Below are 143022 nucleotides of genomic sequence, written 5' to 3'. Positions count from 1 at the left end.
AAAGCAGGGCATTACAATAATCTAAACGACTAGAGATAAAAGCATGCATTAGCACCTCTGTGCTGGCCAGAGAGAGAAACGGGCGCACTCTGGCTATGTTCTTAAGATGATAAAATCCTATCTTTGTTATACTTCTAATATGTGGAATAAAATCAAGCTCAGAGTCGAAAAGGACGCCCAGATTTTTGACACATTTTGCGGGTTTAAAATCCTTTAATTTTGGTAAAAGTTTCTCTCTCTTGCCTTCAGGGCCAATAACTAAAACCTCTGTTTTGTCCTGGTTGAGCTGTAGGAAGTTCTCTGCCATCCATGACTTTATATCTAAAATACAATTTAAAAGGGTATCAATAGGCCCTGTGTCATCAGGGGACACAGCAATGTAGAGCTGTGTATCGTCAGCGTAGCTGTGAAAATTGATGCCGTGTCTCCTGATGATGTCCCCAAGGGGAAGCATATAGAGATTAAAAAGTATTGGACCTAAAATTGAACCTTGGGGCACCCCACACTTCATTTCATGGGTTCTAGAGGAACATGTATCCAAACTTACGAAAAACCGGCGATCTGTGAGATAGGAATAAAACCAGTTAAAAACAGTACCAGAGAGGCCCACCAGGTTTCTGAGTCTGTTTAATAAAATGTGGTGATCTACTGTATCAAAAGCAGCGCTTAGATCCAGTAGCACCAGGACTGAGAGCTTCTGTGAGTCCATGTTACACCTGAGATCATTAACAATCTTCAGGAGGGCTGTCTCGGTACTGTGGTTCATCCTAAAACCAGATTGATATTGATCTAAAATATTATTTCTGTTTAAAAAATCATTTAATTGGATAAAAACCAGTTTTTCTAAAATTTTACTTAAAAAGGGTAAGTTGGATACAGGTCGGTAGTTATTAAGAATGTTAGGGTCCAAATTGCTCTTCTTCAGAAGGGGCTTCACCACTGCCGTTTTAAAGGCAGCGGGGAAGACACCTGTCTGGAGGGAGCAATTTACCATATTTAAAAGTTCAAACTCAAAGAATCCATAAAACGTCTTTAAGAGTGATGTGGGAATTGGATCTAAAAGGCAGGTTGTTGGGTTAACTAGGGAGAAAACTCGACCAAGCATCTGTGCATCAACCAGGACAAAATGTTCCAGTGTTTCCTCAGGTAAAAGCAATGGCTCAGGACTATTAAAAGCAACACTGTTTTGTGATAAAAAAGTAGATCTAATGACATCAATCTTACTTCTGAAGTGGTCTGCAAAGTCCTCACATAGAGCATCAGTTGGTACCATGGAGGACTTTTTAAAATCGGTGTTTATTAAAAGATCAATTGTGGAGAAGAGGAATTTATGGTCATTCTTTTTAACTGAGATAAGTTTTGAAAAGTGGGAAGTTCTTGCCTGTTTAACTGCGTTATTATAAATTTTGAGTTTTTCACGGAGTATTTCATGGTGTACTGTCAGTTTTGTTTTCCTCCACTTCCTTTCAGCACTCCTGCACTTTCTTTTCAGACTCTTAATTTCAGAATTTATCCAGGGGGATGTAGATTTAGTTTTTATCGTTTTAGTTAAAAGTGGAGCCACTGAGTCGAGGGCTAACCTCAGTTTAGTGTTAAAATTATCGACAATAAAATCACAGGGTGCAGGTAAAATTTCAGCGGGGGTATTATATAAAATCTCAATAAAATTTGCAGCCACTCCAGGAGTAAGATGGCGTTTCCTCACTGTTCTCACCGGGGCCTCCTGTTGAATAAAACTGGCAACTTTAAAAAACACACAATAGTGATCTGACACAGCCAGGTCGACAACAGAGGACACACCAGTGGACAGGCCATAGGTTATGACCAAATCCAGGGTGTGTCCTCTGTTGTGAGTGGGCTGTGTGACATGTTGCGTAAAATCCATACAGTTTAATATATTTAAAAATTCAATAGTAATGGGATCTGAAATGTTATCTATGTGTAAGTTAAAATCACCAGTTATTATCACTCTGTTATATGAGGAGTGTATAATTGATAAAAGTTCAGAGAATTCACTGATAAAAGAGGAGGCATGCTTAGGTGGTCTATAAATTGTCATACATAAAATAGGGGGAAGACTGTTATGTGATTTAACCAAAAATATGGTTTGTATGAATGTAATAAACTTAAAAAATAAAATAAAATAAAAAAAAAATAATGATAATAAATAATTTAAGATCAGTCTGAACTTGGTCTGAACTTGGTATGAACTTGTGCTGAGCTAGTTTGAGCTGGTTTGAACCGGTCAGAACTGGTCTGGGAAGACATGGTGGCATCCAGGGGAAAGTCCCAATGACGCCATTATTTTAAGCCCGGAAAATAGCTCAGAAAGGATAGATAGAAGGTTGTTCTTCAGCTCCGTTGTTAAAACTGGGAGGGCCCATTAAACAATATAAAAAACGCTGGACGAGTGGATTCGAGTCAGTTCTCTCTAGGGAATGCTCCTGGGAGGGCTCCTGTTGAAGATCTTTAACAGAAAATAAAGCCTGCATGCTCCAGACCCTGCCTGACTCTAGTGCATCCTTACTGAAGCTTGATTGAAGACTTTGGCACTTATTTTTCTGAGGTTTTTGGTACCTGTTGCTAGCAAGTTTTTCTAGGCCCCAATTTGACCATGTTGTGGACACATTTGCCACATCAGTATGAAAGGAAGTATAAAAGCAGTACAGAGAAGTGCAGTAAGTGATGGAGTTTGCACAATTAATTACCATGATGACAAAAACGAGGGAAATGAAACCCCGAAAATAACAAGAATTATCCTGAAACTTAGTTGACTTCTGCTGTGATGCTTTTCCTCACCTTCAGTTATATGCATGTTTTGGCCGTTTGCAGGCTCAAACAAAGCAGCCTCATTGTCAGTTTTTGGCCAGGTTGTTAACAGCCAAATTGTTCAGGGGGTAAATCAGAGTTGGTCCCCGCATTTCAAGGAGAAGCCATAATATTTGCTCCCTCCACACATGAAATCTAAATACCGCCATTTCCGAGGTTTGAGGTCAAGGTGGCTGTTAATCCACTTTTTGATTGTTTACTGAGAGCTCCACAGCTGAGGCCAGGTTGTTATCTCTCATGGCACTGCGACGCCGAACCCAGGCATTCAGTAATCAAGCCAAGGCAGGCCTTCATATTCCAGCTCCACTCAGTTTCCTCAGAGGGAAGCATTCTCAGCACTTAGGTACCGATCAGTGTTAGTCATACTGGAGAAAAAATGCTGCAAGCTGTCACTGTGGACTTGTGCACCAGAAATGGAGCCAAGTCACCCTTCACCCAAACCAAAACAAATCTCCTTATTTTCAGCCAGTGCTCTTTGAATGCACTGGTGAAAATCCAGTGTGTTTGACTGAATGTAACTTTGCTCATACAGTATCGGTGCAGACGGTAGAGGGGATGTAGCTACTGGAAAAAACAAGGAGACCCAGCTACTCTATCAAGAATTATGTATGATGCTATCAATTACCTTCTATTTAACCAAAGTTAAGAATATCTAATCTGTATAAATAGCAGGAAGCGGAATAATTATCGATGGAGAAGGGGTGGGGTTCGAAAAGTTCACACTTCCCCCCACTCCTTTTTCAATTTCTTTTGCACTGAGCTGCTCATTGTTGGATGCTATTTCATTTTCTTTCTCTCTGCTTTTAATTTTATTTATCTGTAGCCTGTAATATGAAGGATCTGAGGTTAGGAGGAACTACAAAGTCCACCTTTTGTAATTTCATGTGCAGTCAGCGGGAAAGTGTTTTTTTTTTTTGTTTTTTTTTTCCCTGAACTTCAGAAACTGAACTGCAATACCACCGCACAGTTAATCACTCTTTCCATGATGTGGTCATGTTTCCTGAATTAGAGTCCATCACACAATATAAAGCCCTACTGAGATGTACTGAAGAGGCCTGATAGCAGCTCTGTTGGCAGCAAGGCTGAATTAGTGCAAGTTGAAATGGAAAAAGCTGGTCGCCCCCCAGAGCAACATAATTATAAAGTATGAGACATGCATGTTATAGCGGTTTTAGCAAATAGTGGCCTATGAAAAAGAAAAAGAAATTTTAATTGTCCCATTCAGCTTCACATGATTTGAATACTTATTTTATGAGCTGCATCACTCTATTAGTATCAAAACACTTTAAAACAAGTTGATTTGCTCTGGAAATAAAATTATTTAACTCTATTTCATTTTTGTCTCTTTTAATAAGATTTGAAGACACACTGTGTGGCAACACCATTATGTCAAAAATGAAACAGTTGCATGTAAACTTTTGCACCCTACATTTGTGATTTGGCTTTTATTTCCATGTAGATTTGTTGTGTGCCTTTTTGCTTTTTTTAGGTGTCAGTGGAAAAAAAAACAAAAACAAAATCAGAAGACTTTTTTTTGTCATCCATCAAAAATAACACAATTGACTGAAAATTTAGCATCCTAAAGAAGGATTTTCAGAACCCACGGAGAGGCATTAAAGGCTTTAAGTTTTACTTGAAACTTTAACTTGAAAATTGTCCTCAGTTAACAAGGTTTTCTAGCAACAACGTGCAAGTCATATACAAGTAAAATAGTTCAAAAACTTTATGTATGATGGCACATTAAATAGCACGGTACAGTAGGTCAAAATAATCTTTCTAAATGCAAGAGCAGCTGCATGAGCCTGGGTCTTACAAGGTGATGCTTTTTGGGATTTATTTTTTTAATTCTGCCCTTAAAGATCAGCGATTCTGGGTTTTACCATGCATCCTAGCAGCATAATCAACGAAAATGTATATGTTCAAGGACTGGTTTTGGATGAGAGAATGTTTTCTCTTGATAGGCCAAACAAAACGAGATGGCATCCTTAACGTCTGTAATAATAACCTGCTGTCTTCACCACAACAGTCCTCTTCATCTACTGCATTAAAACTGTTGATTCTGCTTTAGTTTTCTGTTTTGATTTATATGTTTGGATAGGCCAAGTGATGGTTTCCTTTCTCCTCCCATCTTCATTAATTGCACAAAAGAGGACAGAATCCATGAAGTGGAGTCACTAATCCTCTCTGCTTTTTATTTTTTTTATTTTTTATTTTTTTGGGGGTTATTTTCACTCTGACAAACTACTTTTCTTTTTTTCTTTTTTTGTTTTTCTAACACACTTCGCTGCTCCAAAAGCTTGACCGCTTTCTGTTGTTTGCATTAGTTGACCTTTGAGGCGTCTCATTCTGTGACAATAAAATCTATTTTTTTTTCTTTTTTTCTGCTGGCAGCCAGAATCCACAGTATGCACCGAGGGTTGGTGGCACTTCAGATTCATCTCCTGAAACCAGACCTGGAATTCGCACCTTGTGACAGTTTTTATTAATGTAGGAAGGCCGTGATGAATCAGCTCCCCTGAGAGATGGAAAGACATACTTTTCAGAGACTATAAATACCTCGCTGAAAAGTTAAACAATTAGAGATCAGAACAGTTTCTACCCTTAAGAAAGAAAAATAGATAGACGGACAAACAGAAATTCAAGGTCATTGCGAACATTAATAAACAGCAACAGTAGATAGATAAATTAGTTTGTGGTGACGCTTCAGCCATGTTTGCCAGCGTCTGCTCACAGTTTGACATTTTTCTGTGTTTTCTTGTTCTTTTTTTTTCTCTTTTACACGATCAGAAGGCTTGAGGAGTGCAGAGAAATGTTGCCATGGTAACAGATGAAAAATAGCCCAGATGACCGTGAGTGAGAAAGGCCTGACAGCATGTTGTTTTGTGCAAGGAGTTTCATGAAGTCATACTACAGGTGCAGGATACTTTGCTGAGATTTCCTGTAAATAACAACAACAACGACAAAAATGTTGTGGAGGACAGCTGTGCATCTCACAAAGTCAGCAGTTTGCCATTTTGTCCACAGGAGTTAAAGGGATATGGGAGTTTGTTGAAATATTGGCTTGCACATGTTACTTTTCAGGATCTAATGTTTATCCTGATGTGCTTTACTTCCTGATGTCGGATGTGTTTTCTCAGTGAACTTTGCCTCTATGTCAGAGAATGTAACACACTCTTCTTCAAAGTCTGAAGCTTTTGTTTTGGAGCAAGATTTGGACCAACTGGATTGTATCTTACTGGAAGATGACCGCATTGCTTATGTTTTTATATTCAAGTTAGGACTGAAACTGAATAATTGCTCAAGCCAACACACACCTGTGATTTCTTTTTCATTTCTTTTTCATTTTCGTTTCAGCCTCCTCTGTGTTTTATCTGCAAGTTTGTTTTTGAGCCTTGGCTTGCGAAACACATTGGAGTGAAACAGAAATCGTCAACATTTATTGTTAAAATGCGACCTTAGAAGCAACTGGTTGGGGATGGGTGACTTTTTCTGGCTTTATATAGCAAAAAGTAACCCAAGTTCAGCAAAACTTCTACATTCCCTCAAGTTTTCCATACAAAATGGCTTATTTAACTTACACATAGCACTTATTTTGCGTCATTTTTGTATGTGACACCTTTTTGCATCTCCTATTTATTGACTTTAAATGAGGAGACAGAAGAAAATGTGTGGCTTAGTTTTAGTTTAGGCCAAACAAACCAATAGCTAGAATGTTGCTCACAGCAATCCAAGGAATTTCAGAGTTCACACTGATGGATTTGAGGCAAACCTCGGGATTGTGTGTGTGTGTGTGTGTGTGTTAAGCATCTTTTAGTAAAGTCTTTTCAAATCAAAAGCTGAAAGAGGCCCAATTACACAAGCTTTCAAATGAGATGGTTGTGATCAAAATGTCCTTTGTGTTTAGATGCACATTTTGCTCACGAGAAACGGGAATTCGTGAAATTGGACTTGATTAATATGTGTAGGACAGTAGGACAGATCTTGGTGTGGGAGTGAATAAAACACGCTGGTGTAAGTAGATTAGGGTTTAATCTCTCAAGATGTTTTCAGATGTTCAGAGTGGCGCGCGTGTTTATCTCTTAAGCCCTTTCAGACGCTCGTTGCCACACAAACCCGTGCCGACGCTGGAGCGGTCACTCTGAGAGGAGAGGCTGCTGTGGGCAACAAGGGGAGCCGCCTAAACTGAATCCAGAGGACTCAGCCGGAGTCAGCTGACGAGCACACTCACTGGTGCTACTTTTCTTCCACAGTGGGAAAGCTACCGCACTATTTATGTTTTTTTTTATTACCCAGAATGTTGGTGGACTTTATAGTTTGATGTCCCACAGTTATTTCTGCTGATCCTGTTTACATAAATGGATATGAAAGGCTTTATGATCTCTGACTTCTCTGCATGATATAGAAAGACTAGGACCTTAGTGAGTTTAAAGCAGTTAGACGTATCTAAGATAAATCTGTTTGACATTTTTGATATTTTTATTGAGATGGCTATTTTAGGAATGTGCCACTTCTGTCTGTCTCTCTGTCTTTGTCATCCCTCTTCCTGCAACTCACCCATTTTGAAATGTATTTATTGTTGTTCTGTTTGTAATTAAATGTGGTGCTGCTGTTTTCGTGCAGTCATTGATCGCAGCAGGACCAACCAGGTGAAGTAAAGACACAAGAAAGCTAAAAATACCAAATGGGGTCTGTTGACGGAGCAGTTGTCCAAACAATCAGAAAATATTCTCTGAGCATTCATCAGTCATCTTGTCTAAATTCTCTCTGTAAGCTCAGAATTAAATCGGATTATTGCATTAGTTCATCATTTTTGCATTTCAAGCATTCAGCTCACTGTTATTGAGTTATTATAGTTACTGTGGAAACTACAAAATAATACATGAACATGTGCACAAAATGAAAGTCTGGGAAAACAAAGAATAGTGTTAAAACCTCAGAAACCCGTGGATCAAACACCTGAGGCCCGTCGCTCATAAAGGCACCAACCGAAATTTGAATGCAAAAAAAGAAAATATTCATTGTACATAAAAATAAAAACAAGCTCGCTAAATACAAAAAAAAAAAGTTCCTGAGGAGATCCAGGCAGACCAAACAAAAGAAGCACCAGGGTCAAACATGCAATCGGCCTTTGGACTGAAGAGCTTCACCTTAAATTACCAACCATGAGGGAAATACTGACCTTACAAAGGGAAACGCTGTGGTGCACCTCCCACCGGGGCTGAGTTCAGGTGCAGGACAATGATAATTACAAAAAGAAATAATTTCCCTGCACTGAAAATTAAGTTCTTAGTCATTTATTCCGATGGCATTTCGGTCTTAGACTTTCATCAGGCATTGAAATTGCAAACATAGTGTAATCAAACAAAATCATGACGACAGATTACCAATGCCTCCTTCCCCACAACGAAAACGGGAAAACATACCACATGTAATATCTAATATAAGGCCCATGCACCTTGGACTGCATTAGACGTACCTTTATATAAAGGTTTGCTGCAGGAGAAGACAATGAATCACAAACAGAAGCAAACAGGGCAGAAAAGACAGAGCAAATTGTCTTCGTTTAGAAATTAGAACATCCAACAAGCATTGGGCCAATTTAGCAGAAACCCCTAATTGAAAATTCTTTCAACCCTGATGACATTAAGGTCAGAGCGCGCCACGGAGAGCACTGCAGCCGATCATGTGTGGCAGCAGATAGTTAGCACAGCCCATTCAGCCAGCCATCAGAGGCTCCGCTCACTTCCTCAGTCATCTGCAGAGCAACAGGGTGGCTGACAAGCTCCAGGTTGGCCCGCTCCATGCCACAGAGCAAGCAGGTCTCCAGCGGGACCACCAGGCTCATTATGGCAGGATGAGAGTTCACTTCTCTTTTAACTGTGTGAGCTTCACAGGATTTAATGAACCACCTACCCATTGGGAGAAAATGCTTGTCTAGACGCTTCAGTCAGTCTGTGTGTAGCAAGGGAACATCAACTTTTTTTTGCTTTTTTTTTTCTTGTTTGCTTGTTGTTTTCCGTTTTTTGTTTTCTTCCCGGGCTCCTGAAAATCTGCCCAAAGATCAGTTGTCTCCAGCTTTTCTGCACCTGTGTCTGCCATATGTGGAGGATTGTTTTTTTTTTTTTTTTTCCATTTTGTCAGGTCTTTGTAGCGTCATCACACTCCGTGGTGCATGTCAACACTCAGAATTAATAAACCTGCAACGTTGAAGCTACTAAATTATTGTGTTGTTGCCGTTGTCATATTTGCCAGACACAACTGGGGTGGATTTATAACACCACTGAAGCAAGTCATTTGTTTACAACTTAGTTTGTTTCAAAATCCTGGAAACTTACAGAAGAAAACTAGAGCATGTTGTAAGAAATGGAAATTTAAAATTCAGTTTTAGCAGTCTGTTTTTTTTGTTTGTTTGTTTGTTTGTTTATTTGCCCTGCCACTTATTTGACAATTCAGTACAAATTAACATCACTACAGTTCCATCAACTATGATTTATTTTATGGTATACAGACTTTCTTCTATGCACGGATGATGTTGTGGGCTCCTTTTCAAATGTAAAAGATGTTTCTCCTCGCCTTTCCAAAACCTGCTGGTGCAGTTGCATAGCATTATGAGCGAGCGACCAAGAGATGAAGGGCTGGAGGGGACATAATGCTGTTGGTGCTGGGAATATTAGCTGCTTGGAGGGGGAGAACTGTGGACCTGCCACAGTACAGATATCCAAAACTGGGCTGCCAGCCTTGGCACATGTCCCAGCCAATTGTGACTTACTGTGGCAGCAATGTTTGAACGTCCGTCCAGCACGCTCCCAGGTGAGGCAGCCTAGTAAATGCCCATTACTATGTTTACAGTGCTTGTGGGGCTTTGGATTATTTATAGTGGCTTTTAAACCACGAGCATTAAAAGCAAAGTCGTACTTGAATTATTGTTTTTTTTTTATAACAAGACAAAGCAACGTCTGTTCCAAAACAACAGGCATCTTGTTGTTCAAGGGTCCAGCGACCAAGAGAGTGTGTGTACTCTGATTTACACTTTAGAGAAGAATGAAAACAATTCTGTAAATATCTAGAATTATAAACATGGCCAGAGAAATTATTAGAAAGTAGCAAAGGCAACTAGATCGTATATATATATATATATAATATGCTGGTGAAACAAAAAGCCGGACAAATTGTGTCTGGTCCTGCTCATCCCCTCTTTAAAGATTTTGTGCCCTCGGGAAAACACCAGAGAACTGCTGCAGCCACCAACAACATTTACAAAAAGTCTTTCAGACAAAATGCAATAACTCTTCTAAACTGGTAAACACCATTCACACTGGAAACATATCTGTTATTGTTATGTATGTATGATTTACCGTGATGTGTTTTCAGCAACTTGTGAAGCTTACCTTATCTTAAACACAATAAACTATAGGCCTTTTCAAAAGTGAAGCCTTAAATTGATTGATAGTGCAAGAAGTAAACCGAATATTAGGCAAAAACTGAAAATAATATAGATAGATAGATAGATTGGCTTGTGCCCGGTAGATTTACTTGACCCGCTCCATCAAGCAGCAGTCTGTGGTGATGCTGTGACCTTGACTGGTGTCCCATCATGCCTGATATTCAGGAGGAGAGGAGACCTCGGGCTACAAAGCTAAAGAGGACATCAGCCAGAGCTTCAGCTGCGCGGCCAGGCTTGGGTCTCCTGTGCAATGTAATATGAAACACTATTCTTCGATCAGGCCTATTTTCAGCCCACACATTTTACTGGAGCAAAACTGATCTCTCTAACATGCACTCTGGGAGAATTTGGCAGAAGTGCACCGCTCGCGCGCGCGCGCACGCACACACACACACACACACACACACAGCAGACTCTTGGCTGGTTTACACAAATCAAACTGAGGCTAAATTTGACCTTGCTCTTTCTCTGAGGGAAAATCTCAGGTCTGCCATCAGTCTATCATCCACAAGCAATTTGCGAGGCCGTCCATGTCTGAAATAAAACAATCAAATTAACACTGGTTTCCACTGTCATCGCCACTTTTCCCATGTTCAACTGAAGTTCAAATTTGATCAGGATCATCAAATAAAAGTTGTAAATCCTCCCTCCATAAATCATGGGCATACACGTCATCGTGTGGAGTTATGTTCAGATGTTTTAATGGGCATGCGACGTTGCCTCTACATTTCAGAGCGTGATTCTCTAACTCTGTTTTGACAACATGATCAAGCTGCCCAAATTGTCTCAAGGCTCCAGGGCTTTTCCATTTATGTTTCCAACAAATTGTGCTTTTGTTTCCCTGAGCCTCTGTCATAGCGATATTTCACCACAGCAAGGATGGCCATTTATTTTGCTCCTGTTTTGTCTCTCTCTCTCTGCACATTTACTTTCCTATAGTCATAAATCTTCCCTGCTCTCTTCCTTCCCAGTGCCCAATGTTTTTCCAGTTTTGTTGTTCAAGTCATTTGGTGGAGTTGGATTAAAATTGACACCTGTAGGTATGAATCTCTCTCAAAAGTGGCATTTTATAACTTTATCCTGACAATCAACTGACTATTAAACACACAATTAATAAAGAAACTAATCAAATCTTTCAAAGTCTTTCTGCAAGCTTGATGGCATTTTTATACCTTATTTCTCATACCACTGACTCCCCATTTATTGTAAATTGAACACATTAAATATAAAATTCCATTCAGATTATATGTCTTTAATATGTAGTGCATATGTATAAATGCTCACAATTTGGACACTTGGATTTATTGGGTTCCCTCTCTGTTCAGAGTAATTAATCTGCATTAAAATCACAGCAGAGATTATTACTTCACTTCCTTTTGAAAACCTGTGTGTTTTCTCACCATAGGCAGAGAGAAAAATTAATCTCTGCCATCATAAATCCAAACCATGATCGCAGAAATGTATCCTAAACACTGTTAGAGTGCAATGGCTTTGTTACCATCCTGTCAAAAACTGAGATGATTTCTTGGATTGAATACGTGTTTTCATTACGAAATTTACAGTATGACATTTTTATATAAAGGTGAGTTCTTTTCATTTGTGAAATTGTTTGCCTTTATGTTAGACTGTGGAGCACATTACAACTGTACATTCAATCAAGAAAGTTCAAATTAACTTTTTAACCCAGTCAAACTTTTAAAATAACGTGCCAAAACATACCTAAAGCTTACATGGTCAAATAAATTGTTTATTTTACCCAGGATAGCCCGAGAAACTCCCAAACAGCTTATTTTCCATCACAGAGCTAAGATATAATGATTTTTTGAAAATCCCAAACTATAGTGATATTGATTTTTCACAACTTTTTAAAAGTTAGTATGGGTCTTGACTGTAAACCAGACATAATCCCAGTCCTGTTATCAACCCAAGTGACTACTTACACTATATTACCAAAAGTATTCGCTCACCTGCCTTTACTCATACTATGAACTGAAGTGCCATCCCATTCCTAACCCATAGAGTTCAATATGATGTCGGTCCACCTTTTGCAGCTATTACAGCTTCAACTCTTCTGGGAAGACTGTCCACAAGGTTGAGGAGAGTGTTTATAGGAATTTTTGACCATTCTTCCAAAAGCGCATTGGTGAGGTCACACACTGATGTTGGTCGAGAAGGCCTGGCTCTCAGTCTCCGCTCTAATTCATCCCAAAGGTGTTCTATCGGGTTCAGGTCAGGACTCTGTGCAGGCCAGTCAAGTTCATCCACACCAGACTCTGTCATCCATGTCTTTATGGACCTTGCTTTGTGCACTGGTGCACAGTCATGTTGGAAGAGGAAGGGGCCCGCTCCAAACTGTTCCCACAAGGTTGGGAGCATGGAATTGTCCAAAATGTTTTGGTATCCTGAAGCATTCAAAGTTCCTTTCACTGGAACTAAGGGGCCAAGCCCAGCTCCTGAAAAACAACCCCACACCATAATTCCTCCTCCAACAAATTTCACAGTCGGCACAATGCAGTCTGAAATGTACCGTTCTCCTGGCGACCTCCAAACCCAGACTCGTCCATCAGATTGCCAGATGGAAAAGCATGATTCATCACTCCAGAGAACACGTCTCCACTGCTCTAGAGGCCAGTGGCGGCGTGCTTTACACCATTGCATCCGACGCTTTGCATTGCACTTGGTGATGTGTGGCTTGGCTGCAGCTGCTCGGCCATGGAAACCCATTCCATGAAGCTCTCTGCGTACTGTACTTGGGCTAATCTGAAGGTCACATGAAGTTTGTAGCTCTGTAGCAATTGACTGTGCAGAAAGTCGGCGACCTCTTTGCACTATGCGCTTCAGCATCCGCTGACCCCTCTCCGTCACTTTACGTGGCCTACCACTTCGTGGCTGAGTTGCTGTTGTTCCCAAACGCTTCCATTTTGTTATAATAGAGCTGACAGTTGACTGTGGAATATTTAGGAGCGAGGAAATTTCACGACTGGATTTGTTGCACAGGTGGCATCCTATGACAGTTCCACGCTGGAATTCACTGAGCTCCTGAGAGCGGCCCATTCTTTCACAAATGTCTTGTTTCACAGTCTGCATGCCTGAGTGCTTGATTTTATACACCTGTGGCCAGGCCAAGTGATTAGGACACCTGATTCTGATCATTTGAATGGGTGAGCGAATACTTTTGGTAATATAGTGTATCAGATGCCACCAAGATACCACCGTGCAAAAATAAAAATAAACCTACAAATACAGCGGGGAAACCCTCTGCAACCAGCTGGAAACCAGTTGTTTTTGTCTTTTCAGTGTGAGTGTTTTCTTTTGTCTGAGAATTAGGTTAATGTCTAAATAAAGAAATAAATAATAACAACTATAAACTGCATCACAAACTTGGAAAAAAGAGGGGGGGGGGGGGGGGGGGGGGGGGGGGGACAAGCTAATAAGCTTTTTTAGTTACTTTACCTGAGGGCATTTCATATCATTTCAACCCTTATCTTTATAAAACAAATGTCACACTTCTCCAGATGATACTGTTCACAATCCTCAGTGGTTTCACTAAAGTCTTTGCCAAATGACAATATCCTTCCTCACAAGTTGACTTGACATTTAATTTCAGTGTAAGTCAAGCTTTTTTGTGTGCCTTTAATTACTGCTCTAGCGTTAGAAGGCCCCACAACATCCACAATACACAAGATATGAAGACAAAATGAGTCTGATCAAGACACTCATCTGAGTAAGAATTCAACTTGGGTTGTTCTGAGCAAACCACAGAGGCAGAAACTTCCTATTGGTAGATGACTTTTAACAGTATAATATGCTGGCCCTTCTGTAGTGGTGGCTATCAAACTGATATTGAATGAGACTAATGGAAGTGCTATGGAACATGAAAAACAGAGCAAGTGGACTACTTTACCATTAAATTTCCCCTTAATTTGTGTCTGCTACATTTTATTTATACCACAATGGCTTCTTATTGAAATTCTCCCCTGACAAAGGGTGGGGAGAAAAAAGCAAGTAGAAGCACACGTCAAACAGGACTAAAGTGCAACAAATTGGGTTGTATAAAGCATGCAAGATTAGGAGAAAAGGGCATGGGCTTCACACAAAGATGCACGAGAAATACCACCGCAATCAGCTGAAAGTTGCACTGGTGATGGGAGGATGGATTCAGTTATTGTTTTCATAATCAGACAATCAGAGGTGGCTGACTGATGATAAGCATTTTGTTGCCAGACATATAGTCGGCCTTTTGCAGCAAGCAGACGTGTTTCCTCCAAGAACTCCTGACTTTGTACTGGAGCGGTGCGTGATGCAGGGTAGGCAATGATAAATCAGCGTGATGAGCCAGTTTGTACACACAAATAAGACTGGCACATTGATGCTATAGTCATGACACACACATCAGGAGCTGGGGGTGAACGTGGAAACAAAAGCATCTTTATGTAGGTACAAATTCATGAGCTGTGGCTTAGCCTTTGATGTGGCGGAGCTGCAGAGTGCGCCGAGAGGAACTGACAACCCCCACTTTGTAAAATCTCTCCCTCAGTAGTAAGAGCTGTGCTGACTCAATATGTACTTTAGTTTGTGAGAAACTTTTTTTTTTTTATCCTGTAATACTTCCCCATCACACTACATAAAGATGATGGATTAAAATGAAACATGATAACATCAGAGTACCATTTTTTTTTTTTTACTTTCTAATATCAGTTTGTGAATAGAAATTTAAATGGAGTTGTCCTGAGCATGGGTACCTCAGCACGCATTATATTAATACAGTTGGACATTTCATAACAGATAATGTCCTACAGAGTCGTTCTGGATACACTCCAATGAGTCTCCTCCAGGGGAAAAAATCACTGACTAATATTATCACACTCCTCTAGCCTCATACTTAGCTCTATAATTGGGACGGAGCTCATGAAGGGCATATGGACTGAAAAGATGTGATTTTAAAGTTATCACTCTGTTAATGAAACAACTCCTCAGATTTAATTTTACCCCCCCCCCCCCCAGATTCAGACACACTCCAACTCATAAAGACATCACTGCCCCCTTGTGTCTGATATAATATCTACCGTATCTGGACCACAACACTGTCCAGTCTAGCAGCTGCCCAATAAATGTCTGCATGTTATACTTGCATCCCAGGCCCAGATATCATAAATGATCATAAATGAGTTATGGAATACCATACCTAAGCCTATCAGAGATGCAAGCTGAGTGAATATTTTTAAATGGACAACTGAAAACCTATTTACCTTCTGGGTTTATTATTATATATTACATTAATTTGAAACTGTATATGTGGGTAAAGATGTTTTAGCTGTTTTGTGGGTTCTTATTTGAAACATCGGGACACTACAGCTATACCTAAATAACTCCTTGTCCAGGTTTTTAAACGAATGATAAGATGTACTCTTATCAATCAGAAACAGTCACCGCTCGCTGTCAGTCCTCCAGGCGTAGACTTCCTAATTTGGTCTGACTGTCCTTCAAAGAAACAGTGCATGTTTTCCTCCCAAGAGTGATCTGTAAGCTAAGCTGATGCATGCTATACTGTACGCACCCTTCAGACTGATAATTTGACTGCAAATTTTCCCTCTTTGCAGACGTTTGTGTGTCTGATATCCACTACTAGCATCCTGATCAGTGCATCCTGAATAAAAGGTTCAGATCCACCACTGGTTCAGTGTTTGTAATGCACATTATGACATACATCTTGTATCAACTCAGACTTAGTACTGCAAGTATGTCTACGACATTGTACGTATCTTCATTACACTAGAACACTAGAAACACATAATTTCTGCCTTCCTCTGGTGGGATTGTGCCCAAAGTCCTGAGTTTATCTAATACTGCCTAATACACTTGATTGTCCATGGTAGTTTAAAAAGCAATAACAGTGAAAAACCATTTGGTCGCTCGCTGGTTCTTTCTTGTGTGACGTCTCTGGTTGGTAGAGGAGCATCTGATAGCTTCCAGGTCTTCGCCTCCGTCCTCTCCAAGGTCAGCTGTGTGCTGTTTGTCACCTGGGAAATGAAGAAAGAAACAGCAGGGATGTTGTCTTCCTCCTGTCTCCATCATATGTCACTGTTTGGAGCAGAAGTATAGACACCCATAGAGTGTTATGGAGGCAGCAGGCACACTAAGTTATTGCACTAGATGGCAGTGTTATCCAAATGACCAAATGTGTCTATTAGCCTCTCATCTGACACCAGTGTTCAGAGCTGTGCAGAAACAAGAGTAGAGCTTTTGTGGTGATACTGTCATGCCACAGCAATGCCACAGTTACTATCTTTGTTTTATAAATACTCTGTTCTCAGTTTTCCCTTTTGACCCTGTGAGCTGTGCTGGCATGGCCATAGCCTCACCTACAGGAAGGGTTAACTAAATTACATCATTGCTTCCAGCCAAGTCACTGAGCAGCTTTTTTTTCCCCCTGCATGAACAAAAACTTCAGCTCCAGAGAAGAAGTTACTCCACTGGAGGCTGGAAGCGAAATGACAAACTTTATCTTGTGGTCATCATCAGTACACGAGTGGCCTTAAGGTAAGGACTGCCCACTGATTGTTTAATTAAGGTTGTTATAAAAAGTCAAACCGACTGGTAGAGCAAACAGTGTAATGATTAACACTCACTTAAGGTAATTAAAAGGAGCGCCATCCTCAAACATTTGCACTCCTAACGAAATTATCAATCAATCAGTCTTATCAATTTGCGTACAAATAACGCGAATCCTCACGTTCGCGTACGCCAAAATCCAATCTTGCGTGCACGCAGCGTTTGTCGGTCCGTTTTTATTACGTCATGTTACATATTTCCACGAGGCTTTGGCAAGCTGCTGGATTGGCGTATCAGCTGCACGCAAAATTGAACTTCAGCGCACGCTCTCTGCACGCACGCAATTTGAAAGTTGTGAAGACGTGTTATTTGTACGCAGATTGAAGAAAACTGTGGAGATTAGAAACAGTAATCCACAATAATCCTGTTAAAGACGTAAAAAGGGACATGAATGTAGGCAACAATATGTTTATTTTACTTCCTGTGGCATTAATATTGCTATGATTTTCTTCTCAGTTAACTATGCAATTTAGGACAGGGGCTCACATCCCACAAATGAATATATCAATTAATTACTAAACATGACAGCCACTCTGAACTCAAAAAGTGACATCAGTGTCCAACATTAAATTAAATCTGTAGTCTGTGGTCCCTTCCATTCATGTAGTGGGGTACAAGGTAGGATATTTAAAAGTGGATTAGCAGACCAGTGGTTTTACAAAGTCACGGTCGGGGGCTTAAAGTGATCCTTGAGAGGGCTCCAGGAGGTCCTCAAGTAAAATAAGCAAGAGTGAAGTTTTGTTATTATTTCTTTCACTAGAATTTGTCCCAGTGAGATAACAACAACCATGAGTGACCTTTCTGATCAAAGGTTTCACTGTTCCCACTGTTATCTGCTCCCCTACAGTATCATTTGCGCACTGCATCATAATTTCATAATCAAAATCTCCTTAGATGCAGGTCAGTGAGATAAAATCGAACTTCATGTGTGGGAACCTCTGGAGGGGAGAATAAAAACCATAGGCTGTACTTACTCTTCTCTTACACCAGACATGTGGCTGATATTGTTGGGGATGTGGCTGCAGTTTTGTTTCAGATCAATTTCTGTGTCAGTGGCTTAACTGGATGTTCTTTTAAAAATGTAATATATAAATATAATGAGTAATTATTACATTTATTTCCATTTTATATGTGAAACCAGCATGTTCGTGTCCAAATCCACTACCACTGGAGTATCTAAGGTGTTCTAAACAGCTTATAATCATAAAATAAGCTTAATAATGCACTACTTGACAAAGAGGGGATGCGTGCTACACCTGCTGGCTATCACTCATTGTTCAAACTGTGTATCTGGCCAAAACAGTAGAAAAAACATCAACAGAAACATCACAGCTGATATTTTATGCCTCCCTCTGGTGGGAGTGTGTAAAAGTCCTCTTAATCTCCAAGTGTCCAACACCCAGCCAGCAACAATGAATTTCCTTGACTTAAAAAGCGAAAATCATGAAAATATGTGTTTTGCATATGTGTTTTTTTGGGGGGATATAACTAGGGAATCTTGAACACTGTTGACATATAGACAGATGAGTACAAAAAGACCCAATTTTCAGTAAAAGTCTGTGCATTTTACTGAGTGTCATCAGGGTTTTCTCACTGAATCAGCACATGGCTTGTCTGTTTATAACCTTTTCTTAAACTTTTTTTTTTTTTTTTTTTCCACCAGACACCCAAATATCTTTTGCTGCAGGACTCAGGCAGCCTAATGAAAACATATTTGTGCTCTCATGTTGGAAACCACAAGAAATAGGCATGAAAAACATTTGGTGCTCCAACAGGGGTGTTGCTCGTCAGGGGTGAAAGAGCAAAGGTGCATTCAGGGGGCCTCAAGCCTGAGGGGGGGGCCACGAGAGAGTCAAGGTGCTGCTGCATACGTTCACATACAATGCAGTGATGTCAAAACATTTCAGAGGACCCAGAATTCTTAGCAGCAAATGTGGTTACAGCCCGCAGAAACAGCTGGTTTTGTTATGTTTGTGTTATATACTCTGTCGCAAAGTGAAACAGAACCTCTGTTTACAGATCACGTCCGTCCAGATCAGAGTAATTATTTGCATCTTGTCTCTCCCCGACAAATATCATGTAGTCTGTCTGGATTGAGAAGGATTTCTCTCCCAGGAACCTTTGACCTGAGTAGTACACGCAATGTGGGTGTGGGATCTAGAGTTTACTGCTCCAGGCCTGAGTAAATACTGCAGCCATTCCAGGCATTGCTGTGAATGATGGAGGAAGGAAATGTCTGTAATCAGGGTAACTTCACTGTTTCCCATAGTGGAGGCAGGAAGTAAATCAATTGCTGGGAGATGACAGTCACTGAATAGAGGGAACATATCGGACAGACAGACAAAGGGAGAGGTATTAGGTAGGCTTTTAGGCCATCACACCCTAATGCACCATATCTGATCATTATAGCATTACTTTCTTGCCAGAGAGACAAACGTGATGCTTAGACCCAAGTGTAGGTGAAAACAGCCTAGATCTATACCAGTTAGGTATGAACTAAACATATCTGCATCTGGGGTTGCAATTCAGTGTAAATTGATATGCATTTAATTAAAATACATTTATTTTTTTCCCCTTGGCTTTGCTGTGAAATACCAGAGAATGAAGTGTCTTTGAGTGGAAATGATTTTTATCTTGATACTTGGTGTTGTGTGATGCTTTCAGTGAATGAGCTGCATTATACAATTGTTCAGTTTGTCCTGAACACAACATTTCAGCCTCATAGCTTGAGCGTTTGCAGAGAGCAGAAGTTTAATGCTCCCTTGTGGTCTGGACTGTGTTCCCTCAACCCACTTTTCTGTCCGTCCATCTCTCTGGAGGCTGGAGGCCATGGTTACAGTGTTATTGTTACCTGTTATTCCAATGAACAAATGTTATTCCTAATCCTTTCTGGGGACATGAAAATGTCCCCCGAAATACACTGCTAAGCCTTGTTGATGGAGACTATAGGAGAGGTCAGGAAGAAAGATAGTCCACGCTCAAAGCCAAGATTTGGGCTCAGATATTTCAGACTTTCTAGTTACTTTTAGCTGCGCACCAAAAAAAGTTTTACATCCTTTTAAAATGAGAGAGAGTTCTGCTTTTCACTCAGATTACTTGAGCAGAAAAAGGTAATGTTGTCATAAACATTTGCTCATTACCTGTCTGTAAGACTAATTCGGGGTAACAACTTTCTTCACACCTCACGAGCTCCAACCTTCCGCTGAAGTTTTTTTTTTTTTTTTTTTTTTTAAACGGATGACATCATTACAACACCCTGCAAAGCCAGATTTCTGTTAGTGTCAATTAGATGAAAAGCACGTAAGTTTAATGTGGTGTGAGGGTTATGATGAACATAAAGGGAGAAGCTTTTCCTCTGAGTCAGCAAGGCAGCAGACCTGTGATTGTATTACGTAAAGGACAAGTTGGCTCAGCAGTCCACTAACCACTGCAGATGTAGCCTCTAAAGCTAAACTCTTTGGGTATCTTAAATTACACACAGGAATGGGTTTATTAGTCCTTGCCATCCCTTTTTTCTTTATGCTTAGAAGACACAATGTACTCTACCCAAACTCAAAGGCATGTATACGACATTTGGAGAGGCTGTGAGGTTTTTTTTTTTTTTTTGGCTCAAATCTGGTAATATTATTTCAGCTTGGAATGAGTCATTTGATGTCGTTCAGGCTGCTTAACAGTTCCTCGATTAACACTTGATCAAAAGAGGATTTCCATTTGAGTGTTGCAACGCGATCATTTTTGTCCAAGATTACTCGAACAGCTTAACATTCCTGCTTTCCTCCTTCTCTTGTTTTGTTGGCCCCTGCCCATCTACAGGGCAGAGCGCTATCACCGCACTCCAGGATCCACTGTGATATTTTACTCCCTCCTTATTGGCTTCCAGACCCACGCCATGAGTCTCAGCATGCCAGTGAGCAAGCAAGAGGTTATTTCTGGCTGTGGTTGCCCCCCCTCGCTCCTCCTCCTCATACCGACCCCAAACCGACCCCCTGCCAAGTGCAGTGCCGGCTGGGAGCAGGAGAGAGGGGAGGGTCATGTGTGAAGCTCTTAGTAATAGCCACTGGAGAGGTAATTAGACTTATGGGAATGTTATGGTTGTTGAAATCAGGGAATGTTAGAGGGGAAGTGTGAAGGGCTTACCCTTCCTTAACTGTAACTGCAACAGTCTGTTTTCCTCCATGCCGTCCATATTGTGGTGACACCGTTATGCCCCGAGACCCACACAGAAACGGAAAAGTTTTTTCCCCCCATTTGCAGCTGCTTATTTTGGCTTATACTAGCAGCTATTTTCGGCTGCATGCATAGTCCGCCCCCCCTCTGCTTTATGGTGCTGAGCTGATCATTGTTTAATGTGGTTCTGATTTTTTTTTTTTTTTTTTTGTGTTTGTTTTGTTTTGTTAAATCGGAATTTTTCTTGTTCTACCTTGTTCTCACATTTCCCTGCTCTATTCTTTTCAGAGTTGCTTGTTCTGTTTTTGCTCTGTTCACTTCTCTGTCTCAACACTTCCCTTATGAAAGGTGTTGGTGCGTTCCTTTCAAACCAAATCTTCCCTCCGTTCATAATGTGCCACAGGAGAGGGAGAAATGATCTGTTTTCACTTGTCTGCTACTACGAATGAGACAATCTGCATCTCTGCCATTTAATTTGCTTTAGTTTTTCTCATCCCTGTCGCCGATTATGTTTGTGATTATGATATGAAATATGTAGACAGTCTGGATTGAAAAAGCCACCCACGTTTTGGTTGAAATCTGCACCTAAACTGATGTTAGAGGCTGAGGGCCCAGACACAGCTGGCAACTAGTTAACAAATAGGATTTTTTTTTTTTTTTTTTGGCTCATATCTCCATTGAGGTTGCTCATCCCTGAAGTAGAGTGAGAAAGACATATTTTCAAATAAAGAAAGACAGATTACAGAAATAAATAATTTAGAATATAATTAAAATTAGGATTAGCTTTTAGGATCAGTGTTCTGGTTCATCAAAAATGGTGTGTGGCTTCTTCTTTACTCATTTCTATGTTGGTTTAAAGTGAAAACCAACTCCAGTTTAGCAGTAATGACATCCTCGCAGTGCACAAACTGTTAACAGAGCCAGTAACCACTCGTCTTGTTATTTACATGACCTATTTATTAATTACAGAGCTAATTCTTTATTTAACATGAATTGGATTTTTATTGAATTGTAAGCATTGGCCAAGTCAGATGTATTTACTTTCACTATCTTATTTGTATTCCCAGCAGGCATGTTTTTGTCTCCTCTCGGTGTTTATTGATTTTTGAAAGGTTTTGAGAAGCACCAGGACTGAGACAGACTCAAAACTGCAGCGAGTAAATGGCTCTCTCTAAACACAGATAAAAAATGACATACACACATGTCATATCCGCATTGTCATGAGCTGGATGAAGATGTCATTATCATGGAGTGTGCACATGATATCATATTATATCAAGTCTGACGATGAATCCAGCTTTGTACCTTAGCCCAAAAATCAGCTTGTTAATATAATATTTGTCCTGTAGATGCAACATCAAAGTGGTGCAAGTGACGTTTTGCTGAACTCAGTTCAGGACATGGTTTGCATTAAAAGAAGGCTGAAGGATAAAATCCATGACGTTTTTTTTAACCACTGAGGTTCATAGTGGCATAATTAAAGAATTTGAAAATACAGATGAGAAATCAACCGCAAGTGAATTCTATGGGATGTTTCTCAACAAAATGCCACAAATAATTCAATAAACGCACCCATCTGGCACTCTGACGCAATTCAGCCTGTCCTGGGCTTATTGCACCAATGTGTAGTTTAGTCATAGCTATGGAAAAACTTTACAGTCAAACTCAGGCCCCATGGTTGTTGACTGCCATTTTAGAAATGTCCTCGCGCTAACTGCTATGATCTCCTCCTCTTGGCGTGTGCAACATTTGATACTTTCATCACAAACTGAACAATTTTATGTGCCTCAGCTGCCCCATTAATTGTTTACATGTAAACACTAGTCTGGCAGGACGTAATGTTTGCACAACTAGTGTCTGGACAGTGTTGTTGACAATATTGTAAGTTGCCTTTTACAGTGAAGCTAACAGTAGTAATCCTAGTGAGACTGTTTGTTGAACTTTCATTATCCTTTATGCCTCTGTGGAGAGGTGGGAAGGAATGAGAGCCCTCTGATTGGCCAGCTCATGTTACAGTTCATCTAAGAGAGCAAATGCAGTCGAATTATGTGTGTGTGTGTGTGTGTGTGTGTGTGTGTGTGTGATATATATATATACACATGTATATGTGTGAGTAAGCAGTATGCTTTTATAGGGCTATGTATATGTTTACATTTTGTGTGTGTGTGTGTGTGTGTGTGTGAGTGAGTGTGCATTTTGTTGTTAGTGTACTGATGATGTTAATATGAACAATGCTGCCAAGAGCCAGCCTTTTTTAGCTGCTCCTGGCAGCTGCATGTAGCGTAGCTTCAAAGCAAACTTGGAGGCCTTCAGGGATTTCCCTCTGGCTTTCCCACCATCTGCAGAGAGCTGCAGAGTGGCTAGCAGAGGGGTTCATGGGATGTGATGGCAGCGAGTGTTTTGGAGACTCCCCTGTGAAAATGCAGAGCCAGATTTACTACAAGCTCTTCCGATACTCACTATGTATTTGACATCAGCCTTAAATATGCTTGTATCTATATAGTTTTTATATATTAATCATGTTTATAAGGGTTGGTGCTGAGGCATCAGCCAGCATACATAAAGACCTCCTGACTTAAATACCCCCAGCACAATGATAAGCAGATCCCTGCTCTAGTGTTTCAGATACTTAGATCCAGATGTTATATGATACACCTAATGCCTGTTCTAACTATAAAACCATGGCAACTCCCCAGACCTCTCAATAACAAAATAAATAACCTTAGACAAAGGCTTGTAATCTCAGTGTTGTATAACCCTGCAATCATTTATCCAGAACCTTCCACCTGATGCTCTTAGGAATGCCCTATCACTGTTTTTCGCACTGGGCCGTCATAGGTCGATCCAACTTGAACATCTATCTCGGGTGTAGCAGCAGCTTGATAGCCAAGCCCAAATCATTCTTGTTCAGTCTGACATCTTAGCATGGGACTGGCCAGGAATGGGCTTAGTTCAGTGGATGGAGATATCTGCTGCACATACCTGCAGCTAGATTACCGCGAATGTGTGTCTTATCCTGACCCGCCCCGGGCTTCATCCTGTAACAGCCCCAGCGAAAATCCTCAAGGGATTTGACACCGTCTGGGTTTCACAGTAAATACCAAGGTGAGATGTGAGTCTCTGTAGATGACTCCCCCACAGTGCATCTGAACTTCATTACATTGTACCCATCAACTGGCACCATTAGGACAGGACAGACTCATTCTCAGAGCCTGTAAGTGGTGGTTTGAAATCAGCTTATGGTCTTTCAATGATGCTGCCGCTGGCTACCATTACTGTTAGTCCTCATAAGATGGAGGCTAAACTCACCTTGTTTGCTGCGAAATGTGGTTTGATCTCGAGGCTGTATGTCAAGCTAAAACCAATGATTTCAGCAAATCTGCGTATGACTACTTTATTGTGAAACCCACACTTGGGACATGATGTTAATGAGGGCTTTGATGTTCAAAGAAACTCTTTCTCTGGGGGAAAAAGAAGTATGGATTTTTGGCTCTGAAAAATAATTTGGCACCAGGGGTCAAGAGTCTAATGAGATTGTCAGGATCACAGTGACGGGGTGACTTTATACTTTCTCACCAGAACAACATTATGACAGCTCAGCAGCCGGTTTAACTTGAGCACAAAATAACTTTTTTTTGGAACAGGGCACATTCAGGTCGGGAAAATAATAAAGGAACAACATGCTCTAATTTTAGCCTTATCTACACAGAGCAAACATACATTAGCCAAGATGACTGCTGTTTCAGTAATTGTAGACTGTCGTGTATGACATAATTACCAGATGTTGCTGGATGATGAAGAAGGGATATGATGATAAAGGAGCACATGACCTCACTGTTAATATTGCAAGAAAGAAAGCATGGAATAAAAAGCAGACTCAAAGACAAATTGAAGACTTGACGGAAACGCACATGACGTAGACTGATTTTTCATCATATCCAAGAGGAAGCAGGAGCCAGCCGCTTCACTGGCAGCCCCCGTCCTCCTGCTCCTCCTTTGCATCTATCACCAAAGCCAGCCCAGGTAGCCTCCTTGGCTGCGGTCAGCCTAAATGCACAAGGCAAGCAGCACTTTCACCACAAACAACTGCACAATCTGTACAGAGCGGTTTCAAAGCATATGACAGTACACATGGCCTTGCACAATCCTGTTGTTTTTTTGAGCTGTAGATGTTTCACATTATTGCTATGCACTATGTCAGGAAATGATGTTTGAGTTTAAAGAGAAAAGCCCTGACTAACTCTTGTTTAGGTTGTGATAAATGGTTGTGACAAATGCTCTAAAAATGCATACGCTAACATTGCGGATATCCACAGTGACTTCAGTACTGAGGAAATACTTGAGCACAGTGTTGCCTCACCTTTAATGTGGAAAAACACCAACATTGTAGTCAGCGGTCCTTCTTCTTCTGAAACGCTCATGTTTTTTTCCACATAAAATGTAAAGAAGCAAGACTACCAGTGTGCTCCAGTAATTCTTCTATATTTAGGTTTATGTGGCCCACTTTCAGGAGCTGGAATAACACTAAGGTGTACAAACTTGCATTTAGTCATGAACATACGATACATCCAATGAAGTTAACAGACAACCACCAGCCAGTCATATTAAATATTCTTCTAGGCCGCAGCATGAACAACCTTAATGACATTTACAGGAATCGACTTAACCAGTGTAAACTAAGAAGCATTTGAAATGAGAGTATGCATTGGTTTTGGCTGAGATTCTAGGGTTCTGTATGAATTGCCTTTCAAATTTTAACATATATTAAGTACATTACCAGTATTGCAGCCTTTCTCTTCATCCTCATTTCATAGGTTACTGTTTGATGACATTGGATCATAGGATCTCTCACACCATTTAATTACAAGCAAACTTTGAGGGTTTTTGCACAAGTTGAGATGCCAGTAATTCCCATAATTTGAAATCATCTTCAACCAGCCATGTAACGCAGCTGGTTCTCCTTTGGAAGAGCATAACACCCTGGAAACTAGACAGACCAGGCTGGTATCGTCCCACCCTTGGGGAAGCCGGAGCTCCTAATTACAGAGACCCTAATCTGGGGTGGGTGGCCCAAAGTGAAATTGTGAAATGTTTGGCTCTGTGACACAGAAAATAATCATTATACTGTCACTAGAGCTGAAGTTTTTCACAAGCAGACAAACTAGTCTGAATAAGAGTACATTTATTATCATATCTAGATGACGGGGTGCAATGCCGTGGAGGAAGGACTTCAAGAGGTTAAAAGAAACATGAATCTACACTCTGCCCCTGGAGAGTGCAGCTCATTTTTCAAACAAATAGCTATTTTGTTGTTAACTTCACCAAAGATGTCATCGAAAAAATAAATAATCTCACACACAACCACTTTAAATATAATCAGAAACCAATGAGAGGGCAGTTGGTGGGTCTTATTTGCTCCGTCCCTGTTTTTTTTTTTTTTTTTTTTTTCTCAGGGATGTTCCTAAAAGCCTGGGAACGAAGTTATTTGCAACAAGATAGACACACAGTTTGACAAACACAACATAGTCCAGCATAAAATGACTCATACTGATCTCTGTCCTCCCGGCAGAACCACAGCCAGACGGCATTAAAACTTCACTGCTGTCCAAGAAGACCTTTCTCCTGAGGAATCATGGAGTCCAAGGCCAGTCTGACCCTGGCGGGGGATCTCGGTGGGACTGGAGTGACGTTCCTGAGGCCCTGCAGCAAGGCCGTCACTCAGGAGCTGGAGGAACTTTCCCTGCAGCCCATCGAGGAGCGCAAGCATGGTGAGCGGGCATAAACAGAGCCTGATCAGTGACCAAAACACAGAGTCTGGTGTACACATACAGTATATTGGCCATTTAAGAGCAAGGCCACTCTGACACTGGGAAAACAAACTCTTTCCAGAAATTTGTTTGTGGAGAGAAGTGAGGAATTGGATTGGAATTGCCTTTGGAAGCCAGCACATAATCACAGCTTAAGTGCTTCCCAAAATCAAACCTTGTCCTTGGGAAATGAGCATTTGTTATGTATTTGCAGAGAAACTGTTTTCTAATGTGTTTAGCCAGCCATTAAATTTTGCATTTGCTTTAACATGATAACTCCATAAAATAGATAAAGGGGGTTTTTATCTCCATCATTAAGTATCCTGGTTCTCATAAAGCCAGCCAGGATCCCAGTGTGCTCCCTCAGGCATGTCAGTCCTGTTGATGTTTTACGCTACAGCATGTCTGGTTGGCACACTGGCATGTAGCAATACTGACTGGCACAATAACAGGCGCCATATGGTGCCCATTCACATCATCCATACATCACATGGCAATAGAAATTGGCAGATTAGCCATCATCATCATCATCGTCATCATCATCATCATCATCATCATCATCATGATCACCTTCTTCTTCTTCTTCTTCTTCTTCTTCTTCTTCAAAAGGTCAAGTCTGTTTACACCAGCCTTATCACAAACATTTCTCAAAGAATTTCACAGCGAGCCCTCCCAGATCTATTTGATAAACAGTCAGTCGCAAAACCAAATGATGTAATATACAGTATGCAACAAAATAGGCCACCGGGAAACAAAACAGAGCAGAAGACAAAAGAAAAACACATGTTGGAGAGATGTAGATATATCTAAGAATAGTATTCTCAGCATCGCCAACCTTAGATCCTCAGTGAAGATAAGGGAAAATTTCCAATAATAAAAAAAAAAAAAAAAAAAAAAACCTTATTAGGACAAAAATTGGAGGAAACCTTAGGCGGGACAAAGGGAGATCCCCCACCATGATGGCCGAGCACGCAAAACAATAAAGTGGACGGTAACATGGACAATGCCAGTAAGATAAGAAAACAAAATAAGACAGAGAGAAACATGGTGGAAAGGTGGAGAGAGGGGACTTTTCCTGTGCCAGTGTCCACAGAGGCTAGAGCCAGGTAAAATAATCACTGTGTGTAACAGGTGTCTGAACACAGACACACATGCACAGCTTTGTTAAACACAGTCTCAGGAACAGCACATTCATCGTACAGCCAGCAGTCATGGAGTGGATATGATGATGTTGGCAGCCCTGGATTAGGTTCCTAATGGCCAGTTCCTGTATTAATGCTAAACGAAGGAAGGAGGAGATACTGCGCCTCTCTTGAACTAGATAGGTGAAGAGTTGGACAATCAAAATAAGTACATTTTGAGTTTTGGATTTGAAGATTTCCAAAGGAATACCACAGCATTTTGGGCAAAATACTCATTTCCTGACTTTCTTAATGACTCCCATAGACTTCAGGTCTTTATGCTGTGCTAACACGAAATGCTACCCATAGGAACTGGACTGCTGGGCGCACAGAGGTGAAAATGGTGTCGAACATCTCAACTTAGTCTGGGTGAGCCCGAAAAAGGGTATTTTGCCCAAAACATTGCAGGATTCCTTTAATTGTAAGAGGAAGTTAATTTCAAAGATTGGAAACTTGGGAGGAGAACGCTGTGCTGCTTTATTTCTTGATTGGACTGCAAGGTAATCATCAGTGTCCAACGTAGAGAGTATAATGGGCTCAGATAAATGTTCAGATAAAAGTTCATGTAATGAGTTGTTTCTACGTTAGTGGAAACAGATAAAATCTAACTTGAGCTGGAAGCCAGTAATAGGTCAAGACGGGTGAAATGTCATCAGATTTTTGAGATGTAATCTATTCTCAAGCAGGAGTTGGAGGTTTAAAATCCAGACTGTGTTATGACATGAGTCTTCTGTACTTTTGGACCAACAACTAACATCTCTGTTTGCTGGCATTAGCAGCAAATTTCAAGGCGTCAGTTTTTTGACAGTGGATAAGCGCGCCTCCAGTTGTGCAAGTTGGGAGTAATCTTTCTAAATTCTGTGATCTTCTGCGCATATTTTCAAACTTAGGCTCTGTGGCACAATAGGCTGTAGACTGCTAGATCTGTTTTATGGTGCAATAACATCATTTTATGCTCAGTGTTGTTATTTCCTGTCAGATGAGAAAGAAATTTAGAAAGAAATTTAGCAAGAAAAATCTATTGCTTTTATAGGTCATTTGCTGCATTTGAGCCATAATGGATTCACAATTTTCCAGCTTTCGCAAATTTTTCAGGACAAAATTTGGTCTGACAATTGTGCACATTTAAACTGCAACTGTGACAATATTGTTTTTAATAACACAGTATATGAACAATAAAGTTAGATTATTGTTGTGTAGACGGGCATGCAGCTGCAACCTCGCATGTTTTCAGTCTCTTCTTATTCCATCATTGTGAAACTTTAAGATGGCAACAGGTGAAAAACAGCAGGCCAGAAGGAAGCAGAGGGACGTAATGATATAATGAGCGTGATTATAATCAAAGTAAAGTGGTTGATGATTATTAACGCCAGTCACCGCAAGGAAATTGTTGCAATACTAAAATAATCCTGAGGTGAAAACTAAATTCAGAGGGTCAGCATTCTAGGTTTCTACACAGTTAATATCGGTGTGTGTTCAGCTCTGTTTCTGTGTGAATGGGAAGCATCCTTAGTTAACAGCTGCTACAGATGTCTGAGGACTGGGGCTCCAACTTAAGACAGCATTGCTCTAGGCTGAATTATGAATCTGTGTGCACAAAGCAGACTTTTATGGAGTTAAGAAAGATGTTTTGAGTTTTGGAGGGGAAAAGGAGGTGTAGAGCACTCATAAAATATGTTATTTTGTCCCCGCAGCCGAATGAAACCAATTTACATACATGTGAAATGTGAACTCTAAAGACTTCCTCGTGTTTATGGATGGGGTCACATGATGCAAGATGTTATCCCCACACCAAATGCCTCCGCTGTTATTTCATATTTCACAGTGACAGTGTTGTCAATATTGCCACAACAACACAGTCCCAATGGTGAGCCGTCATAAAATATTGTGCCAGTCCCGGTTTCATGTTTTCCCTGTCCTCGTGCTGTTTGCCATGCATATTTTCTTATCCCACATCAGAATTGTACTAATTCAGACCACAGGGGCCCCGTCCTCTGCAGCAGGATAGGAACTCCTGGAAGAGTAAAAGCATCCTGTGTCTCCGCTGAGAGGAATAACCTGCAGCCGATACAGGGTCACACACCTGCTCTTTAAAGGAGCTTACTTTAACACGTTGTCCAAGTGCGGGCATTCCCGATCCACTGAGACACAAGGCACGCACTCCCATTAGTGTAATTTCCTTTCCTCATTTCCTGTTCCTGCTCTGTAGTCATGAATACCAGCCAGTCAATATTGCAAGCACTGACTTGGATGTTTTCATACGAGCTGCTGCCTCATCTGTGTAAATGTTTTGACCACCTTTCCTTTTAGTTTTATGTTTACTTGCCACCCCCTCCAATAAACATTAGTCGCATACATGTTGGATTTTGCTTGGAACAAAGACAGCAGATAAGATGAAAATTGCCATTGGCTGCGATGGTTCAATATAGCATTACTGTAGAAAATAGAAATGAAAATAATAATCTCAACAAATGTCAAAATGCCATAGTTAATCATCAAAAAGTGATTAAAGGTAAACAATCCGTATCCCCAAAGGACCGCGTGCATTTGTTCTTGTCACTGTAATTTACTGCTACAACAATTTATCGCCAAAAAAACTCACGTCTCTGTTTCTCATGGAGAGCTGCCCGCTCAAAATTACCAACAGCTTGTTTCAGTCAGCTCTGCTTTGTTGATTAGAGAGGGGAAAAAAAGGGATTTTGGCCCCTTGCAGAGAGGACTGATTCAAATAACAAATATTGATTAATATTATCCAGAAGTCGAGGGCTAGAATGACAAATGATCAGGCCTGTTGTGTTGTGGTTCTGATCACAGAGTAAAAACCAAGTGAGCTAGTGAGGGTTAACATGCTCAGCACTCTGTTCCCTCCTCCTGACGTTGACTGAGAGCACACACTTTCTCCACTGAGGCCAGCAGAGAGCCAGAGAGGAGGGACTGCGTGCAGCTCTGAGAGCCAGCTGTCGTTCGCTCAGAGCCTGAGCTTTTTTCTCTCACAACTAACTCCCCGCTCTCCACTGACCGTATCGATCTATGGGACTCCAGACCCGCACACCAAGCGAACCACCACTGTCTGCTATGGCCTGCCTGGATGTGGAGACCCCCGCTATCTGCAGGGGTAAATTCAAATCAGGTGCTTTTGTTCTTCCTTTTTTTTCCTCTCTCTCTGACTCACACACCTTTCATTGTTCTCTCTCTTTTTGCTTCCTCTCATTTTAGTTAAAGTTTAGCTCCAGAGTATACGTACTTGTTGACCCCAGTTTACTAATCTTATAAATCTTGACTGATGCTGCTTGTACTGACAGAGGGGGGGCTACAGTGACGCATGCACAGCTGCACCTGGAAATGACTGGGCACTAACTTGTCCCAGGCATCATTCTCAAATTAGTGTCTGCTGTTTTCTGAGGAATCCTAAACCAAAGTTTTCTGAGGACATGAGTCAAAATCAAAGAGAGAGCGATCACTCTTCAGTTTTCATTGTACAAGCTTGTGTTTGTGTTGCTGTTCTGCTGATACTTACTACCATGATACTACCATGTTGAGCTGTTACATCATGTGAGCATGAATTCACCGCTGCGATGTATAGGTACAAACGATCAGCCTCACTGAGCCGAAAAGAAATGCTGCTATTCAACATTCTCATCATGATTTGCATATTTTTAATAATCCCTTACGGCGTTTTTCAGCTACAAATTCCTTTCTTTTGACAGGATCTTCACAGACCTGTCTGGATAGTCATGTGAACTCTTACTTTTAAAGGATTGCTTGTCTTCTCAGGCTGATATCAGTGTTGTAGTCCAACATTTCATCACTGTAAACTCGCTAAAATAACATGCGATGAAAATGCTGTGTATGAGGTGCATGTTTAGATGCAGTTGCAGGTTATAACAGTGAAAGGGCACTTTTTTAATGTAGAACAACAACCTTTTTATTCTAGCCATTGTGGCTAGAATATATAATATAGACAGCACTCTCATGCATAAAATTGTCCCTTAACAGAGGGAGCCAGTTATTATAAATTCCCTCAGGTCAGAGGTCACATCATGTTATATTTTGCATGATTGGATATTCATTGAATTCAGTGTCAATTAATTGTTATTCATGACCTGAACTTAAATCATGAATGTAAATTTTCACAAACTTGACCCGGGGCAGTTTGTTAACAAAGAGTTAGTGCATGCTGGGAGGACACGCCCACTCACGGAGGAAAACAATACTATGGAAAAAAAAAAAAAACGGATTCATTTTGAAACCAGGTGGTTTTTCACCAAGCAAGATCAGAAAGCCTGATAACTGTGGAAAAGATTATGCGACATCCTGGTGATACAGATTTAAATCTGCAAAACAAAACTGGTAGGTTTAGGAATATGATTCAGTCATGATGGCGATGATGTCAAATGAACAAAATTTAGAAGATGTGGAACCTTTTAACGTTATCTGAATAATTTACTAGTTCTGCTTTGTGAGAGTTGGTGTAGTCCATTTTTCTTCAGCCACATCATTTGGGTGCTCTACTAATAAGCTTGCAGACAGACTGTTATATTTGACCCGAATCAGCGTTTTTACTCAGATAGTCATCCTGAAATTAGTAAGCATAAAATCAATATCCAGTATTCACTTCACATGGAAACGCTAATTTAGCAATCGAATAACTTAATTTGTTAATGCAATACTTCAGCACTTATAATAAATGTATATATTCATCAAGTTGACTTTGTGGTAATGATAATTGGAATGATGTTTGTTTAGCTGTAAAACTTGGGATAACTTGTTTGATTCTCGCTGGTTAACTGTGTGAAAGTGTGTCAGTGTTTTGCCAACCAGCTCCATGAATGTTAATACGATTACTGATTTGGTTTATAGTTTAACTGACCATTAATAAAGTTTGAGGTGAGACAATCGTTTCCCCCTTTCATCAGTGTTAAATGGTGAAGGCACCAGAGAAAAGGCAGGTAAATACTCCCTCAGGTTAGACGTTTTGATATCTCTACATGTAGTTGGTTTAATGTCCTTGCTACAGCAGGACAGCATCTAGAGTCTTTGGTATTTATGACAGCAAAGTCAACATAACCCAGTGTCAAGCTGTTTATGAACCAACTTCATTTTTGTCTGGGCATCTGCAGCCACTGCACTGAGTGTTTCCAAAAAGAAAAAAATAGAACATGTGTGTGTGTGTGTTTGGGAGGGGGCAGTCTGGCAGGGACCTCCAGAGATGATTTGTTGCGGAGAACACAGGTCTAGGATTAGAGATTACATCAGGAGGCAGGGATTTCAGTAAAGCCGGCGCTCTGTGTCTCTAGGTCCTCTGTTTATGCTCTGCGGGCGAACAGGAGAGCGGAGCCTGCTTGCATCACAGCGAGGTTAGCCAGGGTTCACGCTGAACACCAGCGCTGACATCAGGCCGGCACAAGTGAGGAGCACCCCGGGCGTGAGGTGTACTGCCGTATTGATGCTCAGATTAAAGCCTGCATTCTCTCGCGCTGCTGGCAGGCACGATTTGATGCACGAGTATTGATATGCAGTATTGCTCTCATAAATTTTCTTGCCCGTAGCATTCTTTCCAAGTCACAGTGGGTATGAATATTGAAACAAACCAATGGCAATTTTTTTTTTTTACAATCTCCAACTATGATCTGGCTTAGGCTGTGCTTAACCCCCCTCCTGGTTCGGGACATATAATAGGAAAAAAAAAAAAAAGCAGGCAAGGCAGGCACACTGTGTTCTCTGCCTGGGACTTGAGAGTCTGCGAATATGTTGGAGGAGTAGGAGGCTGTTGGAGGAGTGGCCTCTCACTGTCCTGCCTCAGTTCTTGTCACTCCACGTCCCCTTGCCCACCAGTGGAAGTCCGTGAAAGTCCCCTCATACGACTGTAGATCCCCCCACCCCACTCCCACCCCCTCTAACTACCCCCAAATTTCATGGTTCCCAGGCCTTGTTCTCACAGCTGCCCAGTTTATTTTTGCTGGAGTGAGTCACAGAGGCCTGTTCAGACACAGTGCCTTTCCCAGGAGAGTTGAGCAGGTCTGTGTGTGTGTGTATGTGTGTGTGTGTGTGTGTGTGTGTGTGTGTGTGTGTGTGAGTGTGTTTGCATGTCTAGCTGTTCCCTGGAGCCGATGTGTAGATCTCACTAAGAACGCAGCGCAGTGGTGACGATAAGGGACTCACGTTCCTCACACCACCGGCTCATTTGTCACAAATCACTTTTTTTTTTCCTCTGCGGAGCTGTGTTATTCTGTTGAAATAACATGTCCACGCTCACTTGTTTATAAATGTTTAAACTGGGAGCTTACTACAGTTTATAACCATGGAAAAATAACACTGAGTATCCGTCCAAGCGCACTGTATACGGGGACTGTACGCAAGACTCAACAATTTTCACTCTTGCGTCAAGGCATTTGTGTCTTTTGATGTTTTGTGTATGTAACAGATCACTGCTTATCCAGCGAAAGCAACATGAAGTATTTTACTTTTAATAAACCTGCACTTATAAAAGACGCACAACTTTTATATGGTGTAATGTTTTGTCCATTATTGCAACTCCAGCCTTCACATCAGTGCCTCTGTTAGACACAACTTTATCTGCCTGTATTCTGTACCTCTGTTTGACTTAATTGTGCATTTGCATCCCACATGGAGATACTGGACTGGATCTCGGACATTTACATTGCACTATCTCAATCTAAGTGTTGTAAAATGTGTAGTACTTTTAACAACCATAGTTAAAACTATAGAAGAGGTGAATAGGATGTCTGTGGTGGTGGACAGAGCTTCCTGTCAGGCCTGTAGGATGGAGACATAATAAGCACGTTGTATCATATGAACTCTGATAGGTTTCACGATTAAAGCCAGAGGGTGACTCAGCGGACTTGGCTCTGAGCGGTAATATTTCAACTCTGAACCCTGTGCCTCTGCTCTCCCACAGTCCTGCAGCTCCGCTTGCAGCAGAGGCGAACCCGGGAGCAGCTTGTGGAGCAAGGCATCATGCCACGTGAGTTTGTGCACGACACTGAGCCACCGCTCTCAGCACCAGCACTCAGAAAGCAAGGTCACTTGACTGGCATCGATCGAGATTCGCACTGCCAAGAATTAACAAGCCAAGTAATTAGTATGTCTTGATTCCAGAGTGTGGTCTTTTAATGATACCCTTAATAATAACTGCCTTGTACCTTTATGGTAACTCGCAGTGCTTTCTGCTTTGGCTTGTGACACTCATCAGAACAAAGTCAGAATTGTATTCTTGCTCTGCTAAGGTCTTAATCAAGCCGCTCCTTTATGGCCAAATGCAATATCCAAATTGCAGGAGCTGCAATTTTTGTTTTGGTTAAAGGTAAAACGTGTGACTAAACATTGTTGTGAATTAAGTACTGTGGTGCTACAGAGATGCTCGGTCTACAAATAGCTTTTTTCAAAATGTAACAGAAAATGTTTGTTTGGGAAATACCCCAGCAAAAATCACATCTTCATCATTTTGACCTTTTTTCCATTAAGATTAAAAATTATCACTCCTGATAAAATCGTGAGTCATATCCCAATTGCAAAATCTTTAAAATGAATCATAAAATGATTTTTTGCCATATCGCTACTCATGACCATAGTCTGTAAAGAGGAAAAATACAACTATTATGCAATTGAGACAATAATGGAAGTAAGTCAGGTCATGTGTAAACACCATATCCCATGTATATTAGTGTGAATGCAGTAACATATCTGAGTTGTCCTATTATTAATTACATATAGAGATACTTTTGATCAATTTGCATCTGTAACTGGTGATATTTGTTCCATCAAAGACACCTAGCTCAGAAAGATAGCTGCATAATAATCACATATCATGCAGTATGTAAACTAGATTATTAGTAGAACTGTCATTTTATAGAAACATTTAAGTGTTTTAACTGCACTGTGGTCATGCTCACTGCTGTTTATAGATGTATTATAATGTACAGGTAAACGCTGCTAGTATTAAAAATGGCTCAAGAGTTTAGCACACAGTTAAAAGCAAGTCAGCTGCACATCAAGGCCACACCAGCAGGAATAGCTCTTAAATTGTCTACATTCATTGTTTAATGTCACGAAACTGGGACAGATTCAGTCCCCATGCAGCCTGTCCTGGGTCAGCGTCAGGATTGTATGAGGAGCACATCTGATAAAAATGAAAGATTCATGTTGATAGCTGTAAAAGCAGAGAGAGAAAAACCCTTCACTGCCCTGTTGTCTCTTGAGAGGTTTCCTCCTCCAGCCAGGCTTTAAGCTCCTCTGTGGCTCCACACGGCCACATGAGTCAGCGACTGGGCCTGCACGGCAGGTCAGTCACCCTCTCTGTGAGCTGGCCAAGCGTAACCTGCACACAAACCTCCCTGGCTGTTTTCCACCAAAGCACTCCACTTCTCCCACACTTGCTGGCTTATTGTAGGTATGCAGAAGGGTTTGGATGATTAGCAGGGATGTTTTGCTTTGCTCCTCTGACACACTCCGCAGAACTACCCCCAGGCCGGTGTGCACTTTAAGCAAACAGTGCTTCGTCATATAGAGGTGACTACTCTGTGAACCGGATCCTGCCCCAAAGCTGGATGAGTTGATTCTGCGTGATCAAAGAGTGATTCTCTGCATGGGTCTCACTGTTTGAATCAGTGAAGCTGACACTTCCTGTTTGACTCCCATGAGCTGCTGCATTTTAATGTCACGCGCTTAAAAAAACACAACACAATGTGTAACACCGAGAGAGTCCGTTATAAATTAGGCCGCTTCAGTACACAAATGTCACATCCTGTGAGACCACCCTATCCTTGGCAGAAGTGCTGTGATAAACATAATCATTTATAAGCTGTTTATATTAATTTGTGTATACCTTCTCATCCAAAATACACACTTGAATCCGCCGAATCTAATCTAATCTGAATTGGAATTGCCTGGATGTAAGTGATGCCAAGAAGAAACAACACATAGAACTGCAGATTCACTGAAGTACCATTTTCTTTACAGTCTAAACCTCATATAATGTTGAGTGCTGGTGAAGGAAGTTGACAATATTTTGTTTTTTTGCACATCTTTATCATTTTGTTACCCTCTCAGACTCATATAGGTTGTTTTTTGGTATATACAGTGTGTTGTGAGTGTTCATAGAAGTGTTCCCTTGTGCTACTGGGTGTTCTTCACTCTGCAACTCTTTGGAAAGGCCTCCCAGTCAAATGGACACTATGATAAGTCATTGCGGTTTTACATTTCACTGTTATCAGTAAGAGACTTTTTTTTTTTATTAGAGGGACTTTGATACAAACAGTAACAGTAAAGCCAACCAAAGGGAAATGGCCTTTGGATGATAAAATGCAGGGGAGTAATTGGGGAAATATCACAAGAAGTGAAAACACCACAAATGTTTTTGACTCACAAGACTTATGGACATTGTTGATTCACCTTTCCACAGCTCTGAAAACCCCTGCTGCCTTTCACGAGCAGATACGCAGCCTGGAGAGAGCCAGGGTAAGACGTCAGTGCCTACATCACCGACACAGCAGTCGGCCAGGCTTTTTAGAGCCACATCCACATTATGCCCTTGTAATATTTGTAACGGCTTCTCATTTTGTCAACAGACGGGGAACTTCTTGAAGCACAAAATCTGCAGCCGACCTGAACGCTCTGAGTTGGTCCGTATGCACATCCTACAAGGTAATCACCCTACTGCATCCTCTCACATGGTAACTGCCATCTAGATAAGGGAAATGAATAAGGAGCATATTCATCTAGAAGTACTTAGCGCTTGATTTATTTGTATGAGAAAGAGATGATGGGAATGTTGTGTTTGAGGTTTGAGGCCTTTGTAGAGTCTAAGCCTCCAGTGAGTCACGCTGACAAAGCTATTTTGAGGTTGACTCTTGCTGGCTGGATCTCAGCTGATCATTCCCCGTGTGTTCATCAGAGACGCAGGCTGAGCCCTCCCTGCAGGCCACGCAGATGAAGCTGAAGAGGGCCAGGCTGGCTGATGATCTCAATGAGAAGATCGCCCAGAGGCCCGGTCCCATGGAGCTGGTGGTGAAGAACATCCTGCCTGTGGACACCGGTGTCAAGCAGGCCATCGTCGGTAGATAGTCATTACTAATAATATATCCTTTCTCGCATCACACCTGGGTCCGTGTTTGGAAATACTTGTAATGGCTTGTTTTAGCCTGCTTTGGTGTGACACGGAGTTTCCCACAGCAGCAGTGACAGCAGTGCAATGATACCCGGCAAGATTAGACAAGAGAATATTATTAAATCATTTTTATATTCTTCCTCTGTGACTGGAAACAGACTTGACTCAACCTATGAACCATGTGAGGTAAACACTGCCCATCTGGTGCATTAAGTGAGTTAAAGGGATAGTTCACCCATTTTGAAAAATTTTGTATTTCACTTCCCCCACCAGTTGTTAGTGGTGCTGTCCTCCTCTCATTGTTAGAAAGTGCTGGATACTGGCTGGATGATTAATAATGTTAACCAGAGCGAAGTCTATCTCAATGGTTAGCATTTGTAGCATCCAGCCAGTATCCAGCCACTCGATGTTGATGATGGTGACGATGAAAGGAAGACAGCACCACTACTGTCCTGCATAACAGCTGGCAGGCCAAGTGAAATAATAGAATTTTTTTTCAAAAGGGGTGAACTATCTCTTTAAAGCAAAACCAGAGCAGTTGGAAATGCAGTGTAAAGCAGGTTTGGCCCTCTCTGACAACAAAACTTTGCCCTTTGTAAGAATGAAACCTGCATTTCCACATACCGCACTGCACTCTGTTCCTCAGTGAATATTTCAACCGTTCAAATTTTTCATAGAAGTGAGATCTCCTTCCTCTTTATTCGCACTGATGTTACTGACATCTCCAATCTGCTGTCACAATTATATACAGGTTAAGGGTTATTGACTCTGTTGTCTTTGACAAAAACAAATTTTCCTTTTGTAATAACGAAATATAAATGGTCAATATGTATTCTTTTGCTGATTTGTCAGCCGTGATCAAAATCCAGTTTGAAATGCAAAAATGCTGCTATCATAGTTTCCAGTTTTTCTGCCCTTTAAATGAATAATTACTTGCTCATTTCTGATGCTGGACCCGTAGACGGCACGGTGAATTACCCTAAGACACTGGATGTTTACAACTTTGATGAGGACAGCAGTGACGCCATGTCACCCGAGCAGCCTGCCAGCCAGGAGTCCCACAGCTCCAGCTCTGCCTCCCCACGAGAGTGTGGCAGCAGCGAGGCCATGTCCACTTCCCCTCAGATCAGCTCCAACACGCAGGTGAGATGCACGGCTGCATCTAAACACTGGGGCTTTCAACACTTTAAAATGTCAGCTGTCAGTTTCAAGAAATATTATGCATAGGCTGCAGCTTTCCACTGTAACAAAATATTCGTCTTTACATGGGTTAATGTAGCAGAATCTTAAAACGTATTTTTCAGAACCAGTAAAAAAATGACCAGTGAAGTAAGACAGAATTACATTTTTAAGTGATGAAGGGGCATTTTCTTGATACCGGAGATATTTGCTTCATTCCTCCTTCTTTCAAGATGATGACTCTTGTGTCTAGAAATTTTTCAACCGCACTAGAAACAATAGAATTTACCTCAGAACATTTGTGGGATTTTTCTGTTTTAGGAAAAAAATTTTAAAGTCTGAATCTAATACTAAAATGTTTCTCGGACTGACAGTTTTTACGGTGATAGCTTCCCCTTTCTCTCTTCATGTGCATACAGCATGGGGTGTACGTATCAAGATTTATAGAAACATTTTAATGCTTCTTCTGTTTTCTTTGTTTTTCCGCATGAATCTGTCTCTGGTTATCTGACTCTAGCTCTCTTCCTGCCCAGCATGGATGATGATTAACAGGCCGAGCTGCTCTCCTGTTCTTCTTTCTGCATAAGTCATGTGGTTTCTATCTGTCTCTGCTTATCTTAGAGCTCCCCACCTAACTCCCAGTGCACATCAGATTTAGTCAACCTCGTCTCCGCCCACGAGCAACAGAGCGACCGGCTGGCAGCCGCATCTCAGCCAGTCACCGCTGTGGCGCCCACCACACCAGCGCCTATTCTTGTGAAGGTGAGCTTCAAAAAATGGTGTTTGCATGGAGCACAAACTTTGAAAAAGGGATACGTTGTTTGCATAATGCTTACATAAACCTTGACATTTCAAAGGCTTTCTAAACTTCAGGAGTAGTGATTGTTATTAAAAGGATGAGTTCATTCATAAGCAGTTTATTTTGCTCCAGTTCAATCAAACTTCTCTGAACAAGCTCTTTTTGTCTGCACAAAGCTAACATGAAAGTCACCTCTGGTACTTGATTCTTTCTCTGATGTATTGGTTGTGGGTTTTATGCTGCCTCCTTTGGAAATGAAATGAGAGACACAGTGTCAGCAGAGGACAAGGGATCTGTGTTTTGTCATACTGAAAGACCCATCAAGTTTCAGGGTGAATTGAAAGTCGGCATTCAGCCAAGTCAAATGCAGTTCAAAGAACAACAAAGTCCAAAGCAGTTTCACAAATCCAAGGGCTTAAAACTGTCAGCCGCAGTTAGTCTTCAATTAGGGTCAAATGACAGGCTCACCCTCCACATTCAGGCTGCGTAAAATGTGAGCCAAAAATCAAAAGACGGGAGTGAAGCAATAACTTGTGCATTTGTCATAATCCTGTTACCCTCAGAGCATAAGATGAACTCTCTCTCTTCCTCAGAAGAGGATAGGGCAAAGAGTGTAACAAATGTGAGGGTATGTGCTCGCTTAAACCAGCTTGAATTGATGTTTTCATAGCTAGAACTCACTTCACATATGCCAAGTCATTTTCATGCATATCCTGTAATTCCAGGTGGTAAAACAATAAGCGCCACATCACTTCCATTTCCACTCCCCATTTCCTCATCCTGTGGTTCTCATCGGGTGTCAGAACAATGTTCCACCTATGCACCTCAAGTTATGTAATAGTAAAATGTGAGTTGCAAGTCTCACAGGGCTGATACTGGCAATGTTAACTGCATTGCCTGGCTTGAGATCAGTCAGGGTGATCACATATCTTCCAGATGGTCCTCTGAGGGTTTACCTGCCATTTGCTGATGTTGCGCTCCACAGCACAGCCAGCTCAGGACACCCAGTGATAAAAGCCGCAGCAAAAAGAGCAAGGAGGCCAAGCCACGGGTGAAAAAATTGAAGTACCATCAGTATATCCCCCCCGACCAGAAGCAGGAGCCCAACGAGGTGCCCATGGATTCTGCCTATGCCCACCTGCTGCAGCAGCAGCAGCAGTTCCTGCAGCTTCAGATCCTGAGCCAGCAACAGCAGCATTACAACTACCAGGCCATCCTGCCAGCCCCACTGAAGTACGGCCACACTCACAAACACAAATTATGCCTTAGTACCACTGCTTACAGTACCACTGCTTACAGTCTGTGTTAAGTTCTCCTTCAGATATTTTATTTGCAACAACCCCAATGAAAAGCTTGCATCTGCCTTGAAGTGAGATTATCAGTCACAGCTGTTTCACCACAGCTGCAGTTTGTCTCAGATACATTATGTTTCCTGCCTACATCATCCCACACAGATGCTGTTTATTGTGAAAAATCGGTACTAAGCTATACAAGATTCCCTGTCTCATCTGTACTCCCTCTTTCTTCTTGAACAGACCAGGAACAGAGGGAAAGACCAGCTGTTCCAGTGTCTCTTTGGGTGCAAATTCAGTCTCACTAACCAGTGCTGCCCCTGTGTGGCCCAGCCAAACTCTGACCAGCTGCAAACCAGGTCATTTACCTGCCAATCTGGATGAGATGAAGGTAACACTTTGTCCCGCTGTTTGCAAACCGTTTGACCATACACATATCATGCTTGCTGCACAACAGAGCAGGACAAGCAGCATATTTTGAGAAAACTATGGGATTGGATTCATAATCTTACATTATCCCTACCCCTACAGGTTGCTGAGCTCAAAACAGAGCTGAAACTAAGAGGACTGCCTGTGTCTGGCACCAAGACTGATCTGATAGAGAGGCTGAGGTGTTATCAGGAAAGCTCAAATAGTCAACCTGCTACTACTAAGGAGACAACCAACACAGTGGTCCCACAGTCTGAAAACACAAAAATAAGCCCCCCTGTGTCCCCTATAGCCTCCAAGGTGTCTAGTCTGGGCATCGAGGACAGCTCCCCTAAACTGTCAGGTGCTCCATCTCCAGCTCACAGTGCACCCTGCGGGAGCTCCCCTAGAGGAGACAGTCCCATGGAGAGCAGGTCCTCTGAGAAGGACAAGCGTCTGCATGAGAAAGAGCGTCAGATCGAAGAGCTGATGAGGAAGCTGGAGCAAGAGCAGAGGTTGGTGGAGGAACTTAAGATGCAGCTGGAGGTGGAGAAGAGGAGTCAGCAGGGAGACTCTCCCCCGCGACTCAGCCCTCCCACTCCCATCCAGGTCAAAGAGGAAATAAGGAGCCCCTCAAACTGCTTGGCCTCCTGCAGCCCCCCTGGTCTGGCAGCAGTGGTCAAACAGGAGGAGGCTGCAGATCAGAGCCGCTCAGCTCCTTCACATCAGTTCATCATCAGCCAGCAACAGCTGCCTCAGACTCTCAAGCAGTCGGTCCAGCCAGGAGCACAGATCATCCTGCCTGTATCGCTCCCGGCCTCAGCAGTCACCATCCACCTCCCCAACAATGGAATCAAATTACATACTACTGTTAGCAGTGCAGCTCCGGGCCTCATCCAGACCGCTGGACTGGTGCCACAGAAAATAGAGGCCTCAGCAGTGTTGCAGCAGCAATGCACCAGTCAGACTCAGCCTATGACACAGGTAAGAGAGAGCACATAGTACACACATAGGGAATACAATGCACACACTCACTACCATTCTGCCTTTTAATGTGTGTTTTTTTATTAATCATTAGTATGTGCTTTGACTTGCTGGTTGGTTTTGGATTCTTCCCCTCTACAAACTTGAATTATTAGCTCCATGTGTATCAACTGTGTCTGAACCTGAAACCATGCATTCTATTTTTGCTCTTTCAATCAGTTCAGTTCGGTTTCCACTGCACCTCATATATCTAGTGCAGTGTATTGTGATAGCAGTTAATGGGTGTTTTTTCAGCAAACAAATGTCAGTGCAGGTTTTTAGTCATCCTGGTCATGGTATATCTACAAGTAGTAACTCAAAGGCAGCTGGACTTTCTGCGCTATCTTGAAGACGCTACTCATCCTTGAAGCTTCCTGGAAGATCTTGCGTGAGTCTTCCAAGAAGTCTTGTGAATTCCAAGTAGTGAATTGTCTTCAAGATTATGCAGGAAGCAGGTTTCCTACACTGTCTGGAAAAGTATGAAAAAGTCTGGAATATGATTTTGATCATTTCCAAGTCAAGTGAGTATGGAACAAACGAGAGAATACAGAAAAGTATTTGCATTTCCAGACAACAGCTTGCATTTGCAGTTATATAAAAAGCATCATTCAGAAGTTGTAATAAAAAACAATAATCATACAAGCAGCATATTTAGATTTTGTTCACATTTGGAGCAGCCGGCTGAATGTTTTCCACTGAGTGGGCAGTGCAGAGCAATTCAAGCAGCTGTCCATATTACAGTGTGCAAATCAACAGTCGCACTTGCTTCGCCGTCTCATCCAAGGCCACAAAATGTAAAAATGCAAGTTTTCAGAGAAATGTCTTAGCCGTCCAAAATATTAAAACTGCTTGGTGAAGCTCTCAAAAACAGAGGAAAGAGCATGGTGCAACTGTCTAAGAAAGAAAACACCTACATCTCTAACTTGGGTGAGGCAGCCATAACTGGTGACATGGAAGGGAAAAAGCACAGAGCTTGTCAGCACCTGGAGTCTCATCATTTTTTGCTCATCCCAAAAATGTGAGAGTAACAAGTGATGAAGCTGCCAGGACATGTAACAGTGGGAGTATTTACATACATGATAAACATGTGGCTATCAGTAGTCTGAGATGTTAAACAGTTTGAAAAAAATCCACCGAGATGTCTGGAAATGCAGGTCTGGAAAAGCTTGGAATTTTGAAATGGAAAATGTGTTGCCTTTTCAGTGAAGATGCTCCCTCTGACATCTTTGACACACTACTTTGGGTGATTCTCTTGTCAGGATAATAACAGACCTCAGCTGGGTGATGAATTCCTCCCCTAATCACATCAAAAGAGGGCCTGCGGAGGCTTTGGTTACTAGAGCAGGTGCTGAGTGAGGTTCCAGGCGGACAGCAGCGCCCTGCCTGCCTCCTGTCTGCGCTCTGCTCTAAGCCCAACAACCAGCCAGCCCGAATTAGTAACAGCAACCACAGCTCAGCACTAACCAAGGAGTGCACTCATCAGCTGCGCCACATCTCTGCTTAAGCACAAACTTTTTTTTTTTTTTTTTTTTTGTCCCCCAGGAATGAGCATGTTTACTACAATTCAAATGCTTATTGCTCCCAAAGAGAGTGGGTTTTGCAGTGCACCACTTTTTTCCATGTTTTGAAGAGAGAGCGTTCAACAGCGCTGGTCAGCCTTGCTTATCATTTGCTGACTGTTTGCAAATTTCTCCACAGACCGGCCAACTGAGCACCTCACCACGTTCAGGTTTCCAGTACAGAGCAGATCAGAGTCAAGTGATGGAAGACACGCCGCAGCACCTGCTTAACACCCTCACAGGGGGTGGATGCCCTGTGACGGCCTCCTCTAGCCAAGCTGCACCTAAAGGGCCTACAAACAAGGTAGCAGATGATTTTTATGTTCAGTGTCTATGTAACTGAGGTTTTGTATCATGGGAAATAAATGAGAATATCCATAGACATGGGAAAGTGTTTGTATTTTTTTAGAGAATGTTGTCATTTTCTGTCCACCAGTCCTGTCCAAACCAGCCTGCCTTGATCTTGCAACAGCCAAAATTCACAAACCACATATCCAAGTGTAAGGACCCACCCCGATATGAGGACGCAGTCAAACAGACCCGCAGCATGCAAACTGCCGTTCAGGTAAAAGATACATTATAATTAAGCCACAATGTGACATTTATCCTCTAATAGTTTCTGCATTCACTGAAATGTTGTTGTTTTTTTTCTTGCAGGTTCCCACTGCAACCAGCCAGCATATGGATGACCTGTTTGACGTGTTGATTGAGAGCGGTGGTGAGAAATACACTCAACCCTTTGTTAGCACTGTTAACCTGGGACACCATAAGGAAATAATGATCTGGAGCTGCTCACGCCTCATTTTCTGCTCTTGTTTTGTAGAGATCTCCCCCTTCGTCAAACAGGATCCACCCAACCTTGACAGGCTTCTCCCTGTGACGGCCAACATCACCACCCTGCCCATCAGCACCGTGTTGTCCCGCCCGCCACCCCAGATCCAAGTGGCCCAGCTGCCGGCTCCTCCCCTGAACCCTCCGTCCAGCTTGGTGACCCTGGGCACCGACAACCAGCTGGAAACGCTCCTGGTTGGCACACTGGTGGCCGACACAGAGCCACGGACACTCAGGCTGATGGAGGAGCTGCACAGCCAGCTGAATCCCCACTCGCCTATGGACACAATGGAGCTAGACTTCAATGACAACACGCCCACCTCTGCTTTCCACCTTCAAAACACCAACTTGGATAATATGGACTGGCTGGATCTTACCATGTCTGTGCCCGCAGAAGGAGTCAACTCCCTGGGCTCGTCCTCGCCAGTGGGGGTCTTCCCCTCTGAGTTCCTGGACTCCCATGAACTGCAGCTGAACTGGGACTGAGCAGCTTCAATGTGATCCCATATCCCTACCAGGCCATTTCATATAAACATGTTTTTTAATGCAACAGAGCTTAGGCCTCTTACTTTCCATGTAGAGTGGCTTTGGTTTACTGTGCTGCTCTGTGCTGCTTTTAGGCCAGAGCTTGTGTCGACTTGGTATGGTTCTCATCGAGCGGTGTCATTATAAAAGTAGCTGCGCTCCTCCCTCTGAGGTATTTCAGCCATTACACCAGCTCATGCTGTGGGGAGGATGACATAAAGTGGTTCTGATACTGGTGGATTGAGCTGTCCATAAGCTGTGAGTACTCAGCAAGGGCCAAATTATAGCAGTTTTACTTGGCATCAGTCGGTCCTCATCTCTCTGTTTCCTCAGATTTTCAGGACGATGGTAACCAAGAAAGATGGGAGAGTGTGCTGATTTGAGTTAAAGAGTTTATGGATAAATATGTAGCTAAGGGCTGTAAGGTAATTCATTCCAGTTGTCCTATCAAGGTCATCGCTAACTTGTTCATTGTAAGACAAGAAGGGACACTGATGTATGACTTTACGTCTAAGAGAGGCAGGAGAGCTGGTCGTGTCTCCTGTAAAGTTGTGAATCGACTGACATGAATACTACCTGCCAGTTTGTGGATTTTTGAAGTTTAAGTTAATTTGAAGTGCAATCAAGGTGACATTAGATTGTTGGACTTGAGACCTCTTTATGACAAAAGGCTTTTCCTCTCCGAACCCTCTTGTCTGCTTTAACAGGATTCCTCCTGCTCTACAGATCCACTGAATGTTGCGTTGGTTTTGAAATCCCATGAATGATATTCAGCTTCTGTATGTATTTCAACTCCATCTCTACACTCGACATTTTTTTTTTTTTTTTTTTTTTGATAAACTGCCAGAAAAGAATCCAGTGAATGATTCTGCAAGATGCTTATACACCTTTCCATACACTAGTATCTTGATGGTGCAAGTGTGATGGTTAAGTGACCAGAGTCTGTTGTGTACATTCTTTATTTTATTTTTTTTTTTAATCATGGTGCTCCTTTTCAGTCATAGCAGTGTTGGTTATAATGTCTTTGTTTCTCAAATAAGGTGAGCACACAGCTTGATTTTAGTTGACTGGTCCATTCATAAAGTGCAGCCATGGCAGACCATGCCAGACCTTACCAGATCATGTGTAACATGTGTTTCAGTGTAACAATAGACACACCACTTGCCAAAACATAAGCGTCCAATCAGAAAGGCCAACCTCTCCTTGGTTGTTTGAAAAGTCCAGCTTGCGTTCACAAGTTCAGTAGTGACATCTGCTGGCCAAAAACTAAGAGCTGACTTGAGCAAACACCAGAACATAAATAAAGTATACACACAGTATGGTTATAAATGGGCTAACTTATAGTTCCAATTTCCATGCTGATTTTTGCAAAAGAAGACTCTGACCGGAAAAAGGGATAACTGGCAAAAACAACACAAGTGTTAGAAACAAAAAAGTGTCACACAAAATATGCCAAGAACAATGGCGCACCAAGACAGCAGAATAATTCCTAGAAAGCAACTATTGCAGGGTGACTGCACTGTGGAGATAAAAGTCTAAAAAAGTGTATGGAAATATATGAAAATATTGATTGACAGTCTGTAATTATTGACACCCTCACTGACATCCTCCTTTTAGGAAACAAAAGAGGAACTGTCAAGAGCACTTATATGGAAATGCAGTTGCTACTGTAATTGGATTATATGCAAACTGTACATAAATATTACTTCTAGTCAATTACGGGGATGCTGAGAAAAAAAAAAAAAAAAACAATTTTTATATATAAATCCACTCACTCCCCATTACTACATGTGGTGGTAGTGATGTATTTCTGTCAGAGCATTAGCGTCTCATTTGGCAATCCAAAATATGCCACCCTTTGAAAGGGATTGTGTGCTGGAATCAGAAATATTTTGTTTTACTATACTAGTATTACCTTCAAGCCTTTGGAAAAGTTTTGAATGCATAGTTAGTATGCTATATGTTTTGCACATTGTGTATATATTTTACCTTTTTATACAAATGTAGCATATCTGAGTTATTTTGTAAATGCCAAGACTATTTGGGGCTTGCGACCCATCATGTCATTTAGCCTTTAGTGCTGGTGAATAAAAACAAATACTACATGGTAACACTTTACTTTGGATATTTTGTACACAGAAAAAAAAATCTACTCCATGCATTTCATGTAGTGAACATCAGATTAATAGTTTACATTGTTTCTATTAACCAACAGATTGCAAGTGCTATATTGCACTGCATATTTGCAGCAATGTTGATGAGGAAAAAGCTTTTCTCACATACTGTAGCTACATGTGCAAGTCCACACAACATTATCCATGCTCCAAAGAGTTAAAGAGTAACTGAACCCCAAACCCAAATCTCAGGCAGGTGATGTCACCACCCTTACAATATGTGCTGCCATCACCTGCCAACAAAGACAAGGCACCCTACTTTTCACCAGAAGAGGTCAGGCTTCCAAGAGATTTTGGTTTAAAGTTTAGTTATTCTTTTACATCAAAGTGCTACCAGAGAAATAGTTTGGTTGCTAACATTAAATATTGCTCCTTAATCACCTTATCGACCATCACAGCATACTGCATAAGGCCAGAGTGAGAGCATAAGAACATCTTACAGTTTATATACAATATGGCTCCACAAAGGAGTGATATGCTCCAATACGACTCAGCCATTAGGACAATGAATGAAACATCTCAGTCTCTATCACTCTGATCTCCTTTGGCAGTCAAAGTGCTCACCACCCGCTTTACTCCTAGAGCTTTTTAATGGTGTGGATTGTACTTCGACACTTTGGACATCTGTGTGTGATATTTTTGCAATTGTCCATGCAGAAAGGAATGAGGCAACAACCGGCCGCACAGCTGTGAAAAAGAAACAAGACACGCTCAAAGTCATAAAAACAAAACTGAGAGCTGAATATTTTCTAACCAAATACAAACAGGTCCAACAAGCTATGATAATATTCCCATGCAAATTTTAGTTCTTGTTAAGTCTATGCCATGGTGGGAGGGGTTTCATACCCAATTATAGCTGTCATGAAGCATACAAGCCAAGTCAAGCTGCTGACGGTGGAAAAAACCTCTGTGGTGACGAACTGCTGACAGTCAGGGCACTGCGTTTTGGACGGATAAACTGGAAGATTTTCTATGTTCAGAATCACTGTGGGAGCTGTAAAAGAAGGACAAGCAGAATCAAGTACTGGTCCCCGTTATTGCCATCCCATTCATCTATAATGAATTATTATTATTTCTTAAAGCATAAAAGAAAATTTAAAAGATCTTAATTGCTTCATCATTCTAGTTATCAACTGTACAGAGGGAAAATACAGAATTTTAAATTTTATATTAGTTAAAATAATCAAATTGAAAAAAGGCTTTGACAACCTTATGGACACCATAGAAACAGCAAGTGTTATAGTGAAAAAAAAACAAACAAACAAAAAAACAAAAACAAAAATACAGTAGGCCCAATGCAAGTCCTGCAATTTATTTAAGTGTTTAAGTGATATTTATGACAGATATATTACAGAAACTACATCTCTAAAAAACAAAACAAAAACAAACAAACAAAAAAAAATCTATCATCTACCATCAATACTGAATGAAAGTGCAAGGTGTGCCCGTAATACCGTAAGGCACAGTAATGTGTTCAAGACATGGCAACCAAATTAAATTCAACAGTCAAAGTGAGCAGATTTGTAGATCAGTGAATTCATAACTAGGCTCACCTGGTATTTTGGGTGGACCGTCAACAAATTCAATAACAGAGTCAGGAGTTACAACCTTCACACTGGGTGAATGGGTAATGGGCTGGATGATAATATCTTCCCCTGGACAAAAAACAAGGAAAGAAGAAATAAACTGGTCAAAATGCAGCTGGAGCCCGAGAGGCTTTTAATTTGTTGCAGTGAATATGGCTGCACCTTTCCCGTCGTCCTGGCAGCACTGGGGTTCCACCTTCTTGTCCGACAGTTTGTTCAGTTCTTCATCGATGCGATCAATCTCTTGCTGGCCTGAGACCCGCTCTGCACGCAGACGAAGAGAGAACAGGGACAGACACCTTTGTTTTTACACCGCAGCCATTTTGACAGGAAATAGCAGGGTAAACACAGGTGTCACTAATGGAATTAATGAAGTTTCTGTTCCATTTAGAGAAGGACAATGTGGACAAAACGAAATATCATAACATTTTTCATCAATTACCTCAGTATCGTCATTGTTATGATGTTGCTGGTGTTTTCATTGAATATTTACACAATGAGATTTTTGATAAACACCGACTGGTAATGTGGATTTGATGACCAAAAGCAGGTAGATGTTCAGAAAATTGCTTCCCTTTTAATGCAGCCTGTAAAGCCAGGGAAAGGCAACATGTATGCTCTATCACAATGTTATAATATCCAAAACCCTGAGTCGTATCTAGTTTTATATTGATAAAAAAAAAAAAAAATTCAATATATTGCCTACCCCTAGTTTCATTAAGGTGTAACAGAGCCACGGCCCTTATATGGTGTACAGTGGCTCACTGGAGAGACTCTGGTACATGTAAATGGAAAAAAGGAGCTTAATTAATGTGATTAATACCCCCCTGTGTTTACCCTGCTATTTCATGTCAAAATGGCTGCTGTGCAAAAGGTCGATTGGGCTCCAAATGAATGGAGGTACAATCTGAGAGGTTTTCTGTCACGTCTACATGGGTAAACACACACTTGAAGCCTCTTTGTGTTTTAAATAGATCACTCTATATTTATTGCTTCACATCATGAAGTTGCTAAAAGCATGATTGAATTGTCTAAGCTCGTTGTTGTATAGTAACCAATATCTTCATGCAAGCAATACTAAAACCACAGCGGCTTTTTCCACCTAAATACCTTTCAAATATGTAATTTTTAAACTGAAACTTTTTCAAACTACCTTGGTTTGAAGTTTTAATGCGACTCTTGAACTCCTGAATTAAGATCAGCATTTTCCTCCGTTGCTGAAGCTGCTCCCTCGTGGATGAAACATCATTAATGTCCACGGAGGCCTCAGAGAAGCTCGTCATGGTGGGTCCTGAAAAGAGGAAGGACATGGAAAATTACACCGCCTCGTTACTTTCTTTCCTAATGACTTGAATAATGAATTTACCAGACACTGTGTGATGGTTATGCTTCTTTGGTCATAAAATGAAAGACTGTGAGAAGAATGTTTATCATGCAAACATGCAGTCATTTATCTTGTTGGGAACAGATGCAATATATTCAACATACTGGATGAGAGCTATAGAATGACTTGCACATCAACTAAACTAGATTCAGTGGATCTTGCTGAAATAGAAAATGTTGCAAATAAAGCTGTTTGAGCAGCACTTCTTACATAGTGCTAGTTACCACAAGATGTTGCTGTCATAATAATTGGTAACACTTTACAATAAGTGCAACAATTAATGTTAGTTAACGTTAGTTAATGCCGTAATAGTTAATTAACTGTTAGTTAATGATTATTATGGCATTTAGTAATATTAATAATATCTACAATAAGCCTTAAATAACATATAAATTAATACCTTAGCATGAACAGCATTAGTACATGATTCTTAGACACATTAGTTAACAGTTAGTTAACTGTTACTTAATGTTTATTACCTGTTACTTAATGTTTATTATGGCATTAACTAACTCTTGTTGTAAAGTGTTACCTAATAATTTGCATGACCACACCTATTTATGTGGTAATTTCCTCTCAAAATAATGACCATTTAAAAAAAAAAAAAAAAAGAAAAGAAAAGAAAAGAAAACTAGGATAACTTAATATAATCTATGCAGTTTAAGTACCGTAATTTATTTTTTATCACCATTCTTTCTCTGTTTCTATCCCCAAAGTTTCAGAGGATTACATTGTGTCACAGTGGTGTTTTCACAGTATCGGGTATTACGAGCAACGTGATTGCCTACATTTTCCTCATTTATTTAGATTTTGGTATCAAACTTGCTGGCATGTTGAAATCAAGTCCCAGACTTCAACAATGAGCTGAAAATGAGCACAAAATTTACATGGGAGCTGCAGGATGTACGCAGCTCTCAGCTTTCTCTTGACTGGTCCCATTAAGATCTTTTTTTCCAAATAGTGTAAAGACAAACACTTGTAATTATATACAGTATTTAGTGTAAATTTGGGTGAAACTATTGTTTTTGGTAAATTTTGTCTAATTCCCAAATCTTCAAGTACTGAGTCCTCACACTCATTTGTACCGTATACGTATTTGTTTTCAGTAATAACAGGAATCAGCAAGGATGCCAGACTAAAATGATGTAATAAGACTATTTAATATTGTGTACGCCATAATCTCATGCTGTTGTCCTCTGCTTTAGCTCTAATATCACAAGTTGCTCTGTAAATTGCAATTTACAGATGAATACAACAAAATAAGAATTCTGGCAAACAGGTGGTGGTTAATTTTGTTGCTGTAGATCTCCAAAATATTAAACATTAAGAAACCATTTGCATCCGTGCATTGAACACTGTGCTACATTCGATTAGAAACTTCTGTATGGTGCTTCACTTTGTCAGGTTTGAAATACGCCTTGTGTGCTTCCAAGTTGAGACAGGCACTGCTATTTCTCTTAACATATACAGGATCATATTGTAAACACTCAATCCATCGTTTTCAATTTTGCACCACAAAGCCGAGACACAAAGTTTTCCCCATATGCAGTATTCATACCAGAGAACGGGCTGGGATCAGTTCTAGACGCAACACCTATCTAATAATCTGTGTAATACTCATAAACATGAACCCAAGTCAAAGTGAGAAGTTACAAACTGTCAAATTTCATGAACCACTTTTCAACCTGTTTGTTTTTAACTGTTAGGAAAAAAAATGTGCACTTTACCTCGTCTCTTCAGCCGCCCTCAGCTTCACTCGGTATCATGCAGAGGTTATAATAACTCTAACAAACAATGCCAATCTGTTTACCCTGCCACCAGGAGCAAAAAAATATTCAAATCCTCACTTCCCCTGTTGCTCCGTTTCACTGTCTGGTGTTGTATGTGTTCCTGCCCTGAGGGGAGTGTGTAACATGACTTTATGTTAACGGTGCAGGTCTGTTTGTGTTGTGTGTACTGTGAACATCTGCAATACAAAGACTTTGCTTAAAAGAAATCTTCACTTCATTCACAACTGTCTTACATGGACGATGTTTTCCACACAAGTTCTTGAAACACAGCCATGGAAAAATGCAACACTTTTTATTATTTATTAACATTTACATACAACTATACAAACCACAGCAAGTAAAAAAGAGGGTTTGAACCCGGTATTCCACTTTATTTTATTTACACATGGCCTCTTTGAGGAATAAAGGTGTACTAAAAATGTCAGCTATTTTTTTGGTCACTGTTGAGACATTTATTATTTACACCTTGCACCTACTATGTAAACCTGTATTTGTAATTTATGGCATTAATGATGTATGTATAGATATTTATGACAAGCTGTGAAGGTGCATATGAAAAGCTGATGACAGCACTTACAACAAGTACTGTTATCATGAATGATTTGCCTCTTGCAACATGAATCTGAGATAAAGGGAGCAGCTGCGTAAGTTTCTGTGATTCTTCTGACATTAGAGACGATTTCCGTGCCATTTCACTTTTTCCTGAGTCTCTTCATGAACGTTACTTCATCTCTGTTCCTGATCCCGTAGCTGGAAATACAAAAGAGTAATAATCAGGCGTGGCTTTCTCAGTCACACAACACTGGGGAGAAATTTTTACAGACTTACTCTTTCAGGCGCATTTTGTCGTCTTCAAGCTTTTCCCCTTGGAATACCAAATGATAGGTTCTCCAAACGTACCTCCTGGAAGTGAGAAGTGACTGCAGCAAATGAGTGGCAATGCAAATAATGCTTTTCTGGGTCATTTAAATCCTTATATCTGACATTTTTTGGTGTGTGTGTATGTGTGTGTGTTTACCAGCTAATGTGTTTCACCCCGCCCTCACGCTGCTGTTTCAGCTCCATGAACCTGCAAATGGCCTTCTTCAGATCCAGTGTGGTGGCATTTTGCACCACCACGATGGCTTAGGGAGGAACATTGCACAGAAAATATATATATAGTGACTGTAACAGCAATGTCAGTATGTAGTGTTTTTGTTGTATTTGACGTTCAGCTGCTGTGTTGTATTGCTCGGCACTAAACGAGACAGAAAACAACCTGAACACTCACGCATCACCTCGCCGTCCGCCTTTAAAACCCGGACGGTCATGGCCTGGCCGTACTCCAGCGCAATCTGAGAGTTCACCTCCTCCAGGGTCACCTTGAAAAGAAAAATTTTGTGTTGAGTTATGATTCATTTGACCCGTATTGTTCCAGGCGGGTAAATTTTGAGGTCCTCAGTGAGGTGAAGTAACATCTGGAGGCTGAGTAAAGACAGTTAGTTCACAATTTTTTTTTTTTTTTTGGTCAGAGTACACTGATCACCATCTTCAACTAACCCTAACCCTAAATTTGATATCATCCATATTGTTGCTTCTTGAGATATTAATATCAGGCATGTTCACACCTACGTAACGATATGACAATATATTGTGCTGAATATCGACATCAGAGGTTTTACTGATGGCTGATGTCCGACACGAGCTGCCCTGAGGAACATGTCAGAAATAAAACCAAACTGTCAGAATCCCAAAATGGAGCAAAATCCTGCATTTTCAAATGGGAATAAAGGAGAATATAATATGTTTTTTTTTTTTTTCTGTGCATTAACTCCAAATTTATGGTGCAAGCCTACACGGCTGAGTGAAAATAATGGATTGTATTGGTGCTTGGGAAAGTTTCACACTTGGTGTCGGTGCTGAAAAAGGAGTTTAAGTGGCTGTACATCTCAATATAAAGTCACACTCAGTAGATAGAGGTTAATGAAGAGGTGACTTTTAATTAAGAGCTCATCAAGGTGGAAATAGCTCATATTAAGAAAAGGTGGTATCTGCGTCCTATATCAGTCAAAACTTGTGCACAAGAGACCGACCTGAATGGGCAGGTCGCAGAGCAGAGGGTCCTGCACCAGCCGAGCGAGTCCCTCCTCGAAAATGTCCAAGATCTCCGAGTGAGGCAGAGCATCTTCATCTTCATCATCCTCTGCCTGTGCCTCCTCGTCCTCCGCTGGGGTCTTCCTCCTCTTCTCCAGCTCCTCACTCAGGTCCTCCTCCTCCTCCTCCTCCTCCTTCACAGCCTGCAGCCCTGCCTGCTCCTCCATCCTCCAGCTGCTCCACAAGAAATATTTCCTCTTTTTTTACGCTTTAGCTGCTCGACAGGAGGGGTGACAGGGTGAATTTAAACCCACTAACCAAACCACACACCTGCACTGAAGAGTTTATGAATGGGCACTATTTTCCAGCAACTAACATTGTGAGCATAGCAATTACATACCGGAGGAAAACCGTAGCTTATAAATAGTTCCTAGCAGTGATGATAAATTTGATCACAGCTTTTTTGAGTTTGTAAGTAAAGACGATCCTCTTAAATGTATTACTCTTAAATTCTATTAACTTTAAAATTATTATTGTAGTAAAATATGTGCTATTTTGGAGATTCGCGGTTGAATTGCTGCACTCCAGTTTTCCTCTCCATCTGACTTTTTGTTTCACGCCGAGCCGGAAAAGCTAAAGCACCCGTTTCCGCTGCTCCACATGCGACTTAAACTATACACACACACCAGATGAAAACACACAGAGAAAACGTAGTAAAGTTGTGGAAATCGCTTTAGTTATATTGACTGGTCCACTGTGTTGAGTTGGTGTAGACTGGTATTTTTTACCGTATATATATATTTTTTTAACATGCTCCTTTTTTGTCCGACCTGCGGGAATGTTTTGATCGTCGAGGAGGGACAGAAGTGCATGAGGTTCGCCTGCAACACCTGCCCCTACGTGCACAACATCACCAGGAAAGTAAGATAACAGACAGTGACATGATGGTGAAATACAATATGGACACACACTACCGTCCAAGAGGCTGGGATCACTGAGATGTGTGTGTTGTGTGTCTGGAGAGGCGCTTTCTTTGGGCCATTTTCAACCACCATCTGATTTATTTGTATTTCATGTAATCTATAATGGCACTGGTTGCTCTAGCACCAGTTTACCTGACATGATTATCATTTAAGCGTCTTGTTGGTACAGTGGAGTGATGGCTGCTGAGAATGAAGTAAAGATGGAATTTAAAAAAAAAACGTGCTCTCTTTTTGATGATGATAATGCTTGGTGAATAATAGTATCAGTTTCTTTCAAATACTAACAAAAATCCTCAGTGATCCCAAGGTTTTAAACTTTAGTGACTGCTGTTCAAAAGAAATGCCACAAAGAAATTACTCACCGTTGGATTTTTTAAATCCTAATTCAGTCTTTACATGTGATTGCAAAGCCCAATTTCCAACAGTCTTCCCTCCATTGTTCTGATAAATTACCTCATCCTAATGTGTTCATTTAGTACCAGAGAAACGACTCCCATTATATTATTTGCAAATAAAACCAGCTGTTAAAATCTTTCCTCCAGATGCTACAGCGTGGCACCAAAAAAAAGCAACTTTCTCTAGACAAAAAACAAAAATTTCTGTGATTCCTTTTGAACAGTAGCGTAAAAATGTATTTTTGAGTTTACATCAGTTTAGCACACTCTGACCCCAGAGCTTCAGTTTTACAGATTAAAATTTCCCTCATGGATAAAGTAGACAGGATTTGACATTAAACAAAATTAAGTCCCCAAGTCATTTAGTTGGATTTTTGTCTCAAAGTCATTTTGAAATTCAACTTTCTACAAATGTTTGTCACCACAATACCATATCCTCAGTATCTCTATTGACCCTTCATTGATTCTTAATTTTTGCAGTGCCTTACCTGACGATCATGTATCAGTTCTTTGTATTGGAAGTCGGATAGCTAGTGTTACAGCTGGTTTCTGCAGGCCTGACACTCATTTTGTTCCACTGTAGGTAAACAACAGGAAGTATCCCAAGCTAAAGGAGGTGGATGATGTCCTTGGTGGAGCTGCAGCTTGGGAAAATGTGGATTCAACCGCTGGTACGTGCACAGCTCCCAGGCCTCACCGTGTCGCTTAAATGATAGCACACCTCTAATTAACCAAGATGAGTTATGTTTAGTTCCCTGGCCCATTTACAGTCTTCCAGGTCAGTTCTTCCCATGTGAATGTGGGCCAAAGGTGTGTTTGAAGCAGGAGCTTGCCTGTCAGCTCTACAAAAGATCCTCATCACTTTGCACTGCCAAAGCCTTACAGCATTCTCATGTCCAACCCTGTTAAGTGCTGTGTTTAATGGTAGAGTGAATTTTGTCTTGCACTGTGTCGTGTGTATCCGTCTTTCAAACCCCAGCACCAATCAAATTCCTTGAGTTCAAACAAAATGGTTATCTTTTACACCAAAGCGCTCACAAAAGCCTCAAGTGTAAAGCAACAGTTTCACGAGTTTACAAGAGCTTGCATCCACACTTTTCTGATGGATGTGTTGCACAGGATGAATTCATTTGTGAGAAAGCCTTTATCTGGTTGTCTTAGCTGCACCATCTGCTATGAATTTCAACTTCAACAAACTAAAAGTTGCAGCCCCTGTGTAACACGACACATTTGTCTTTGCGTTTGCAGAAACTTGTCCCAAGTGTGAGCATCCTCGGGCGTACTTCATGCAGATTCAGACACGATCAGCAGATGAACCGATGACAACTTTCTACAAATGCTGCAATAGCCAGTGTGGACATCGGTGGAGAGATTGATGCCTTTAAAAAAATTAAGGTGTATTTAATGCTGATATGTCACAGGTTTTTCTATAACTTCCTCTTCACCTTGCCTCATTTTAAGCCTTTATTATTTTGTTATCAATCTGCAGGAATTACTGTTTTTTTTTTTCTAACTGGTTTGCAAACTGTGCACTTTCCTCTTCAGTGTATAGACTTAACTGAAGAAACTTTTGTCTGAGATGCTGAAATCATTCAATTTCCAGACATAGTTGATATTAAAAAATAACATTAAAAATCAATTGCAATGAAAATCTTCATCATGTTCTGACTTTTATTGATAAAATAGTACCTGTATGCAACAAATCTTGATTTACAGTTATACATATCACATTTAAAGAGCAATGCATACCAGCGTTATCCACAATAATGGCTTACAGTACTTTGTAATAAAAGTTCAATGCAATCCTTCAACTCAAAATGGTACTGCTTTTCTTGTACAACTAGCCCCAAGTCACATTTTTTTTAGAAGATTCAAAAGCACACAAAGTCAGGGAACCAGCCAGTGAGAAGTATCGAATGGAAATGTATGGATCTTGCAGAGATGCTCTGCCTTTGACGAGTTACGGGGAATGTCTGATGTGCATGCTGCGGTCCAACATACTGTTTGTCATGTTATTAGTATTAGTTAATATCTTGATGAGTTAATATCTTGATGGAATCACATTGTACGTTTTCCGTGATGTCTCATACAGTGATTTACATGAAGCTTATCCTTAGAAAACAGCTAGTAGTGCTTGTTTTTCTTCAGTTACAGTATCGCAGTCAAGACAGACATGTATCTGTATTTGCTTTACGTGGTATCTAACATGCATCGGAGCAATGCAAGTAATCTTAGAGATGATGTCATATTAGTTGACTGCAGGCCTATTTAAGTGTTATTATGATGGTGTCACCAATGTAGGTGATTTTTTTTTTTTTTTTTTTGCTAACACTTTCCCATTTTAAGCTACCTACCTGTTCACCCTGGTACCAAAGAATCATCAGCCAACATTTTTCATCAGTGAAAGAAAAATCTAGTTTGGACTGGTGCATCAGAGAGTGCAGACTGACGCACAGGACTCTCAGCAGACTGGACATATGGCCAGAGAGAGGACACAAGATTACTGTGATGTCACGCAGAGCGTCTCCATCATTAATAACAACACCCTCTGACAGAGCAGATTTACTGGCCGAGCTGCTTTCACTGCACTCCTTTCTGAACAAATTCATGTTGAGAGTTCTCAGTCCTGGCTGATGACTGACATGCTGAACTACAGGCTCAGTATAACCATTATTATATTCTGTTTTTACGACTAAAGTGACAAGGTAAAACCACTGGATCTTCCACTGAACTGAGAACGAGGGGGTAAGTGATGTTGCCATGAATGCATTAAAGTTTACATGGGATAATGTCAATTTAAACTCAAAAGTGCAAATAGTTGCTTTATTATCAAAATTAAGTACAGTATGATGGACAATGGGTAATGTAACAACTCATCCTTAGTTGATTGAACATCTTGTGACAAGTGGCTATGACCCAGTAGATTCATAAACATAGCGAGTAACATAACAACCTTGGTTGTTCGCAAGAAAGTAAATAAATTAGTTTATTAAGATAAAAATAAATGTTTAGTTAATTTTACTGACATTCAAGGAGGGATATATGCAGAATACAGGAAAGACTAGGTAAATTAGAACATAAATACTTATCAGAAATGGACAGAGATGTTCACATATCTCAGTATTAACATGTTTAAATAATGGATAAAATATTTAAAATAAACTGAAAAACAAAAACACTGACCCAGCTAATGTTAACTGAAGTACGCCTGCTTCTCAGCAAGATTCACAGATGATTTCAACTTAATAAAGTGACCGTTTTCACAGCTTCCCTAAATGAGACTATCTGTCTACTCTTGGATATTTTTCCCATCCCAGATGCATGATGTCCCATGCGTTTCCTTCACCAATTGGTTCTCATACAGTATCAGATATACCCGTGTGTCTGCCACTTATCCATCTTTGTGGATGATTTGGTGCCCTTGATCTCCTGTAGTCCAGTGTGAGATTTGAACTACATGTTTATACATAAATGTTAAATGCTGAAAGATATATACAATAAAGATTCAGTGAACTAATGATAAAACCGCACCTACTATTAAAGAGGGCTGCACAACACTGAGCAAAATGGGGGGGGAAAGCCTGTCATTACCAGCAGGGGGAGCTGTGGATTTAATGTGTGTGCATATACATGTCTTTGTAGCATACAGCTGTCGGTGGTTAGCATATACGCTTGTATGTGTAAATGTAGCCCTTACAGTAAGGGCAGGTGTGTGTCACATCCTTGAGGTCGTCAATCAGACAGGGAATCAAGCAGCAGCCAAGATCACACCTGTAAACAAGGAACAGACAGATGATAAAAAATATTGTAAAATTCAAAACAATTCAATTTCAACTTAGCTTGAAACACATCATGAAACATTTCATACTTCACAGAGACACCATATGAAAACAATTTCATGAAAAGTGTACAACTTTTAAAGCTTGAACTGAGAAACTTAACACTAGTCTTGGGAACCTGACTCTCATATCCCTGTGCAGCACAGCATTGGTCCCCCAGTGCTGATGTCACTACCCAGGCCTCTCCAACAGCCAAACAAACCCTGTATACAGTGACAGCGCCACCACCACTGCTAGAAGGCTGCTGCTCGTTGTTTTGAATACATGTGCACTGCATGTGCACATACACATGCTCTACAACTGCAATGTACACTTGCACCTACATACCTGTAAGTCAATGTGTACAAGAATATCTTTGTGGCCCTTACCAACCTGATCCATTTATGGAATATGTGAAAGGATGGGAGCAAGACTAGCACGGTAATATGTCAGACCTGAGCTGTGAAGGGCTGTAGTGAGCTGAGCTCAGTGAGCCCAATTGCATTTCCTCTGGAAATGGGACTAACAAGGCTCTGCTTGTTGCTATGGGGTTGCTAAGTCAGTGTTGCTATGACTCTGGTATGCCAACTGCTATGCTTACATGAGTTTATAGTAGTAGTAGGTCACCAGTAAGTTTGTTTCATTTGCCTCAGTAAAGCAGCTGAATGTATGGAAAACACTGATGATGTCATTCTGCGCTTAGTTTTGGTCCAAAGGTTCACCCGCACCTATTATCAAACTGGACCACAATATTTGACAGTCGGGACCTGGAACCACCAAGCAGGCTGGTGTAATGGACCTGTGAATGTCACAGCACCACACAGGGTGGCCTTGTAGTGGAACAACTGGGAGTAAAAGGTGTCTAAAGGTCTTCTGCTATCACACTCAAACATCATTACCAAAAACAAACAGTATGTATAAGCACACATGAATCAATGTACAATTATTTCACAATGTGGTGATGCGACATGTTACAGAGGTTCTGCCTGGCTTCTGGCCTGTAACTCACCCCACAAAAAAGCAGAAGAGGCAGAAGAGCGTGTTCATGAGGCCGACATCATGGGAGATGCGGGTGATGATGGCCTGCTGGCAGTGCGGACACACAGTCTGCACCGGTGTGGACTGGAACATCTCCCCCTGCAGGACAGTCACCGTGGTGGCTGCACCTGGGGGTGCCAAGACTGTAGCTGTGTGACCTCCCATATGGGTGAAGTGACTTGGACCAGGACCCATCTGTCCTGGCATGGGGTGAGGAAAGTGACCAGGTGGAGGAGGGTAGAAGCCACCTGCAGCAAAACAAATCATGTACTTCATTGATATACTGTATGAATGTAGGGATAGGTGTGGCTAATTGTACTGTACTGGCCAACCTTACAAAAAAATCTTATACATGAAAGAGTAGGATATTCATGGGTTGAGGTGATAGCGGCTCATAACAATGGGTGTTATGCTCAACAGATTACAACTTCACAAGTGAAGTTGTTGTAGTTTTCCCCCAATCTGCCATTTCTGTTCGATATGCATGAAAAATAAACTTCATTCAATAGTTTGGGTTGGGCTTCAGCAGTTGAATTCCTAATAGCTTTTGTGTTGGTTAATGAAAGCTTCAAATTAATGCAGCAGTGCAAACGTATCGATTTGTTATGGCAAAATTAAATAAATTGACTTTTTGCCAAAAAAAATTTCCTGGATTTTTATGCATCCAACTATAAACACTTTGGACAGAGTATTAGTATATTGTGGCACTAATGTTAGCCAAAACCATTTAATTACTCACATTATGTGACGCTTCCAAATTTGTTCATGCCTCACGGGTTGCAATGCTGCCTTTCATCAGCAGATGTCACCAACCGGACACTCTGTTTAACATTGTTTTTGTCTCCATGAAAATCGCCTATTTTGACAAATTCAAATGTTTTTAAATATGTCTTTTAGACAAGACGCTCTTTCACTATCTTGACTTTTTATCCTTTTGATTGTGTACTGGATATTGTACATTTTAGGTACATATGTCCTAATCTGATACTCCTTGGTGCATGTGATGTTCATTTGTATATTCAACCATTAGATGCTGCTGTCTTGGCCAGGTCTCTCATAAAAATGATTTTAAAAAATATCTCAACAGACTTCATGGTTTAAAAAAAGAGAAATACATAATAACAAATGACAATAATACAATGGAATTTATGACCCTAATTGTTGTTTTAGTGACTTATTACTTTATTACTTATTTTATAAATAAAATAAGCAAAATACATTTGCACGGAGGCTCTGGTACCTTGTGGTGGTGGCATGGGCATAGGCATGGGCATGGGCCCTTCACCAGGGACATGTGGGGGTAGGAAGCCTGGCTGCGTGGCCTCATAGGGGGGAGGACCATAGTCTGGAGGTAAGGGCTGTCCTTGTTGGGGAGCTGTTCTTACAGGAGCCGCTTCTGAACAACAACACACATTGAAATAAACATGTTATTGAATCCAACTCCACATGGATATGGGGTTTCACAGTAAACAAATTGATATCTTTCCACCAATTACTATGGTGTAGTTCAAATTAAAGTACAGTAAACAGCAGGCAAGTGTATCTATAATGCATGCATACACACAAGTACACACACATTCAGTTACTGCCTAATTGCATAAGTCATACAAGTCACATTTTCTAGGTAATATTTGTCAATATTAAGTTGTTGGTGCTCATGGGTGATGAACTCATGGGTGCTGAAGCTGCCAACAAGTGCAACATCAGTGTGACCAGAGCCATTCAATGTAACAGATAATAACCTACACTACTCACAAAAAGTTAGGGATATTCGGCTTTCGGGTGAAATTTCAGGATGAACCTAAAATGCATTATAACCTTTACAGGTGAACTTAATGTGACCTTCTGTAAACTTTTGAATGCACATGTCCAACTGTTCAATGTTTCAGTACTTTTTGCACAAGTTGCTGTTCTCTAACAAGGAGTTTAACGGCAAAATTCACATCAGGTGTTTGATGCTCCAGCTCATCGAGGTCGTATCATTAGGGAATGGCTGCTGGAGACTGGGGTACCTCAAATGGAGTGGCCTGCACTTTCTCAGACCTGAATCCCATAGAAAACCTATGGGATCAGCTGAGTCGCCGTGTAGAGGCTCGGAGCTCTGTACCCCAGAAGCTCAATGTCCTGAGGGCCGCCCTTCAAGAAGAGTGGGATGCCATGCCTCAGCAGACAATAAGTCGACTTGTGAACAGCATGAGACGTTGTTGTCAAGCTGTAATTGATGCTCAAGGGCACATGACAAGTTATTGACACTGACATTTTTTGTTGTGGTATATCCACCACTGTTGTTGGCTTTTGTTTCAAGAAATTGTTTGAGATGAGGAAATCACCAGTGTATGCTTCTACTTAAATGCCCTACTTTCATGATATAACTGTAGCGTGAACATTTTACTTTTTCCATAAATTTCGCCCAAAAGCCAAATATCCCTAACTTTTTGTGAGTAGTGTATATAAATGAAGCTCCACTCAGCCCCTAATACTGTATAATATTGCGTTTCCCAAAGATTAATGTGAAAGTTTATAATTCAGTTTCAATTCAATATGAGATAAAACCAAAGTGCCAGTAAGCATTTGTCTGGCTAGTGGGTGGTTATACAGTAGAGTCAAAACAATACTCTAGTCTGTACACTTGTTAACAGACACTAGGGACTATTATCAAGTCTCTTAGGCGTCACTTCACCCAAGCCTTAACACAAATGATTCAACTGTGGTGTTTAGAGGCACGTGCAAGAGTTTGATGATCTTGGATCTCAGGATTCTTTACCAACTTTGATAGACATGAAGCAAAACTGACAATTACTAAGATAAACAACAAGTCTTCTGTCCTTTGAAATATGGTTTTCAATCACAGAGAGGATGGAACAAAATGAACGCCCAAAACAATTCTTCATCTAGTGTCACGACCACATCTATTAGGTCTGAAGATGAAATGAGAAAATTATACTGCTATGAAAACATATCTGTTTTTTTTTTCTTTGTCTGGTGACATTTTTATTGATCGTGAACAGCAGGATTTCAAACAGTAATATGTATGAATTAATATGAGCTGATGAGGCCCAAAACCATTCTCACTCAGTGATCGTAAGTCACAAAGCTACCATCAGCCTACCTTGTAAATTCAAAGATAATCACAACAGTGGCTCTAAATCAAGGTATCTGAAAATCCAACATCCTGAAAAAAGTTTATTACCTGGTTGTCCATTTTTCTCCTCAATGAGTGGGGCGCTGGGCCCTCCAGGGTAAGGAGGAGGGGGGTCACTGGACATACTGGGCAGACTTCTGGACAGGGAAAGGGGGTGGAGATGGAGGTCCAATCAAAAGTCTCTTCGGACTTGAAGTCACTCGGTGACTTTGAAAGGAAAGCACATGCAGTGTGAGTCCTGTGGCTCATCACCCTCTGAATGGCAAAAACATCCAGACAGGCTCATATGGTACTTTGTGTCAGTGCTGACAGCAGTTCACACAGCCAGAATGTTTCAGAATGACTGCATAAAATGCAGTGGAGATTTAGGCAATTTTCTTAAGGGCAAAGCTCACTGATAAATAACCTACACGCTCATTATTTGTTGGTCTAGTTCACAGAGTATTATGTGGTATTATAGAGTTAACACTTGATTGCACTTCTGTTATCTTGCCTCCTACTTAATAAAAGCTACCAGTAACTGAATGGAGAGAGGAGGACAGTCCTGCTATGTAACTGCAGGAAGGAAACATGGTAATTTGAGATGTGTATTTTACTAACGCACAATGCTGATATTATGGCGTTAATATTATCTTCGGTTGTAACAATATAACATGTGATGTACCAAAAATATGCTACTCATTGCTCATAATGCTGCTTTTGGCCAGATGACACGGGGTGTTATTTAGCGTCCCAATAGAGCTACGGGCCAACACAGCAGAAATCACGCAACCACCATCTGTAATTGGACAAAGGCATATTCATCACTCACTGGACAGCTGGACTACATTCAAGTCTATTTCTGCTGAGATCGAAAGTAAATGGTTGTTAGGGAAATTAGGGAGAGAGCAAAATAGAAACTGTTGCCACCGAATCTCTCTTTTGAACAATGGTGGACTCTAACTGACACATTTTATTCTCATGAACATAAATATCGACTGAATTCACTATTGTTAGTTTTAGTCAGCAAACAAATGATCTCATTGTACTCAACAACAAAACAATGAGACAAAAATAACCTATTTAAACAATGAAGTAACTGATTTCACAAGTTGGTTTCATAACTGATGAAGTCATGAAGTCAATGTAATTGTACTTTGTCAGCAGATAGTTGGTAGTAATCAAATTAATAGGAAAGATGATAATTCATAGAAATTAATGAGCTCCCTGATCATCAGGACAGCAAAAATATGACAATGTCTCCCGTGTCAAGGCTGGGGTAAATATTTGCAATTATTCTTCTCTGAGGGTTTGACTAAAAACACCATGGGAAGGTAACACAAGCATGCCCTTCCTCAGTGTTCAGTCTCCTCTGTCCAGTCTTTCTGCAGGGGGTGTGGATTTATCTTCTTCCTTTGCTGGGACGCTAAATAATGGATGCCATGGTCGGATGCTGTGTATCACTCTGCACTGGTCTCAGTGAAAGTAAACTAATAGCCTAAATACTAGAATTTAGATTTACAAAAAAAAAAAAAAAGATTCTCCAGTCAAGTGCAGTAGTAAAGAACATGGCAAAATTGTGCACACAAGGTTTCAAAATGTTGTAATTAAATCTGAAAGCACAGATTGGGACTCTGACGTGTGTCTGACAAGGAAAAGACAGATGAACTGGATGGAAGAACAACATGACTTAGCCCACTGCTCTTACAGTCTAGCTAATCTTGAAAATGGAATGTGAAACAACAAACTACAACTGTCTGCAAAAAAAGAATCAAATTTCTCCACAAATGTTTAAATATATGGTCCACATTGTCACCAAGTTATATCGGTCACATTAATATACAATAAAAGAAAAAATCCTGTATTTTTGTATATGACAAAGATGCTCCTGGGGCTGTTCAAACCATTAAACATGCATCAACAAACTATTGTTTTTTGTGGTTTCTTCATATTATAATGTACAATATCCTAACACTCCTGCCCATCCATCATTCAAAACTTTTTAAAAAAAATTACCATCACACTTGTAGATATCAGGATGAATGCATGTTCAAAATTAAAATGACCCCTGGCATACACACTCAGTGGCCACTTTATCAGGTGCACCTGTACAATCTAATACAATCTAATACAATCCAATACAAATGCTCTCCCATAAAGTTTACTTTTATGATACCTATAATGCTCAGGTTTTCTTTTTGTCACAGTAAAAGAGGTGTTCATTCAATTCTATGTTTGGCAGGTCATGTGAGCTCATGGTTAGTCGTGCTGTTGTACTGGACTGCATTTTATTGAGAGGTGTTTCTATTATTCTGCCCCCCTCATGTAAATGAACAGGCAGGACAAAAAATACAAACACATCTCAACATAATGGACTCCAGTACAAGACCTCTGCAAACTACAACCTCAATAATAAACGCAGAATTAAATTTACGCATTCGCCACAATGTCAACAAAAACTGAACATTATAAACTTTGTTAAAAGGTAGAATTTATTTATAATATTTAGAGCTGCTACACTGAACTTCCTTAGATTGTACAGGTGGACCTAATAAAGTGGTCACCAAGTGTTAACTATTCATATTTTCAAAGGTGATTATTTGTATTGTGCAAAACAAACACCATCAAGTGAGGCTACTGAAGCTGACAGCCAAGAGTTGAACTAACTAAATCTGTATGACAATCTTTAATCATTGTCAAAACAGACGGAGCTACAATTCATGAGGAGAGCTTCCAATTAACTATTAAAGTTGGCAATAACCCATGTGAGTGAAGACTAAACCCTTTGAACTAAATGAAAGGGACTCTCCAACACCGAAATATGTTGAACTGGCGGTCCTTTAGTTTAGTTAAGAGCAAAGACACCACACGGAGAATTAAAGGATTCTTGTGGTATGATCCATTTCACTGTGGGATTCATTTCCAGTCTCCTAGTAACTAGCTAGTTTCCTTTCCCCGTCTCATCCACAGACTTGCCCTCCTTCTCCACTCCTCTAACCCTGCTCATAAACATAAAGCTGACCACAAGAGGAGATTTACACCAAACAATAATAATAACAATAATAATCACCAAAACAAGGTCGCGAATCAGTGCCACCAGCTACGATTATGATCAGTAACGCCGACGCTGTTACCTTCTAGCTACCTGGTCAATGTCTCTGCCTGGGAGATTACATCTTGCCTGAATTCTAACGTTAGTTGGCAGTCTCATGTTTTCATCTTTACCAGGATAATCCAGCTCAGCGCTACTTTCACAAGTACCCATGAACGACTTACGTAATGGTGGCTAGCGAGTTTAGCCAGCATGGATGTTGTACAGGGCGCTCGGCTGCTAACATTGAGTAACAGTTACCGTTAATCGGCAGGTTAGCTAGCGGCTGGCTAACGCTGAGTCCTATTACCCAGCTCGATTTACTTAGCTCTTGAAACATGCTGAAGGATGACAAACTGTGACGATCAGTGGGTTGCAGCTACCTGATTATCGAAATAACGTCTAGCCTGTCAGGCGATGCCGTATTTGTTTAATGTTTAGCCAAAGTGGGTTAATGTTTGCTTTGTAACGTTAGCTCGCTAGCTAGCTACCGTCGCCACTTTACAGGCTCAGAAATCCCGACTTCCGCCGTTCAGCTAAACTTGTATTGCTCTATATCGTATTGTTTCTACCAGTGAGAGTAAACGTGTAGCTAACTATGAGTGTATTTAACAGTGGATTACCTGATTTTTTATTAGAAAGGTAGCCAACTCGAGGTCGGTGCCGTACTGAAAGTTGTTAGATGTTAGCTAACAGCTAGAGCTGCCTAACAAGTCAACATCCGCTGAAAGGGGATTTTAAAGTGACGTAATACAGTAGATCACTGATTAACTACTTCTGTGGGAGCTCCAGCACTCATTTATTGTTTTCATTTTTACAACTAAAATTAAAAGAAAATGGTTATGAACAGCAGAATAAATACAATATTGATACAGCAACCATTTTATTTCCTTGAGTTCAGAATTAAATAGTAAAGATGCCAGTGTTTGCAGCTTCCAAATGTGACAAACATCATATGATTTGACAAGAGGACATGTTGCTTTTTAATTACACATGTTACTGAAATTGATATAAAATTAATCAAATAATGTATTTAATTTTAAGTTTAAAATACAACAAAATGATTTATTATGATTTCCACTACACGGACAAAAGTTTTGGGCCACCTACACATTAAACCAACAGGAGCTTTTATGACATCCCATTCTAAATCTATGGGCATTAATATGGAGTTGGTCCACACTTTGCAGCTACAACAGCTTCCATTCTTCTGGGAAGGTTTTTTTTACAGGATTTTGGAGTGTGTCTGTGGGAATTTTAGGGGGCAGTCATGCCGGAACAGATAAGGGCCTTACAACTGTTCCCACAAAGTTGGAAACAGAATGGTCCAAAATGTCTTGGTGAGCTGACGCATTAAGATTTCCCTTCAATGGAACTAAGAGGCCGAGGCCAACCCCAGAAAAACAAGCCCATAGCATTATCCCTCCACCACCAAACTTTATAGTTGGCACAATGTAGTCAGGCAGGAAATGTTCTCCTGACATTTGCCAAACCCAGACTCATCCATCAGACCGCCAGATAAAGAAGCGTGATTGGTCACTCCACAGAACACGTTTCCACAGCTCCAGAGTCCAGTGGCAGCGTGCTTTACACCAGTCCATCCGACGCTTGGCGTTGTGCTTGCTGATGTAAGGCTTGCATGCAGCTGCTCGGCCATGGAAACCCATGTCATGAAGCTCCCGGCTCACAGTTTTTGTGTTGATTTTAATGCTAGAGGAGGTTTGGAGCTCTGCAGTTATTGAGTCAGCAGAGCGTTGGCAACTTTTACACACTATTGCACCTCAGCACTAAGCGACCCCGCTCTGTAACTTTACATGGTCTGCCACCTTGTGGATGAGTTGCTGTGGTTCCTAAACGCTTCCACTTTGCAGTAATACCACTTACAGTTGATGATGGAATATCTAGGGGGGGAAGAAATTTCACAAACTGACTTGTTCAAATGGTGGCATCCTATTAATTACTATTACAGTACTACACTGGAATTCAGTGAGCTCTTTAGAACGACCCATTCTTTCCCAAATGTTTGTAAAGGCAGACTGCATGGCTAGCTGCTTGTTTTTATACACCTGTGGCAATGGGACTGAATGAAACACCTGAATTAAATGATTAAATCTTAAATGATTAAGATGTCCATATAGTGTATATTAAACCACCTCAGCTGTGGGACATCAAGCCCACTCAGAAATCCAATTTTTTTTTGAATGCATGCAGATCTTATGTGTATAATATGTTTATACTGTATGTAAAAGACCCTGTTAATGTTTGTCAGCGTATTTATTTTGTCTTCCTTGTAACCAGCGCCCCTTTTGCATTCAGTAGACTGTGGAATTGGCAGTAGTTGTGGAGTTGGCACAGAGATCCTGCACTCAACTCATATGAGAAAAGCAATTATAAATTGAATTGAACTGAAATGAATATAATAGTATGTGGCAACACTGTCATTAATAATGTATACATGTCAGTGTTTCCCCTATATTTCCCAGTTATGATTTATATTAAACCACCTCAGCTGTTGGACATCAAACTCAGAAATCAACTTTTTTGTCAGTATGCAGATAAATGCAGTCATGTCCAATGTGCAAACTATGTTTATACTGTATATTAAAGACCTCTTCAATGTTTATCTGCATATTTATTTTGTCTTCCTTGTAAACCAGCACCCTTTTTGCATTCGGTAGACCTGGAATAAGTGTTGATGGCTGACAGTGTTGGAGGTTGCACAGAAATTACACCATTTTGTTTGCTGACAAGGGCTATGGACATCCATACCTTTTTTATTTTTTTTATTTATTTTATTTTTGTTTTTATCATTATTTAGTTGTTTTTATTTCTTTTCTTTTTTTTTTAATTAGTCAGTGTTTTATTTTAATTTGTCCAGAAGATTATTAGTAAGACAGTAAACTCTTCTGTGCAGTGTAAATTGAGGTTATAGGAATAGATATTGCATATTTAAAATGTCTAATTTTAAATGTTATGCTGTGTTGCGTTTTATAAGTTTCAGTTGTTAAAAGCACAATAAAAAATATGGTTAAAAAAACAAAGAGACAATTATGAACTCAACTGAATATGCATACTGTTACACTCTCATTAATAATGTATATGTGTATTAGTGTATTAATGCGCCTGCATAGTCACTTCTTGACAGCTACCTGCAGCCACTCCACTGAAAATGCACTGAAGAGCGGCTGCTGTTGAAGAGTGCGGTCTCTGCGTCCAAATGAGCTTTACTGCTTTGCAACTTTGCCAGAAAGTCTTTCTGGGGTAATATAATATGTTCAGGTCATAGACTGTATGTTTATACAATCTATGTTCAAATACACGTCTCTTGCCTAATCCAGAGTGCATTTTATTTATCTCTACCATCTCTACTTTATCTCCCGTTGTCTTTTTGTGACCCGGAGTCAAGTAACTTGAACAGAAACAGAAAATAAACCTAAACATAATGCTTATGTGATTGTTCTGTACGTTTCAGTTAAAGGGAACATTGGTGATGGTGGTGATGGAGGGTGGGTTCGTTTACGTGTCGGAGTCTGTCTCCTTCCCGTCGGGCGGTTCGCCGTTAGAGAACGAACGCCCTCTGGTCGTGCCACAGCCAATCAGGCGGAGCCCTCAGTACGTTAGCACAACCTTGGCAAAACAACAGCCCCGTCTCCCTATTTCCTGATAGCACTAGCTAGCAAACTAGCTAATAATAAAGTGAAGGTGTAAAATGTTTAACTAACAGAAACCGTTGTGTACTGTACCGTCGATATTGTCTTTATTTTGGCGTGTGCGTACGCTGAAGGCGGCGCTAACCCGGAGCCGCACCGCTATCGAGCTGACGCTGTACTGCCGTTAGCCGCAGCGCTGCTAGGTGTTTGTAACGTTAGCTAACATCGGCGATCTTGGCAGAGGAAGATGGGGTCCATCCTGAGTCGGAGAATCGCTGGTGTGGAGGATATCGACATCCAGGCCAACTCGGCCTACCGCTTTCCACCTAAATCTGGTAAGGGATCAGCTGTGAGTTATATCTCGGTACAAACAGTAGCTGACACGGCTAAATGCAGGCTAGCTAGGTCAGTTAAACAGAGACACACACGTACACTGACACCGAGAACACGTTAATTACCAATCGACGGTGTAAACAAAAGTCAGGTTTTGTGTTCTTTAACTGTTCAGCGACTGAAATAACACATGGGCTAGATATTGTGAATCATTAACGCGGCCATTGACATTGTGAAGACCACCCAGCTATTTCTATCGACAGCTTTGGACCTTCGCAGTTGGTGTCATAAGCTCAATACACATGAATATCAGAACATCTTGTGATGCTTTCAATAAATATCAAATAAGAATCAGTTTTATACAAACTAAAGCCGGATTTGCAGCTTGGTATAAAAATTCAAGGCATTTTGACGTATTACAAGTGTCGGATTCACACATATAAGATACTAAATGTCACCAAAGGGCTGAAAGATGCCCCTGTCCAGAGAAGCATAACATGGCACATATGTCAATAAATTCTTTTCATTTATAAAGGGAAAAAAGTAGACTGACCAGCTTTTTTGAATGTCCAACGTATTTAAAATAATCAAGTCTGTGGCTGTGTTTTCCATCACGCTGTCATTTTGGGGATAGAAATGCAAGATGACTAAGATCACAGCTTCTAAAAATCACCTGATGTTTTATTGTCAACTTCCCTTCTATGTAATGATTTATGTTCCACTGTAGGTTGTGTATGACTGATTAAAACAACACACTTAAACAAAGATGTGATATTAAACACTGCACTAAAAGTAAGGAAATTCGTGTTTGGTAGATCATTTCTTTGTTGTAACCATGCTTCTTGGCAATAAATCTTATACTGTTGGAAAGCCTGTTTATTTCCCTTTTAAATAGTGCCACATTTGTAAGGAGGATGCATTTGTGGGATGAGCAGCAGAGCTGAGTATGTGGGTTGCGCCCATGAAAACTTTGCCAAATCTTCTGTGCCAATGCCTAACAGCTTATTTTGCCGTTGCTATTGACTCTTGTTTTGAGCTTTTAGTACCCCCAGGTGCTGCCAATCAGGTGCCTGATTGGCACCTCCACAGTCTGCAACTGAACTCTATCCCCCAAGATGACAAAGCTCGCCCCCACAGAGCGGGGGACTATCTAATTCTGGAGACTGTCTCCAGAATTTGGGAGTGGAGAGGATGGAATGGCGTGCCAGCAGTCCTAACGTCAACCGCATTGAACACTTGTGGGGGTCAGCTTTGGCATACTGTTCGTGCCAGAGTGACCAACACAACCATGTTGGCTGACTTGTGACAAATGCTGGTTGAAGAATGGGATGCCATCCCACAGCAGTGTGTGACCAGGCTGGTGACCAGCATGAGGAGGAGGTGCCAGGCTGTCGTGGCTGTGTATGGTTCTTCCACACACCACTGAGGCTCCTGTTTGTTAAATGAATAAATTGTTAAATTGCCAATATGTCATGTTTCTTCAAACTTCAATCATCCAGTCCACCAAACACCAAACAAGAGTCAATGGCAGAATAAGCTGTTTGGCATTGGCAGAGAAGATTTGGCAAATTTTTAATGGGCGCAACCCAAATACTCAGCCCTGCTGCTCATCCCACAAATGCATGTTCCTTACGAATGTAAAATAAACAGGCTTTCCAACGGTATAAGATTTATTGCCAAGAAGCATTGTTACAACAAAGAAATAATCTACCAAACCCAAATTTCCTTACTTTTTGTGCGATGTTTATAAATTAATCTTAGTAATCTGTCATGTAGCATTGCTATGGTTGGGCAGGGCTATATGGATAAAATGAAACGAAACAATATCTTTGACTATATAACACAGTATACACATTGTGACAGTATTGTTTGGGTGATTATTTTTGCTTTTGAAAGATATGCATACAATTGTTACTAATGTGGATATGATGACCAAGCAGGTAGGGGCAAATAACAGAACAGCTACAGCAGTCCAGTAAGCTCAGAAAATTGCATCTCTTTACTGTAATACAGCCTTTAAAACCAGGAAAACACTTAATGCCATGACACAGTGTTACAGTATCAAAAACCCCAGATGATATGTAGTCTTATATCATGATATGGAAAAAATGTAGATATATGGCACAGTAACGGTCTATGTTGATGGTGTGCAATAGAAACATGATGTTATGTGACTGCCTGATGCTCCTCAATCCTTTATGTTTATCCCATTTTGTTTAAGTCCATTTTGTGTCTGAATAAGATGGAGTTAACAGTAGGCTATGTTCCAGACCTGCATTATAGACCCACATAAAATGCATAAAGACTGAGAAGAGTTTAAAATCTAATATTGCAAGCGTTTTCATGTTTTTGAGGGGTATATCTTCAAAAGGCCTTCGTGGCCTAAAATAATTATTGGATACCCACACTACAGATGCTTGTGGCATATCCATTCTTCTTCAGTTCTTCTGTCTGTGGTGCTCTTAACCTAAAGCTGACAATATTATAGCATAATCATTTTGCTCATTCAAACAAAAGAAGACGGAGAACCAAAACCTCCAAGTAGCCAAAGACCTTTTAATGGCTGGATGTAATTTCAGTCATTTTTTCACACAGTGTAAGATATCTTTACAGAATGAGCACTGCCAGTTTATTTTGGTTCCATGCCGTCCTCAATGTCTTTTTCCTTCTCGCTGTCTTGTCCACAGGAAATTATTTTGCAAGCCACTTTTTCATGGGAGGAGAGAAATTTGACACACCACATCCAGAAGGATATCTTTTTGGGGAAAACATGGACCTCAATTTTCTTGGAAATAGGCCTGTGCAGGTGAAGAAATCAGCTGATTTTGCTAGTCTATATTTTCCTTCCTATTTTCCTTAAGGATAATTTATTTTGCAATTTGACTGTCTGTCTTTTTCAGCAATTTGATTTAATGCAGCAATAGAAATAATTTAAAATCAAATAAAATTGCTAATACTGTGTTTTTTGTCCTTATTTTTTAGTTTCCATATGTGACTCCTGCACCCCATGAGCCTGTGAAAACCCTCCGGAGTCTGGTCAACATTAGGAAGGACTCTCTGCGGTTGGTCAGGTAAGGTTAAGATTTTAAATTATGATGACAAAATTGAAGTAGAACAAATATATCTTCATTTGCGGTGACCTTATGACTGTGAAACCTTTGTTCACCAGGTACAAAGATGACTCTGACTCACCAGTGGAGGAAGGTGGGAAACCCAAGGTCCTGTACGGTGTGGAGTTCACCTTTGATGCTGACGCCCGGGTGGCCATCACCCTTTATTGCCAAGCTTTTGAGGAATTCTCCAATGGGATGGCAGTGTAAGAATGTCATCACAAAGCTCTTTATTTGTGGGACTGAATCAGATGACACCTTCCGTATTTATGATCATAATCAATGAATATCCATTTAAAAATGAAACTGACCTTATAATCCTGTTCAGTCTTTTTTTTATATATATATTTACTAAATTCAGTTTGTTGTTGAAGTGAATAATTTCAATCCATTCCATAATCTGAATGAAATGAACAAGGTGTATAAATCTCCTATCTGTCTCATAAGAGGATCAAATGTAACGATTTTAGCCTCAGACTAAGACGTCAATCTCAGTCACACAACAGTGCCATTTTAATGGAAATTGCTGTGCCAAAGTTATGCACGCTGTGTTTTAACAGTATTGAGATCCTAAGCCTCAAGACAAGAAGGGAACTGGTGGGTCCTTAGCAACCACCAGTCACCATGGATACTCTGGATAAGGCTGAGCCTGAAGATGAAAATAATAGTTCATGCTGAAGTTATCATGTCGTGATGAGTATTGAATCATGAAATTTCCATCACATAATAAATGAACAGGAGAGCCGTGTATCAAATAATATAATAATAGACTTCATATAGAGACCAGTCTGCATCCTTTAATTAGGTTTTTCCTGTTTTGAGGATACAGTAATGAATAGATCAGGTACACAAAGCAACATTTTTACAGCATGAAGCTTTTCCACACTGAGAAATACCCTTATGTCACCTTTTGCTCTTGCCCTGAGTTGCTCTGTGGGATAGACTGGAATGATAAAGGTGTGTCAGTCCAAGAATCCTTGGTCTTTCTGCTCCTTGACTGTCTTCTCCTCTGACTTTTGCAGGTACAACCCTAAAGATCCTGCAATGGTCTCTGAAACTGTACACTATAAGCGAGGGGTGAGCCAACAGTTCTCTATGCCATCATTCAAGATTGATTTCAGCGAGTGGAAAGAGGAAGATGTAAGTGTCTGCAGCAGTGAGTGGGTGTGTCACCAGCTCACACACATCACAGAAATAAATAGTCTGTCTGTGTCCTCCACACACCAAATATCAACAAAGCATTTCAAAGATACTACTCACATACGCTACAGATACACTAAAGAAACAGGCTTGTCCTTTATAACTGTACCTTATAGATTGTTAAAAAAAATCTGTATTTTTTCCCATAAAGCTGAACTTTGACCTCGACCGAGGTGTTTTTCCCATGGTTATCCAGGCTGTGGTTGATGAAGGTGATGGTAAGTTACTGATATAATGGCTTAGCTGCTATATGGCATGGCACTAATACTGCCAGTATTGGTAGTTCAATTACTGTCTTTAAGATATTCTCAGTGATGGTGCTGAGACATTTTGGGTTATATACATCAACCATTGAGGATCTGTATGTATTAATTTAACTCTGTTCTTTTTCAAGATTGTCTTGGACATGCTCATGTGCTTTTGGCAGCCTTTGAGAGAGTGAGTACACCTCTGTATGTATCTGTTTCAGTTATATTGTGTGTGTACAATCATTTTTGTATATGAGCTAAAATATATATTTTTAATTTTCCAGCATGTTGATGGCAGTTTCTCCGTCAAGCCCCTGAAGCAGAAGCAAATCGTATGTTTCTAAGCATTTTTATTCTGATATTGCTTTAAATGTTTTATTATATAGCAAATTCTAAATGTCAAAAGTGGAATGTATTTCATTACAGCTGCAGTTTAGAAGTCTGCACCGGTCTGGTGTTAATCTTGCATTTGTTAAAACCCATTAAAGTCAGCTAATCGCACCCTGGTTTTGACTTTATGAAAGTAAACTGATAAATAATCAAAAGAAATTTGAGGTTTTGCTATATTACTGTGTTGCAAAAGATCATGAGTCCATTTAATATCATTGAGGCCCTGACTTTCTCGAGTGGACATTTTGGAAATATTGCAGACAAGGACAGCAGTATACAAATTAAATTAAATTATAGGTATTTCAGTATCAGTGTATTGTGTCCCTTTTACCCCTCTGCAGCTACTGAAAAAGCCCTACACCACTAAAATCTATGTCAAGACCCATGAGAGTCTTGCAAAAAAACGGACCTCTAAAATAGACATTGCATGTAAACTTGGATTACAGTGAGCCAGAAGTATTTGCACAGCAGCTCTTTTTGATGTTTTGGCTATGTTCTTTATCTCTTTCAGTGGGAAATAATACTGTGACTGTTAAAGTTAATGTTGACACAGTTGGATTTTGTTCAAGATTTAAGTCCTTATCATTTGAGCGGCTGAAAATGTATCTCTCTTTATAGATGTTCTGTCTCCGCGGCTGTGTGCACTTAAAACATTGTTTAAGCTTTGTGGAAATACAACTTGCCTTTCACACTTAAATTTCTATTTCTGGATTTCTGTAGGTGGATCGTGTGAGCTACTTGTTGCAGGAGATCTATGGGATTGAGAACAAAAACAACCAAGAAACCAAGGTTTGCAGTGGGGAAAAAAGTACCCCATGCTGTATTATGTTATGCCTTTATAATGTAAAAATCCAGCCATACTCCATCCTGTGATATATAATATATATTTATGATATGTGATATATTTATTTTCTTCGTCCCCTCAGCCATCAGATGATGAGAACAGCGATAACAGTAATGAGTGCGTTGTCTGTCTGTCTGACCTGCGTGACACACTCATTCTGCCCTGCCGACATCTGTGCCTCTGCAACTCGTGTGCAGACACTTTGCGTTACCAGGCCAACAACTGCCCAATCTGCAGACTGCGTAAGAAGCATGACACCATTTCAATAAAGTATTCTTTTTTGGACCATTTTAGTAAGGCTGCTCAATAAGTCAAGTCAAACTGAAACATAATGAAATGCTCATATTTTGTTTTTGTTTTGGTGTATAACGTGACCTGGTCTCCCCCTGCCCAGCCTTCAGAGCCTTGCTGCAGATCAGAGCTGTGAGGAAAAAACCTGGAGCTCTTTCCCCTGTGTCCTTCAGCCCCGTTCTGGCTCAGACTATGGACCACGACGAGCACTCAGTAAGTTGCCTCTTCTGTAGCAAATGTCATGTAGATTGCATTTTAGAAGGTTATCAGGTGCACGGTTAAAATCTGCTGAGGTACTTGTGCCTACTGTTTCACACAGAGGTGAAATATAATGTAAGATGAGCCTTAAGGACCATCATGAAGAAATTGATATGTACTGTGTAAATATATATGTGGGGTCAGACATAATGGGTTCAGATCTGCCCTCTAAGCTGCCAGCTGCTCACCACTGATTGAAATTGCTGGAGTTTTGCTACAGTGCTTAGAAACTGAATATATGTACGTCCCTTTGTCGGTGCTGACCGGTGCCACTCGTGTTTATGGTCTCTTTACAGAGCTCGGACGCAGTTCCTCCAGGTTTTGAACCAATCTCGCTGTTAGAAGCACTCAACGGCCTGCGGTCAGTGTCTCCTGCCATCCCATCTGCACCCCACTATGATGAAATCAACTTTTCAGGGGGCCTGGGAGGGGAAAGCAGACAACTGGGCTCCCCAGAACATTTAAGTGATGGTGGCCTGCAGAAAGGCAAAGTCAGCAAGTCTCCTGACAGGTAACCTCACAATAAAAGCCTATTAATGCTCTTCTCAGTCACTTTCAAATTGAGCACAGTTAGCTAAATAGTTGTGGTTGTGAACCCACCGTATCACTGTAAGGTCTCAGGTTTAATTCACCTTGACTTTGCGGAAGTATCTTTTAGTGGTAGACTGAATCCCAAAAAGCTCTTTGAGTGCAGCTGTGTGGTTGACCTTTGGAGCAGAATGAGCAAAAATAGAAGAGGAAGTTGACTTGCTTCTGGGTTGGTTTATGAAGCTGCCTTTGTTGTATAATTGACTTGAACTCCTAACCACAAATGTCTATCCCTGCGAGAGACATGGTAGTTGTTGTTACCACAATTTTTTTTATGTCATGTCTGTAAATCTTAGAAACTTATTTTGCTTGTTTTCAGCTATGTGAAAATATGGCTGGTAGAGCTGACACTCTACCATTCTTTAAACAGCAATAGTTTTGGTTCTCTCTTTGTTTGACCCTTCATTATTTGTAAAGATTTGTGTTTCTCAATGACACTTAAGCAGAATGGATACTTGCTGTGATGGGTGCTTGAAGCCGGGCCCTCTGGTCGAGTGACAGTCTCACTACACTGACCTGCTGCCCAAATGATCTGAATGGTGTTTCTGTTACTATAGAGTGTGGTTTCCACCCTCCGCTGGCCTAGAGCCAGAACAGAGAAAAGCTTCTTTTTTAAGCTACTCTAAAGGCTGTAGCATTTAGAGGTCATTAACTTCTCCATTCAGCACAATACACAGATTAAGTTGAACCATCCTTGGCAGTCCATCTTCCATGGCATCTGACTTTGCTCTGGGAAAGGCTCGGTCACAGTGAAAATCTGCTGATGTAGGTGTCAGTAGTGAATTAGGTCATGTGTAACATAAATATTTCTTCCTGCTTTGCTTCCTCCCCATGCAGCACCCTGAGGTCTCCATCCTCTCCCATCCAGGAAGAGGATGAGGAGAAGCTTTCTGAGATGTCCGACGCTCAGCCGCACACACTGCTGTCCAGCAGTCCTGCCCCCACAGAGGTAAACCCACTCCCCCATCACCTGACTTCCAATCTGCCCTCATCTGCAGAACACAGTGAAAGTTAAAGCGATGGCAAACCCAGATAAAAATGTGAAGTTACTTATTTAGCATGACTCTTGAGTACTAACTTCATCAGCCCTCAAGTTCTTGAAATTCAATAATAAAACCAAGTTTTAGGTGTTCCATTTTCTACAGTAATACATTCCAGCAGGGCTGCGTGGGTTATTCGCTTGTATAGTACTGGCACTGTTGCGACTCTGGTAAGATCAACCAACTGTCCAGCCAAGCAGAAAATATCCTGCTTGTTGGTACTGAAATAGCTATGTGTTTTACTTTCACCACAACACAAAAATGTAGATAGATTAACTGATAGGCCTCTCTACATAGGAAGCAGCTGAGATTCTCACCGTTTTATGATGTTTTTTTTTTTTTACACCCAAAGATGACAGTAAAAAAACAATTTAATGAAAAATTTGGCCCCTTTAATAATTCCTTGTTCTTTCCCAAAGGCCACAGGAACAGAGGATGTTGCAGAGTCCCTGTCTCCAGATGACGGTGAGTTCTCTCATTTGGGATTGTGTGAATGCACAGCAAATAATGGCTGTAAGCAGGGCTGGTAAAGATCTGTTTCACTCAGGACGATTCATAGTAGTTGATTTTACCCAGCACTGATAGTTCGACTCTGTGATATTTGCTCTCCTTCCTCCCCTGGGTGATCCAGAGGACCGGCTGCATTCTGGAGGGGAGATCCTTCAGGACTGCAGCAGTGAACACAGCAGCTTGACCAAAACAGAGAGCGACCCACCGGGTGACTTGTCTCTGCCAGGTGAGAGAGTTTCTGCCAGGAGCAAAAAATAAACGGCACACAAACAAGAAGAGATTAAAGGGCCTCTGAAGCAAACATAGAAGAGAATAGAAAGGAGTGTGGTTGGTGTGCCACAAATTGACATAAATCATAGGTTGTAGCAGTTTCAAACATTTTGGAGGGGTCAAATGACCTGTTGGTGCTGAAAAAAACATGTTCTATCACACAGTCACTTAGGGTGTTTTCACACATATTTGGGTTGGCCCAGTCACACATTTGGCTCGACCCAATATACAATGTATCAATTTTCAACTGGAGCGGCTCAGTTTCACATATGCTTTTTTAGCGCCATACCAAGTCCACCGTTCTACAGAATGGAGCGTCATGCATCCATGGCAACCAGACGGAAATGACGTGTGTAGTACCATTCCATCTGCAAAAGAAGGTTGAAATGAAGCCTCAAGATGTAAACAGAACACACGAGAACGATGGAGACTCAACAGCAACGCTGTCTGATATACCTAACGTTACTGCTTTTGGCAATCTATGTAGTTTGTCTCGTTCAGTGTCGGGAAGTTATAATGTTCGAATTTGAAAACGAGGCACAGCTGCGTGTGGAGAACAATGTTTTCTTGCACTGGAGATGGCGAATGTGAATTGCCAGACAAACCAGAACAAGGCGCAGATTGATTCTGTTAAACCAGGCCCCCCTCACCATACGCAGATATCGGCGATGTGGAGTACACTAGGCTTGGGCTGACCCCGGGTTCACTGCGCGTTCACACCACTCTCGGTATGGCTGTTTAAGTCGACCTCGGGTGCGGCTAGTTGTGTTGACACTACCCGCACCACACCAGTTAGGCCGGCCTAGAGAGTTAGGTCGACCTAAACACCCTATGTGTGAAAACATCTTTAGTCATGCTGTCACTGGAGGTCCTAAAACGTCTGAGCAGTGTCAGGAACAGCAAAGTACAAAGTCGCTGTGTTAAGTATCTTCAGTCTCGGATTATTTTTGATTCTTAGGCCACGTTTGATATCTCCATTCTGGTACTATAGCATAATTCCTCTTTTCTTGTACTCTGACAGGCTGTGACTCCCTGTGCTTTGCATCTAACCTGTGTGCTCCTGTGTGTTTCCTAACACTCTTCCTCTATTCCCTGTCATCCCGGCCCCCTCATATCGCCCCACTGCGGGCAGCTCTAGGTCCTGACTCCTGCTCTATTGGTATGGAGGAATAACTGTGGTATGTAGGCTTTCCTGTCTGTCCTGCTTCTCCATATGCTCTACAGCTGTTACTGAATCCTTTTCTCCATCCATATCACTTCGCAAGTATAGACTGGTGACAAATTAAAGGGAAAAAGCAACATAAACTGTCTTAGTAGGGCCACCACAAATATATTGGCATAGATAAGTCTCTGGAGCTTTACTGGAGGGATGGAGCACCATTCTTCCAAGTCCATGTGTGGTGAACACTGAGAGAACGGTACAGGCCTGAATGCTGGACCCCTGCAGTGAAGGGGTCCACTGGCTCAGCTATGCTGTGGGGGGGCGTATTTTCCTGGCACGGTTTGGGTTTACTTGTTCCCTTAGAGGAAAGGCTCACTGCAAATCAATACAAAGTTATGATATGATTGATCACCTTTATCCTATCATTTCTATCCTGATGGGAGAGGTCTCTTCCAGGATAACATTGCCCCCCTTCCACAAGGCAGGAGGGCTCACTGAATGGTTTGATGATCATGAAAATTATGCAAATCATGTGCTATGACCTTCACAGTTACCAGATTTCAACCCACCTAAAATAGGTGGGTTGAAACACCTATGGGAGATTGTGGCCTGACATGTAAGACAGTGCTCTCCGCCATCATCAAAACGCCAAATGAGCAAATATCTTTTGGAAGAATGGAGCTCCATCCCTCCAGTAGAGTCCAGAGACTCTAGAGTAGAATCTAAGCCATGGAGCACTGAAGCATTTCTGGCAGCTTGTGGCTCAGCACCTTACAAAGATACTGTATCATGATTTTTCCTTTTAATTTGCAACTATCTATATATCCCTTACTCTCCTGTCGGATAAATCATAAGTTTAAAAAAATGTGGAGTTTATTGATCATGAAAAGTGGCACTGAATCTGTGATGAGCTTGCCACTGCCTGATTTTCATACTGACTTGCCACATCCGACCAAGAAATGTTTCATATGGGTGTCTGTATTCTCATTTTGAGATCTGTTGCCTCTTCATCCCCAGGGTCATCAGAGTCAACAGAAAGCCTGAAGAGTCAGAGCACCAACTGCTCCAGCCAGCCTCTCCTCTGTCCCCCGAGCAGCCTTCACATGGAAGATGAGCACCTCAGCCCTTGACTCCAGTTCAGCCTCCTGTCCCATCCCATCCACCCTCACAGATTTAAGCTCCACCATATCCCAGTCCCTCTACTCCGGTTACCCTCCAATTCAGTCCTCTGCTTTTGTCATCGGCACCAGTGATGCTGCAGAAAGGAAATTCACAAGGACAAGGGAGGACTCTGTATTTATTCCACCGAAGTCTCTGACATGTGAAAGAAATTCGATGACTCCTGCATAGACACTGTTTTTACCTTATTCTATGCCTGATGTGTAAAAAATGAAACCGTTATTCCTGGTCTAGCAAGCATTTCATTGACTGTCAGATGGTGTGCAGTTGTGTGTCTTGGCTGGAGTTTGTGGTCTAGTAATGTGGATTCCAGACATGTGTCACTACCTGCTACGGTGGTGCTTTCAAGCACACTTACTTTAACTTAACTATTGCTTGACACTAAATTTAGAAGAATTTATAAATACCATTTGTGTTTCAATATTGTATTCACCTATGTAATACATTAATAACTGTAGAGCTTTTTTTTTTCAGTCAGCTTGATTTGAACTATAAATGGGAATTTGAAAGCATACTAGTTATGTACTATGTCCATTTCAACTGATTTCACACTGCTGAAATCTTTTATAATCCATTCCCTATTTTGAGAGTTTATGAAACTGTTAGTTTAAGTTGTCTGAAGTCTTACACACCCACAGTACATGTAATTTTTTATTATTATTGTTATTATTTTGAACAATGTGATATCTATGTATCATAACTGTACTAGAATCCAGTGTTGCTACTTGCAAAATTGTATACTTGCATATTATATAGAAGAAAAAAAATCCCGGTATTGAAGTAATGGAAATAGATTCAACTACACGCACATTATGTGAGACCTTGATAATCGATATAAGAGCTACAGTTTCTCATCCTAACAGCTGAACTCAAAGATGGCTAAAGCCTGCAACAAGCACATACGCTACAGCTACATGTATGCTGACTCAGTATGGCACAATAAGTGTGCTTGTAGTAGATGTGGCAAGTCTCTGTACAGTCTTGTGGCAATGCCAGCGTCTGCTTATGTGTTGTAGCTGCAAGGTGGGGTCAAGCCTTCGTCTGGCTGTGATGCCTTACTTACCTTGGTCCTGTATGTGTAGCGCCATGCATATAGATCTATGTGCCTTGAATTGCTATGGCTGCTTGTTGCATTGGGCATTAGTGTTCTTATAAACGCTCGAGTACACACCATTTTCAGCCTGTAGACAGAGTTTTTGATGCTGTGGTACAGAGCCCTCTTTTCTATTGCAAACTCCATGCTACTGCAAAATATATCTTGTTATTCTTATTATTATTGAGTAATGTGTTCATTTACTATTTTATGTCCACGTATCAATTATGCATTTAATCTCAGAAGTACTTAGGTTAAAGTGGATTCTCTTAATGTATGTTTGATTGGAAAGAACACATATCCAATGCAATAAATGCAAACATTGCATTTTAATCATTGGGCTAGCTTTTGCATGTGACTTTGTACAGAGGCTTAAACCTCTCAATGTTTTAAAGTTAATGTGGTTATGTTGTCTTTCTCCCCCTTCCTCTTATGTGCCATTTCAACTTGACACTGTGCCTTCCTGTTCCTGTTCTGACCACTATTGACCTGGTATCCAGGATAACACCACAGTAGGTGGTTTGTGGCTCTGTAAAATCGATACCCGTCTTTCCTTGTGTGCATAGCAGCATGTGTATAACAATAAAGAATAAAGGTTCAGTACTTTGATTATCGCTTGTTTTTGTGGCATTACCCAAGGGCCATTTTTCTGAGGCAGTTTCCAGAGTTACTCACTTTTTCAAATCCATTACTCGTGCATTTGCTGACTGTAGAAATCAATGCAATCATCACCTTCTGTTGCCTTTAAATGGATCTGCTGTGTTTTAATGTTAAAAGGCTGGTGGTTCTGAAATTGAGGGGGGAAAAATCACTCAAATTGGCAGTCAGGCAATACACCATTAAAATATGTGGTGCTGTTTTATGTGCAGTGAAGTGAACAGGAGCAAAAAGTCAGATGTTATTGAAGGTAGCAACATCTTCCCAGAAAACAAAGTAAGAAACCTGAAAATTGTTGATATTCCAGCAGCTATTCTTTAGTGGACACATCCACATTCTGTTAGACCTCCCTAACACAAGGATGGGGCTGAGAGGGTAAAAGATTTGTAAAAGAAAATATTATTTGTTAAGTCTCAAAGTTTAATGACTTTTACAGATCAAGGTTTACATTGAATGGTGCCGAGTTCAGCACTCAGCTTCTACATTTAAACAAGAAACAGGAAAATAGCCCAGAGGACCAGAGTAATGTAACTGACTCTGTGACTGACCTGGACACTGAAAGCTTTGTCAATGTTTAGCATTTTCAAGACTTTTCCAGACTCAGAATCAGTTCAGCCAGGCTGCGGGGGCAACCTCTCACCTGCTGCACAAACAGACCAACAGCAACAGAAATACAGTCGGCCCTCTGCAGCTGGGCCACAGAGAGATTTTTTTGTGTGTTTGTGTTTGTTTTACTGCAGAAATCCTGTCTGCAGACTGACAACTGAATAGGGCCCGGTTTCCCAAGACAATCTTAGGTCCACAGTCACCTTAGTTTGTGGATTAAAAAGTAACACTAGTCTAAGAAAAAATATAGAAAACCTACATATTCATATTGTTGTCTTTCCAATACAAAATAACTGCCCGATACTTGTGCAATACACAAACATGTTTTTGTTTTATGTTGTATGTTAATATTTTGTATATCCATGATGGTACCTTGCCTTTGTTAACACCCTGTGCTCTTAAACAATAACTTACACCTCATGTCGTCATACATGCCTGATATACCATGGCGCTTGCTTACCCTGTGATGTCTTCACTGGAACAACCCTTTCCTCCTGGGCCCAAAAATGCTTACTTCCACCACAAAATTTATGTGCTTTTTTGATCAGTGAAATTAATTAAGTGAGGTAATATTTGTTAAAGAGGAATTTTCAGCAAAGAATTTTGACTTGGTCCTTATCTTAGGTTGTTGAGAATGTTTTGAAAAATGTATGTAAATAAACTTGAAAACATCATTTATATTATATGCAGAATTCATGATTTATTGTTTGCATACACAATACCAGTGGCAAATAAATCCAAAACACCTGCTCTGAAACTCTCTGTGTTTTTGAAACTACCATCCTTCCCAAAAAAAAGTAAAACTAGAACAGAAGCCATAGCAAAACCACAAGCCAACACTGTAACAAACAAAACAAAATGAGCTAAAACTATTAAAACAAAGCCACACTGTGAACTAGAACAGCACAGGAACTGACATAAAAAAAAATCAAACTGTACTAAAATAATGACTAATGAAAAACCACAGATGACAGTAACCCTGTGACCCTGATTAACATGACCTCTACATGAACTTGGAGGATGTCTCTCCTGAGCCCGTCAGTCAGGGCTAAAACCTGCCCCCTGCTGGTCAGCAGGCAGGAAACTGGTGTGCTGTGGTGATGTTGAACTGCACACATGAACCAGGCAAATGACTTTATCTTCCATGTAAAAGGCCTTGTGAGCCTTTTCAGCTTTGATGTATGTCTGTGGCACATTTACAGTTATCAGTGTCCTGAAGGAAAGTTTATGATGATCTAAGAACGAAACATTATTTTTATGTTGTGGTCTCTTATGATCTATAGAATACAAAAGAACACATTACCCCTCAGAAGCTACACTAACCTCAAATGACAGTGTTCAACAGGAAACTTGGGTAATTTACAGTCCAACAGACACAATCTTTTATGCAAGGCTGGAAGAGAAAACAGCTTGCACCATTGACAAATGAATTACAGTAAATAATTACAGATAAAACTAATAAACAAACATTTTTTTCTGTCATTATCCACAGCTTAGACTGAGTTCAAGGCAAACCCCTTGAGGTTAGACATAAGTAAAACAGATGGGGACTTGTGTGTGATTTATGCTGTAAGATTTGGAAACAAAAATGAATAACTGAAGGAAGAAGCGTCACACTGAGGTAGGCATTATTTAACAAGGGATCGCACTCATCTTGGGCGGGAACAAAGTGCATTTCTCACACATGAACCATATGGTGCAAAGTCTCATTTTGCAGCAAGCCCATGCACGCTCCACTGTGACGTCATTACATGTCACGAAAGGAGCAGAGGGAGCAGCCGTCAGCCTCTTTCACCACGTTACAGCCCCCTGTAATGCCCCCTGTGTCATTAGAGAGAGGCAGGAGGGACAGAAGAGAGAGAGAGAGAGAGAGAGAGAGAGAGGTGATGGCCAGAGTAATTATAGCTTTGCATTTTTCACTAGTTTTCACTTTTTATTTCATTGTTAAATTTGTTTTCAGTTCAGTGTAGATGCAGGTAAATTCCAAAGTTGGGTTTCAGTTTAGTTTTTACTGATTAAAATGTTTAGTTTTAGTTTAGTCTTTATCGGTTTCATAATTAGCTTTAGTTTTTGTTATAATACGCAGGGTGTTTGTCAGGGACAGGATTTAAAAAGTTCCCGGTAGGTTTTACTATACAACCACAACACCTTGTGAAGGCAGTTGACTCACAGTCATGTCGACGTCCAAATCTCAAGACACATCAGCACCAGCGCTTGTTGTGGTGACAAATCTGAACAAAAGACTAAAATCAAAGACATTTTCTGTATATTTTTATTTTAGTTTAGTTAGCGTTGTACGTAAACAATATTGTTTCAGTTAGTTTTTTTTTTCTAAAGTCTAGTTTTTAATTTATTTCAGTTACCTAAAATGTTCACATCTAGTTTTATATTTTATTTATTTATTTATTTTTTATTTTTTATTTTTTTCAGTTAACTGTAATAACCCTGGTGATGACATGCAGCAAAGCTCTCGGGCTGGAAAGTGTTTAATTTAATGGCACTCTGATCCACTGCAGTATAAACTGCAAACATATTGCACTGAGTGCTTCAATACGCTCTGTTGCATGAGTGCTTTAAGTGCTCTCAGGTCATTCACAAAGTAATAAATGTTAAGTGGACCATCATATCCAGTGGGGTTAATTATCCTCAAACTAAAACAGGTCCACAATAAGAGGCAAAAACATACATTGTTAACAAACAATAATTAAAAACACCGACATTTCTTGCAGCTGTGGTGTAATGCTGAAGTTATTCACTGTGTGGGTGCAGTGTTCAAATGGATGAAGCATTTTCTACTCCATCACATCGTGGAAAACCCTCTTCCTGAATGACCTTCTCTCATCAGATGAAGAAAACCCAAACCAGTAGCAACAGGTGTAAATCAGAGTGATGTGATGTGTGTGTGTGTGTGAGAGAGAAAGATTGTGTGTGCTCACGTGCCGCTTTTCTGTGTGTGTGTGTGTGTGTGTGTTTGTGTGTGCCGTAAATGAGATTAGTGTCTATGGCACGCTCAGCTAGTAAGGTCAGTGGGTGAGCTTATACATAAAGCCAGACAGTTTAATCTGCTACCAGCTTTCCAGCCACAAAGTCTCACAATTCTCTTGTCAGACTCAGCTGTGATGACAGTTCATTTCTAGTATTTTTGCTTGTTTTTGTGTGTTTGTCTGCTTTCCCAGCCTCGCTTTACCCGAATCAGCTGGTTTTCAAACTTTTTCATGTTCCATACCCCCCAGACTTCATTAAGCTGCAAACCGGACATTTAAAGAGACCCTGATGTGAAAAAATATTTTAGCTTTCATGAGTTGTACTGTTTAGATGTCATACTTGAACAGTGGCAAATAAATTCAAAGTGATGAGATGGAAACATAATGTTAAATTAGATTAAACACAAATTAAATTATTGTGAAATTAAGCCATTAATATAAAGACTCCCATTTAGAAAACCACTTACCTACATGACGAGGTCACAAAACTCTGTATCTAAAATACTTTAGATAGATAGATAGATAGATAGATAGATAGATAGATAGATAGATAGATAGATAGATTTACTTTATTGATCCCAAACTGGGAAATTCTTAAAATACTTTGTCATTCAGTCCAAGGTCGTCAGGAGGAATTATTAGTCAACAACAAAGACTGACACTTTTTCCCTCAGACGTTTACAATCAGCTGCACAGATTAGGGAGTTGCAGGGTGAAAAAAAAAAGGTCACTGTGTACGTGTTGTTTGTAATATCTGATGCGGCCATCGGCTTGACGCTAAGGGGATTTCTCATCCATCGCTGTGAAGCAGCTCGAATTCAGGGATGCACTGGAGTGAAATAATCATCCTTAAAGCAATTCCACCAGTTTGATCGACAGTAAACAATATTAAGCTTAATCTTCAGGTCAGGTGAGTACAGTGTCAGAGAAACAATAATAATAGTAAAAAAAAAAAAAAAAAAAAAAAAAAAAAATCAAATCATTAAATAAAGGTCACATGATCACTAACACTGATGGCATTCAGTATCTTTCATCCTGATTATGGTTAATAAGAGAGTTGCAAATACTGTATTTAAGATTAAAAAGAACAGACAGAGGGGCTTGTCTTATTTTTAGTTAGTATAGACTTGTCTTTACTATAAAGAAAAGAGAGGATTTGCATTTTCATTTCATTCATTTTCATTTGAATGAGAATTCATGTATATCTATGTGAATATTTCCAATTGTCTGTTTAGAATGAGCTCTTAGAAACTCTACCATACTGTCCTGTGCTGTGGAGGGAGTCAGCATAAAAGTGTTTACATCATGCGACTCAAACCAAGTACTTTTTCATTTAATTAGTGAGTGCTAAACCTCTTTGAGGCAGGGAATCGTCCCAACAAAAATCCACACAAATCTCCCCCTCCCTCGGCACAGTTCAATTAGCCCACATGTCCTCGGTGTCCCCAAACACGCGTTACGGCCGTGTCCAGTCACACCACCCCTCGCTCATCCCCCAGCCCTGAACACACAGCACACACACGAGTGCACGGTTTCATGTGCCGCTGTACATGTGAAGACAAATCCTTCGTCATCATTGCTGAACAGCAGCGCTGTGTGGTGGAGAAACAACCTAATGAACATATTGTCACATAGATACAGTGAAGCCACATGAATTATTGTCATTCATTCTCAAATCTGGCATGAATTCTCCTCGTCACAGAAACAGGTTAAACACACTGAATACTTCGAATTAAAAGGAAAAGAAAAAGGTTGGGTGATAGTTAAAAGATGATACATCCTTAGCACCTAACAAAGCAGTATACAGAGGGTCAATCATTTCAAATATGAACATATACAATGAAATGTATATATTTGACAACAGACATAACTATATACTTGCAGCTACACAGTTGAAAATACCTCTGAACTGAAATGTTTAACTCCTTGAGCTCCGATTCCAACTTAAATTCCCCTTCAAAGTCAGAAAAAAAAAAAACAAAAACATTTGTTTATTTGTATATTGAACAACAATGTCACACCTATAATCTGTATCTGCTGTGGCAACTACATCACACTTATATTGTGTGGATTAATGGCATTGTTTTATAGTTATTGTGGCTTTATTATGGCTGCACCACCACACCAAAATGAAAATATCTACATGTATTATGCATCAGTTTAGACACATTTCCCTGTAACTCAGCAGAACATATTTGCTATCTATGGGAACCTTGGGATCTCCACGAGAATTTAATAGTCAAGCTCTAGGGTTTGAACAAAGCTCGGCCTTACAGCATGCATTTTTGATGATAAACCCACCCTCTGCGCCTGCGGGGGTTCGAATAGTTTTTAACAAACATACGAAACTGACAACACATGGGACATGATACACTGAGAGAGGTAGTTCTGGTCATGTGATTGCAGGGGATTTGGAGAATTTGGAGACACGTGCACAGACAGCTATCCTACTTTGGGACGACCACTTTGTGAGATCAGAAAGAGAGAGAGAGCGAAGAGGAGAAGGGGCAAGAGATTGAAGGAGCAGAGGAGGAGGAGAGGAGCAGAGAAGACACGAGGGTCAGCATCTCGTCTCCTGAAGTGAGTTAGATTACAGTCGAGGGTGTGGGAGAGGCAGGCAACAGTTTATCCTCAGTTTTTCTGGCAGGCTTTGTCATCCTCACTTGCTACTAACAGCCAGTGGTCTGCATCACTGACAGCCCTGCTATAAAATTTATTACACAAAAGACTGGAAAGGAAGAAGACCGATTAAGAAAAAGGAGCAGACAGATAGAAAGAGCCTCAGCATCATCTATTATTCAGGCACCATGACACAGCAGGTCAGCATCTCGCCTTTCCTCAAGCCCTTCTTCCTGAAGACGCCTGTCGGGGTGGTCAGCCCTCAGCGTCAGAGACGACACACACTCCCTGCCAGCGAGTTCAGGAACCTCACCCCGCAGGACGCCATCAGTGTGTTTGAGATCGAGAGGGAAGGTACGGCCACTTCCTGATGCTCACAAACACAACATTTCTTAGAAAGGATGCATTACAAACTCTGAATACCAACAGGGTGCATTTTGCTGCATGATATGTGTGTTTTTAACATGTGACTAAGTTGTATTTGATGTGAACATCTAGCCTCTATTTGTATTTGAAAGAGAAATACATTTTGTCAGATGTCTTATTTCAGACACACATATAAAAATCAACACATAAAGACTAAGTCAGTAAGTGCTGGTTAAAACAGCTTTTATACAAACAAGCAAACATAATTACATTGGCACGTTCATTTCATTTATCTTGTGTCCTTTTCCTCATCTGTATCATTAGTCTAAGGGCATGACTTATTTTTGTGTTGTCTGTTCCTCTCCTCCCGTCAGCATTTGTCTCTGTGTCTGGAGAGTGTCCACTGACCCTCGATGAGGTGCTCAGCTTCCTGGGCCAGTGTCCCGAGTTGTCCCTGGGTTGGTTTGAAGAAGGACAGCTGGTGGCTTTCATCATCGGCTCTGGCTGGGACAAGGAGAAGCTTTCACAGGTAAGAAAACACACCCTCTTTTTAGAAAATCTCTAAAACATGCATTTATTGATGTGACACATTATGGCCTTTGAAAAGCAGGCAAAACTTTCACGTAATTGACTCTGACAGCCAACTATGGCCTATTAAATACTGTGATGTGAGCCAATAAACTGGGGAAATGTGTGTATCTTGTCCTCCATGACTTGATGATTTGGGATGCGCTACCTTTTCATTCTTAATGATTATACCTGTTAAAATAAAGGTCAAATAAAATAAAAAATAAAAAACTCTTTCTGATTATTGGATTTTGTTGTTTTGCTCTCCAATGAAAATCATTCTGTTGAAGTGCAGCCTACTCCTTCAACCAACCTACTACAGCTTGTCAGTCTGTTTTTATAGGTCACACCATACTGATATCAATAATGCTTCTTTTTAACTTTCCCATCCAGGAGGCCATGACTCAGCATGTCCCAGACACTCACACAGTGCACATCCACGTGCTCTCAGTGCACCGTCACTGTCGCCAGCAAGGCAAGGGCTCCATCCTCCTGTGGCGCTACCTGCAGTACCTGCGCTGCGTGCCGGGCCTCCGCCGGGCTCTGCTGATCTGTGAGGAGTTTCTGGTTCCCTTCTACCTCAAGGCCGGCTTCAAGGAGAAAGGGCCATCAGCCATCACCGTGTCCAACATGTGCTTTCAGGAGATGGAGTACCTGCTCGGCGGGCAGGCTTATGCCCGACGGAACAGCGGCTGCTAAGATGAAAACCCATTCTCCTCCCACATGTCACGTCTCTATAACACAGACTCAGGGCAGTCATGGTGACCAAAACACAGCTGACAGAGGGGAAGATACGGAGAGGCACAGGGCCTGTTTGCACAGCTAGTTTGAGCAGCAGGAAGGGTTTACCTGACTTCCTAATGTCAGTACCTCACTGAGTTTTTTGATCTACTGCAGCAAGCAGAGTGGACTGCAGAACCACATAGGGGACAAAGAATGGATTCATTTCTTTGGTCTGAAAGCAAACCAATGGCTTCCCACTGCCAACAAATCAATACTTGTTTTACCAATGGCAAGACTTAGTGAGTTTATTATTAGTATTGTTTATTCTGTTTCTTTGTGTAAAATTGTCATTTTATTTGATTTGTGATGTAATGCATTAATGAAAAGTCTTGCCACTGCTTTTAAACTCTAGTTGTGATGTAAATACTCTATTTTTATAAAACATTAGTGCAAACATGCAATGAATTCATCAGCTGTGGTTCATTATTTTATATGTGATTTGTAAATTTTTATAATTGCCATTTATGAGTATTGAAAGAACTACAACAATTAGGTGACAGGAAATAACATTTCTTTGAGATAAAGTGGATAAATCGTCTATAGGCTAGTTGAATATACCTTGTGGAATGTTTTAGTCAGGTATTTTCTTGAACTGAAGAAAAAGTCAGACAAATGCTAATTTGTAGATTTTTTTTACTCTTGTATTCAGTTACATGTGAGTAGACAGGTAGCTAAAACACTACCGTGTTTAAAACAATCATCACTTCTTGAGAAGCAATAAACAAATAAAAGAAAACATTCGAGTGCTCAGCATAATGTAACAAAAATATGGCAGTAGTTGGTACATTTATCAACAAGGCACCAAAGGTATCAATATGTGATTTTTGTCCCTGGTTCTTTACAAGGTTGCCTGAATAATAATAAAACCTACTTCTGGACTGTGAATGTAAAAAACGAAATATTCCTTCTCTCTGTACCAGTGCTGGCTTTGCTAATCCCTGCCTCACACACAAGGGCAGCTGGGAGCTTTCATGAGGTTTAGAAGTGCCATACATTTGTTTCACTGGACCGTGAAGGAAGTGACAATGACTGCCGGTGAAAAGGAAGGTGATTACAGAACGTCCTTATGACGAGTGGCATATCTATTTATACTAACAGAGTAAAAAACACAAGCATATTGTCAAGAGTTCACAGAGAAGGGAGCGACACAAGGGCAGAGTGGAGACAGGGACCGGCTGATGTCATCTGTCAATCCACGTCTCCTGGCCTGATGTTCGCACACAAACTCTCCCAGCTTCAGTGGAGGTGAGCGTTGAGGTCGTACTTCTCACAGAATTTGTCCGTGAAGGGGATGCAGGTGAGCAGCTCGCACCATTCACACTTGATAGGGTAGACGTAGAAGAGCACCACGAGGCCTGCGAAGAGCCCGACAAACACCAACAGGAAGACGATGATCTGGCAGCGTTTGCGGTACATGTCCATGCGGCCAAAGCTGATGTACGGTAGGAAGGCGAACGACAGGAAGAAGCCAGAGATGAAACCACAGATGTGGGCGAAATTGTCGATCCAGGGCAGCAGGCCGAAGGCAAAGAGGAAGAGCACCACACACAGCAGCTTGATGAAGGCCCTCCAGGGCTGGGCCAGGATCTGCCAGCTCTGAAACAACTCCACAAACAGGCAGGCCAGGATCCCAAACTGAGAGCCCGCCGGCCCCACCTGAGACAGGCAGATAGAGAGAAAGAGAGAGGGACAAGTAAACCACAGGAAAAGTGAAATTCTCACAAATATCAAAATCCCAGTATGGCCAAGTGCATTTTCTAAATAGCAGGATTATTTACAGATTTCCTTTCTAGGCAAAGCTAAAATATGTAACAAAACACCATCATAAATGAAGTATTGTAGGGCCCTGGCCTGCAAATTGTATTCTCCAGACACAAGAAAATTTTTTTTGTTTTAGTACCATTTATCACTATTTTCAGTCAGTGAAAATTAAAATTATGATTTAAAAATGCTTGTTTAAAATCATATTGCTCAGTCCCAACTCCTGTACATGATGTGGTCATTTTAGGATACCTTTACACCCTGGATGGATAAGAAGCATGACTGGATGTACTGATGATGTATATAAGGCCGATTATATAATGCACACTGTACACAGGAGGATCGACTTAAGATAAACTGGTCACTCGTGCAGTTCATAGAAGCCAGTTAATATTACAAAACTGAGTTCATAGCTAAAGCAGGGAGGCGTAACATTAGAATCCACATTAGAAAAATATAAACTTTTTCTGTCCACATGTGGAAATTAGTGTTTGGCCTCACAATGGTCTGTTAATGACCTCCCCTCAGCATGCCAAGGAGTAAATGTACAAATGTATGCTGATGACACCATCACATATGCACATGGAAGAAGAGCAGAGCACTAATACTGTTATAGAGTGGCTGGCTTGATGATTCCTGCTTTTTCTTCTCTATCAAGCCATGTAAACATTCTTACCAGGGGAAAAGATGGACAATGCTGAATGAATTTAAATACCTGGTACTGACACGTCACCCCGCTCTTACATAAAAAAAAAAAAAAAAAAACAAAAACGCATAAAAAACTGATACAAATCTAGATAAATCTAGCCTAGCAAATTTCAGACACACTCTGAATTGTATGAGTAAAGATGCTGCTCTTATGTTTTTATATTCAGTGGTCTTTTCTCATCTTAATTACTGTATTACAAATCAGTCTCAATCAAATACGAGAGTTATCAAGTCTCTCCGCTCCATTTACAAAAAAAAGATTTGAAAATTTTGCACATAAAACAACATTATCACAATTCAATCATCTTTCTAAATATAACTTGTTTAGCTTTGAAAACTTCATCTTTTTCTCTGATGTACGGTTAGTTTACAAGCTTATTTATAATGTGGCTTCTTCTGCCTTCACTTTATTCAGAAAATACTTACAATACTTACAATACAATAACAAGATCTTTAGCTGTGAGAAATTGTGTTCTTCCCTATAGATGCACCACATTGGCTCTGCTCTTTCAATATAGGCAACTAAAAATCAGAACTCTCTACCATCTGATAGAAAAATGACTTCAGACTTGCACAATTTCTCAGTGACGCGCACATTAAATGCAACCATTGTGCTTACTTTCACCTGCCAGGGAGGATTAGCTGCTTAATGATATGTCTGTACAGTGCATCAAACTTCTTGTATTCTTATGGTTTTACATGTGTTCCCCTGTATGTTACATAAATCTGTGAATTTCCCAGTTTGGGATCAATAAAGAATACCTATCTATCTATCTATCTATCTAAATAAGTAAAATAAAAAATAAATAAATAAATAAATAAATACACAACACATTATAAAAACAGTCACATAAAAACTCAGATGACAAGCGTGAAGCAGTGGGTAAACAGCCAGACCCCACCCCTACCATCTGGACATTTGTTGACACTAGTTGTCACTTTCTATCTGTTCAGGGCTTGAGGGGAACATCAGCACATCATCACAACACCTGTGAGTCGTGCATGATGCTTTTGACACCGTTACAACAGACGGTGTGATAATGTCACTGTCTAAGTGGGACTGGTGATCACCTCTGCTCTGTAGGGTAGGAAGATGGCTGAGGCGAGGTTCCCTGTGATGCCACTGAGGATGTAAATGATTGAGATGCGCAGCCAGCCTGCCAGCTTTTCCAGGTCCCTCAGGATGGTCATCTGGAAACCCACCGACACCAGGCAGTGAAGGATTCTGGGATGAAAACACAGAGGACAAAATGCTGATGGACCGTGCAATCCTCTATAAATGATAAATGACAGCTTTGATCGCGTGTACGTGTGCAGGTGAAAGGCCACACATGTTGGGAAGATAATCCAAGTGCCTAGAGGAGGCGAGCGTCTCAAAAGCCAACCCGGTTGACTCTATCCATCAACAAAGCTCGTCTCAATCTCCTTGAAGCCTCATGAGTGTGAGCAGCAAGGGCACTTTCTTTAATTACCCAGGAGACAGATAAGAGACAGCATGAAGGTGAAGCGCTGCTCCACTTAAGGGTAACGTCAGCTCATTGCACTTACAGACTGACAGGTCTGAACTGCACTAATAAGGCGCTGGCATTTTGATACACAGGGTAAGACCATGAATGATGAATGAGTTCATCAGGATGTCAGTCAAAGATGGGGAAAAAAGGTTATTCATTGATTTTTTTTTCTACTTAAGCTGTGTAAAAGTATAAAACCAGATATTATAACTGCTATGAAATAATTATGTTAATTCACTGACCAATCACTACTTCTTTATCATTATCATCCCAAACACAACACATAGACGTCCTTATTTTTTCTCATCTTTATGTTGTGATGTTTGATGTTTTCATACTACTGATTCACAGGTGTGTGTGTGTGTGTGTGTGTGTGTGTGTGTGTGTGTGTGTATGCTGATGCTGGAATGTTTTATTCAAACCTTTGCACACTTTTTTTCCCCTCAAACATAACCACTGTCTTTGGCCACTGATAATCTTGCATATTATTTGGCTGATCTATTATTATTTGGATTTGGAAAGGCTTTGGCAACGTAAAATTACCAGTCACACACCAGATAATTTTGGGACTCTCAACTTATCTTTTAACCCACTGTGGGTGAACACTGGGTGCTGCCCTAGTCTTTGAAAAGCACTGACTCTACTTTATAAAAAGGTAAATGAAAACCATTAATGACCAACACAGCAGAGAAACAGCTCATTAGCCTAACAATGAAGAGACTGGCGACATGATGTCAGCAAACCACTGACTCACCCAGCATGCAGGAAGAGCGAGAGCCACAGTCTGTAAAACTGATCTGGGATCTCAGGATTGAGGAAAGGCAGTAGGCCACACACATCGTCCATGCAGTGCACCTGACAGAGGACAGAAAACAGCGTGTTGAGTCATCCTGAAACTGTTTTTTTTGTTTGTTTTTTTTTAAACTTTGCTGCAAAAGGTTAAATCAGTTACAGTCATCCTGAAACTGAAACTAACATCAGCAATGATATCAATCAGTCACACAGGAAAACACAATCTGGACAGTTTAAACAGATTTGGCCATGATAAAATATAACTGTCATACCAAAGAGCACAGCTGCTGTTATACCTACTTCTGTAACTGTATGTAATTTTGTATTGTCCTGTGTGTTTTTTGCTTCATACAGTTTGTTACATGTTTTAATTGTGACCTGCCAAAGGAATTGCAGATAAAAAAAACTTAGCTATAACTTAATATAACTCTGGTACAGTACATCCAATGGTAACTTTTATGTTTAACACTGCACATAACCCCTTACGAATAAAATAAATAAATAACTACTGCTGATGCGTCCTAGAAAATCTTTTTTTGAAGCAGAGCTTTTTAAGTCTTTGTTTATTAATCAGAAAATACACAGTATAGTCTGGCAATCGGTCATTTAAGAAACACATGATCTGTGTGCAATAGGCTTACTGCAGTGTTAACTGAAGTACTGATGGGCAACATATGCAGGACAAATGCACAATATGCATGTGATAGGCAAACTGAAAAAATAAACTACACTAGACTACAACATACAGAAGACTTCAACCAAACATACAGGCTTGGTTGGATATCCCCTACTTACTGTTTGAGAGAATGTAGGAGTTGCGTGTGCGTGTTTTTGTGCTTTTTCCAACCACAGTGTGTGAGACAAACTCCCCTTGGGGCTAATAAAAAGTCTTTATTCTGTTCTACTGCATGACTGTGATATGCAGAGATTACATTTGTGCTGATTAGACTCATCTGTTACCGCTGTGCTGAACCTCTTCTAAAGGCTTGATGGACAAAACCCATCAATAAGGAGAGAGAGCTGCTTACTTGAGAGCAGAGAGTAGCCTCCTCATGGAAGTAGCCCCTCATGAAGTCACAATATTCCCGGGAAGTGATTTCACACCTTGAAGAAAGCGGATGCCACAGTAAATTAGAGTCTTACATTATTCATTTAACTAGCTCACATGTTCTTATTGGGTTCATAAAAGTCTCCTCACCTCCCTTTGGTTCCGATGCAGCAGGGCCGGCCTGTTATGGTACAGTCTATGTGAGGCAGGTTGGTGTGGTTCCCTGTGTTGTACCTGGTGCAAATCTAACAAGCCAGAGTAGAGGAACAGCGGTCAACAAGTGAAATAACATCATCAACAAGTGATGCAGGCGCCACATACGCCACTGAATCAAAACTGGATCAAGGATGTGTAAGTTATAGCCTGAAATTGTGACCTTTAATTTTAGCATCCCCATCTGTGCGTGTTTCTAAAGCACTAGACACCAAAATGCATCACTCCTACGAAATTAATCAAACCAGTGGCATTTCAGCGTTTCAAGATTTCCTGTCTGACGTAAAGGCGGACACACAACCTCATCCATAATCCAATCCCCCAAGATTCCTGAGCCTGTGATGTCAGTCTGGGGTTTTAGTGTACCTACCGGCCACCTAGTAATATCATCAGGCCACTCATGAGGAGAGACTGAGGCAGGCTCTAGACATATCCTGCAATGAGGAAAAGACGCATCAATATCTGCTGATTGCTACTGCACTAAGCTATGAATGCACAAATGACATTGTGAGTTACCTTGGGTCCTGATGGCACACAGAGCCGTACTGTCTGTCTTTGCCGTTCAGCTGGGGAGTGCTCGAATGCCACGGCCACTTCACCCACACTGCCAGAGTACTCTAAGATACCAATTCACAGAGAGAAGGAATTTCAATTGCCCCCCTGTTTAGACAGGCAGTCCGATGAAAAATGGCAAGATCAGGGAAGACGGATAAAAAGCGAGGTTGGGATTACAAACCGAGCACTCCTCCTCAGAGGTTTGGACACAGCCGGAGCGATCGTTCCGCACGCAGCAGGCAGAGTTGCGTTCGATAGCTCTCTTGTCCCTGATCAGATCATGCACCTGCTTATCCTGCCGCATGCAGGGAGAGTATTTGGCCCCCAAGTGGATCAGAGCCTCCTGACAATTGACAGATTTTTACACGGTGAGGAGAGAGGCGCAGCGCATTCCAAGAGGCATATTTGCAACAGCAGATGTCTCCAACTGTATTCATTTCTATAAACCATGTTTTTCTCCCAGATAATATTAATCAAAAATCATACTACTAATGCATAAACCAGTGTTCATCAAATGGGGGTACCTCTCAGTACTGCAGGGGGTACTCGGCTGAAAAAGGTTTGAGAACCACTGGCATAGATGATACTGTCTTTTACGATATAATTTTAGAACGTATGCTACAGTATGTGAATTATTATATTTTCAGGGATGGTATTTATCTGCTTTTGCAAATGAACTCTTCATATATGTTTTTATGCAAAAGTATAAATGATTCCTTTTCTTATTTATATTATCTGTAGACCATAATGAAAAATGAAGAACGTGCTTACCGAACTAGGCCCAATCCAGAAGTTCTCCTGCTGTACAAATTTGACATTTTCATACACACCTTTGTTTCTTAAAACCTATCAACAGAAAAGACATACAAATCACAAAAAGCAGTATAAAGATTACATGTGATTTCGTGAGATAAACGCATTACATATATATAAAAAAAAAAAAAAAAGAAAAGCAATCAAGAAGAATCATCTACAAAGGGAACTGGGACTCACAGAATCAACAGTCTCATGCTGGGAGAAACCCACTGGTGCAATACCATAGATGCACACGGCCAAGATTGTGATCAGCAAATGGACAAAAGTAATCCAGTATGTAAAAAAAGGCCTGGAAGAGACAGAACATCTGAATCAACAAAAGAAAAAATTGCCGCGCTCTACTTTATCTAACAATATCGTCCACAGAGGTTTAGCGAAGAGAGAGAGAGAAAGATCTGAAGATGTGGTGAGCAGCACATTACCTATGGTCGTCCATGTCCTCTATCTGCCTCTTGACGTAGCTGTCGATGCGCTTGCGGTAGGTGCGGTTCGTGAGCTTCCCCACCATGCCTAACCCATACGGCCTCTTTTCTCTGGCGAAAAGCTTTTTGACGGGTACAACGATGCGCTGCCCCCGCCGCTGGCCGTTGACGCTCACCACCTCCTGCCGCAGGGGCACCTTTGGTGGTCCTGGAGTTCCTTCTTTGGCTTTACGCCACCCCCGCTCCAGAGGTCTGGCAGGGGAAGATGAGGCACAGAAATCAGCACAGGTGTGAGGACCAGGAAATAAGATCACATTATCCTAATATTCTGCAACCCTGCACAAGTTACTTAGAAGTTAATTGTTTTCATTACTAACTTTTAAGTTTCAGTGGTGCCACCTGAATATTTAACAGATTTTTTTGAATCTGTTAAATATTCTAAATATTGTTGCTCTGAAGTTCAAACTAAAAATATAAAGCGATGATGCTTTTTAGAATAAGAAACCAAGGGTTTAACTTCCCAAGGGGATAAGTTTGTTACTATTGTTGGTTTAGGATTGTTTGGTTTGTTTGGGAAAGCATACAGCTTGTGTAAATACAATGAAAATACTGAAGTCTATCATATACTGAAAAATGTTTTCACATAACATAGAAAGGTCTTAAATCAATCATTGTTTTACTAATTTATTAAGAATCTGATGCAAGTATCAGATCTGACACAGGCAGCCCTACTATTCAACTCCACGACCACATTTTGTAGACAATTACTCGCTTTTCAGACGCTGCGTGCTTTACTTGAGTTGGACTCACAGCATGAGGTGACTCCTCTCCAGCTCTGTTTTATCCAGAGCGCTGCCTGTCAGCTCCGTCTCATCCATCTTGCTGCTGGGCTCTACGTCCTTCATATCAGCCTCAGACGGGGACTCAAACACTTCGTCTGCAAATGTGGACAACTCCTCCTGCATCAGAATGTCCTACAGGTGGAAGGGGGAGATGTATGACAGGTATTAAAAATGGGGAAAGGGATCAAACCATTCGATGACGGATTACAGGATTTCCTGATAATGTTTTCTGTTAACAGTCTGGGTTATTACTTCATAATGACAAAAGCTGTGATGGGGCAATGACAAAGTAACAACACTGTATTTTATCCCGTACTCTGGCAAAGAAAGACGTGTCCAGTTCATCAGGAAAGTCAACCACATCCTCCTCCATGAAGCTGGCAGGGGTGAAGCTGCGCCTCTGGGCCCGTCTCAGAGTGCTGTCCCGCAATGAACGCCCCTGATACACACACACAAACACACACACATACATACATTCACAGCTGTAATCTCACAGTCACAGTTGCAATACAAAGCTTAAGTGCAATAAAGTGTGCACAGGAGAACAGGTGTAAGTATTTTATTTACTACACTATATTTGTGGCTTCATCAATATAAAATATACAAATTAGTTCTACTGAAGATAAATAAGCAAGACTTGGAACAAGATGGATATTTTGTAATGCTTCATTTTTAGATTTGTAATATCATATATTATTTTAAGCATTGCAGTGGATCCTGTCTCACCTTGACCAGCGCCGCTGCGGCCCTGAAGCTCATCTTGGCCACAGACTCCCTCTTGCGCCGGCGAGGCAGTCGGTTCAGACCTGAGCGGGAGCTGGTGAAGGAGCAGAGCGAGGCGGCGCCGGGGGTGATGGGGGTCTGAGGCACGCTGTAGCCGTCCACCTCCTCCACCATGCGGAAGGCCCGTCCTCGCGCCAGCGGGTCCACGATCTGGGAACAAACAGGAAGAAACGGCAGCAGTTAGAATGGAAAGAAAGATGAAAAATGGGACAGAGAAAGCCAAATTTCACCTGTGGTACTGTCTTAAGACATACATGAGATCAATTCAGAATATGTGACTGGTAAGGAGAACATACAGTGGTGGAAAAATGTTTTCAGACACCCCATGCATTTGTGAAATATTGCATTAAGGATCACTCTTAGGTCTTCAAGTGCAATTTCTTTTAGTACGGTCACAGCCAAAATACTAAACAAATCCTAAAAAAGCCATTAAAAACTTAAAATTGATTGGTTCCATAAAAATACATAAGAAATTTTGAGTATTAGGTCATTTTGGTACCAGTGATGAAGGTCATTCTTTTTATTAAAAGACACAATTTTTCTTGCCAAGCTTTGTGTCTATATAAAGCTAGCACATTTGAAAGTTCTTCAGACACAAAACTGGCTAAAACAAGGAACGTAACGCAGGAAACACGCCTGAAGATAAAGATTAAACTGTCAAGAATTTGGTTTTGTTAGTTTTTCTTGTAAACAATAAACAAAAAAATATAATTTGTATTTGTTTGTATCTGTCTAATGCAGCCACAGCTTTTGAAACACAAAAAAGATTTTTCCACAAATATTTCATGATAATATTTGAGATTGTGAAATTGTGTAAAATTTTAAGGGTTTCCAAAAACTTTTTTCCACCACTGTATGTATTGAGCAGCAACCAATCAAGAGAGCCATTTTGTGACCGGTGTGATCTGTATGTTAAAAAGTCCTTGTGGACTGGCTTATGCGGGCAAAACAAATACCACGCATAAGACTCGGATAGCAGAACACCACAACGCAATATGCATAGGTGATGACATGAGGATAACATATAATACCCACTCTTCATCACACAGGAACTGAACTTGTTCTCCCTCAGAGGCAAAGAGGAGACAGGGAAAGGTTCCTCCAACAGGATCTTTTTCTGGACTTTTCTGAAGATTTCGCCATCAAACACTTCTCATTAATTTTAATAACTCTTTAAAATATCTGGGCTCTCGCCTTACTTGCAGAAGAAGTAGGCGAGGCTCTTTCTGTAGTTCTTTCTGTGTTTTTAATTTTACCAGAGTGATACCATCCTTGATAAAAGTATTTCTTGTATCACACACAGTTTACTTGAATAGGCTGTTCAGATTTATATGATCAAGTCAATATATATTTGATGAATGAGTAAGTTTTTCTTTTCCTGTTTTTTGTTTTCTAATCTAAGTTTTTTAGTCTGACTGAGGAGATTGAGAGATATTATGATTCTTACCACTCATCTTAGTGAATGACTATAACAGATCACTTGTACCTGTATCTGTAATGTAATAATAATAATATGTAATAATAATGTTATGGTGGAATATCTGAGGCGTCTCTACAGGGTTGCCATTCTTCCTGCTGAACCTGCATTAACCATTTTTGGTTTTTTGGTTAAAACAGATGTGTATATGTACATTTGGACTGTTCGACACATATATGTACTGTACCACCACCAAGTTCAAAACTAAACCACCACCACTCTCTTACTAGTTTCCTATTTCTGCTTCCAAACAAGATGTGAAAACAGACTCAGCTCTATTTGATCTGACAATTTCCACGGTGTTTTTTTTTTTTTTTTTTTTTTTTTTTTTTACATAAATGATACAGATTTAAGTAAGAACATCATTTTGTGTATTGTTGTACCTTCTGCATGCCATGCTGTGAGGCGGGGACGTAGAGAGGAGGTGGCGTCTCCGTGCTGGTAAGGGAGATGTTGTCCTGGCTGGGCAGATCCATCTCTCGGAGCACCTGCGGCTTCAGTTTCCCGTAGCGCAGGCTGCAGTGGCGCAGGCTCTTCCTTTGCCATTTCTGTGTGGCATCGCCATCCTTACTGACCCCAAACCAGTCCGCTGTGCCCCTGACACCACAAACACTGTCCTTTCAGTCCCGGGCCACACATCTCACAAACCCATACACATGCTCGTTTTGCAGTTTGTCCCTCACAGAGATTAAAGGCTAGCTATGTGGCACAGAAAAACTTGCCAAAGAGATACAGAACCACTGACTGATGTCCCTCCTAAGAGCCCTTTATGGAGGAGAGGGTCGGCAAACATGCAAGGTACTGATAAGGCCAATCTTTGCAGGATGGGGAAAAAAGTGCCCTAGATATTACAAGTAATAGGAACAGTTGGAGGGAATAAGCCCAGGCATGTTCATGTCTGGACAAATAGAGGACAGGTAGCCAAACACACACACACACGCCCACGCCCGCACACACAAACACACACACACAGACACACTGCGTGTATTGATAGCAGGATCAAATGCCATCCCAAAGTCTACAAGTTCAAAGAGAGAGGGAGAGAGATTACCAGGCCCCTTAGTTTACTGGGGATGTGACACGGCGAGTAAAACCCAGTGTGTTCTGACTTAGTGACTTTTAACTCACACAAGCATTCAGAAAATCAAAATAATTCAGAGAATAAAGGAATTCCTTTTACGTTTTATTTTGTGTTCCCCGTTCACCACATGGTCACCTTGCACTAAACCCTGATGAATAGAGTCATGTTGTTGAAGCCGCAGCTTAATAAGTACCAGAGCAAACAATGTCCCTACTCCCCGAGGCCAGGAAGTGGAAGTGGAAACATTTTACACAGGAAGTTTGGGCAAGCTAGCTGTTTCTAAACTAGCTAATTACCAGCTGCAGATTATTCATGTAGAATGCTCAATGCCCTCAAGCCCTGCACTAAGCACAGCTAACAACCCTACTGAGTGAATAATACGACGGCATTATGGCCCAGTTAGGTAAATCTATATCTCACCAGCTCAGCCTTCCCTTCATTGCGTAATTCTGATAAAATTATACCAGGCTGTCTTGTGCTCTGTGTGTGTACTCTGTCCTACAGATATGTGTCGGTGACGTGACTGAATAGCTGGCATTCCAGCAGCTGTGTGCTCCTCCCTTTGCCTTGGTGCTGCTGTAGCTGTGGCCATGCCCTCGCTGACCTTCGCTTCTATTAATAGGCGCAGCATAGCTGAACACCTGGATGCCTAGGCCTGGGCTGGTCTAATGTAATGTGGGTCCACTAAACCAACTCAGCCAAAGCAACCCTAGACACAGCCTTAATTCTCCGACTCACTAATGAGTCCCACTCAAGACCGACAACAGTCCCTGTGTGATGAATGCTGTTTGACAGATGTGCACGGAAACATGTGTGGTCCCTCCCCCTTCCAAGCTTGCTCATTACTGTAGCTCTGAATTAAGAGGAATGTATAACAGGAAAATAGCAGCAATGGGTTTTGCACCCCTGTTATGACTAATCCAAGATGTGCGGGTTGTGTCAACGTCATGCCACAACAGTAATGACTGAAGAGGAAAAACGGTAATTCTGAATCTTATACTGTAGATCTCAAATTGTATGTAACAGTCACTAACAGAATGGGTGGATACCCAAAGAAGTATTTTAGGTATACTGTCAGCATCTCTACATGCACAAGAAAGTAAATCACCAACTCTGGAGCAGCAGAATCATTTATAGGACAATAATTAACAAAATCATGTCAGAATTAATTAAGACAACAACAGAACAATGTTTGATGTAACTAGACTGAATGACCCTGACCCTGGAGCCTGACCCTAACGTTTGCAGTCATGTGAGGGACTCCTTCCTGCAGTACCTGAGCAGGGTTCTGGAGAGTGAGTGGTGTTTCCTGGTGCTGCGGCGAGCAGCCCGCTGGCCCTTAATGGGCACCGTGTTAATCCGCTCAAAGTGCACCCTCCTGCTGCTGTGGACGGGCAGAGCAGGGCCAGGAGGAGGCCAGGAGGAGGCCAGGAGGAGGCCAGGAGGAGGCCAGGAGGGCCAGAGTAGGAAGGAGAAGGAAAGAGAAAAGACAAGAACAGGCAGTGAGAAGGAAAAGTGCAGCTGGACAGTGCTACAGCCATCATGCAACAGAGAGCAAAGCAGATTGTTAGGTAAAGAATAGTTTTCATTTATATTTTCCAAAAAAGTTATCAACAGGTGAATGGCATGAAGATTGTAAAGTTAATCAGACAGAGACATGCAATTTGGAAAAGGGTAAAGCAAGCAGACACACTGCAATCATATGGACAGACTGTTGTTTTTTTTTACATGCCACGGGACAGGCTGCCACTGTCTTCACTTAAAGTCATGAACTTCATACCATGTCATTACACAGTCCACAAACTGGAGACATGTACTGCAGCCTACCAGATGTAAAAACAAACACACTGTTTCATGCTGTCCAATTCTTCAGACAAATCTTGAGGGATGGGATGTCAAATGAGTTCATGCTACAGCCCAAATAAATCAATTTGTCCAAATATTAATCCTATGTGCTGCTGAGCTGTCATTACCTCTTGATGGTCTGAGTGATGGACGACTGGCGCTGCAGGACAGGCCGTCGGGGGTCAAAGAGGTCACGGGGCGGGGACTGGAGGTGACTGGTTTCCACTGGCATGCTGATACTGCGCAGGAACCCCTGTCTCTTCACCGGCTGTGCAAGAGGCAACATGTGTCAACACAGAAAAGTGAAAACATGACACTCAGTATTCTGGGTTTTGAGTGAATGAAAGAAATGGAGACAGAAAAGCACACCGAGAATGTGACTTTGAAACCTGGTGAGAAGGTAATTTGGCAAGGCAGCGTACCTGAACAAAAGTGGGAGGCTCGTCGAGTGACATCTGAGTGGCGGGAATGTCCAGTTTGAGCCACGGAGGTTTCTTCCTCTGCAGGCTGCTGGTGCTCTCCCGCCGTGGTTCAGCCATGCTCTCTGTACCACCCCAGGCCTGCCAGCTAAACGGAGGGAAAAGGAGTCTCAGTGAAACAAATATAATCTGAAGTGATTTTCATTCCAGTGCATAATCAGTATTAAATGTACAATTTGCAGTCAATAACCTCCCAATTACGTCTCAGTGATTTGTGCTAGACTGTTACACAAGAGGGCGCTAAGACTGCTTATTTCATCCAAGTAGGGTGTCAGCATTCCTCTATCAGTTTCTGCAAGGTTAACCACAGAAATGGTTAGAGAACAGCCTACAGCTGTTTACCCTTATCCAAAAAAAAAAAAGCACACAGAACCATTTAACAAGCAATAAATATTTGCGCTGAGGGAGTGAGGAAGTTTATAGTCTTAAAGCTAATCCCCAAATTCTATAGTTTAAATCAAACTTGATCTTTCCTTGTAGTTAAAAGTTGTTCTGCTCCCAGCAAACATCTATCAAAGCCTAATGACTATGTATGCATTCCCATGAAGAGGCTCGAGACCACAGGTGGTGCACAGTAAACCGTGCCCTCAGACAGCTTCCCTGTAGCTGGAGTCTTGTCATCACCCAGCCCTTCATTTGACTGTCCCACCATCAAACCTCACGTTGCTGGGCACTGTGGCTCACTTCCTGTTATTTTCTTAATTGCAGCTTCTATACTCCCGTGGAAAACTTAATCATTTTACCCTTAAACACGACACGGCCGCCATGTGCCCTTTGCAAGATGTAGCAGTATCCCACAAAAATCTGCGTAGGCATTGTTAACCTCATTAGGAATTAAAGCAATCCTTCATTCTGCAGGGGCAAGGAATGCACAAAATAATGACTGCCTGTGCACACTGAGCATTTCTGTAAACTTGCGAAACAGGGTGTCTCCTCAGTTATGGGGCTATTATAAAACCCAATGAATGTGGAAAATCCCCTCCCGCCCTGTTATGCCATGTTATTTGTCTTTCACAGTTTAGTTTTGCTGAGATGCCTCACAAAATGACATCCTCACACACTCACTGCTTCCATCACATCAGAGGCTTCGAGCCCAGCAGTCACACCAGGTCACGTCCTCACTTCTCTAGTTACGACTCACAGCTCCTTAAAAAACTACAAGGCTTACTACCAGCCACATCTGCTTCGCATTGCCATTTTAATGCACCGCAGGCTTCTGTTTTAGCCCAAGTGATGACGGGGAGTGTTTGGTGATGTTGTCACTGGATCTTAGGCAGAGAAGGAAGTGAAACCTCAAGCTGGGCACAATGGCGACAGGAGGGGTCATCGACACTGTGTTAACATTTAACCACAGTCTAGCTCTCATTTACAGAAATTTCACAATCCATCACTTCATAGCACAACACTGATACATGTATTCTACCATTATCCTGACACGAGGAATGTGAGAGAGTAATGGGTACCTATTAGGGCTGACACGGTAAAGAAAAAAAAAATCATATTGCAATTAACTGACAAACATTGTGACTGTGATAAGATTCCCAATTTTATTGCAGATGAAATTTTTTGCATCACAACGTTCATTTTCACAGAAAAACCTATTAAAATGAGGATGTGATATTTTGCCAGGGTAAGCACCAAACAAACACATTTTCCTGCATCTGGAGACTAAAATGCGTAGGCTAGGGCACCTCTGTAGCTTCTGTACTTCATTTATAAAGGTATTTTGTCACACATTTTACCATTATAAAAAAAAAAAAAAAACTGCAGCACCTGTGATTTGGATGCCGGACTCGGTCATATTGCAACTTTGTTTCTACGTCTGCATTTTAGCTTCTGCCTAGTTACAGCGAGGACTGAGGCTGCTGCTACAAGAGCAGGACAGTTACATCATTCATCCCCCTCCCTGCAAGGGTGAAATGTTTTGGCCTTGTGCACCTACGAGCCTCTGCTATGGAATTTTGTTTGACTTCCACTGACTTTGTGTCTGTCTGGACTGTAATGACTGGGCCAGATTAGCGAGGCAGACAGGAACAAAGCAGGCTGGTCCAGAGTGAGAGGGTACTGGAGTGGGGTCACCGAAGAGAGAGATGGGCGGCGCATCGGGGAGGGGGAGTGGTAAATAGCGAGAGAGAGTTGCAAAGTGATACATTTTATATCACATTCAATCTGCAGCCTAGACTTTGGGTAGCAGCATGCCCTCACTCACAGTTGATATGAACCCACTGAAACCTGAGCAAAAGCACTTGATTCCTTTCAAAAGGACCGGGGGGGGGGGGGGGGGGGGGGGGGGGGGCTAATTAGGAAAACAAACAAACAAACAAACAAATAAACAAAAAACTACAGAAAGTTGGTTAAAAATTGGCAAAAAAATACATGAAAAAATATTTTAAATAGAATTATGTTTATAATTATTATTAAATATATATTTTAAATTAAATGACAGTGAAAATTACCATAATATACCACAAAACCAGTAAATATTTACCACTAAATTACCAATAAATAAATAAATAAAGACATAAAGTGAATTTTGCCAATAGGGTTAAATACAATCATTCATTCATTTTCATTCATTTTCCGAAAAAAAGGTTGCAGGGGGTGCTGGAGCCTATCCCAGCGCTCACTGGACAAAAGGCAGGGGAAACACCCTGGACAGGTCGCCGGTCCATCACAGGGCAGACAAACAAACAAGCACATTCACGCACATATTCACACCTAGGGGCAATTTAATATCTCTAATTCACCATTTAAATAAAACCTTTAAAGAAAAGCCTATGAGATCCTGGATTTCAAACGGTTAAACTACTCTTGCTGTAGTTCTATGGACAGGAATCATCATCATCAGACCCCGTCTCTCCCACAGACCAGTTAGTAACACCAGCACTGCAGGAGGGACATGCAAATCTGTTGACAGTATCTGTGCCTGTGCACTACTCACAACGACACTGGTAGCCCAGGGCTACAGCACGCGACATTTAATTACTTTTGCCATTAGCTCAAACAGCGGGGCTCCTGATAGAGGGAGAATGTGTGTGTGTGTGTGTGTGTGTGTGTGTGTATGGGGAGGGGGGGGGATCAGATGCAGGTTTGCAGATTATATCACAGGATGAAATGAACTGGGATTATACTGAAAACAGGGAGTGAGGAAACCTAATTGTGTTCCATGCTGAACATTGTTTCCTGGCCCTGGTGCCTGAGCCCTGGCTCCTCCTGCCTCTGCTCTGCCTCTGTTTTCCCTAAATGCTGCTGATGTTCTGCCTCCAGGGCTTTAAACAGGGATGTATGGAGGCCAACTAAGCAACTTTGATTGTTCCTGTGCTGAGGTCCTGTGTTTAATGTGTTTTTCTCCAGCCTACTGTCTTGTACTACTTCTGCTTACTCTAACATGCATTGTATTTCTGTGTGTGCAAAAGCCATCTATAGGCAATCAGAGCTTCAGCCTGCTCATAAGATTGTGCCCACACAGAGAGTGAGAAAGACACAGAGAGAGAGAGAGAGAGAGAGAGAGAGAGAGAGAGAGAGAGAGAGAGAGAGAGAGAGAGAGAGACATTTAACATATATCAGATATATTTAAAACTATGGAAATTATGTGGGAAGGTAGTTGGGACATCTGACTGCTTCAAACGATACTGAGCCTAAGATTAAGGAGAATTAACATCTCATACAGCATGCATAACAGTGACGTTTTAATACCAGAAGGTATATGCAGAACGGCGGTGCCAACTGCATGCATTTCAACATGCAAAATCCGATGCTGCAGCATAAATACAGACATGCATTGTCATAGCTTTGTTGTTCCCCATTAGCCTGCTGATCAGTAGGATGTGGAGCATTTGGTCACAGCCCAAGGTAAACCTCCAACGTTGGACAGAAAGCAAAGCCAAGTGCCTGGGAAGCCTCTCTTTCGCGCTCTCTCTCTCTCTCTCTTTCTCTTTCGCTCTCTCTCTCTCTCTCTCCCTCTCTCTCACTTTCTCCTCCAAAGTCAACATGGCAGCTGAACTGGCATGGGTCTGGGACTCGTGTCTCAGGAGGAGGCTCGTTGGAAAAGCCTTTATAGTGAGTGTGTGCAAACACAAGCATGGCTAAGACAGTGACCTCCCTATTTCACCAGCAGAGTAAATTCAAAATGTCAGTCATCTCTCCTTCACCGTGGTAATTAAAGAGCACCACAAGGAGAAGATAGGACTCAAGACCAGTCCCCGTATGAGATAGACAGGCCTTCATAGGTAGGAAGTCCTTCAGCACTGTAGATATCCTTGGGGAAAGGAGAGTTGATTGAATTCTGTATTTGGCAATTATCCAGGCCAGAGGATTAGCCTTCCCTTGACACAGCATGTTATCTGTTCATGGTCAAGTTCCACAGAAAAAGAAAATCAGTTTTACAGCAATGGCTTAACAAGACAGCACTGTAGTGGCTTGGAAATTCAAATCACCCAACCTGACCAAATGCTTACCTAATTCACCTTTATGTGTTATCTTAGAGGTCAAGGTGATCACCCATTTTTCTTGCTGAAAGGCTACAGTATGAGTGCTGAATGGCGACGATTCAAAGCATGTATTAGTTTCCCAGAACGATTACATTCCTAGTTCTGATTGGGACCCGCATTCTTTAGAAAACCGTGATTTAATCTGGGTTCTTGAAGAGGTTTGTTTTGACTTCAAGATTCACATCTGAGGAGGGAAAACACCCACTCCCATCTTTTTTGCACTGCGCTTTGCAAAAACTGGCTTCCTGCCGTCTTTTTACATCAAGTGAACCCATGTGAGAAACCAACACTTCCTACTTGATCAAAAGACCCACGGAAACCCAGGATGAACTGTTTTTCTATTATGGTGCTGACACTGCTTCACAAGGCCACTTCTTTCTATCAGCCAGGGGAAAATAGACAAGCAGACAAAACATAAAGGACAAGCTGAGGTTTCTCCAGGTGCAGAGATGTCCAGCAGGCATTTATGTCTCAGGTTGACAGGCTAACGAGTGCTCTTTTTTTCTCTCTTTGCCAAGCTGCAGCCTATTGTGTTTCATATTGCATACAAACTCTCCCTCAGTGAAGTTTTCCCGGTCTATCATTTATTATAATGACTTGGTAAATGGTCTCCAGTCATGCAGAGAAAGGCACCCGCTCATGACAACAGAGCTGTCACAGGTGAGGATTGAGGGCAAACAACAAAGAGGCTCCATCACTGGAGCACGAAATGCCACCTTGACGAGCCTCGGGTGCCTGAATGAAAGCGGCTTGGTAAGGGGTGGCGGCTGTGGTTCATTTTGTGTTTGTTCACTTCATGCAACCAGCCGAGCTTCTCCAACTGCTGTTCCGCCTTGCACATGTGCAGAGTCACATCACAGCGCTGCCCTCCTGTTTCACATTCATCATAAATAAACTATAAGTGTGGCTGTGACCTCTTTTATTGGCGGCTGCAACTTTTCTGCGTGTGCCTTGATTAAACAATCCAGTCCCTCGGCATACCTGTGCATGCAATCAAGTGCATAAAGCCTCTGCATTCCATCTACCACCATAGTCTATGCCACCATAGTCCTTCAACTGTAGCACATGAGCTGTTTTTGACAAAAGAAATTATGAATTATGCATTTCCGAAATAGTCTGTTGGTGAAATATTTGCACATTCCAAAAAATCCTCTATCCTGGGACGTAACCTAAATTTCTAATCTTGCAGCATTCCACATCCACATTCCACAAGATCTCCGGGTGAAACCGAACCAAGCTGAAATGGCAGAGCGGAAACCACATGAAGTCTAACCAAAACGGACAGGAGCTGGCTGGTTTCCGGGTACTGAGTGTACTCGGCTGCTCTGTGCTGCTCGATGGGAGGCCTCGTAGCTGCAGTCACACCGAGGGTGGCTGACAGGGCTGTGTCGCTGAGGCTGACGGAGGCTCAGGTGGCCGGCCAAGTGGGGGCCTCGCTCCAGGCGGGCCAGGACTATAGAGGCATGGTGGACAGTAGGGTGGAGGAAATGCCGTAGCGTGCACGGGAAGGCGCCATGATAGATGACCTCATTAAATTGTGTAGTGAGAAGTCCGGATACCTCATTCCTGAGAGCTGCGGCACTTCCTGCCCCAAGGCTCTTGTTCCTCCTTTCCCTCTTTCGTCTTCTTTCTCGTCTCTGTGCTTGTTTGGAAATTGCTGATCCTTTCTTTGTTCGTGCACATTCAACTTTTTTGACTACTTTGGCCTATGGTAGTTTTCTGTGAACTTTTTGATAGGTATAAGCAAGCATTTTTGTTCAATGATTAGTGGCACTGCTAGTGCTCCCTGTGAGTGGATTCTGGTCTGATAATACTCTGAAGTGCCGCAAACCTACTGGCATACGTTTCTGAGTTCTTGCCATGCCGTAATAGTTAGTCATTCATCAGAAACGCTCCTACTATCCATTGTTACTTTTGTGTCACTCCTTGCTGGAAGCAAAGCTTGACACTGGAAACAATAGAGGGAAACTAAGCTATTCAGATGCTCATTCTCTCCCAACACTGATCTCTCGCTCAGCCAGACTCTCTCTCTCTCTTTCTCCCTCTCTCCCTCTCTCTCACACACACACACACACAGAAACTACAAGTCCTTGGTAGAGGCTCTGCTTACTGGGGGAGGAAAACAAACCAGCCATTTTCTAATCAAACGCCACCTATATCAGATCCAGTTAATGACAACATGCTTCATGTGTCAGTTCCTAAAACCAGGATTTCATAACAATGAGGATTTCATAATAATGAGCAATCACAAAACCCCATGATCACTCAAGGGAATTGGGAGTCGAATTGCTAAACAATCTGAAGAAGCAACAGACCTGGAAACTGAACCAGAAAAAGGATCTAGGCATAAATCAATCACTTAATAACACGGTACCCATGTGTTTTGTGTAACCCCTTGCCATCTGAGGCCCATCTGTGCATTAGCTGCAGTATGGGGCTTTTGATCTTTATATAGCACATCCTGTTTCAAACCAGCACCAATTAGGAAGCTGACAAAATTTGCAAAGCTACTGATATTTACAGATAAAAGCACTAAAAATAAATGTGTGGTGTTGCAGAGGGGAGATAAACATTACACTAGTTGAGGAAGCTGATTTGAATATCACAGTTAATTCAGTGATATAACACGGATGTGCTTAGTGTGTCTACGCCTCTTTTTTTGCTATGTGCCTCTTCTTCTCTGGGCTCTTCTGGTGACTAACAGAGCAGTGTGACTCTAACATATGACTTCCACACACATCGCTCTTCAACAGGGAAGAAATTGCAGCTCAGCTTCACTCAAAAAGACAAGAATTTTTTTCTTCAGTCCCTCTCCAATCCAGGTCTGAATCCTGAGACTGCGGACTTCTTACAGGGGAGGAAATACTTCACAAAATATAGCTGCAGGCCAGAGAGAAATGCTTCTGAGCGCCATTAAAGCTGCAGCTATCTGATTTGACCCTAGTCACATGTGACAGGCTGTCACACCAAACTAGCCCTTATGACATTAAAAACACACACAGAGAGACAGCAGAAATATCCACCGCAGCTGACCCTGAGATCAAGTGTCACGGCTGGCTAAGGGGCACGAATGGTGGGCGGGTGGGGCTGCTGTGACTGGCAAGGTGGGTGGTTTAGGGTGGGCATGGCTGACAGACACAGTCAAGACGGGTGGGGAAGCTCAAGCCGCTTCGCATGTTTTTCCACGGACCTCCAGCTCAGACTGTCAGCACACAGCGGGATTTTACAAAGCAGACTTAACCTTTTAGTCTCAGTAGTTTCAGTTTGGAGTAAGAGTGACAGATTTGTACCAAGTCCATTTCCAAACTCTCCTACTGTCATAACAGTGTTTACTAAATGACAGGATCGAGTGCCAGAGATATGAATAGCGCATGAAAGTAAAAATGGCTTTCCAACAGTGGGCTGTGTGCATGCAGTCTATTTATAGAACTCAATTGCAAATGTACTGCTGGATGAAACTGTAGACCAATATAAAAAACATCCTGCTCCAAATCTCAAGGGCTGGGCGGCGTTCTGACAAAAGCAAAAGTGACTACATCTCTCAAAGGCTGCACAGATCAAACTAGCTTTCATACAACTGCATGTGCGCGTTTATCTTAAGATACGAACAACACCAGATGCGATATCTGTGTTAGCCATCTCACTGCTCATATTCTGTCCCATCTTTCTCCACAAAGTCTTATATATATTTCCAGACTGATGCTGGGTCTGGAAATTGTGCAAGGTTATTATATCAGCGAAGGAGACAGCCTGTCACTGTGCAGCAATATCCTCCTCAGGGAGTCAATATGAAGGAAGAGCCAGACGGCTTGACAGTACACTGATACCAGGATACATAATTACTTTAATCTCTATATGTTTATGAATAGAACGACTTGTGCTCCGCTGGACTGAAAGTTTATTCCTTCTTTTCTACATGGGTGAAACATTATTACATGGGTGGCTAATTCAACTCTTGTATTATTTAAGCCTTCTGCACAGGTGAATTATTTACTATGTATTTCTCACTGGAGTTGCCACGCACATACAGGGAGCTCTGTATGGCCGAGTCCGTCGTCTAGGGTGTCTCTTTTCTTGGTGCTGTAAATGGGCTTGTCTAAGTCCACAACACTAGAAATAGATGGCGCACAGGCCTATCTTCACCTTGATGGAAAAACAAGGCTCACTCTGCTAATCTGTATCTTGTCTGAGTCCAGGCATGTGTGTTTGTGTTTCTCTAATCTTGAGGAAGCAGCCGTCTGTGAAACTCCCTCAGCGTGGGCTATATTTACTTCACACTTCAATGAGATATGCCTTAATACAATAACACACGATTTGTGTATATACTGCGTGGCCACTTTACTTAGATCATGTAACACCCTGTGGGATCGACACACAGTCAAACAGCCTTCACCCCTCCGGGAAAAAGGAGTTGATAAGCAGTCAGTTTTCAGCTGGGGTTGTGCAGTGGTCAGCACATAAACCTGAAATTGATTTGTTTCCCTATAGAGACTCATCTCACTTGTATCCCCAGCGGTGCCCAGCCATCCTCAACAAGGAGGCTCATCATGGAGTGCTAAAGTGGGAAAGCCAACAGCCCCTGGTACCCACTGCACGCCTACACGCCAGAGCATGGAGAGTATGTGCATGAGATACAGACAGCATGGACAAAATGCTTGGGGCCAGTTAGAGTGTTGAGGAGAGTTAATGAAATTCAACATGAGTGTGAAACTCACACAGATCTGGCCTGATCTCACAGGGTAACAACGAAGATGTTAAAAGTAACACCAGCGGCGTTTACACAGAGTCACATAATGATAACAACAATATGGCTGCAGTGACACGTCTGTATTTGCAATAAATTGGTATGTTTATGGCAGTAAATAGGACGATAGCATGATGTTAACAGCCATTATTCTGCATGAGAGGGTAACCGGGATGAGAGGCAACCAGAATTATTCAGCCAAGAGTCAAACTGAATATTAAAATAATTGAAATTCATGTTTTTCAGAAACACAAAGGCTTGCCTTGGAATTTCCATTTTTACAGAAAAGGTCCCATTATCTGTACAAGCCATGCAATCACTTTGGTGTACATGTCAGGCCAATCTGAGAGCCTTGCCAACTCGAGCATGGAAATAGTTTTATCTCCATAATGAATTTCCAAATTAGACAGAGGTTGCCGAACCAGCCTAACACGATGAACAATGTAAATGTGCAAGATCTCTATCTGCACTACTCGCCATGATCAAAAGATCAATAACATTAGTGTTTTGGCTCTCTGACATGGCTGTGCTGTGAGTTTGACCCCTGGACCTCCCCTGGATGGACGCAGATTTATGGCTTAATAAGAAACACCGCTTTGGACAACAAAAGGAAGTAAGTCATATTTCTCCCAGATCGCAGTATTCCCAGATGCATCCCAACCTAAAAACAAGCACCTTATTGTCTCCAGGAAGTCAGACATTCTCCTGTTAAGTGAGTAAGAGGAGACTCTCAGCAACAGCGTGCCCTAACAACATGTGATCCCCATCTAAATAGTTTCCAGCATGATATCAGCCTGAATCAAGCCTACAAAAGGCTGCATTGTAAGCACTGTGTCAGGCTGATGTGCATTGAGCTGAACGAGGGTCATTGTGCAGCGACTGATCATAGTCGAAAAGGCAAGAGCAGGCCGAGGGTTTCATTCCTTCATCAATTGAAATGGTGGACTACGCAAATTCTCTGTGGAGATAATTACTCTCGACGAGGCACAAGACCTGTTAACCCCATGATGGTGCAGCGGAGACACTGGCGCTTCATGCTCGGCGTATGACAACTCTATCCAAGCCACAGTGTCGTGCTCTGAAGTCCAGAGGTAACAGCGCCACAGGCAGTCAGCGTCGTATTGCTCAGTAGACTGTTTAAGTTTATCCTTGTGATCTAATCAATCACCAGGATTAAAAATACTTCACAAAGCAAAGCCATCAGCTCTGTCATCTCACATCCTCTGTGGGAGACCACCAGCACGGAGAGATCAGATTACTGCTTATTTTACAGAGGAGGGCTGGAGGGAAGGAAGCGCAGACCAAAGGAGCTGGAGACGCACAGATGAAGGCAGGAAACACACTCCTGTCCGGGAGCGTTCTGCGTGTCCGGTCCATACAAGCGCGGAAACAACACACGCTCACTCGCACGCGCACGGACACATCCACACTGCACGTGTGAACATACACATCCCATGCGTATGCCATGATGATGCACACATCACAAGTCGGATACTACGCAGAAAATAACAGGCCTGCTTTGATTACGCCCCGCCGCTCACTCTGGCATGGCAAAGAGTGGCCAAAGTGTGAGATCTCAGTGTAGTGTGACATCAAAGCTGACGTGTCTATTGAAGAGAGCAGACGAAGCGTGGCCTGCAGCTCTGGGACAAAGGGAATTAGCCATATTAGCATGTACTCAGGCAGGGGAGAGAATGGAAGTTGTCCAAATCGGTCTGTCCGTAACACAGAGAAGCTCAAAGTGGGCCCAGCAAGCAAAAATCCCCCAAAAATTTCTGGTGCTCAAAAAGGGCTTCAAAGGGTGATTAGATATTCTAATGGATCTGATCTGATGCAATTTAATCACACGCATTTTGACACGTTTCCTTATTAAAAGGCATATTAACTCACATCATGATGACCTAAGACTTTGGACATCTCTAAATAATAAATGTTCAATTACCTTCTCTTGCCTGCGGCCCAGCGCCCATGTTGGCTTTCAGCTGTCAAAAATCCCCGTCAAAAATCCCTGCTAAATCTTGCTAATCTCTGAACGCAGACAACGAGGTCAATCTGGATCAAATGGACAAGAGGAGGACCCAAATTAAGATCTCGTGTGTGATAAAACACACCCAGCATCGACACATGAATGCGCCATGGGAGGAAATCGCGTTAAAGCACTTCCAGCTATGGAAAGCTTCATTTAACAACATTCATTCACAAGTCATGAAGAGCTGACATTAAGCAACCCACATAACGTTCAAACTCTAACTCACATATTTAAAATTTTAACTACTCCATAATTAATTTTGCTCTACGGGTAATCCTCCCTATGTGTAATGCGATTCAAAGCTGCTCTAATCCTTTCATACAGATTGACCCAACCTGTGCATTAAGGTTTAATTAAGATTCATATCCTTTCAGTCTTTCATACATTTCAGCGAGGCATGCAAGAAGCAGCTTCGAAGCAACACTTTCTGAGGTTATTTAAAAAGCCTCTGATGGTTGTAGCCTCAGCGTGCAATTTCAGAGAATGAGGAAAATGTCTCTTTAAAAGACACATGACTACCAGACCACAGATTGTAGATACACTGCATTGTTTTTTATCAGTGCAGACTGTGAGAAAATTTGTGTGCACATGTTTGAGGGTGTGGGTATAAGCATGTGCATGTATGTGAGTATATATGAGTATTTGAGTGGAGCGAAATAGTGCGAAAATCAACTGAGCACTCAGCGACACGGGACGTTTGTAGCACAAGCTTTCATCTGCACCACATCACATGCGCTGTCACAGATAAGCTATATTCTCTCTCTGCCTGAGATGAGGCTGCGCAGGTAGAGGGATTTTAATTTGACACCTTTAAGTGCCTTCAGCTGCAGAGACCTATTTACTTTTCTGCTTCCCTCTGGATATTCTGGGTGGGAGGAAGAGTTTTTGTTAAAGATGCAAACAACTAGGTCAATTTAACAAAGCTACCACATTTGAATCCCTTTCATGTGTTACACAGGCAAATGTGTGGATGAAAGAGAAACAGTTGAGGCAGAGAGCCATCATTAAAATGAATCTTGAAGGCACAAAAAGGCAGCTTCTGTGGCTGAGGTTGATTTACGGAAGGTGTAGCACTGCAGTCTGTGGTTTGACAGACAGGCAAGAGTGCCCACTCACACAGTGTGTGCTCCAATTCCCAGCACCTCTCAGACTCCCTGTGTGCACGTTCCCACATTATCAACTACAGCGTACAGTCTGCCTTATCTAGTGCATGTGTGAAAAGGCACAAATTTAACTTTTCAAACCAACTGCTGCTGATATGATTCACTTTGATGTTTCCATATAGGATACATTTCTGAGTGTAGAGAGGGGTTTTTCCAACCACTGGGTTGGGCAACTGAGGTGGATCACAAGACATTTTGCCTGGAATGTGAGCAACGTAGATAATGGACCACTGACTCCAAATCAAATTGAGTCACAACATCGTGGCAGAGGTCAAATTTGGGTTCCCATGAATAAGCAATTCTGAATCACTCATCAAGGTGGAGCCTTGCCTTGACTGGTCTTCAAAGACCTAAACCTCTGAGAAAATAAAGAACATGAGATCCATGTGTAACTCTGTTTGTGTTGAATAAGTGGCTTGAATGACATCCAATTCAGAACATCTGCCTAGGATATGTGGCCGGCATACTGCAAAAAAAGTGAAATAACTGCATTTGAGTCTAATTCACTCATTTCAGAAATTCTCTAGAAACTAATATCATAACAAAGTCGAATCATTTCACTAGTTCATTTCACTCTTTAAGAAAACTCTTCAAATGTATCATTTTGTACTCTAAAAAGATCTGCAATTACTCCGCCTTTATTCCAAAAATTTACATTTTAAGAATCAACACTGGATATTTTTGCAGTGTTAGTGCCAAATTGCCTGGAACATGAACAGGATACAATAACTGAGACATATTGTGTTAACCTTTGCATTTCACATCAATTCAGGATGTCATTTGCAAAATGCATGGAGACCTCTGGTAAATAAATGGATCAAAGATGTCAAAGATCAAAGTAAGTGGAACTTCATTTGGCCAGTTTTTCAACGCTTTTCATCCCTGACAACCACCCGCTCCCATGTTTCATTCAACAGAACTGCTTAAAATACGCTCAGCGGCTGTATTTCCTCAGTATTAATCCATGCGTTCTGCTCTGATAAAGGTTACTCTGAGGAAGTGAGTGTGACCCAAGGGAGCACTCAGGGGTGAGGCCAGGGTCTCCGTGCCGAGGGTCAGAGAGACGGAGAAAGAGAAGGCGAGAGAGGAGGAATGAAGCCATGCACAGCCAGCTGGGCTGTGATCTGTGGAAAACTCCTGACAAGGGCACAGGAAGGCTGGGAAAACTAGGAAGGCTGGGGCAGGCCCCTCGGGACGTTCACAGGCCCAGTGTGGGGGAGGCCTCCTCACTCTCCTGATTTAACTAAAGAAAACATACAGACTCCACGTCTATGGAAACAAAGTCTGTGTGTTTCCCCCATGTCACAGAGCACAGACGTAAGGACACTTCCTCACTCTGCACACGGTTTGACTAACTAAATAAGAATTAACTACGCACGATCAGGGAACATAATGGCGTCGAGGAGTAAGTTCGTCTAATTTAGAGCAGAATAAGTGAAGTGAAACTGAATGTGAAAAATTCCACCTCAAACTGAAGAACAAACCCTGACAGGCTCAAGGGATCAGAGACCCCCTCAAGGCATTGGTGAAACCCCTAAAAATTCATTGCTGCTCATCAACATTACATATTTAAAAGTAGTTGTTTTTTTCCCATAAAAAAAAAACATCCTCAGAACCTTAAAGGAATACTCCAGCGTTTTAGGCAAAATACCCTCTTTCCGGCTTACCCAGACAGAGACGAGATGTTTGATACTAATTTCACATCTGTACGTCCACTGGTTTGATTCCTATGGGTAGCATTTTTAATGTTAGCATAGCATAAAGACTTGAAGTCTATGGGAGTCATTAGCCTAGTTCTGTCAAAGCGAAAAAATAAACCTTACAGCAATTCTGAAGCTGTCTTAGTTACACAGCATATCATCTGTATATGAAATAAACGTCTTGAAAAGGAAAATGTCTTAGATATATCTCTACACTTTGCCTTCATTTAGTATGCTCAGATCTATGAATATGCAAATACACCCCACCCCCACTCACAGACGACTCATAACTTGTATCATAGTTGATAATCTGTGTAAAAAAATAGTTTTTTCAACAAATCTTTCAGTCATACAACCATTGTTCATGTGAAGCAGCCATTTTCAGTTGGTTTTGTTAATTTGTTTGAAAATGAAACATTCAGTGGGGCTGGCACTGATGATATGGAAAGCACTACCCTGTCAGCTGGATGGGGTTGGTTCCTTAAGTTTATGACCTTGCTTGTCTGAATCTGTCTTTTTGAGACTGGCCTTGGCACACTGCAGTTTCAAAGTGGAAAAACTCAAGGCTCAGCCATTGTGGTGTGGTGCTTAGTTTGCTCCTGATATGCCTGGTAGCATATGGCAAACACCACATGGACATGTTAACAAGGTTAAAAACTTGATTTTGCCATTGGGGGGGGGGGGGGGGGGGGGGGGTCTTCAATTATTTTTGATTTTGCATTACTGTTCAGCATGTTTGCATTTTCTTTATTCTGTGCAAATATGCTTCACCATATGCTTCCCAAATGTTCACTTCGCTATTGCTGGGTGTGATCAACTGGGTAGCATAAACGAGAGGCTTTACATCATTTTCCCTGGCACAGGGCGGTACAAGCTCTGACAACTGGCAAATGAAAGGGAAAGTTGGCACAAGTGTGAAGAGCAGCAGAATCGGTAAAATGCGACAGGAGAGTTCACTCTGAAGAAGACAATTACAGGATCAGGCACTTGTTCAAATATGCCAGTGGCACTTGGCTTGAGGCCAATTCAATCCTTCTGATAGATAAACAGTGAACAAGATCCAACAGACTTACCTGAAATCTATTTGTACAAAAACATGTACAGCTTATTTTTAAAATGTCATGTCAAGACACACTGTGGTGAGCCCTCAGCACACTCCAGTCAAATGCTTCAGTCTCTGTCAATGCTGACATTGACATTGACTATGACTAGAGTGCGCCTTCCTAGATCCACCTCTTCCCAAAACTCCAGTAAAGGACAAGTTGCAGAGGAGTCCAGAGCACACCCTCATTTCTGGGAAAAGCTGTTGGAGTGAGTTTGGCCCGTGGTATGTGATGTTGGTGGGACTCTGTTGAGACTGTCCAGATATAACTGTGTGTGCGCGCGGTTCCATTCAGGGAGCAGTCAACTTGAGTTTAGCAGTCTGGTACACAATGAGGATCCACAGCCCCTGGGTATGACGGCGGACTGTGCCAAAGATAGAGGGTGGGGGGTGGGCTATCCTATTTAAAACTGCACTCTCATCACCACTGTAACAGTGCTGGGATACTGTATCTGCCAGGGTGTTTGGTCCTCTGGCCTGACAATGATCTGAGAAATAGTAAACAGACACTACAGAGTGCACTCATTAGAGCAGCAGAGGCCTGTGCTGCATACATTAAACTATAGCTTCTACTAACGAGCTTGTTAACATGGGAAATATGGAGATTTTATAACCATCACCACATGAAAAAACAAATCCTCCGCATCACATTAAGTAAAAAATTGTGATAGATTCCCTTTTTGACACAGACAAGTGAAGTGTGTTCACAACAAGGTGACTGCACTGATTTTCTCAAGGTGGCCGTCAAGTGAGGTAAGTTATAAAATGCATGATGGACAGGACATTCTGCGGTGTGGTGTGAGCTTTGAAAACATACTCTCATCATGATATTTTACCCAGATGTGTGACTGAATGGAGGGGGGGAAAAAAGAGGAAGAATGAAAGGTTTTATTGGGTTAACCATGGGTGGACACGCCCTCTGAGTGCGCTACACACTCGAGACAGGAAGATCAAAGTTCAAGGGGCTGCTTCTCACAGTGTGGCTCTTCTGGGAAAACACACAGCATTCCCACAGCCCTGAAAATTAGGTTTGCTCCGAGGTTAACCAGTCTCAGACGCCGTCTCTCAGAAAACACAATGGGACCGCAAAACACCGTGTAACTACCAGCCCCAAATTAGATGTTTTCATCTGTGCTACAGCCAGAAATCAGCCAAAACCAAACAACTGCGAAAACAGTTCACAGTAATCCTTATGTCAATTTGATTAAATCCCAAACCCATCCAAGTCAAATCATCAAACCAGGATTTCCAGTGAAAGTGGGTTCATGTGTGGCCATGTGGCTGTTGACAGATGAGGTGCTGACTGGCAGAGGGGCAGAGTGGCATGCTGGCAGACTGAGGCCTCAGAGACCAGAGGTAGACCTGAAATAGCCTGCCTGCTGCATTACAGAATTACATCACAACTGATTTTGCTGTCATGGCCGCCTTTGCAGCATCATGCTACCACCAAGATGTCATGAGACTCGGACAATTGGTAGCAGGAATGTGAGTCACACAACCAAAGTGTAAACAGAGGAAGCTCTCTGAGATGGTGCAATATGCAATGCAGTTTCAGGCTGGCAAAACAAGCCAGTGATTGCACGATAATTCAGACGTGTTGCATTTACTGTAAGATTAAACTCAATATGATATCCAAAATGATGAGCCACAATGGGAGTTTTTTTTGCTCTCTCTCTCTCTGACCTGGCAGAATGTGCCTGCTTACATTCTTCATTACACATGCACTGTGAACACTGGAAACACAGCATAGTTGTCATTTTTTCCACAAATACCACATTAAATGTTTGATATGAAAAAAAAAAAAAAATCTCTCAGCGTATCCTTGGGTTTACGACCATCCACTGTAAAACCATACCCAACATTCTTTCAAAATAATCACTTATCAGTTGTGGGAACAGTTGTAACTGATCTGCTTTGTAGGAACATCTCTGCTCATTGTCTCTAAAGTAGAAAAACAAGTTGGTTAACATGTTTTACCTCACCAGATACTGTTGCCGTGCCCCACATTCACAAATAGACACAGGCAGCGATCCTTACTGTAGTGGATTCAACATGAATCTGCCATTGGCTGGTTGACTGATACATGTGGGTTTGAGAGATAGCAATAAATATCGCAGCTCTATAACACTTAGAGACATAAAGTTTAAAGAAACACTGACGAGTGTTTGAACAATTGAAATGCTTCAGGAAACTGGATTCAGGATCATAAGTGAAGTAATAACTACAAATGTCAAAATATATAATTAATATTTTAAACCACATGTTGGATTCCTTAAAAAAAAAAATTACACATCCCTAAAATATTATAACTGCTGAAGTATAGCAGCTGCACCATCTGTTACTATTTAATATTACACCAATCAGCCACACAGTATAGTCAGAAGGTGGTAAACTTCAGGTTATCCAGAAAACATAATTTTCACTGAGCAAAGTTTTCGACTCATGTGATACAGATGTGCTTGTTGCTGAAACAGCCTTAGGGGGTTTTGAGAGCCATGTGCTCTCCACACATGGAACTGCTCAGCCCAGCAACGTTCATTTTGTCTGAACTAAGAAACGGCTGAGGCCGAAGGAAATGGCCAACAATAACCAGGAGAACACCCACATTCCATGACGAGCAGATTTCATTTTTCAGCAGATTTATTCCAGGAAATGCATACCTGCCCGGTTTTTCTAGAGAAGCCTGTGTCACCTCATCAACGCAGTTTCACATCTATGAGGAGAAGACAACAGCCCATTCTTGGGTTTAATAGCTGTGTTCTTCTCATTGATATATTATTCTAAGGTGATTAAGCTACACATGACAAAAATCAACATAGTGATATTGTATAGTGTCCTTGCTGCAAGGCCTTGTGCTAAGAAAAAAAAAGACATACAGGAGGAAAAATCTTTTCAAAGCAGGCATGGCAGTGAAGGTCGATAGTGTAACCACTGAGCGTAAGATCCTGCTCAGTAGCTCTTTTGAGCACAACACCCAAGCAATCATACAGGACTATGCACTTGGCTGGACTGACAGACAGACAGACAGATACTGCACCATGAGTCACGCAGGCATGACTACAGTGTGCCCCCCTCAAACACTCACATACCAGCCAGTCAACACAAGCCAGCCTGGTTGGTCCACCTGCCTCTCCAGAGCTACTCCCAGTTCTCTGAGTATCGCATACCCACATGCTCACACATAAACATTCAGAACGCACACAGACACACAGACACAGACACAGACACAGACACAGACACACACACACACACACACACACACACACACACACACACACACACATTGGGAACATGCTCTCTCAAGTCCAGTTGGAGCAGGCACAGAAGATGAACATGAGTGCCACCATCACACATCAGGCTCCTGCTTTATCGGTGTGATTACATCACCCCCAGCCATGGTCCGTCTCCATGAGATAATGTTTCAGGAACCCTGGTCACACAAATCAGGGGCAGACCATGTGCTCCTACGTTCTGTCTGCCAAAATAACTCAGCAGTTTCTAATACAGTGCGCGTCTCATTTCACTCTGGTCTGCCCAGGTATCGTAGACACTGGAGTGTGTAACCTTCCTGATGTCAACAAGATACAGTTAAGAACTGTCATTACGGAGCCACAAGCCTCTGATGAGTAAAGTTTCAGCATGTAGGTGGTTCATGCAACTCACTCTGTGGAGCACAAGTCCCCTGCTGTCTGCCATGAGTCACTTTGAGTCATGAAAGCCTCAATTCAGAAGAAAACAAAGTTTTCATGTCTCACATTCTTTGTATGTTATGTGACATTTTGATGTGGCTCACCATGTCATCTGAGTTATCTAGCGAAGTAAATGCTGCAATTTGAGTTGCCTCATGTTTTTCCTTTCAATTTAAAAACCTTGTCTTGGTAAAATGTGTTTTATTCGTCCAATTAAATATCTGTCATTTTACATTTAAGTACAAATGACATCCAGCTGAGTGAGAATAACCTACTTATAAAACAAAAAAACAGAAGCTTGCATCCACCTCCATGATTGCCACTGATGAAGATGATGGTGGTCATGATGTTGATGATGATCGTGATGATGAGGAGGAGGACTAGGAGGAGGAAGAGGAGGAGGAGTAGAAGGAAGACAGCAACCACCCGTTAGGTCATGGCATGGTATGACTATGCGTAATGTGCTGTATGACCGCCGTGTTACTGAATAACACGGTCATTTAGGCTCACTTGTTAAGACTACATTACAAGTAGGCAAAGCTATCTTGGCACGATCCCCGGGCCGTTGAGATAATGTGATAGATCTGGGATAATCTTGGTCTCAAATCGTTTAATTAAACCCACCGAGCCTGTGACTTGCAGAGGCTCTAATTGAAGTAATCTCTCCTGAATTACGCGCGTATTAAAAGTTCCAACTACGGGGCCAAAAAAAAAAAAAAAAAAGTAATTTGGCCTCTTTCAGATTAGACAAAGGCCATTTCACACTTCACACTTTCATTTTGAGCACCTTGTGAATGGGTCCACAACACTTTTTTTTTTTTTTTTTTTTTTTTCAAAATGTGAATTCCCATCCTATTGCGCGTGGGCCTAGGTAGACCCAGTTAAACCCCACAGCCACTTTAAATAGGTTACTTTCAATATGAAAAGTGCGCTGTCCTCACAGCTCGAGTGGCATATATCCCACAATGACATAAATGATGCTCTGCTTATGTCTATTCCCTGCGTGTGGGGACTCTAGTGCCGATGAATTGACGAGTAATTCAATCGACCGTAAGCCATACAAGCGTATTTATCCTCCCTCGATCACGACGGTGAGCGCCTCCTCCCGCTCCTGCCTTCCCCACTGGCGACACTGTATTAATGAGATAACACAACTTACCCTTATAATAACCAGGTCAGGTGATTTCCAGCAATGAAAAATCCTGTTTTGCAGATTTCCCAGGCAACAGCTGAGTGATTTGTCACATCATCCTGACAGAGGCGCAGGATTAAATGTGCTTTTCCCGCAGATGTTTGGTGTCAAACCGGCGCTCTAGTGTTTATTCTGGTGGAGATCAAACCGGCGGAGGCAGTCCGGGATGTGGCCTAAACGCTGCGGTCCGGTTCTCTTCTTCCCACCTACGGACAGAGCATTCCCACACTCCTCCATGGATCAACCGGGGTAAGTTTTCCTCTGCCGGTTGAAGCCTAATTCAGTTTTGGACGGAAAGTCGGCCCCGCCCTGCACAGACGGACTACAGCGAAAGCAGATCCGTCAGACTCACTGGCCAATCGGTGTACGCAGGGAGGCGCTGCTTCACTCAGTTAGCGGCGGTGACTAAGCGATATCCTCAGCCAGAGGTTTCCAAAATGGGGTGCGGGGACCTCCAACGGGGCCCAAAGGAGGATCCCGGGGCCCCATGGCCTAATGAAGCATAACTCAATTTCTCCTTTCTTTTCCCGTCTCTGCAAAAACGCACACTGGCTGTAAGGATGTGTAAGGATGAATGTTGTCATCACTGGTTTAATCTGCAAATAAAGCCTTTATCGAATCTGTATCCTTATAACCTCACAGTTTGGTATAGTGGCTCCCAAAACCTTTAATGTCACGTTTCCTCCCAGCAGACACTCATTCAGTCAGAGCCAATTATAAAATGTCACTGAGATTTTATTATTATTATTATTATTATTATTATTGTTGTTGTTGTTGTTCATTATAATTAGATATGATTTTAAATAAAAGTGCCTGATCTGTGGATGGGAAGAAAGTTTAATCACCTCTTTAAACTGATATATTTTTCAGAAAGTGTATAATATAGCCCCACATCATGGTGTTAAAATGATGCTGGCTTAAAATATACGAGGAAAGTGGGTGTTAAGGGAAAAAGCATGCACAAGACAGCATGTTTATTTTTCTGACAATGTAATTTTACTTCTGTTGATAGTGGTGAGCTTATGACTGAGCCTACGCTGTGACACATTTAACATGGGACGAAGAAACAGAGTTAAAGTTTATGAGCCATGCAATAAAAATTTGAAATGTTCTGGGCAGCTCTGCTTGCTTCACAAAAAAAAGCACAGAGTAGAAAGACCATGGCCACACATCATTCAGACACTTAAATTTCATTATAAGTGGATACTTGATGATTATTTCCCCCCAAATGTCTATGTGCATTCCCAGTTCAAAAAGCCATGGTACTCTGTCTGCAGGTACAATCATTAAGAAGCTGTTATCATTATGATTCCATTGTTTTAAATAAATAAATAAATAAATAAAATTAACAATTGGCACATGTCAACCAGATCTAGTCTTCTAGTTTTTTTCTTTATTACTTACATAAAGCTGTTTGAGAGATGGAAACATCCAGCTAAATAAATATTTCCAGCACACATGGAGTGGTCAGCTCAGGCCGGCTCCAGCTGAACCCTGAAGGATCATCTGAAATAAGAGAGTCAAGCCAGACAAGTCCTCAAAACAGCAGAGAGGAGGCAGAATGCAAGTGGAATTCATCAGTTTGTTATGATTTGGCCAGTGTCATGCAGCACTTCACCAGGTGGAACTGACAGCTTTTAAAACTTTGTCCAATTAGTGGCTGATTTTCATGTCCTCATAGCTTTTCTGTTGTGTTGTTAATTTGTCCATCAGCAATAAGAAATCATCTTCATCTCTGCTGGATGTAACTTTGACAGCCATTATGAAGCACAATTTTGCAGGTTTTGACATTGTTAATTAAAGTTCATGTGACTCAGGAAAGCCTACTTACTGTATTGTATCACACACACACACACACACACACACACACACACACACACACACACACACACACACACACACACACACACAGCACACATCACTTAATTTACTGTGTGTTTTGACAAGCACAAAGGTCACTGGAGCTTCGAAAGGTCAAGAGCCATGCACTGTAAAAAAAAAAAACGTAAAAAAACGGTTATTTTCTGGCAGCAGGGGCGCCAGAAAATGACTGTAAAAAAACAGAAAACTACTGTAAAATTAAATCTACAGATAAACTGTAAAAAAACAGTGATTTTCTGTGCATAAAAACACTCTATTACTGTAATTTTACAAGAAATATTTATATAATTGCATTAAATCCTTTAGTTTTAACATGCATTAACTGTAACAATAGAGTCATACACTAGTAAAAAATTGAAAAAAAAAATTAAAAAGATGATAAATAAAAGCTTAAGTACAGATAATTTCTTCTTTTTTCAATAAAAGTACTGTAAAGTTAGGACCATTTACATATAAAACACATGAAAAACATTTAATTTTATGGTGCAAAAGTATTAATTTAAAGTAAAAGTCAGAAAGTATTATACAAAAAAACCTTTCAGTTTCTTATAATTTCTTGTTTTTTTCAATACAAGTACTGTAAAGTTAGGACCATTTACATATAAAACAGATAAAAAAGAAGTAATTTTATGGTGCAAAAGTATTAGTTTAAAGTAAAAGTCAGAGAATATTGCACAAAAAAAACTTAAAATTTCTTATAATTTCTTGATTTTTTAATACAAGTACTGTAAAGTTAGGACCATGTATATAAAAATCCCACAAAAAACACATAATTTTACATTGGAAAAGTGTTATTAAATTAAAACCTGTTAATTTTATCTATCTATCTATCGATCGATCAATCGATATCTAAACACAAGTGTTATATTTAAAAAATGCTGCAAAGAACCATCAAATTGAACAAGGAAATGACACCACCACTCATCTACTTACTTACTTTTTTAATTGTTAACATAAATGCCTCAGCAACAACACAACAGCATATTATACATATCTTTAAAGTTCCTCTTTCATCCACCTGTGCCTTCAAATAAAAAGGCATTCTTCTCCCTAAATGACATCCTGTTGGTTTGCACTTTTAAATGATCATTCCCTGCGCTATGTAGGGCCCAAACAACAGGAAATACAGTGCAGAGTCCATTTCACAGGGTTTTTAAATATCATATTTTTGACCAAATACCTAGATAACGTAGAAATCAATATTGTGATATTTCAATGATCATTCTGTGTTTTCACAAAATATTTCCTCAGTTGCATTTTTAACAGTCTTTTGTAGGATAAGTAAACCCAAAGGAGCAATTATTACATGAACAAATGAGAACATTTGCATCTTTTACTGTAATGCAACCCTTAAATGATGTTGAAAATGTGACTAAATACAGCCTTTTTACAAGCATTTAAACAACATATCTGACAACATTCAAGGTTTCAAAGGGTTAACGTGGAAAAGATACTCTTGTGCCGGTAATATGATATCCAAAATTCCAGACAATATGCAGTCTTACAACACTTGAGCATTTAAACATTACATATTAGCAAACAAACATAAACAAATTAACAAATTCAACTTGAAATGGCTTGTGTAACATGCCTAATTATATGAAAGAAAGTGACTTGATGTGTGTCTCTATGAGGGAGATGATTGTTTGTGTGCACACGTGAGCATGTGCATGTGTGATGTCTTCTACTCTCTCCACTCAAAGTCTGCAATGTTTCTAATCAGTGAAAGAACCTTGGGATTGATGGACTGCTGTTTTTTTGATTCTTTCTTCTCCACTTTGGTCCCCTTGTCTGGATTTATCTTGAAGAGGCATCTGTTAAGACAGAGGTACATTTGAATGTAGTGCTACTACCATTTTAATAATCACAAATCACATTAATTGACTTTACACTTTAATTACAACTTAAAGTCAAAGGGTAATACTGATCTTAAATTAACTTTTCATCAACTGGTAAGTTCAAAGTAAGTTATACTTTATTGAACAATGTGGAGGAATTTGTTCTCTGCATTTAACCCATCCTTACTATTAAGAGCAACAGACAGCCAATGTCTAGCGCCCAGGGAAAATCTTCAGCAGCTAGCCTGGCCCCTTCACATCAACCTGCTGTTCCCGGATGCGATGGAGTGGGAATCCAGCTGCGGAGTCTCTGGCTGTAGGCGCAGCTGCACTGGGGAGGCCGCTGCTGCTCTTGCTGCGCTGCCACCCGGGAGCAACACAATGGAGAGGGCATTCAGCTGCTGAGCCGCTACCCCTGCTGTTGTGCTGGGGTGCCGTCTGGGAACAGCAGGTTGGTGTGAAGGGGCCAGGCTAGCCGTTGAGCGAGCCAGGTGAGCTGCTGTGATGGCTATATTGGCTGCTGTGAAGGCCTGGTTAGCAAAATGGCGGCCTGGAGATTTGAGTTCTGCTAGAGCTGCCCCAAGTCTTCTAAAAAGGCGTGGCCTTTGGTCAAAACCACATTATAGAAAGCAGGAACTGAGCTGTGTGGAGTGTCCCGCTTTCTCCACTGTCTCTGCCCCAAACACCATAGCAAGTCCCTAGCAACCACCCAGAACACCCTAGCAACCACCTAGCACTGCCTTAGCAACCACCAGGAACACCATAGCAACCACCTAGCAACACCCTAGCAACTATCAGGAACACCATAGCAACTGTGTAGCAATGCCTTGGCAACCAATAGCAACACCACAGCAACTGCCTAGCAACCACATGGACCATAGTAACCGCCTGCCAATCCCCTAGCAACTGCAACCATTTAGCAAAAAAACAACTACACTTGACGTCTTACCTCTGCAAGAATTCCAGAGTTGCTCCCAGGTCTGCTGGATAACTGATGTTGAGGCAGTAGTACGATGCAAACATCAGTATAAGGGCATCACAAAAATTTTGAATGCTGCCATTCACGATGGTCTGGTCCACTGCAAGCATGAAGTGTCCTGCTGTCAAGGGAGAATTCCCTAAGATACACAACAGAGAAACAACAAAAATCACAAATATTTCAAGTTTCCGACTTTCCAAAATTGCATTTAATAATGGTGAAATTACAAAGTGCTAAAATATTTGGTGCAGATCATATATTTCTTTGTACTAGTGGTCAAACAGCCAATCATGCAGTTGTTGTGCTAGATTTATAAGGTCAATATTAACATTTAATCCTTGTTATTTCCAGGACACCCGCCCCCAATACATAGTCTTGTTAATTTATTATTTTTGATATTGATGCCTACGTACAGCAAAGAAAGACTATCTTAAGTAAATAAATAAATAATAATAATAAAAAAAAAAAACATACCACACGCAACAATGCATGGTGTGCTTGGAAGTACCCCAACTTCAGATGGCAGACATGTTTTATCAACCACCAGGAACATCTTGCCCTGGGCTTCATTGAAGTGCTTCAAGAGCAGCATCAGACATCCAGGAAGATCAGCATCTAGATGGTTCACTTTAGCAATTTCCATACCGGCTAGGATATCTTCTATTTTGCTCTTCTTCTCATGGGATGCAAGGTATGACACGACTCTTGCACATTTAACTGACATAGCTTCCCTGTCAACATCCACACCCGTGAGTTCTTTGAAGTGAGCAATCATGCCACACATCTCAAACAGATATGGCCACTCTCTTACCAACACAAGGGTTTCCATTCCACTTATTATGTCGTTTCTCTGAGTGTAGAAAGTTGCCACCATTTTCTTGGCAATATTTCTGGTGTCATTGCTTCTGTTTTTGTGCATGTTCTTTAGTTCCTCTTGTGTACGTTTCTGAGTGTCCTCAGTTTCATGTGGTGGCAGCCGCTTTGGCTGCCAGTTTACACAGCCATAGGTATCCAGTCTCACCATCTTGGACGGCGGGTCTTCTCCCTCACTTGTGCTGGATGCCTGTCTTTTTAGGTAGAGGGAAGTTTTTCCCCTATTGATGTTGTCAACCCTGCTCTGCAGCTGCTTGGTAAGAGAGTCATAACCGCTACCTACAACTTGATCTTCAATAACATCTCTGAATGACAGAGGATAAGCTGAAACAATCTTCCTGGCAATTTCACTAAGATGTTTCTTCCCTGGTGTAGGGCAGATGGTTAGGATTTCGCCTACCATCAGGCGAATGAATTCACGTCTTTCACGTCCTGATGGCCGCTCTCTGTTTTCAAGCTTTCTTTTAAATTCTGATGGCATTTTGCTCCAGGGGATCTCAAAAATGAAGTGCCAGTTGTTGTTCACTGCACTCTGTACACGAGGCGTTGAAGGTGTACTTGAGCCTGGGGTAGACAGTGGAGAGCTGGAGTTGTCTGCACAATATTCACCTGGAGAAGGCACAGAGAAAATATTTAAAAACAGTGATTGAATACATTTTTTCATTCAGTATTGGCCCTAAAGATAATAAAAACTATTTCTGCAACACAGAACACTGTTCATAGAGGTTGACGGTTTTTTCTGTTTTTAACTCAGTTCAATTTAACAGTTTATCATGTGAATGATTTGATGCATACATCTGGCTTATAGATAGAATGAAAATATTTCAGGAGTTCAAAGTAAAAGAAAGACAACTGCCTACCAATATAGGTTTTTAAATAGGTACACAGATAATCTACTTTCTTAAAAGGCCAATCCTGTCTAAAAACAACGTAGGGTGTATTATTAGACGACAACAAGTGTAAACTTTGGTTCGGTACCAAAACCACGTGAATCGAAGCATTTTTGAGTGAGATCAGAAAATGTGTTTGCAAGAAACAGCATATAATGCTAGCCCGTGGGGCAATCTCGCCAACGTAAACATAAATTGCTACTTGAAGTCTCTTACAAGGCTCAAAATATCATTACACCTCAGTAATACAGTGGATAGGGTCCCTACAGACAAACCCAAGTCATTTGAACTTTGTAAATGTACACAAAGGGTATAAAAAGGACCCCAGCACAGCTACGCCTACAGCCGGTGACTCAGCAACTGGATTCCCACTCCACTGCATCCGGGAACAGCAGGTTGGTGTGAAGGGGCCAGGCTAGCTGCCGAGCGAGCCAGGTGAGCTGCTGTGATGGCTGTATTAGCTGCTATATGAGCTGATCGTGCACTTTATTTATATCTCCATGCGTAATGATTTACCTGTTGTCTTTCGGCATGATTTGTGAAACCTAATTAACCGGTATGTGTGATTATTTTTTTGCATTCTTATTCATATGATATAAAAAGGCATGGAGCTGGAAATGGCTTTCTGTTATGTGGTGCTTGCCGTGCGTAATGGTGATTTAGGCTACCAGTGTGCATGCAGGCTGCAGAACAGGGAGAGAGTGCGGATAAAATAGTTTTTCGTTAGTTAAGAAGTTTGGCAGCCGGGCCTGGTCTGCAGTGTCTTCAGCCATGTTGAAAATGTCGGTGCACCGCGCTGCAGTGCATTTAAAGGTAAGGAGAGGAGCTGATCTGATTGGCTAAAATGGAGTCCGCTGTGATCACACCCACATGACTTCTTCCCTCCCGCTTCCCTCTTGCGCTCAGAAGCGTGACCCAGGCGCACCTGTGCCGGGTCACCAAAATTGCAAAAAAGATTTGGCTACGTCTACTTAAGAGGTGCAGCTGAGCTGCACCCATGCTGTGCCTGGTCTATGAGAATAGAGCCCTATATTTGTGTTTATGAGGGAAGGAAAAATGAAAAAATGTAAATAACTGTAACCAATTAACTAATTATAACATCCTGTTTCTATTCAGTTCTGATACTAATTATTAATAACTTGTAATATTTTTACATTATTCATGATTAATTTTGAAATGAAACTTTTTTGAAGTATATGTTGCAGTTTTTGCATGTAGACAAGGTGCCAGAATGAACAAGAAAGCATGAAAATAGAGCTTTTTTATCAAAAATTTTTACAGGGGAGGATCCCCCCGGACCTCCCTACAAGGGTCTGGGCTCAGCCCCCAATGTCCCCAGGTCCAAAAAACGCCCCTGGGGGTGCTCCAGTATCTCACCATGTAGAGCACATACCACGTATTATTAGACTACCACAGCACAGGTTCGATTCTGACCCCTGCCCTTTGCTGTATGTCATCTCCCTCTCTCCTCCATCCTTCCTCAACTATCGCTGTCAAATAAAGCAGAAATTCATCAAGGACATTTTCTTACTTGGGGATGAACTGTCTGTGCCTGGGATTACACTTCTCATTCCTCTCGCTGTGGCTATGGGACAGGCTAGCTCAGCTCTGGAGGGCGGCTCAGGAATCTCGCTGGCGTCCTTTTTAGCTGCATATGAGACACAAATGGAATTAGGCCTGCAATCATGCTTTTTCATTACACAGCTGTTTCAGTCTTTAATTTGCAAAGCAAAACATTACCATTCAGATTATCTCAAATGTAGTTAAGATAGTGTTTTTCCCCACACTTATGGGAGAGAGTTTTTAAAACTCACAAATAAGTAAACTTACATAAAGCTTTAATATGTTCAATCATTTTTCTTGCTTCAATTGGCCTCAGGACATTGACGAGATCTTGTTCCTGGACATATTTCAGGTCATCCAAGGTTTCCACACCAAGTGTCTGTAGAGCCTCCAACACCAGTTCAATTGTACTTGAGTTTGGCAGCACAGACTGGACAAAGCCAGCGAGATCATCATCCATTACTCAAGAAAAATAGAGAGAAAAACAGGGCATGATACTTAGCACCAATAGTTATGTAAAAAGCGCTCACTGTACATAATCCAATAGTAATAATTTGTAGTAATCAAGTAATAGCTCTCAATTTATGTTTTTGCAATAGTATTTCCACCAACAACCACAGGGAATGTTGTTGCTGAGTGCAGTACCAAACACTAAAGCAATCCCACCTGGTACCTGCCTATTTTTAGCGACTACATAACTATCTTCTGAGGCGTGCCGGGCTCGGGGCGTCTTTAAAAGCTGAACTTCAGGGATCATTGGACTGCCAGACCAAGACCATGAAAAGCTTACCCCCTCCAGAGAACTAATCTCCACCCAGGTTTACCTCAAAAATAAAAAAGGCAAAATAACAAAGAGTGAACCAGAAGACGGCTGTTTACTCAGTCCACCTGGATCACTCATCCTAACCAACCAGGGGGATCACCTACCACATAGATCAGCACTCAGACAACCATACTCACCATGCATGAATTAGACCAACAGGAAGGGGGTTGCACCACACAAGACAGCACCCCTGCACCCCACTAGATGTGTTATGGCCCTGGCTGAGAGGGAAGCAACATTAAGGGTTACGAACACAGTGTACCATCAGTATCATTTAAAAGATGACATGGTTTTTGAAAATCAAATGGAGACACTGCCTGCTGCAATGTCAGCTGTTTTAAGAGAAAGAGTGTGTCTGGAGTGTTTTTTTTTTTTTTTTTTAAGAGTGAGAAGCAAGTGCTCGCAATCACCCAGTGAATGGAGTTTTTTTTTCTTAAATGCATGACACCACCTTGAACAGTAGATGTAACAAGCACCAATAGTAATCCAGCAACAGATCTACATTTCCTTTTTTTTTTTTTTTTTTACAACAGTAATCCCATAATAATACAAAGGGAGTAATCCAACAATAACTATCTGTATTTGGTATAATCAATCAGTAATCAAAAGACAGCAGGCCAATGGCACTCCCAACAGTATTCCAAAAAGTATTCCTACAATAGTGCTCCATTTATTTCAAAGTTTTAAGAAGTCATTGACTTATTACAGACCTCATATTTTTAAACTCAAATTTTGAGCATTTAATGAGTACTTGTGCCATTTTCGAGGTCTTGCATAGTGAAAGTAGTACAATCATCCTTACACTGTCTACTGCTCATGAAGTTGCAACTCACCATAAAACAGGCAATAATTTCTTATCCTACTCAGTATCTACTACACTATGTTTTAGTGATATTACTTTACCTCCACAAGCAGCATAAGCTGGCAATGGATAGTAATCAAACAACAGCTCTCCATCTATGCACCTCAAGTCCCCAATGGCTGTATGAATCTCATGAAGTCCCAGATCTTGTGAATATGATGAACTGTGAGGCGTTACAAGGAAGTATACCTTCTTATTGTCCATTATTAACATCAGCTCTATTTGTGCAAACACTGTTGGCATGCCAGGACCTATGCAAACAAAGAAGCTCTTTCTGTAAAGAGTGCCTTTCCACTGTATCTCAGTAGAGACAACTAGATCACACTCCTCAGGGAAGCTTGCTTCTACTACTGCACTGCGTACTGCATCACTGTACAGCTCTGCATGGAAAGTGGTGGATTCCTTCACTTGCAAACTAGGAGCAAAAAAGGAATTTGAATTTAGATACGCCTGCAAAAGCTGATGGTTGTTCGCAAGTGTCTGACACACTTGTTTGAAGTTTTGTGTTCTTCGTACACATCTTTTGAAATACGAGTGTTTGCTCTCAAACCTCATTGTCCACAATCTTATGAGTGGACCAAACTTGAGGATCAAAGCAGGGTAGTGGAGAATATAGTGGTGCTTTGGTTTGAGTTTGTCACCTGGAAACAAATCTTTCCTTGTCTCTAAATACTCTACTATGAGAACATTGAGCAAAGCAACTTGAGAGAGAGATATTCTGGGGGCAACTATTAATTCCACGAGTTCCTTGAGCTGGACTGTAAGCTGCCACACTGGATCATCTCTGTCTGTGACTTTTTCACCTATAATAACAGGAAGCAGTCTCAGAAGACACCAGTTTTCTGCTGCTTGGCCACCTATTTTAGCTCCCTTTTCAACAACCTCAGGAGGAGTAGAAGTGGCATCAGATCCCAGATAACTGAACTGCCTGATTCTCCGGTTTAGCTGAGTATAGGTGAAGAACTTTTTTATTTTTACAAAGTACTTGATGTAAATGGCCAAGTCATATGCAACAATTCCCTCAAACACATCATGACCTATGCAGGGTGGCAACCCAGGTTGGCAGACATGGAAGTAGGTGAGAGCATTGAAAACCGAATCAAATTTCACACCTCTGTTTTCTGTTAGAGCACCACTTTGCAGCTGCTCCACTGCCTCACTGTAATTCAGCACTGTTCGGAGTGGGGCACTTTTTTGAACATCATGGAGCTCACTTCTAGTTACAAGGCAGTATCGACAGAAATAGGTTGAGGAGCTAAAATTCTCTGTAAAACCTCCAATATTATGAGACCCCAAATTGTCTCCAGTGATGCACAACACTGTTGCCTTGACAACTTTCCCAGAAATCACGATTCCATTTGTCTCCATGTCCTTTATATCAGATAGCATTGTGGAGAACACTTTTTCATGCCCAAAATACTTAAAATCTACCTCTCTACACAAAAGTAAAAGCTGTACATTTTCAACACTAGATCGATGAAAAGGAGCAAAATTGGCCAGTGTAAAATACACTGCCAGTATTTTGTATTTTTTTTTTGCTGACCCAAGAGGATTAGCGATTTCAAAGGCGTCTTGATAAAGTATAACTTTCAGCGTTATACCTGACTCCATAAACAGTGCATTAGACTTGTACACAGAGCCATCTGTCACATCATTTAGAATGTGTGCAGAGGAGTCATCTATAGACTTTGTACATTCTTGCCACACAATAGGTTCTTTAAGCAAAGCCTTTAAAGTTTCTTTTAAGGGTATATACTGCACAAATTGCTCTTTTCTGTTTTCATCTATACCTAACCTGATTGCTTGAGGATGCACATAAGAGAAGTTCTCCTGAAAGTATTTCCTTCTCAGATACTCAGTAGAAAGTGCAGGGCTACAGGATGAATGCAAACTAGTGTCATTTAAAACTTTCAAAACATCTATGATTTCTGACTCTGTCAAGCTGGTATTAACTTGCAGGGCACCTTTGATTTGATTTGTTGTGTAATGGTGACACACACCACTGAGACTGTTCACTTCTTCCACAATCATCTGAATAGTGGAAGAAGGTACAAGGTACTTGGCCTGCAACTTCATGTAGAACATACACAAATTCTTCCTATACAATTCTTTTACATCATCTGGGTCAGAGTTATCCTCTTGCTCATCATGTACAATGCTTGGATCTGACTGATTCTGAAAATCAGAAGACTGGGTGGGCACAGGGTTAACAATATGCTGATCTGAGACTTGGACAGATGTTAAATTTTTATGATTTCTAGAAAGGTGTGCAGTAAAAGAGGACCTTAGGGAGAAGGCTTTGCCACAGTCTTTGAATGGGCACTGCACTTTTTCTTTCTTAGAGACATGAAACTTCAAATGAGCTAAAAGATCTTTCAGATCAACACACTGTTTCCGGCAATTCAAAATTTGACATATCAGTTGTCCGGGAACTATGTGGCACTGTGTCACAGATGATTGTCTGTGGTGACGATAAATGTGGCTTTTAAAAGAATTGTATTTAGTAAACTTTAATTTGCAACCCTCAATACAGCAAGAATATTTCCAATGTGCTTCGTTTTTGTGGAGTTCTTGATGAATAACATATCCTTTCACCGTTGTATGAGAAATGCCACACGTAGGACATCTGAACATTTTGAGAGGAGTTGCCATTTTGTAAACCTCTTACTTCAGGGCTCCAAGACTACTGAATGCTGTCAATTCCAGGTGTTCGAGCTTTGTCAAGTTCCAGGGTCACAAAAGGGGTCCAGATCAGCATCAAGAAGTCCAGCTTACTATAAATAAGAAAAGGTAGATCAAATTAATAGATCAGATATTGAAAGGTGGTTTTATCAGATTGTGTGGTCATAAACAGCATAATACAAGTTACTCTTATCTCCTTATGTGAAATTTCAGCTTTGTGACTCAATGGTTGTCAATTACACTTATGATACAAGATAAGATACTCCTTTATTAGTCCCACAGTGGGGAAATTTCCTGCATTACAGCAGCAAAGTGGATAGCAATGTTAGAATAGACCATTTTTACAGCAGCCATTTTAACATTAAAAAGTAGGGTAAACAATTGTAATCTAACTAGCTAACAAATAACCCAGGCAAAATATTTTAATATTTTGAATGGGGAAGGTTTTACAAAATGTTGTCTTATTTTAATGCCATGCAGGAGAAACAAACATCGATTTTTAGGCTGCCATTTATACCATTTGTTAGCATTTACAATGACCAGCTCCATGAATGCTGTCACTGCTGCCATTATTTTTTATCTGTGGTGAGGACAAACAATTATCCCCTTCATTGTGATTTATGCAGCATCACCCATTAATATTGCTCTGAAAGTTTTTGAACACAAAAAGAGACTGTTACAGACTTCAAAAATATCACATTTGGAATTGTTCCCGCATCATCTCTCCCAGTGACTTTCTACATCCTCCATGAAAATCCATGTACGCTGCCTGCAGAGTATGCAGAGAGGTACGCACCTTCTCACATCAAGTTTCCCACTGATACATACCGATATTTGCATAGATTTCTGCTCAGCATCATGCAGAATAAACCCTGCTAACTATTTCATATCAAAATGACAGCTGTGAAAATATCTATTGGTGATTAAAATGCTTCCTAAATGATAGTGAGCGCTTCACTCTCCGATCGGGCACACACTGATACTGCCAACCTGAACCGACAGCAGATGACGCAGCAGTTGCTCTCTCCAATATGGCGGACTCACTAACTTATTACCTCCGCTAGTAACACCTGCGCGGCATTTTTAAACCAAGGTTGCTGCTAGCAAACGGTCTAAATACCTGTCATGCCTCTGGCTAATGTTAGACACACACGGCCACACACAGCACCTTGTGCTACATGTATTGTATAAAAGGTGCTTCATAAATAAAGTTGACTGACTGATTGATTGATTTTAGCAAGTGCAAGCTAAAACTAATACGAAGATAATGTGCTTAACTTTAGCAATGCAGCTTAACTTTAGCTGCTACCTAATGTTAGCTAACGTAACATTAGCTAATATTACTTTGTTCCAGTCGCCCATCAAAATGTACACCACTAGCTAGAAAGTTAGACGTTTGCGGTGTTTTCTTGAGTTACAAATCTTTTGCATTCGTCGAGAAATTATTTTTTTACGTTACCTCTCAAATGCGGTGCTTCTCCTTGCCAGCAACCGTTCCGCAGCGCAGTTGAACAGGGACTGGTCCAGGCATGCCAGGTGGCGCTCCCTCTGGTGCGTGCTCCCTGCATGTACCTTGCGTGGATTCAGCAGGAGCGACTCTGATTGGCTGCAAATCGACTATAGTGAAAATCATTTGCTCAATTGAAAGATGTTGTTGGCAGACTCCTTCTGTCATGTATTTCTGCTTATGGTCATGGCGCCAATCGTTATATAGTTTAAGAACTGTTGTGGGCCGCTTAGTTGTATCTCTGCAGACTGTAGATATTGAGAGGGCGAAAGGCCAAATTAAAAAAAAAAAAAAAAAAAAAAAAAAAAAAAGATTGACAGGTACCTGCTCTCTTAAAGTCTCATGGCAGAGAGCCATGTAGAGAGAAAACTGATCAATGGAGCTCTCCTTCAAAACTTATCAATGACCACCACAGTTATTTATTTTATTTTATTTTATTTTATTTTATTTTATTCAGTTTGCACAGTGGACTGAGTGGTATCGATATGGAATTCCGCATTTTTGCCTATAATTTACATCACAGGTCTATGTCTTTTAAATAAGAAATCATAAGTGAATGGTCACATAAGGTTTGCCTGCTTTTAACCCTTATACCATGTTTGGGCTAAATCTGTCTTTTGTCATAAAAATAATTATAATAGTATTAATTTTGGTTACCCATGAACATGAAATACCAAAGTTATGTATTTTTTCCTGAATTTTTAAACTGTAATCATTTGTCCTATGATAAGTCTATAATATGCTGTATAGCCAAAGAATATACTCCAGAGTTCTTGACTCCCAAAACTGGGACATTGAAACCCATTGAAACCACATATTTTGATCCCTGTATACTGCATTCTATGGACTTTTAGACCTTTCAAGCCCATTATTTTCCTTAAAAATTGTAATTTTTAACATTGGTTAGCAGATGGGCCATTTTTTGCCCCCTCACCCCTTTGTGCAAATACATGTTATTTTCCTAGTTTCTACCAGAGGCATTTCTCCTGTGTTGTAGATCAGTAGTTCCCAAACCAGTCCTCAAGGCCCCCCTGTCCTGTAGGTTTTTTGTTTCAGCTCTCCTCTTTCACACCTGATCCATTTAACCCTCCTATTATGTTTGGGGTCAATTTGACCCCAGCCAATGTTTAACGTCTCTAAATAAATGATTAACATCATTTTTTTTGCTTCATATTTAATGAGTGTTCCTAATGCAATGGGCACTACCGGGTAAACATGAAATTGACATGATGATATGTTTTCAATGTCCTGTACACACTTTGTAACGCATTGGTTATAAATAACAAAAATCTGTACTTAGAAATAATATAAAGCCATTAAAACACCAAAAATTAATATTTCTTTCCAATTTTAGGCCAATCAGTGAGATTTTATGGTGATTTGAATATTTTTCCATTGTCGCCTAATAGGAATACTTGATGTATAAGTGGGGGTGGGAAGGGAGTTATGTTTTATTTAAAGGGCAATTTAGGTCATCAACAAAGAAACATAAAGTACTTGACACATAAACTTTGATAACAATTTTAGTTATAATAATTTTGTGGAGGTTTAAACTGCAGGGGTCAAATTGACCCCAAACATGAAAGACGTTCAAAAATGTGAACATAACAGGAGGGTTAAGGGGTTCATGCTGATTGGTTGAAGCAGATCTACCTGAACAGGCCCTGCATTCCAATACTACCATACTATTTAGTACGCCAAAAAAAAAAGAATTAGTATGTCCCAATACATAGTATGTCAGATGCAGTATGCCAAGAGTATCAGGATGTTCTACTACATCCAGTCAGATTTCACAGTCTGCATTTCAGCATGCTTCTTTGGCCATTTTGACCCACAATCCTTTGCGCAGCGGAAGTTACGTCGCACTGACTGAGTTGCGTGTACAGGCCACGCCCACATATGGAAGACAACAGGACACACACATATTGCACTCACCTCAGTCAGTGACAGCAGGCGCAACAGGAAGACAGAAGATCAGAAATATGACAGATGACAGAGCAGTATGAAACAGCACCGCCATTTTGACAACAACATTCAAATGTGGCGCTACGGATGGCGGCGGAAGTGAGCAAGAGGGTCGGAGGTCAGGGAGGACGTATGTAGTGTGTCCCAAATCAAACCCTTAAATTAATACAAATGGAGTGATAAAGTGAAAGTTAAAATCTGTAACAATGTAGTTTTTAACTGTCAGATAGGATAGTAAATACTTTTTTTTTTAGTTTATTTACATAAAGTGGTGGTTAATTTATGCATAATGACAAAACATTTCTTTCTTTAGTCATATATTTTTCCACACTTATACAATTTTTAAATGTAAAATTCACAACATTTTTAATGTATTTTAAGGTGATATATCACTAAAACAGAGTCTTTTTTGGTAAAACTACAGTAAATCTATATATTTTGCAGCAAAACAATACTCTTTTTTTACAGTTATTTTTTGTAAATTGATACTTTAAAATATGTTAGAAAACAGATAATTAGTGTATTTTATTTTTACAGATTTTATTTGTTAAATCACATTACATATTTAAATAAATAGTGAAGTTTTGTAAATTTAAGATCATTTTCCTGTGAGCCTCAAATACAGGTAAAAAAATGCAATTTTATTAGAAAAAACTGTCAAAAAAATGTTTTTTTTTACAGTGTGAGCACACCATGTAATTTCATGTTAAAGATGTACTTTATGTGTGTAGTTG

The 143022-nt window shown here is 41.1% G+C and overlaps 8 protein-coding genes across 15 annotated transcripts; 4 read left to right on the top strand and 4 right to left on the bottom strand.

Moving 5' to 3' along the window:
* Positions 1-26776: 26776 nt before the first annotated feature.
* mrtfbb (myocardin related transcription factor Bb) lies at positions 26777-47871 on the top strand. Of its 3 annotated transcripts, none has more exons than XM_030058921.1 (14): positions 26777-26820; positions 34960-35025; positions 37462-37517; positions 37628-37703; positions 37954-38115; positions 39128-39309; positions 39967-40107; positions 41130-41377; positions 41680-41827; positions 41968-42828; positions 44566-44730; positions 44863-44991; positions 45084-45144; positions 45250-47871. In XM_030058921.1, exons 2-14 carry the CDS (start codon positions 35019-35021, stop codon positions 45741-45743), a joined length of 2730 nt encoding a protein of 909 aa, XP_029914781.1. In that variant the 5' UTR covers positions 26777-26820; positions 34960-35018; the 3' UTR covers positions 45744-47871. The 3 variants fall into 3 exon arrangements, with proteins under 3 accessions (XP_029914781.1, XP_029914780.1, XP_029914779.1); XM_030058920.1 differs by lacking the exon at positions 26777-26820 and adding an exon at positions 30978-31155; XM_030058919.1 differs by lacking the exon at positions 26777-26820 and adding an exon at positions 30978-31170.
* A 5116-nt stretch (positions 47872-52987) lies between these two features.
* snrnp25 (small nuclear ribonucleoprotein 25) lies at positions 52988-55190 on the bottom strand. 2 transcript variants are annotated; one of them, XM_030058336.1, is made up of 5 exons: positions 54789-55190; positions 53987-54077; positions 53735-53840; positions 53545-53636; positions 52988-53466 (listed from the first exon to the last, which is right to left on the bottom strand). In XM_030058336.1, the coding sequence occupies exons 1-4, from the start codon at positions 55014-55016 to the stop codon at positions 53549-53551; spliced, it is 513 nt and encodes a 170-aa protein (XP_029914196.1). In that variant the 5' UTR covers positions 55017-55190; the 3' UTR covers positions 52988-53466; positions 53545-53548. The 2 variants fall into 2 exon arrangements, with proteins under 2 accessions (XP_029914196.1, XP_029914195.1); XM_030058335.1 differs by having other exon boundaries at positions 53545-53619; positions 54789-55188.
* Positions 55191-55427: 237 nt separating this feature from the next.
* On the top strand, positions 55428-57970 carry polr3k (polymerase (RNA) III (DNA directed) polypeptide K). Its single transcript, XM_030058098.1, has 3 exons — positions 55428-55710; positions 56751-56838; positions 57416-57970. Exons 1-3 carry the CDS (start codon positions 55600-55602, stop codon positions 57541-57543), a joined length of 327 nt encoding a protein of 108 aa, XP_029913958.1. The 5' UTR covers positions 55428-55599; the 3' UTR covers positions 57544-57970.
* A 449-nt stretch (positions 57971-58419) lies between these two features.
* Positions 58420-68010, bottom strand: cdip1 (cell death-inducing p53 target 1). Of its 4 annotated transcripts, none has more exons than XM_030058097.1 (5): positions 67859-68010; positions 64214-64372; positions 62264-62416; positions 60995-61271; positions 58420-59938 (listed from the first exon to the last, which is right to left on the bottom strand). In XM_030058097.1, exons 2-5 carry the CDS (start codon positions 64287-64289, stop codon positions 59827-59829), a joined length of 618 nt encoding a protein of 205 aa, XP_029913957.1. In that variant the 5' UTR covers positions 64290-64372; positions 67859-68010; the 3' UTR covers positions 58420-59826. The 4 variants fall into 4 exon arrangements, with proteins under 4 accessions (XP_029913957.1, XP_029913955.1, XP_029913956.1 ...); XM_030058095.1 differs by having other exon boundaries at positions 62264-62419; positions 67859-68009; XM_030058096.1 differs by having other exon boundaries at positions 62264-62419; positions 64214-64302; positions 67859-67987.
* Positions 68011-70832: 2822 nt separating this feature from the next.
* mgrn1b (mahogunin, ring finger 1b) lies at positions 70833-84010 on the top strand. Of its 2 annotated transcripts, XM_030058218.1 has the most exons (17): positions 70833-71220; positions 73906-74024; positions 74201-74289; positions 74388-74534; positions 75351-75468; positions 75680-75746; positions 75923-75966; positions 76061-76108; positions 76887-76955; positions 77093-77252; positions 77405-77514; positions 77856-78070; positions 78985-79096; positions 79607-79652; positions 79819-79923; positions 81100-81145; positions 82147-84010. In XM_030058218.1, the coding sequence occupies exons 1-16, from the start codon at positions 71133-71135 to the stop codon at positions 81138-81140; spliced, it is 1578 nt and encodes a 525-aa protein (XP_029914078.1). In that variant the 5' UTR covers positions 70833-71132; the 3' UTR covers positions 81141-81145; positions 82147-84010. The 2 variants fall into 2 exon arrangements, with proteins under 2 accessions (XP_029914078.1, XP_029914077.1); XM_030058217.1 differs by lacking the exon at positions 81100-81145.
* A 6433-nt stretch (positions 84011-90443) lies between these two features.
* On the top strand, positions 90444-91899 carry aanat2 (arylalkylamine N-acetyltransferase 2). The gene is made up of 3 exons (XM_030058389.1): positions 90444-90621; positions 91008-91162; positions 91594-91899. Exons 1-3 carry the CDS (start codon positions 90456-90458, stop codon positions 91897-91899), a joined length of 627 nt encoding a protein of 208 aa, XP_029914249.1. The 5' UTR covers positions 90444-90455.
* A 700-nt stretch (positions 91900-92599) lies between these two features.
* rhbdf1a (rhomboid 5 homolog 1a (Drosophila)) lies at positions 92600-126692 on the bottom strand. The gene is made up of 18 exons (XM_030058831.1): positions 126393-126692; positions 106260-106404; positions 105966-106105; positions 103295-103508; positions 101378-101584; positions 100968-101090; positions 100620-100783; positions 99810-100061; positions 99565-99676; positions 99343-99417; positions 98753-98914; positions 98533-98633; positions 98387-98450; positions 97954-98048; positions 97784-97859; positions 96718-96818; positions 95524-95677; positions 92600-93639 (listed from the first exon to the last, which is right to left on the bottom strand). The coding sequence occupies exons 2-18, from the start codon at positions 106374-106376 to the stop codon at positions 93220-93222; spliced, it is 2577 nt and encodes an 858-aa protein (XP_029914691.1). The 5' UTR covers positions 106377-106404; positions 126393-126692; the 3' UTR covers positions 92600-93219.
* A 2546-nt stretch (positions 126693-129238) lies between these two features.
* LOC115364059 (uncharacterized) lies at positions 129239-140379 on the bottom strand. Its single transcript, XM_030058471.1, has 8 exons — positions 140276-140379; positions 138803-138908; positions 135410-135493; positions 134717-134911; positions 134418-134534; positions 131598-132605; positions 131094-131262; positions 129239-130120 (listed from the first exon to the last, which is right to left on the bottom strand). Exons 3-8 carry the CDS (start codon positions 135414-135416, stop codon positions 129991-129993), a joined length of 1626 nt encoding a protein of 541 aa, XP_029914331.1. The 5' UTR covers positions 135417-135493; positions 138803-138908; positions 140276-140379; the 3' UTR covers positions 129239-129990.
* Positions 140380-143022: the final 2643 nt, after the last annotated feature.

The sequence above is a fragment of the Myripristis murdjan genome, chromosome 8 (genome assembly GCF_902150065.1).
Source record: "Myripristis murdjan chromosome 8, fMyrMur1.1, whole genome shotgun sequence".
Classification (NCBI taxonomy): domain Eukaryota; kingdom Metazoa; phylum Chordata; class Actinopteri; order Holocentriformes; family Holocentridae; genus Myripristis; species Myripristis murdjan.
Note: the sequence above shows the minus strand (reverse complement) of the source record. Positions and strands in the feature narration are given on the sequence as shown.

What these genes read in the sequence shown, in the direction of transcription:
- mrtfbb (XM_030058919.1), top strand. Translation starts at nt 31,071, where the DNA reads ATGGGACTCCAGACCCGCACACCAAGCGAACCACCACTGTCTGCTATG. An exon ending in TGTCAAGCAGGCCATCGTCG is followed by an intron (nt 38,116 to 39,127) that starts GTAGATAGTCAT and finishes CTGGACCCGTAG; the next exon opens with ACGGCACGGTGAATTACCCT. An exon ending in CCAATCTGGATGAGATGAAG is followed by an intron (nt 41,828 to 41,967) that starts GTAACACTTTGT and finishes CTACCCCTACAG; the next exon opens with GTTGCTGAGCTCAAAACAGA.
- snrnp25 (XM_030058335.1), bottom strand. Translation starts at nt 55,016, where the DNA reads ATGGAGGAGCAGGCAGGGCTGCAGGCTGTGAAGGAGGAGGAGGAGGAG. An exon ending in GGCGGACGGCGAGGTGATGC is followed by an intron (nt 53,841 to 53,986) that starts GTGAGTGTTCAG and finishes TTCCTCCCTAAG; the next exon opens with CCATCGTGGTGGTGCAAAAT. An exon ending in GACAAAATGCGCCTGAAAGA is followed by an intron (nt 53,467 to 53,544) that starts GTAAGTCTGTAA and finishes TTGTATTTCCAG; the next exon opens with CTACGGGATCAGGAACAGAG.
- polr3k (XM_030058098.1), top strand. Translation starts at nt 55,600, where the DNA reads ATGCTCCTTTTTTGTCCGACCTGCGGGAATGTTTTGATCGTCGAGGAG. An exon ending in TGCACAACATCACCAGGAAA is followed by an intron (nt 55,711 to 56,750) that starts GTAAGATAACAG and finishes GTTCCACTGTAG; the next exon opens with GTAAACAACAGGAAGTATCC. An exon ending in AAATGTGGATTCAACCGCTG is followed by an intron (nt 56,839 to 57,415) that starts GTACGTGCACAG and finishes TTGCGTTTGCAG; the next exon opens with AAACTTGTCCCAAGTGTGAG.
- cdip1 (XM_030058095.1), bottom strand. Translation starts at nt 64,289, where the DNA reads ATGTCCAGTGACCCCCCTCCTCCTTACCCTGGAGGGCCCAGCGCCCCA. An exon ending in GGAGAAAAATGGACAACCAG is followed by an intron (nt 62,420 to 64,213) that starts GTAATAAACTTT and finishes GTTGTTGTTCAG; the next exon opens with AAGCGGCTCCTGTAAGAACA. An exon ending in CTCTTCTGCTTTTTTGTGGG is followed by an intron (nt 59,939 to 60,994) that starts GTGAGTTACAGG and finishes CCTTGTTTACAG; the next exon opens with GTGTGATCTTGGCTGCTGCT.
- mgrn1b (XM_030058217.1), top strand. Translation starts at nt 71,133, where the DNA reads ATGGGGTCCATCCTGAGTCGGAGAATCGCTGGTGTGGAGGATATCGAC. An exon ending in GCGAGTGGAAAGAGGAAGAT is followed by an intron (nt 75,469 to 75,679) that starts GTAAGTGTCTGC and finishes TTTCCCATAAAG; the next exon opens with CTGAACTTTGACCTCGACCG. An exon ending in TGGACCACGACGAGCACTCA is followed by an intron (nt 77,515 to 77,855) that starts GTAAGTTGCCTC and finishes GTCTCTTTACAG; the next exon opens with AGCTCGGACGCAGTTCCTCC.
- aanat2 (XM_030058389.1), top strand. Translation starts at nt 90,456, where the DNA reads ATGACACAGCAGGTCAGCATCTCGCCTTTCCTCAAGCCCTTCTTCCTG. An exon ending in GTTTGAGATCGAGAGGGAAG is followed by an intron (nt 90,622 to 91,007) that starts GTACGGCCACTT and finishes TCCTCCCGTCAG; the next exon opens with CATTTGTCTCTGTGTCTGGA. An exon ending in ACAAGGAGAAGCTTTCACAG is followed by an intron (nt 91,163 to 91,593) that starts GTAAGAAAACAC and finishes TTTCCCATCCAG; the next exon opens with GAGGCCATGACTCAGCATGT.
- rhbdf1a (XM_030058831.1), bottom strand. Translation starts at nt 106,376, where the DNA reads ATGGCTGAACCACGGCGGGAGAGCACCAGCAGCCTGCAGAGGAAGAAA. An exon ending in TCTGGATTGGGCCTAGTTCG is followed by an intron (nt 98,915 to 99,342) that starts GTAAGCACGTTC and finishes GTCAATTGTCAG; the next exon opens with GAGGCTCTGATCCACTTGGG. An exon ending in CCTCTGAGGAGGAGTGCTCG is followed by an intron (nt 98,634 to 98,752) that starts GTTTGTAATCCC and finishes TTGGTATCTTAG; the next exon opens with AGTACTCTGGCAGTGTGGGT.
- LOC115364059 (XM_030058471.1), bottom strand. An exon ending in TGAACATATTAAAGCTTTAT is followed by an intron (nt 134,535 to 134,716) that starts GTAAGTTTACTT and finishes TCTCATATGCAG; the next exon opens with CTAAAAAGGACGCCAGCGAG. An exon ending in ACCATGCATTGTTGCGTGTG is followed by an intron (nt 131,263 to 131,597) that starts GTATGTTTTTTT and finishes TGTGTATCTTAG; the next exon opens with GGAATTCTCCCTTGACAGCA.